Below are 144,179 nucleotides of genomic sequence, written 5' to 3'. Positions count from 1 at the left end.
CCCTCAGAACTGTGATTCCCAATTGGGGGAGATTTTTCCCCAGGGGACATCTGTAGACATTTTTGGTTGTCACCACTGGGGGGCGGTGGTACCACTGGCATCTAGTGGGCAGAGTCCCAGGGATGCTACTCAACATCCAACAGTGCACAGGACAGGCCTCCATAACCAATAATCTTCTGGAACTAAAATGCCAATAGTGCTAAGAAACCCTACCCTAGAAGATGTCCTCAGACTTCTTTTGTATAGTGATCAATCCCATACCTGCTTGGCAAAGGGCAGTGCAGTCAGACGGATGACTCCTACCAACATATTTCTAAGAACCCCCACATGCTTATGTGAATGGGCAAATGTTTGCAAGGTGAACATGAGAACTCCTCTGCCTCCCCAGAATAACAGCAGACTTGCAGGCTCCAAAGTGCTGCAAGTCTTCCCCTAGCTGCGCCTACCCAGCCAGTTTTGCCACTGGAGTGGCCAAATCAAGACCCTGGTCTCCCTGTGTCCAGGTCAACACCCTTTCCCACCATGTTCTAACTCGATTGCTGGGCTTGGGTTACCATATTAGACTCTTTTTTGCCCTTCGTGGTGTGTTTCCATTTGGGGTCTCTGGCTGTCCCTCTCTGTAATCTGCCACCCATTGACTGCTCCTCTAGCCCACTTCAGAGATGTTGGCATATGTCTGAACACAATGGATTATTAGGGTTCCATAGTTTTACAGGAGGTATGCCAGGCCCTGTACAAATTAGCTGATGCCAAGGGCCGTGAAGGGAAGGGGCATTTCTCAATTCTTCTGGGCACAAATCTCCAAGTCTTATTGAGGGGAAGCAGTTTGACTTCTGACTTCTCTTGTAAGGAGTCAAGATGCTCTGTTAGCATCGCACAGTTTACACAAACTACACTTTTGTGTGTGAAGTTGGGGGAGTATATATTGTCTATCGAAGTCCTGGGTACATAAAGTCTTACGCTAGTTCAAACCTATTCTGTCTAACTTCAAAGCCAACCAAGTTCTTAACTGGTACTCTGGAGGTGTGGACTGCCCAGCTAAAGAGCTCTTGGTGACCATGTGACCTCATATGTACAGAAGAGAATAGGGGAGGCCCAGAGAGGTATGAGACTCAGCCCAGCTTCCCTCCTCCCACCTTGTGTTGGTTCTGGGCTGGGACCCCATGGGTGTCCAGATGCCTGACAACATTTTCCAGGCCAAGGTATATAAGAACCTTGTGGCCTGGGGATGTGAGGACAGCTGGACAAACAGCTTGGGGGTTCTGGGGCCAGTCTCCTGCCAGGACTTGGTGCCCTCATGGGGGAGTGGGTGGAGTGCCAAGTGCAGTGGGGGAGATTGTGGGCCCCTACAAGCACCCTTCTTCTCTGATCCTGTGTCCAGTCCTGCCCGGGAGAAGAGCTCCCTCCCTAGTGTCTGACCAGCTCCAAGCCAGCCTAAGTCTGGAAAAGGCTCAGCTGGAAACTCTAGGGACTGAACTGTGGTTGGCTCCTGGAATTATCTGGTTAGTGAGGGGATTCCCCACCAGCCTCTCAGCTCATGGAGAGTTTCTGGATGGAATTGCTCCCTTGGCAAATGATTTGTAGAGCCAGGAACTATCCTTTAGGGACATTCTGGGTCATTAAACACCCAGAGTTGGACTCCCCTGTGCTCACTGGAATGTGGACTTAAGTTCTGGCCATGCTCACCAAGAAGGGGTCAAATCTGAGGACTTCCGACTGGCCAAGAGCCACAGAGCCACGTGCCATTAGTGATGAACCCCATCACACAGGTGAAGACTTCTATTGTGAAGATGAGGAGACCAAGGCCCAGAGCAGGCAAGGGATTTGTCTAGGATCACACAGCAAGCAAATCTAGAACTCAGGCCTCTTGATTCCATTGCTTCTTCTACTATGTTAGCAGCCATCACATATCCCAGATTTTCTGAGACACCCAGATTTTGTATAATTTTATTCCATTAAATAAGTGGGATTTAAGGTGTGTGACTACCTGTGATTTTGATGTTGATTATTTTGTGAGACTTTTCAAATAAAATAATTTACAGATAAAGAAAACACTCTTGTTCGGATCACAGGCCCTAAGTGTGAGTTGAAATGATTGACCTGGAGAGAAGTCTGGCAGACTCCAAGCGCCTGCCAGGTCTACAACATTCGGAGCAAGGAGCCAGACTGTGAGCTTTACGCCTTGTGGCTTGGCTACTCCGGCCAATGAGTAGTATATAAGTTAGAAATTAATCCAAAGACTGCCATTTAAAGGCTGGATATGAGCCTAGTAACCAATGAGGTGGCTCAGTATGAGGCCGCCCCCCAAGTGAGGTGCTCCACATTGGGTGGCAATTCACTGAGCCAGTTCAGGGACAGAGAGAAGCAAATAGGGAAAGCGGGAGGAGCTGGAGTTGTGGAGGAACAAGCAGACATGGAGAGAGGGTGGAATCCAGATGGGGAGTTGGGAATGGCCAGAGGAATGGCATATATGGGGGGGGGGCGGTCAGTACAACCTGACACCAGCATCCCAGGTCACCAGGAGTCCTGAATACGTGATTAGGAGCTGCTTTCCTGGGCATCTTCCCTTACCTTCCTGTGTGTCTTTGCAGTAAACCCCTGGATACAGCACAGGAACAGCTAGGACATCCTGGGAGCCACCCTGAATTCTGGACAACTGAAAGATGGGGGTGGGTGAGAGAGCCAGTGTTCTTCACTGAACCCAATTCTTCTCCCTGCAGGCTGAGACCCACTCAAGCCAAGGGGAGACATTGGTGGCCCCATTGTCAGCTGACCCTAAGTCAAATGTTGTGGAGGTGGGATGGAGAGAAGTCAGGTGCTGGGCAGGGGTGAGGGGCAGGCATAAGAGGAGCTGTTGCAGTCTAGGAACTGAAAGAAGTGAAATGAGGCTAGATTTCAGGGTGCAAGGTAGAGGGTGTTAAAAACTGAAGCCATTGGGGCAGGTTGGGGCCTGATCATGATGGGCCTTGTAACAGAGTTTAGACTTCATCCCGATGGGACATAACCAAAAAATTGAAGCGTGGGGGCAATATGATTTAGTTCATGTTTATTAAGCACCCTCTCATACATATCTAAATACAGACTTGAGAGTAATTAGCTCCGTGGCTGATAATTGAAGCCCTGCTGTGTGTCTGAGTTGTCCAGCATGGTAGCCGCTAGCTACTACTGGGCGCCTGAATTGAGCTAATCCTAATGGAGATACGCTGTTAGGGTAAAATACATATGGATTTTGAAGACTCAGTATGAATTAAAGGCTATAAAATATCTCATTGATAACTTTTCTATTGATTACATGTTGAAATGGTAATATATGGATATATTGGGTTAAATAAAAATATTACTATAGTATTAAAATTAATTTCATCTTTTTAATAGTTACTAGGAATTTTAAAATTACACAAGTGGCTTGCATTATATTTTCACTGGACAGTGCTGGTAAAGAATCCTAGAGGAAGAGGTCCTAGGAAGAGTTTTGAGAGATGATCATTAAGAGCTGATAAAGGAATTGCTTTTGGAATTGTTTGGTTATAAGGAACAGAAACACTTGAGTTTATCTTTGAAAAAAAGGAGTTTATTCAGAGAAGTCAAAATAGTTGATAGAACCCAGGGGCAGAAAGTGCATCCAGGGCTGAGAGGGAATTGGGACGTGGAATCCATTAAGAATCAACGCAGGGACTTCCCTGGTGGCGCAGTGGTTAAGAATCTGCCTGCCAATGCAGGGGACATGGGTTCGAGCCCTGGTAGGGGAAGATCCCACATGCTGCAGAGCAACTAAGCCCGTGCGCCACAACTACTGAGCCTGAATGCTGCAACTACTGAAGCCCGCATGCCTAGAGCCCATGCTCCGCAACAAGAGCCCGCGTGGGCTACCGCAATGGGAAGCCCGCGTATTGCAATGAAGAGTATTCCCTGCTCGCCACAACTAGAGAAAGCCCGCATGCAGCAACAAAGACCCAAAGCAGCCAAAAATAAATTTAAAAAAAAGAATAAATGCAAATGGTCTCACCATTTGTTTATCTGAGCCCATGTCTTTTTTTTTTCCCCCTCTGTGCACCTGCTTCATTCTTTCTCTGCAACTGATTTTCTCTGCTCTACTTTTACCTGGGCCAGCCCACCTTCATGCTAACTTGCCTTCTCAGGACAAGAAACAAGAGATGGACTAGAACCTCCATGACCCAAATTCCAGCCCGGAGGGAACATGTGATTAACGAGATTTGGATCTGAAGTGCCCTCTGGTCCAGTTAGTCATGACCAGAGGTGCAGGGTCATGTTAACTGTTCAGTTAGCAGGTTCTGGGGAATGTAGACCCTTGAGGAAGGTGTGGGTGCAGGACAAAGTGATCATCATAGCATTTTACAGGAAACCCCAAAGGATACTGAGAAGGAGAAGCCAGAGTGTGGGAGGGAGCTGTAAGCACGTGGCATCTCAGAAACCAAGGAAGGAGGCCATGACCAATAGACCTATGGATCTGGCACGGGGGCTCATGAGTGTTGTTGGTGAAAACAATTTCAGAGAAGGGTGGGAGCCAGAGCGCAGTTTGGATGAGGTTAGAGAGTGGAGGCAGGGGAGGCAGACAGGAGCTTTGTGAAGTTTGGCTGTGAAGTGGAGAAAGAGACAGTGTGGCCCTGGAGGGAGACGTGGCCTCCAAGGAAGGTTGGTTGGTTGGTTTGTGTTAAGATAGGAGAGACTTGGGTTTATTTAACTGGTGATGGGAAGGAGCCAGGAGAGAGGGAAAGGGCAGAGACCCAAGGAGAAGGCAGATGGCTGCTGGTGGGAGAGGCTGGATGCAGAGCCCCAATGGGAGGACTGGACTTTCTGTTGTGATTGGGGGAAACTTAGGAAACATGGTGGCAGACGTCGACAATGTTCAGTTACGGTTGCAGTTTTCTCAGTTAAATAGGAGACAAAGCTGCCTGGTGGGCACAGGGTTGGGACATGGATCAGAGACTCAGGGTGAGCAGGGAGAAGGAGGTTGGGATTGGAGGAGCCCTGGCTTCCGTCTGCAGCCACTCTGGGCTTATCTAGTCAAGTGCTCACATGCATGACGGGACATAGATACACATGTGGTATTTCCAAGGACAGGACTTGCTATAGACTGCATTGTAACCCCCAATGTGATGGTACTAGGAGGTGGGGCCTTTGGGAGGTAATTAGAGTTAGATGAGGTCATGAGGGTGGGGCCCTCATGATGGGATTAGTGCCCTTAAAAGAAGAGAGGGCTTCCCTGGTGGCGCAGTGGTTGGGAGTCCACCTGCCGATGCAGGGGACACGGGTTCATGCCCCGGTCCGGGAGGATCCCACATGCCGCGGAGCGGCTGGGCCCGTGAGCCATGACCGCTGAGCCTGCGCGTCTGGAGCCTGTGCTCTGCAACGGGAGAGGCCACAACAGTGAGAGGCCAGTTTACCGCAAAAAAAAAAGAGAAACCAGAAAGCTCGATTCATCTCTCTCCCACCACATGAGACATAGTGAGAAGGTATCTGACCATCTGCAAGCCAGGAAGGGGGCCCCCACCAGGAACTGAGTCTGCCAGCACCTTGATCTTGGACTTCTCAGCCTCCCGAACTGTGAGGAAGAAATTGTTTAAGTGATTCTATCTGTGGCATGTTGTTATAGCAGTCCAAGTCGACTAATACAGGCTTGGCGTATACACACGTCAGTGTGCTCGCACTGGACACACGTGTTCACATCAGCCCACCTTGCATGTACCTGTGTGCCCATACCTGTATGTACATGCCAGTGTGGATGGGCAGATGCACATGCTCACACGTCCATACCGGGCCCTGCCCCCTTTCCCACCCCTGTTCCTGAGCAGCATGGCTTGAGTTCTTCACTGCTGTTTATTGAAACCTCCCATTGAAGAAAGGGGTGGGAGCAAGAAGGGGAAGGGAGTGGGAACAATGGGGGAAGTGGTCAGTGGGGAAGGGCTGGACAGAAGAATGGCAGGGCCTGGGCTGCAGGGAGGGTGAGGGCAAGGTGGGGTGTGCAAAGGCCTGTGGCCAAACTTTTGAACTGGCCAGGGCTGGGTTGGGGAGCCCCGGTGGTGGTGGAGATACCTCCACCAAGCTCTCAGAAGACTGTGTCCTGGGAGCATAGTTGCACCCAGGGCCCTCCCCAAGGTGCCTGCGGAGCCCAGAGACAGGCAAGGACCTGGCTGGGAGTAGTCTCTGGAGGGCAGGGAAAGGAGGGTCTGTTGCCTTCAGTTGGGGCCCAGGTCCAGTTCACGAGGCTGCAGAGGGATCCTCTGGGATGCGTTTTCTGCTTCTGGCTCCTGCTTTGGCTCCTTTGCCTGCAGGGACCTAGGGAAAGAGAGCTCAGGAAAAGCCCTGGGCTTCCCCAAGGAGGAGCACTGGTGGGGCCAGAAACAGGGCACTGACCAGTTTTCTAAGTCTTCAACAGTCTCTGGCAAGGGCCGATTGAGTGTCTCAGGCAGGAAGAGGGCTGCACTGCCTCCCAGGAGGGCGATGGTCCCAAAGATGACATTGGGGAGGAAGGGCTTCAGCTCCCCGGTGATTTTCACCAGTGGGGCCGTCATGCTTCCCACGCGGGTCCACAGGTTATTTATGCCCATACCTGTTTGCCTGGGAGAGTTCAGAGCAGAGATTGGCAGCCTCTGTGAGGGTTCTCAAAGAACAGCTCTGGGACCCCTGGACAGGGGCCACAGTCCCACCTGCCCCTGTATCCTTTGGCTGGGCCGCTTCCAGGCCCAGCACCTACCTGATGACTGTGGGGTATAGCTCGCTCGTGTAGAGGAAGAGGCAGCTGAAGGAGCTGGACAAGCATCCCTTCCCAAACACAGCCAGTACTGTCCTCAGGGTCAACAAGTCTGCACAGGAAAGAAAAGGCAGTAGACCTTGGGGGCTCAGGAGCCCCTGAGCGTTCTCACTCCTCAGAGACCTTGTCTCCCTTTTTGCTTTGGCTGCCGGACAGCTCACATCCAAACTTAAAGCTGAGTCGTAGCCCCTCTGCTATTCCCAGTGCTTCGCAGGCTTGTGTCCTGCTGCATTTGGGTTTTTCCCTGGCTCTGATTCCCTATTCTCATCATTTGTTGTATCTGTTTTTGTCCAAAAATATCTCCAGTTCCTTTGGAAGGATATAGGTGTATCAACACACAAACATCTATATAAAGTAAAAGTGGCTTTTCCAAGGTCATGGTGGAGTAGGTTGTGGGGTGTTCCTTGAGCACTGGGCTCTGATCCAAGCTTGTCTTCTGCAGCGATGTCACCCAGGCAACAACCAAATCCCGAGCAATTCCTCTCACTGGGTAGACACTACCATACTTTGCCCTGAGTCAGATCTGAAAAGGATCTTTGATGTCATCTAGCCCACCTGTGTTATTTTCTAGACGAGAAACCTGAGGCCCAGAGAGTGCAGGGAGCTGCTCAAGGTAACACAGTGAATTAGAGGCAGACTCAGCAGATCTGGAGTCCCTGGAACCCCGCTTCCCAGCCTGTGAGGCCCACAGACACATTGGTCTCACGGGTCAGCCTCTTTCGGAGGGTTCTGGGGGTCGACCCAGCTTCTCACCCGAAGGCACAAAGATGAGAGACAGGATGCATCCTCCTGCCAGGAGCAGAACGACGGCCTCCGTGGTGTGCCGGCCCAGATAGCTTATGGAGACCATAGTGATGAACTTGGCTGGGACATCGACCCCACCAAAGATGAGCTGGAGAACATAGAGGTTGACGCCAAATTCCTCCACACCCATAGCCAAACTATAGTAGGCAAAACCGGTGGAAAACCTGAGGGTCAGAGAGTGAGTGATTAAGACCCACAGCCAGGCGGGGGCCTCTCCCCATACTGCTCATTGGGTCACCAGGGTGATGAATAGTTTCATTTCTTGTCCCAACTGCAACAGATTGATAGGGGCTGCTTCAGTGCTGTTCTGAGGCCTCTGAGATTGTGTCTGGGCTCAGTGAGAGAGTGCTGGGATTGACTGGTTATGTCTGACATGGACATGGTCTAGGGTATGGTGACAAAGTGCCATATAACTGACTCCAGAGAATATCGGTCCTGGAGGGACTCTTGGAGACCAAAGGAGGCAGCAAACAATCTCTCTTTGTTGAGTAATGGTTTAACATTCAGATGGGGGAGGTGAAAGTGCCCAGGGCTGCACACATGGGTCAGATGCCTCCCCTCCCCCTCTCAGAATTGTGGGATCCCTTTTGAAGAGTTCCTGGATATACTGAATCCTTTTCACATGGGGGTGGCCAGGATGAGAAGGGTGTCAGAACCAGGTCACGGAAAGGGCTTTGAAGGAGATGTGGGATGTCGGGCAAAAGAGAAGACTTAGAAGAATCACAATTTCTGTCGTTAAATCTTGAAGCCCTGAGAGCCAGGCTTGCTCTGTGGGGTCCCAGAGGGCAGAGCGGAACCAGTGGGGGGCAGGGACAGAGAGGCACAGCTCACATGGTAGGGATGTGAGCTGGTGAAGGTGTAGGATGTGAGCTGGTGAAGGTGTTTGGAGCATTTGCCCTGTGGGTGAGGTGGGTGTGACCCCAGGAGGAAGCAGACCCTTATGGCTGGACCTGGGTGTGGGGCAGGGATGCCAGAGATTTCTGGGGTTGGGGCTGGACTGGGGCAGCCCTGAGGAGGGGATCCCTTGACTCTTCTTGCAGGTATTTTAGGCCTTGCCCTTAGGTGAGCCTGCCAGAGGCCTTGTTCATGGCCCCTGCTTGGCAGGGGCGCTAGGGTGTGGGCAGGGAGGGGTGGCGGGTTACCAGGCCAGGGAAAGACAGGAGGTCACACGGCGCAGGGTGGGTGTCCGGAACAGGTCAGCTATGCTGTGCTTGGCCTTGGCCAAGGTGATCTCCTTCTGCAGGTTGAGTTTGATCTCCTTGGGGCAGAGGAAGGGGAGGGGTCCATTAGCGACCAGCTGGTGGGCAGAGGGAGAAGAGAGGGAGGTGCAGGCCTGGTGCCTTTGGAAGAGCTTGCTTAGGGCATCAGATGTAGGCTTGTGAGCAGGGGAAACAGAGGCAAGAGGAGGGGACAGTCCAAGAGCAGAGCCCAGGTTCGTGTCCCAGACCACAATCCCTCTGGGTCTCTACCTCCAGGCTGAGTGCTTCTCCTTCCTCCTTCTTGCCATTGAAGGCCGCCACCTGCCGGAATGTCTTCAGGGCCTTGGAGGACCTTCCAGACAGGATCATCCAGCGTACGGACTCTGGCAGCCACCTGGGGGCCAGAACCGAGTCACAGTGGCTCCCAACCCCCCACCTCCAACACCAGAAGTTCTTCTGAGAGGCTGGAAAATGATCAAGAGCCAGGGCCGCAGGCTAGGAGGACCAGAAACCCGAGCTGCCTTATTGCAGGTTTCATGGAATTTAAACTTGGTCAAGCTCTGCACCGGGGTTGCCTGCAGCCGGCACAAATTCCAGAGATCTCTTCTTCCCTTTCCAGAAGAGCCGTTCCCCTGCCCCCGACCCCGGGCAGCTTGTTATCCTTGGGTGTTGCTCTTAGCTAGGAGCCTCGGGCCCTAGGCCAAGGCAGGTGGGGCCTGGGGAAGGGTTGGCATGCTCGAGGCTGGACAGCTGGAGGGTCCTAAACGTCCACGTCCCCAGCCGTCCTTGGGCCCAATTCCAGGTCCTGGGTGAAGCGGGGGCAGGGCTGCAGTCCCAGGGCAGCTTAGGACGGGGTTTAGGGTTGTGGTCTAGGGAATGGGTCCGGGGACCCTTTGATTCTCCCTGCAAAAGGCCAACTCTGCTGGGTCAGGGGACGGTTTGCAAGCGCAACATGGGGCCTTGGGGTTGGCAAGTGTGTGGCCAACCTCACTCTCCCCCACCCTTGGGCTGTGCTTTTGGGATTGGTTCACCCCTGAGCAAACCCTGAGGGTCACAAATTGAAGGGAAATGGAGGAGGCAGAGGCGTGGGGAGAAAGAAGGGAAGCTTGGAAAAGTCTGGTCCCAGATGGGGTCCGTTCCGGCTGTGGACCCCGCAGGCACCCAGGACCTGGCTCCAGTGAGACCCTCAGGGGAGTGGACACGGGTCACCTGGCCTCAGACCTTTGGTCCTGCTGGTAGTGGTAGCTTCCTGGGCCCATTGCTACCTGCCCTTCTGGCCTTGTGGTCTTATTTCTGCCCTGACAGTCTTCTCAGCCTGCGCCTACCAAGATGATGGGTGACTTCCTCCCAAATCCCATAGCCAGGGCCTGGATTCCATCCTCCTCTCCCTGAGAATAATGACAACAGTGGCTTCCAATCAGTGAGACTTCCTGTGGACCAGGCACATGTAACTCTGGGAGACAGGCATCGGTATCTCCATTTTGCCTAGAAAAATCTTGAGGCTCAGAGTGGGTGAGGCTTGTCCCAAGTCATACAGTGAAGGGACCTGCTGACCATCTGCCCTTATTTTGCCTCCCAACTTTCGGCTCCCATCCTAGGCTGTGGACACGCCGAACTCCACTCTGGACCCTCGGACCATCTCTCTCACTGCAAGATTGCCCGTCCCCTTGGGAGCTTATTCTCATTTTCAAATGGAGGCCCATTCCAGTCCTGCATCTTTTTGTGTAACCTTGGAGGATTGCTTCACCTCTCTCATCCTCGGTTTCCTCATCTGTAAAATGGGAATACTAATGTCCCCTTCACACAGAGATGCCGTGAGTGTTGGTATGATGTGGGTTGGTCCCCAGAACAGGGCCTTGCACATAGTAAGTGCTGGATAAAGGATCCTCCAGGACTTCATTTCTGCTCCTGGGCTTGTTCATTATTTCCTGTTCTTTGGGCCCAGCTATCAACTACCACCTACAGATTGGTTTCCTGTCTTCCACATGTCCTCACTCGGGGTCTCTGCCCCAGACCCCTTGATTCTCCCAGGTTCTCAGGTTGGAGCTTTCCTTTTCTTTATACCTCAAATCCAGAAGTCCCCACACTCTGAGGATTTCTCCTTCAAAATGCCCCTCAGACTCACCCCCCAGGCTCCTCTTGCCCACGCGGTCACTCCCCTTTGTCTCTCATCCCCACCCACTTGGGTTTGTCCTTCTGTGTGATTATGTCACGAAGGGAAGTTTGGTCAGGCCTCTCAGCACCCCGGGCACCTTCAGAGGCGTTCTCTGTCCCTCCACGTGAAACCGAGGCCTCTCTGGCTTTCTGTGCTCTTCACAGCCGGACCCTAACCCCCTCACCACCAACCCCAGCCGAGGGCTCCCTCCCCGCATGCCTCGGTGTGTGGTTCCTCCTCCCTGGAATGCCCTTCCTGACTCTGGGATGGGGTGTCTCGGGACAGACAGAGTCAGCCAGCCTGGTCAGGCATGAGCTCCTCCTGTTTGATCCCGGTGGCTCTAAGGAGGGGGCTGAAGAAAAGAGGGTCACATACCAGGACAACAGGAAGAAGGCGAAGAAGGGAATGGACACGGTTAACTGGAGCCAGCGCCACTGGGGGATGGCGTAGGCCAGGCCAGGCAGAATGAACTGGCCACTGGTATAGAAGTAACCAAGCGAAATCAACTTGATGGCCCGCATCCGGGTGGACACCCACTCGACACCTGCAGGAGGAACCCAAGGACCAGATTAAGACCCTACTGGGTGGTGGGCACCTCCTGAGAAGGGGCACCAGCCCCTGCCCCTCCGTTGGCTACTTGATCTGACCCTGATCCTAAGGTTTCATCGCCCCCATTTTAGAGATGCGGTGACTGAGGCTCAAGAAGGTAGGACTCAAACGTAGGTTTGACTGACTCCCAAGCATGCAGTCTTGACTGCCTCTCCAGTGGCGGGTGACGTCCCTTGTTTGACCTACTTGTGCGTATGGGCTGAACGAGGTCATGTACCTGGCAGATGCCAGGCCCGGGGGAGCTGCTGCTGTTCTGCTTGTTGTTACGTTCAGGGGGGGCCTCTGGGGTCCTGAGAGGGGCAGCGCCTTGCCTGACCAAGGTCGCCCGGTGCCTGTGGCTGAGCCACACTCTTGGCTTCAGGCTGGTGCTCCCCAAACTCCTGGTCCCCGTCCCCTCCCCCTGTGGCTCACTCAAGATCGTGGTGCTCAGGGTGATGCCTGAGATGCCGCAGCCACACAGGAAGCGGAAGACTGTGTAGATGGGGAGGGTGGGGCTGAAGGCTGCGCCTGAGCCGCTGGCAGCCAGCAGCAGGTAGCTGCAGGTCAGGATGGGCTTGCGGCCAAACCTGCAGCTCGAACAAGAAGAGGGTCGTTAGCTGCTGTGAGCCAGCCAAGGGCAGTGACTCTGCAGGGCAAAGGGCTGGACCCTCCACCTCCCAAAGGGCCAGGCAGGGCGTGTAACTCCCTCCCCAGACAGAGCCTTGCTGGTAATTGCTTTTTTTTGTTGACAAGTTAGACGTTTGAGTTAATGAGTGATCTCCTCCACCCCCAGCTTAGCTACCTGAGCAGGGGTCAAAGGACCTCTCCTCTCCAAGCCGTTCATCCACCCGCCTCCACGGCCATGCAGCCACTACTGTGTCTGAAAACACTGAGGCCGGTTCCCCAGGTCTGGGGAGGCTGGAAGACTGAAGCTGTAGGGGTTTTGGGGCAGGGAGAAGGCTGTGGCCCCGAAAGGGGCTGGCCACACAGCAAGGACCATCTCTCCGCACTACCCCAGCTCTTGGCCTCTTTGGGGGTGCATGGGTGTAATGGAGAGGGGCGGGGGGTCTCCATGGGTTGTGCCTCCCCTGGCGAGGCCCCCGCGTCTCACCTGTCAGACAGGTCTCCCAGCACGAGCCCCCCAATCAGTATGCCCGCCATGAAGATAGACTGGGCCAGCTCCTTCAGTTTGTTGGAGTTGCACACCAGGTCCCACTGCGCAGGAGAGAGGGAGAGCCACCCGGTCACCCGGTCACCCGGCTCAGTCCAGCCCAGCCTCTCAGCCGCGTTCAGCCTGCGCCCCCACGTGTGTGCTCCCTCCCCCAGCTCCCGCGCTTGTCTTCCCTGAGCCCGGCCCCTGCTCCCGGTGCCGCTTCCCCCTTCAGGCTGGCCCTGTGGTTCTGCACTGACAACATCCCTTCGGCACATGTGGCCTGCCATATGGCTTGTGAAGTCTGCTCAGCTGTCACAGCCAGGTCTGTCTTCAAGCTCCTCCAGGCTCACCTGTGTCCTGTGGTTACCTATGTGTCTGCTCCCCAACTTCACTTGTGCAAGGCTGGTCCCTCTGCTTGCCCCCTCTCTCCTCCAGGGGCCACTCCCGCTGCCACCTCCCTCCATCTCACACCTTCAGTCTGTCTCCTGACTGCTCTGCATCGTCATTTGCTTGTGTTCCAGTCTCTCCATTTAAAGCCTCTTTCCCTTCCACATTTGCTTCATTTCTCTCTTCCCTTCAAAGCCAAGGAGCCATCCTGGCTGTCACCCCGTCCTCGTGTCCCACTCATTTCCCGAGTCTGCCCCCACCCCTCCACTGAAACTCTGCTCCCCAAACCCAATGGAACCTTCTGTTTCCTGACCTGACTTCCCTTCAGCAGCCCGTGACCCCGCTGGCCTCTGCCTCCTCCCGTCTTCCTCTTTGCCCTCCCTCTGCGGCCTTCTTACTCTCTATCCCTTAAAAGTTCCCCAGGCCTCTTCGTGGATCTTTCTCTTTTTATTCACTTTCCCCAGGAAATGCCACCTGCTCCTATGGCTTCAATGACTATTTTATGGTGAAGACTCCAAATCCCTCTCTTTTTTTTTTTTTTTTTTTTGCGGTACGCGGGCCTCTCACTGTTGTGGCCTCTCCCGCTGTGGAGCACAGGCTCCGGACGCGCAGGCTCAGCGGCCATGGCCCACGGTCCCAGCCGCTCCGTGGCATGTGGGATCCTCCCGGACCGGGGCACGAACCCGTGTCCCCTGCATCGGCAGGCGGACCCTCAACCACTGCGCCACCAGGGAAGCCCCAAATCCCTCTCTTTAGCCCAACCTTTCTTCTGGCCTTGAGACCCATCGATTCAGCAGCCTACTTGAAATCTCCACCCGGAGGGTGTCTTTTGGGCATCTCAGAGTCAGCGAGACTTGCCACCCCCTCTCTGTAAGGTCTCAATCACAGTGACTGGCAGCCCTTTTTGGACTCCTTCCTCTCCCATGTTACAATCGCTTCATCCTCCAGTTTCCCACTTTGTAAATACTTCTTTTTTCTCTGGCCGCCGCTAGCGGCATGTGGGATCTTACTTCCCTAACCAGGGATCGAACCCATGGCCCCTGCAGTGGAAGCGTGGAGTCTTAACCACTGGACCACCAGGCAAGTCCTTTAATATTTCTCGAATCTGGATTCTTCTATCTCCACTACTGCTATCTTAGTGCAGGCCTCATCCTCTTATGCTTGGATTAAGAATAACAGCCAATATACAGTAGAAATAAAAGCAATGGGACCTAATGAAACTTACAGGCTTTTGCACAGCAAAGGAAACCATAAACAAAATGAAAAGACAACCTATGGACTGGGAGAAAATATTTGCAAATGATGAGACCGATGAGGGCTTAATTTCCAAAATTTACAAACAGCTCATGCAACTCAAAAGCAAAAAACAAACAACCCAATCGAAAAATGGGTAGAGACCTAAAGAGACATTTCTCCAAAGAAGAAATACGGATGGCCAACAGGCATATGAAAAGATGCTCCATGTCGCAAATTATTAGAGAGATGCAAACCAAAACTACAATGAGGTATCACCCCACATCGGTCAGAATGGCCATCATTAAAAAGTCTACAAATAACAAATGCTGGAAAGGGTGTGGAGAAATGGGAACCCTCCTACACTGTTGGTGGGAATGTGAATCCGTGCAGTCACTATAGAAAACAGTATGAAGGGTCCTCAAAAAACTAAAAATAGAGTTGCCATATGATCCAACAATCCCACTCCTGGGTATATATCTGGATAAAACTCTAATTCAAAAAGACACAGGCACCCCTATGCTCATAGCAGCACTGCTCACAACAGCCAAGACATGGAAACAACCTGAATGTCCGTTGACGGATGAGTGGATAAAGCAGACGTGGTGCATATGACAGTGGAATACTGCTCAGCCATAAAAAAGAACGAAATAACGCCATTGGCAGCAACGTGGATGGACCTGGAGATGATCATACTAAGTGAGGTAAGTCAGACAGAGAAAGACAAATACCATAGGATATCACTTCTATGTGGGATCTAAAATATGACACAAATGAACCTATCTACGAAACAGACACAGACTCACAGACAGAGAGAACAGACTTGTGGTTGCCAAGCGGGAGGGGAGCAGGGGAGGGATGGATTGAGAGCTTGGGATTAGCAGATGCAAGCTAGTATATATAGCATGGATGAAAAAACAAGGTCCTACTGTAGAGCACAGGGAACTATATTCAATACCCTGTGATAAACCATAATGGAAGAAAATACGAAAAGAGTGTATATATGGGTAACTGAGTCACTTTGCTGTATAGCCGAAATGAACACAACATTGTAAATCTGCTATATGTCAGTAAAATAAATTTAAAAAAAGGAATAACAGCCAATATATATTGAGGGCTTACTCTGCACCAGGCACTGTTCGAAGTGAGCGCTTTCCATGCCTTAATTTTCTCAGTCATCATAGCAACCTTATGGTGTAGAGCTGCTGTCATCCTCAGTTTACAGTTGCGGAAATTGAGCCCAGAGAGTATTATCAGCAACGGTCTTCTGACAGGTCTCCCAACCTTCGACCTCAGTCCTTCCTATCCATTCTTTCCCTGGTAACCTGAGTGGCTTTTCTGAAGCCCCTCTCACATCAGCTTGCTGCCTTGCCTAAGGCACCCCCTGGCTTCCTCTTGCCCTCTGGGTAAAGAGAAAGCTCTGTTAACACAGATTTATACAAGCCCTCAGGCTCTGGCCCCTGCCCACCTGTCTGGCCTAATCTCCCGCTAATCCCCAGCACGCACCCTTTGTCCAGTTGTCCTGAATTACTTGTGTAATGAAGTGAAGAATCTCATTCACTGGAAATGCCTGATGAGAAGGTTTTGGAAGCAAAACAGTGCGGGGAAAGAACCACACATCCCAGGGAGCTCTTTCTGCTTTCCTCCCGGGAAGCGAGGGGGATTGGGCAAGGGTGAAGGCTCCAGGTCCTCCAGCTTGCTCACAGTGGCCCAGAGTGGCCAGCAAACCCAGGGCCCTTCTGGCTGGAAAGGGAGCCTGCATGGTACAAGTGTGGGGATGGGGGAGGGAAAAGAGTAAAGGAAGAAGTGAGGTGGTGTGAAAGGAGTAGGCCAGCGGGTGTCTAGAGAGACATCCTGTACTGTGTAGCATGCGGCGTAAAGGGACAGGCCACCCGGGAGCGAGATGGGGCCATGTAATTCTTGACAGTGACGTGTGAGTGGAAGAAATGGATGCTGCGCCCACTTCATTTGAGTAAGAGGGAATCCCTGGCCTGGACTTGCGTGCTTTCCCCCTTCCTGTTGGTTAGGAATGGTGATAACGAGAGCAACTCTGGAAGCCACGTGTTGAAGATGGCGGAGCTGCTGTGTGTCTCGGTCCCCGAATGACCTCGGAAGGGGACTGGGAACACAAGAGCATGGGAGCAGATATAGGGAGAACTGGAGAGATTTTTTTTTGCGGTACGCGGGCCTCTCACTGTCGTGGCCTCTCCCGTTGCGGAGCACAGGCTCCGGACGCGCAGGCTCAGCGGCCATGGCTCACGGGTCCAGCCGCTCCGCGGCATGTGGGACCTCCCCGGACCGGGTCACAAACCCGTGTCCCCTGCATCGGCAGGCGGACTCTCAACCACTGCGCCAACAGGGAAGCCCTGGAGAGATTTTTAAAGGCATCCTGGAATTTGCGGGAGAAGGGAAGATATTCTGAGGGATTTTGGCATGCTTTCTGTGTTAAGAAAACCTGTAGCTGAAGTCTCCATTCTTCAAGGTGCTGAGAGAGTGATTTATGTTTCCTTTGACCCTGACTCCAAGCATAGGCCTGGCCACGTGGGGTCCGTGGTTGTAATCAGGTTTACACCAGTGATCCTACAAAAGCTTCAGGCTATTGTGTTCCTCTTTGCTTTTGTACTTGATATCTTCCCCTACTCTAGCAAGGTTGTCAGTCCTTCAAAAGACACGTCAAGATCACTTACTCTGAGTGCCAGAAGCATCTTTTCTGGCTGCCTGGTACAAGCAGGTAGTCAGTAAATATTCATGAAATGGGTAAGTGGCTGAGAAGCACGTCCAGACTCCCAGTGTAATTCCTCATTTCTCCTTCCACGCTCAGCATCCCATTCTTACCTCGAAGAGGACACAGATTACATAGCACGCCGCCTGCCTATTTGCTCGTCTATCTGTCCTGTATTCCGTAGCCACACCGAGGGCGGAGGCATCTCATTTGACTCTTTAACCCTAGCAGCTAGCAGAGTACTTGGTGCACAGTAAATGTCAAATGTTTGTCCGGTGAATCGTTAATGGGGTTGCTATACATATTTTACTGATGACACCCAGAGAGGAAGAGGTAACCAGCTGACTGGAGGGAATCGGTCACTCAGCTTCTATGTAGCCCATGGCATGGCCTGGGCTGACCTCTTGTCTATCGGCTTTTGGCGGCTCCACATAGAGTTCTTGCTCCCAATATCCCCTCCAATGTTCTTGGCCTTCTTTTTCCTTTCTTGGAATGTTTACTCCTTAGGGAGCTGGATTCAGGAAGGCAAGAACAGGAAGCCCACTGCGGTGTCTTCCTGAGTGATGATATACCAGGAAGGTGGTGGGGGAGAAAGAGAGGGCTTACTCTGCTCCGGAGCAAGCTTTGCAAATGATGCCATAATAATCCTATGAAGTGGGTACTATTATTTTATTTTTTTTATTTTTTTGCGGTGCGCGGGCCTCTCACTGTTGTGGCCTCTCCCGTTGCGGAGCACAGGCTCTGGACGCGCAGGCTCAGCGGCCGTGGCTCACGGGCCCAGCCGCTCCGTGGCATGTGGGATCTTCCCGGACCGGGGCACGAACCCGCGTCCCCTGCATCGGCAGGCGGACTCTCAACCACTGCGCCACCAGGGAAGCCCAGGTACTATTATTATCTCCATTTTACAGACCAAGAACCCGAGGCTCAGAGGGTAAATAACTTGCCCAAGCACAGCTTTGGTTCATTTCAAGGCAGAGACTCAAACTCAGGTCTTCTGGACGCCGAACTAGCGCTCTGAGTCCTGAGCTGCCGGAGGGAAGGCTCAATCCATGGGAGCTGTAGCCATGCGTCACTATAAGACACAAGCACAGGATGGGCTGGAGTCATGGTCAAGGAGGCAGCCAAGGCCAGAGCCAAGGGGGCTGATCTGATGTCAGGCCCAAAGGGTGAGGGACAGGCTCAGGAGCTGGAGCGGAGCAAAATCATAGGCCAGGAGGCCCCTCAGAGGGCAAAGAAGAAGGCGTGACGTAAACGGTCAGGGCGAGCCATGTGTGATCAAGGGTGGGGACCCTGCTCCGTGTGTGTGTGTGTGTGTGTGTGTGTGTGTGTGTGTGTGTGTGTGTAGGCTGACTCTGCCAGGGGACCCCACACATGGTCCGTACTCCCTCCAGAGCAGGGACAAGGGAAACAAACGTCCCTAGATTTGGGGCCTTTTGGCTCCAGTTTAGAGCTTGGGGAGAATTGCTATGTCTCTGTCTACTCTTGGACCTCTGATGGAACCAAGGCTGGGGCGCAACGGCCAGAGAGCCAGGTACCTGGGAAGACTCAAAAGGGCATGAGTCTCCAGCTCTGCCACTTAGTAGCTGTGAGTTCCTGAGCCAGTTACTTAACCTCTCTGTGGCTCAGACTCTTTATCTGTAGAATGGGGGTAATACTAATACCTGCTTCTCAAGATTGTAAATAAAATAAGGAATGAAGAGCACCCAGCACTATACCTGGCAAACAGTCGGCACTCTATGTGATAGCTGTTTTATTATTATTGTCACATGTCATTGTAAGGCCTGTGCTCACAGGGACGTGTGATGCAGTAGAAGGGGCATGGATTCTGGAGTCAGGACCCCCATCCCTCTTCCTACAAAAACTTGATTTCACCATCATGGCTGAGAGAGCCACCTTCTGGATCTGACCCCAGTGTATCCCTCTGTAAAAAGGGGCAACATTCACAGTGGCCATAAAAGAAGATTCGCAGGGTCGTGAAAGAAGGAATGCAAAGCACCAGCCCAGGGCCCTGCACACGGTAGATGTTCACCCTGACCCTGGAGAGCCCAGGGGATGGCCCCGGGCTCCTCTTGCCTGGAATTACAGCTTCCTAGGTGAGGGCTGCCACGGCACGGGATCAGGCTGGCCCAGACACGTGGCTGAGCTGGGGCCCCCTGGTCATTACGCAAGAGTCAGATTGGAGGCTAGGAAAGGGGAGATGATAGGAGAGGCGCCCAGGGCAGGGGCCAGGGTGAGCAAGTAGGGGTGATGCAGGAGCTCAGCTGGAGACAAGAGGTGGACAGATGGTCTGGGAGGTGGGCAGCCTGGGGATTTGGGGGTGAGCGTGGAGGAAGACCAGACACTCGGCAGGGGAAACTTCCAGGGTGGATACCCACTTCTGGGAGGACCACTGAGTGGGATCTCTGCTTCTCCAGCGGCTGACTTGGGGCCTCCAGGGACCTGTGTGGGGAGACAGGATTTCTGTGGCCCTGGAGACAGGACGGGAAGGCTCAAGGCCCAGAGACGACTCACAGGGACCTCAGAGGGAGGGCCTCCTCATCCAAGGCCAGGCCCGGGCCTTCGAGGGCTGCAGGGTTGGGTTTCCGGAGCCCCCAGACTGAGCTGGGCCCCCACAGGGCTGTATTCTGTGGTGTGGAAGCTGTGGGCTCCTCTCCAGGGAATCCAGAGTCCACAGTCCTCACTCCTCACACTTTCCAGACTTAAAAGAAAGGCCTTTGTTTTCTCTTAACGTCCTGGTAAAGCTCCTTCTGAAAAATTCCTACCTTGTCTCTGCTGAACCCAGAGGAAGGAATGTGTGGTCGCCTCTGCCAGCAAAGCTTATGGGATCAGAAGGGGGAGGGAAACCCCCCGTGCTCCTGGCTGGACCCAGCGCAGCCCTCCCACCCTCGCCTCCTCTGCAGGGAAGGTCCTTATTATCCCATTCTACAGATGAGGGGACTGAGGTGGGGAGGGAGATGACTCACCAGGTCCCCGGCTGTCGGGTGGGTGGGTGGAGCTGGGCCCTGCGTGCTGGCCAGTGCTGGGTTGGGGGGTGGAGTGAGACAAAGCCCTGTGGCCTGGGTGAGCTGGGAAGAGCTGTGACAGCTGATTCTCCTTTTACCGGGAGTCCCCCTACTCTTCTGGGGGCACTAACCCCCTGCTTCTCAGGACATCTCTATTAATCATGGCCACCACAACAGCAACAGTGGCAGCAAACATTAGTTGAACACCTTGTAGGTGCCAGGCCCTGTGCTAATGCTGGCCTTGCATTATCTCTTTCAATGGTCACACTTGTTCTCTTACCCCATTTTACAGATGAGGAAACTGAGACTTCTGGGGTTGTAACATCCCCAGTAAACAGCAGAGTCAGAATGTGAACTCTGCTGCTTGGTCCTGGCTCATGGTGCCACGCTGTCCACCTGGCAGATGGCTCCTTGCCTACTAACCAGGGTCACCTGGACTGAGTTGGTTGCCAGGTGCTGTCTTCCTTATTACCACCCTTCCCTCCAGGGCTGGCACACCCAGGTCCCTGCCTCCACGCCAGAGACACACCCCTAGGTGAGCCAGCCACTGTCTTACCTCCACCCCGTGAGGGACTGGAACCCCACCCCACCCCAAGTGATGGAGCATGGATTTGCCACGGCTTGAACCACAAACAGAGGGGGCTTGACCTTGCTGTGCTGCTAAGAGAGCCTGGCTGGGTCTGGCCACTGACATTTCCCTGACTGGGTGAGGACCCTGATCAGGGGTTCTCATGGCTGAGAGTCCTCAGGGAGCTTGGGCCTGACCAGGACCCGACCTGGAGAAGGGGGCAGACCCCGAGGCCTGGTGAAACCCTGTGTATTTGGGACGCAGATTCACATGGTCCTAACTGCTAGAATGGTGACTGGGTGCTCAGCTGGTACAGATGTGAGCTGATGCTTGACGGGGTACAAGACCTGCAATCTGGGCCTCCCTGGTGGTGCAGTGGTTAAGAATCCACCTGCCAATGCAGAGGACACGGGTTCGAGCCTTGGTTCGGGAAGATCCCACACGTCACGGAGCAACTAAGTCCGTGCGCCACAACTACTGAGCCTGCACTCCAGAGCCCGCGAGCCACAACTACTGAGCCCATGTGCCACAAGTACTGAAGCCCACGCACCTAGAGCCTGTGCTCCGCAACAAGAGAAGCCACCGCAATGAGAAGTCCGCACACCGCAACGAAGAGTAGCCCCTGCTCGCGGCAACTAGAGAAAGCCCACGCGCAGCAACGAAGACCCAACGCAGCCAAAAAAAAAAAGACCTGCAAGCGCTGCTCTTGGCCAGGCTCCCTGGAGCTCAAGGTGCACCCTGGAGGGGAAGACACTTCCCAGCAGTCAGCACTGTCTGAGTCCCTTCGGCCGGGCTCTGAGGGCATATGGCCTTCATTCAGCATTAACTGAGCGCTTCCCAGAACCTAGGCCAGGGTGCAGTGGTTGGGGGATGCAGTCCCCAGGAACACGGAGTGGGGAAGTGGGGGCAGGTGGCTCTGGAGCCCTGCTGCCTGGGTTTGGCTCCCAGCTCCAGCATTTATACGATGTGCTGCCTTGGGCCAGTAACCTGTACCTTGGTTTCCTCATCTGAAAAAAGGACACAATATAGGTACTAACCTCAGAGAGCTGCTGTGAGGATTAAATGAGTTCATACGAGCAAACCGATTAGAGCCGTCTGGCAAGGGGTTAGCACGCGGTAAGGCGTAGCGATGGTTATTAGTTCATTGCTCCCTGTAGGATTTTTGTTTCCTCGTCTAGGTTCTGTATTCTGGAGGACACGGATGGTGGCTTTACCCCTTCCCTCTGTCTTCCAGGGACCAGACGTACAGCAAGTTGCCCACACACCTGGAAACTTAGTTACAGATATTGGGGCATTTCCACGCCCCCCACGCCTGCCCTGTTCCTCACCCCTACATCCATTTGGTTCCCCAGTCCCAGAGATTCTGACCCCCCAACCTCTCTGGTATTTATTCCGACTGCCCCTGCCGTCTGTCATCTTGGTCCTGGGTCCCTGTGGCAACCTGCTAACTGGTCTCCCAGCTGCTGGACCAAAATGCTCTGCAAGCTACTCTCCGCCCTGCAGTTGAGGCAGGAGATAGATGGGCCCCAGGCTGAGCAGCCGGAGTTCGTCCCCTGTGCACAGATACGCCAGAGTAGCAGGAGGGAGGAGAGCTGAGCCCTGCCCAGATAAGAGATAAAAGACTGCATATGCCTCATTCTTGAAGCCAAGGAGACCTTCCCAACTATACGTGCTTAGAAAGGCTCCTTGAAGGTCAACAATGGAGGGGGCGCCTCTCCATAGTAAGTGACCTCAACCTACCCACAGGCCTCTTTGCTAGAATCCATCTTGGCTAAGGGATGCGTGTGCACACATGGGAGGACCCTGAGATAAACAAAATATGGACTCAGAACCAGGCAAAGTGAGATGAGTGGCCAAAGGAAACCTGGAAGAAATGCCCCATATAAGTGATTCAAACTACCACAAGGGGGCTTCCCTGGTGGCGCAGCGGTTGAGAGTCTGCCTGCCGATGCAGGGGGCACGGGTTCGTGACCCGGTCCGGGAGGATTCCACATGCCGCGGAGCGGCTGGGCCCGTGAGCCATGGCCGCTGAGCCTGCGTGTCTGGAGCCTGTGCTCCACAACGGGAGAGGCCACAACAGTGAGAGGCCCGCGTACTGCAAAAAACTACCACAAGGGTGCAACTCTCTCTCTGAGTTGGCCCATGTGTCTATCCACATGTACCCTTTTACCTCCTAATAAATACTTTGTTTCACTACTTTCTGTCTTTGTGGGAATTCATTTCTACAAAGCCGAAGGGCCAGGGCCTTGTCACTGGCCACTGGTCTAGTGACTAGGATTCAGCGCTCTCACTGCTGCAGCCTGACTTCAGTCTCTGGCTGGGGATCGAAATCCTGCTTCAGGCCGCTGCTGTAGGCCGAGACCACCCGAGATCACAGAGTGCAGATCCTTAGAAGGTGATCTGGGTACGCCACACTCCTGTATAACACCATGCAACGGCCCCCCGTCACCTTCGAGACAGAGTCCTTCGCCCCGGCATCCACGGCAGGCCCTCCTGCTGGCCCGCTTCCTCCCTATGTCCCTGGCCTCCGCAGCCCGCTGCCCGCCTCTCCAGCCTTCCTGAGTCTCTTGCAGTCCTTACTGCTTTGCTCTCTTTATGCTCCTGTGACTGTGCATGTGACTCCAGGCACTCTGTTCCTTTCGCCTGGGCTGCACTTGCCCGCATCAGCCCCCTCCCTAACCCTGACCCCTCCTTCACACTCAGCTCAGGCTTTGCTGACTCCAGTGAGCCCCCCTGGGTTCCCCCTCCAGGCAGATTCCATGCCCCTCCTCTGGGCTCCCAGAGCACCCTGAGTTTATAAAGCTTGTATCCATTCATTACACAAATATTTATTTCACAGAGCGCCTCCTCTGTGCCAGGCACTGTTCCAGCTGCTGGGGATATAGCAAAGCAGCTGAAAGCCCCTGCCCTGGGAAGCCTGCATACCCCACCACGCTGCTGGTGACTTTCCTCACTACAGGTGAACACCTGGAGGACAGGCAGGGCTCATGAGTTCTTTGAGTCTGTGTCCTCAGTACTATGAGTGTAGCTGTCAATAAATGTTGGATGCTGGATGTATTTCAGGCACTGCGCTGGGTGCTGGGGAGAAAAAGTGCATAGGACAGGGATGGAGTATCTGGGGCTATGAGAGTCAGCAGATGTGATGGTTAGGAGCGCAGCTCTGGGGCAGGTGCCTGTGTTCAGATCCCGAATCTGCCTCTTACTAGTGGCGAGAGCTTGAACAATCTCCTCATCCTCTGTGTGCTTCAGTTTCCCCATCGCAACAATGGGCTTATCATACTATCTTTTTTTTTTTTTTTTTTTTTTTTGCGGTACGCGGGCCTCTCACTGTTGCGGCCTCTCCCGTTGCGGTGCACAGGCTCCGGATGCGCAGGCTCAGTGTCCATGGCTCACGGGCCCAGCCACTCTGCGGCATGTGGGATCCTCCGGGACCGGGGCACGAACCCGTGTCCCCTGCATCGGCCGGCGGACTCTCAACCACTGCGCCACCAGGGAAGCCCTATCATACTATCTTATAATGGTGTCAGGAAGGTTAAAAGGGTTAATATTTATAAAGCACTTAGGACAGTGCCTTGCGCGTAGTCAGTGCTTTATACAGAAATAAATATTCACTAGACAAATGAATAGCAATCGTAGATTCTGAACATAGATAGTCCTGGATTCAAATCATCTCTCTGCCAGGTCCGAATCATATGTAATCCTGGGAAAGTCATTGAACCAGGCTGAGCCTCGGTTTCCTCATCTGAAGGTAATAACAATACTTCCCTCACTGAGATGCCATCTCCAGGGATTCCAGGAGCCCATGCTCATGGTGTGCCCAGCACAGGACTGGCACCAGGTAAAGACTTTGAAATGCATCTCTTCTAATGTGGCAAAAGCAAGATCCTGCCCTCGAGGGGCTCATGGTCCCCGAAGGGAGAATGAAAACATTGGCCTCTGCTCACTGCTCAGATGTCACCCCCTCCAGGAAGCCTCCCTAGAATCCCGTGGTCCCCCCACTCTTTTGTACTGCCATGAATGCTTGTCCCCCTGTGCCTAGTATGGAGTTTTGCTTTAAATTCCAGCTCCAAAACTGACCAGCTGTGTGGCACTGGACCTTCACTTCCCTCCTCTCAGTCGTAGTTTTTTTTTGAATGAAAAAGGAGATAAAATCACCTTCAACAGAATATCATTGTGGGAATCAAAGTGTGGGAGACAATGTCTGCCAGAGGCCAAGACGTGCCTGACCATTTGTGGATCCTCAATAAATGCCAATTCCCGTTTTGCCCTCTTCATCTGACCATGGTCTCCAGGTCATTCGAGAGCCTGATTTAACTCTGTAACTCCTGGAGATGGTGGGTAAAGGAATCAGTGAATAGGGGCTTCCCTGGTGGCGCAGTGGCTGAGAGTCCGCCTGCCGATGCAGGGGACGCTGGTTCGTGCCCCGGTCCGGGAGGATCCCACATACCGCAGAGCGGCTGGGCCCGTGAGCCATGGCTGCTGAGCCTGTGCGTCTGGAGTCTGTGCTCCGCAACGGGAGAGGCCACAACAGTGAGAGGCCCGCGTACCGCAAAAAAAAAAAAAAAAAAAAGAATCAGTGAATAAATGAGGATGTGAATGAATGGGAGGTGAACACATAAGTGATGGCAGGAGAGGATGAGATGTTTTCTGGGTCTGCTCGGGCATGTTCCAACCCTCACCTCTGTCCATCCCCTCCTCCACACACTGTCCCATCTTGAGACCTTTGCACAAGATGGAATTTTCCTCCTTTTCCCCATTGCCTGGCTAAATCTTGCTGGACTCCCTTATCTCTGCCCAAGGTCACTTCTTTAAGGAAGCTTCCCCTGGCCCCTGCCCCCAGCCCAGGGGTAGGCGGTAGTCTAAGGTCACAACCTTAAGTACTTTGAAGTTGTAATTTGACATTTCTTTGTGTGGTCCTCTCGTTAATTGATGTTACCCCTGCTAGGCGGTGGACCCCGTGGGAACAGGGACAGTGCATTTTTGTATCCCCAGAGTTTGGCACTGCGCCTGGCACAGAAAGGACTGTTTGCACTCTGAAAGTGAAGAGACGGAACCTTTTGGTTGGTGTGTCTCTGCACCCAGGTCCTTCCTCTCTGCCTGCCCAGTGCCCTGTCCCTGGGTCTCATGCTCCCCTGTCCATGAGTGTGGGGTTCCTGCTGTGATCGGAGGGAGAGGGCTGGCCTCTGGGCATACCTCAGTCACAATGGAGTCCCTGGTGCTGACGTCGTAGGTCCAGCCATCCAGGCAGGGCTCGGTGGCCCCCTGGGTGTCATTGGGCAGGCTGGCGTTGGGTGGATATACAAAACGGAGGCACGGCTCAGGCTTCTCGTTCAGGCCCATGGGGAGCACCCAGGGCCCCGCGGAGGCGTTGGGTGGCGGGCGACAGTGGTGGGCGGGGGTGGCCGCTGTGAAGATCTGCAGCAGGTTGTGGTTGGCCGTGCTCAGGATCGGGAGGCCGAGCAGGACTATGTGCAGGAACTGGAAGGGCCCTTTGCTGGCCACGCGGTCAACGAGCTCGGCGAAGGTCATGGCACCGGACAAGATGAGCCAGAGCTACGGGCGGGTGGGGCACCAGGCCGGGGAGAGGGATGTGTGCACGGGGGTGAGGGCGGGCAGGTGGATGGGTGTGGAAGCACAAGGGGGAGGGTGTGCCCAGGTGTATGTGTAAGCCTGTGTATGTAGAAGTGTGTGAGGGTGTGGGGCTCAGCTGTGCGTACCCACAGTTTTGCGTGTGGATGAGGATGTACCCAACTGCGCGTACAGACATGGGGTCACAGGTGTGGTGTGTGTTCACGGCAGTGTCTGCTGGGATGTGCACATTTAGGCTGGAGTGTAAGGGCACAGCTGTGTGAGCACGGGTGTGTCGCTGTGTGCGTGTGGGGACTTGTGGGTGTGAGTATGTGTTCAGCCAGGCTGGTCACACGCGCTGCAGGCATGGGGCAGTGCAGGCCAGGCCGCTGGGACCAAGGGGCCCCGTCTTGGACGTTGTCCCCACAGGATGGATGTCAGGAGTAAGTGGGAGGGGTCCCTGGCTGCCTCGAGCAGACACACAGGACTGGCAGAGCTCAGGTTGCCTGCAGGGAAGGTCTCCCCAAGCCCGGCGCCTCCTGGTTTTGGGTATCCCCTGGGGCTGGGTGCACCATAGCAGGGCAGCAGAAAGGGGCCAAGCAGATCCCAGAGGGCGTAAGGCACTTGGTCAGTTGCAGTGCGGAAGCAAGGCCCGGCCTTGGGGGCTTCCCAGGGGTCCCTCCTCACCTGGTACCTGGGCCTGGCTCCTCCCTCCGGCGGGGTCGGTGGTCGATGTGGCTGAAACCCTTGCTCTGTCCCAGGGTCCGGCAGCTCTGTGTTTTGGCAGCTCGGCTCCAACAAGCTGTGTTTGTGCCTTCCCCAGGGGAGCTTATATAAGGCATAAGCTGTTTCCCAGGCTAATGTTTGACTTTCTTTGGGGGATTAATGACACTGGCAGGGCCAGGGCTGTGGACCCACTAAGCCCAGCTTTCCTCAAAGGGCTGCCTCAGCAAAGGCTGGTGTGGTGGCGTGGCTGAGCCTAGTGGGGGGGGGCGGGGGACAGAAGTCTAGGTGGTCCCGGCAGGGGGAGTCTGGGGAGGGGGTGGGGGGCTGGCTTGAGTCCTGAGGGCCCAGGGTCCTCTCTGAGCTGACGGCCTGAAGACTTGGAGCTGAGAAGAGCCAGTGAGAGAAGTGCTACTGCCCGTGAGTGGACAATACTCTCCAGGGCACTGACTTCCCCTGCCTGGTGCCTCTTGGTAGGGCACAGGAAATAGTAGGGCACGTCCAGGCCGAAAATGTCACCTGTGTCTGTCCCTGAGGGCTCCAGGCTGTCACCCCCTGGGCCCCTGGGGCAGCCAGGGCTCCCCTGTCTGAGTCTCAGACCCAGAGGAACACCCACGCCCCCTTCGATCCCCATGCTCAGTGGATGGGCTCCTCTTCTGACAACTGCTTCCCTTTAAAGACAGTTTGCAGTCCCTATGGTTCTGTTTTTTTCTCTGAATATTATTTTAATTGTATAATCAACTGTTTCTCCCATAAAGTACAGGAAATACAAACAAGTCAAACAAAACAAAACGCCCAGTCTCACCTGACAGCCAGGCCTGTGAGTGATCTGATGTATGTGCTTCCAGCCCTTTCCTCATGAGACCGCGGTCTAAGGCCCCACTTTCTTTTTTTTTTTTTTTATAAATTTATTCATTTTATTTATTTATTTTTGGCTGCGTTGGTTCTTTGTTGCTGTGCGCAGGCTTCCTCTAGTTGTGGCGAGTGGAGGCTACTCTTCCTTGTGTGGGCTTCTCATGGCCATGGCTTCTCTTGTTGCAGAGCACGGGCTCTAGGCATGCAGGCTTCACTAGTTGTGGCATGTGGGCTCAGTAGTTGTGGCGCACGGGCTTAGTTGCTCCGCAGCATGTGGGATCTTCCCGGACCAGGGCTCGAACCCATGTCTCCTGCATTGGCAGGCGGATTCTTAATCACTATGCCACCAGGGAAGCCCCCTAAGCCCCCACTTTCTAGCAGCCAACGTGAGTCTCGTTTAATCCTCACAGCAGCCTTGTTTTACTATTCTAGCATTATCCTAAGAAATTGAGGCACAGAGAGGTTAAGTAACTTGCTCCTGGTTCCCCAGCCAGGAGGTGGCAGGGCAGGGGCAGTGTGGCTCTAAGCCCACTTCTGTCTCTTGGAGCCAACATTTCTGCAAAGCCCGTGGGGCACTGTGCTGCCTCTCCCTTAGCAAGGTCTCCTAGCCTGGCCTTCAGCATCACTCCTGCCTGCCTTTAGCTCTCGGGTTCTTCCTCCAGGGACCCTAGGAGCTGCCCCTCCTGCCTGCTCTGGGGGCTAAGAAGGAGCCCACCTACGGCTCCCCTTCTCGGTTGGGGAGGGGGCTCCCCATTATCTTCCTTGGCCTCTTCTCCACCAAGGCAGCATCCAGCTCCCTGGGCTCAGGCTGGAGGCTCAGGCTCCCCCTGAAGTCTCCTCCAGCGCTTCCTCCCCTACCGGCCTCCCCAAGGGCAGGGTCAGCTGTAACCGGGGTCCAGCCCCTCCTCTCCGCTCCCCACCTGGGCCCAGCAGTAATAGATGTTCTTAAAGTGGCCCGAGGCAGGGCAAGATCCGGAGTCATCAAAGGAAGATTCAATTATGCTCCGAGGCAGCCAAGGGGTTGTTTTAGGAAGGTTTTCGACTGTGAAGCTTGCAGAGAGCTGGGCCCCCCGCCCTGAGCCCCCCGGTTCTGGGCATTCGCCCTCTGTGAGACTTTCCGGTTCCTAATTGGGCCAGGGTTATCTGATTGTTCCTGTCCTAGTGGAATGTTGTTTAAAGGAGCCTGATGACCTCCCACTGCGGCTGCTGGAGCTGAGCCAGAGTATAGCCCAGTCAGGGGCAGTGCCCCCGACCGCCATGGATGTGCTTGGATTCCCGAATCTGAACTGAAGGAATGTGTTGATGCACTGGCTGTACGACCTTGGGCAAATCACCTCCCTCTGGGCCTATTGTTTCTCTTTATTAGTTAAGTGGCTTAAAACACACACACACACACACACACACACACACACACAGAGGAACCTTTTATTCAGACAATAGAGTGGGTTCCTAAGGTCAACATATAAGTCAGATCCTAAAGGAGGTGGTCTGCTTAAGTGGTGAAGGGGGTGGAGAGAAGCCCCCACCACACCCCCAGCCTCCCAGCCCATCCTTCCCTTTGGCACCTTTTGCCCCAGGCCATCCCAGCCTGAGGCAGCTCCATTATATTAGAGGACCCATCTCCTCTTACATGCTGTGATCCTAAATTCAATATGTTGAAATTAACTTTTTTTTTTTAAAGAAATGATGCATTTGGGAAATCTTACATACTAGATGCATTTTTAAAAAATGCATTTTTAACTTGGGGCATGGGAATCGATTTTCTTCCTTCTTTCCTTCCTTCCTTCCTTCCCCCTTCTTTCTTTCTCTTTCTTCCTTTCATTTTTGCCCAAACTCTTCTACAGCCTCTAAGCTGAACTAGGTTCAATCAGTTGCCCTGTTCTTTGCTGGGTCCCAGCACTGACATGTGTTTTGCTCTGGAAAGGCCCAAAGAATCATCTAGTCCAATGTCCTCATCTTATATAAGGGAGACTGAGGTCCAGTGAGGGAAGGGACACAGATCTGACTCCCCGTGTCCCTTGCAGCTCCACACAGTACAGTCTCTAAGTCTTCAATTCACTGAGGCAGGGGAGGGGCTGTGATAAGTGAAACAGGGAAATCTCATTCCCTTGGAGGGGCAGTTCTGGCCAATTACGGAGGCCATACTGAATCTCTGTGGGCCATGCACCCTCCTACCCACTCATTTGTTCATCTGTTTATCTTGTCATCTCCCCATCCATCCTTCCTTCCTTCCTTCTTTCCTTCCTTCCTCCCTCCCTTCCTTTCTCCCTTCCTTCCTTCCTTCCTTCCTTCCTTCCTTCCTCCCTCCCTCCCTCCCTCCCTCCCTCCCTCCCTCCCTCCCTTCCTTCCTTCCATCCATCCAATGTGTCTCATGCTTTGTGTGTATGAGGCCCCATGCTAGGAGCTATGGTGCCTGCTGAAACTTGCAGTCCACTTGTCAGAGAAGGCTGTTCCAGAAACAATTACAGCATAAACGAGACTGACCTCAATGCCACAGGAGAGGTCCACACAGTTTCAGTGGTCTCAGGAGAGGGAGAAAATGACCAGATCTGAGGGATCAAATCAGTGTGGGTTGCCCATAGAAGGTGGCATTTACGCAGGCAGAAATGGGGAGGGACTTGCAGACCCAGCGGTGTGAGTGCAGGGCATGGTGGGAAAATGGGAGGTAAACTGGATGAAATAGCATGGACAGAACCTCTCTTCCTACCCAGGGTGGTGGCCTTGGTCACATCTCTGTGATAGTCTCAGAGGGGCTGACGATCCCTGGGCTTCTCTGTCTCCCTGTAGGTGGGAGCGGGGAGCTCCTGAGGTTGTGGCTCATGAGCTGACCGAGTGATGCTCAGCGGTGCTTAAGCTCACCTTGTTCAGGCTCTGGGTCTCTTGCCCCTCTTCTAGGTCCCCTCCAGCTGAGTTGGCCATTTGAACTGTCCAGGTGTCTCTGTGCCTGGCGCTGTCTGCTCACCACCCCTCATGGGTTCAAGGCAGAAGCTGTAGCACGTGAGGGACCCTGTCCCGCTGTTCAGACTAGAGTCCCAGGTGGGGATCGTGAGGCATTCAGTAAATTCCCAAGGGCCAGGAGCGATTCCTCCCTGGTGGCCATGCTGAAGCCCTGAGCTTTCATCACTGGTTTAGGGGCCCCAGATTCTGCCCCTGTCCTTGGACGGCTCCAACAGGATAGGTGGCCTGTGTGGGGGTGGTTTCAGCTGGACCCAGGCAAGGGATTGTCCTCTGCCCTCAAACCCTAAGCAACCCCTCCTCTTCCACGGGCTGGTTCTAAAACTTCCTTCATGGGAACAAAGCAGTCCAGGGAAGAGGGGTTCCACAGGCCTGGATTTGAATCATGACTCCACCACTCGCTAATTGGTTGGCCCTGGGCCCATGATGTCTCCTGTTTCAGCCTCACTTTCCCCACTTGTAAAATGGGGATTAATACCTACCTTATAGGGTTGTTGGGATTTAAAGTGCTAAGTACATAGTACTTAATTTGAGGGTCAGCCCTGAGGGACCAGCAAGGCTGAGCAGTCCCAGAAGTAGAGGAGGAAGAGAAGGTTGCTAGGAGAAGGGAGGGCAGAAGGGGTGCCCTTTGGCCCCTGGGTCACAGGCTGGAAGGGCTTCAAGGTGGGTTGTGGACCTCTTGAGGCTGTCCTCGGGCACCTGGAGTATGGCCTGGCCCAGCTAATCACCGCTGAGCCCATCATGTTGCCGGGCAGGCTGGGCCTCAGCTGTCACCCCAAGTGAGAAAATGCAGGGACACAGGATCATTCCGGGACCCGGGATGACTGAGGGATTGTTTTCCAGCAGCTGGAGCCCTGGCTGCACCGTCAAGGCCGGGAGTGGCGCGCCCCGCGTCGTACCGCCCTGCAGTTCTGAGGACGCAGTAGGGAGAGACGCCCCCTGCTGTTGCACATCGGGAACTGCATGTCTCGCCTCGACTGAACGGCCGAAGTTTTGGAGCCCTCCCGGCACCCGAACCCAGAGCACAGCACAGCGAACCGATTTAAGTGGACCTGGAAACCCCCGCACACTGGACAACTGCTGTAAGAACCCGAGGGAGGGGACCTCAGTCTGACTCTCCTTAGCTGCAGGCTGACGCGACAGATGCCATGGTCCCCATGCCCCCTGCACGACTTTCTGCTCATCAGATCTCTTAAACCAGGGTTGTCCGATTCAGATGCCCACGGGGCCAGCGATGTGGACGAGTGGCGTGGGTTAAGTGTCTGCAGCAGTGAGCCGCCTGTCCGCGGCGAAGTGCAGAGCGCATGTCCAGTCACCAGGGCCGCTCAGCACCAGCTGGTGTTGCCATGGGGATATGCAGGCTCGGGGTTGCCAGATCTTCAAATATTTTAAAAATAGCTTGAAATCTGGACTTCTGTGCGAAAATTTCCAATTGTGTAGGCGACCCCTCCTCCCACCTTCTGGAATCCCTTTGTCTTTTCTGCTTCTACCACCGACAGGAGCCACAAACTCCATCAAGTGATTCCTTGTAGAAGAAGGTAGGATTTCCTTGGGTTTGTCCTCACACCTCCTCCTTGCTGGCCCTCGGGATTTGGTGAGCAGGGCCTTCTAGAGGTTGTTCATTCGGCAAAGTTTATGTAGAGCCTGCTTTGGGCTGGGCCTTGTGCAGAAAGGTGTTGAGGATGGGAGGAAACGAAGACCACACAGAGCATCACAGACCCACATTCCAGGCGGGGACTCACAGACCCCTGGAGGGAGAGTGGAGGCATCCATGGAGCCCGTGCCAGGACTCAGGCATCCTGAGGACACCGGCCCACATGCTTCCCCACCGAGGCCTCACATCAGAGCCATGTGGTTTCCTCTCTGTGATCATCCATGGTGAGGGCGGGTGGATTTGGTACCACATTGCACTCATTCTCTTTCAGCATCTTTATACTTGCTGTCCCCAAGGCCAGCTCCTTCTTGGCTCCTAAAATGTCACCTCCTCAGAGAGGCCTTCCAGGACAATGCTAGCTGGAGTAGCATCCTTAACTCTACTGACACCTACTGACCTAAAGCTCTTCCTGGCTTTATGCTATTCGTAGCATTTATCACTGCCTGAAATTATGGGCTGGCTTTATTATCTATCTCCCCTGCCCCTGAACGTGAGGCCATAAGGGCAGGGCCTGACTCTGACATATTTGCTGCGTACTGGGCTTATGGTAGGAGCTCGCTGGGTTCTTGTTCAGCAGATGCATTCTGTCCACAAGTCCCTGATCTCTTTTCAGGAAGCAGTCTTAGCAGAGGTAGTATCCAGGCCTGGATCCCACTTGCTGCACCTTAGTCTCCTTGCCTGCAAAATGGGCACAATGAAAATATTTCCAGTCTTCTGGGGCTGTGAGGAGGGTGGGTGCCTGTGGTCCTGTGAGGTGGTAAGCTCAAACCCTGTCATGGTGTATGGTGTCCCCGGGTCTGGCCGGGAGCTTGGAGCCCATCTCAAACCTCCTCTCCCTAACGGAGCAGTGATTTATTCTGCTCACCTTCTTTCCTACCCCCAGCCCTCACACAGGCCCGCTCTGCAGTTGGTCTCCCTCAGCTTGGCGGAAGAGCTGAGCAAAAAAGATGGGCTTAGCCTCTGGGAGCAGACGGTGCAGGAGAGCAGAAGCCTCAGATGCAAGAGGGGATGCTCAGAGCCTGAGAAATCCCAGCTCAACTGCCCTCTCCTGGTCCTGGGCTTCAAGTCTCCCTCTTGGGGAGGGACATTGGCAAATGGAGTTTTACCATGATTCAGGCAAGGGCCAGGCACAGCTGGGCTCCTGCATGTAGAGGACTTGGCAGTGGGGGCTGGTTTTTTGGCAAAGACGCCAACAACCAGGTACATAGCTGCTTGGATGGGGAGTGAGCCCGGGGCCTGGGGTGGAGGGAGAAGAAGGGTCAGGGGGCTTCCAGTCGAGTGCATTTGTATCTGCTGAGCCCATAGGGTGCAGAGTCATAGATGGCTGTCCCTCTGGGGTAGAGGGGCATTGGTGGCTCACCTCAGGTCTCTGACCTCATCTTAGTTTCATCAGTGCTGTTGATGAAATTCAGAGAGGTGAAGTTTATCAGGTTTGCAGAGAACCCAAATCTGGGAGAGGGGGTATCTATGTAGGAGGACAGAGCCAGAATCTAAAGCGATTGAAGGGCTGAATGCTGAACCTGCCACTTTCCAGGTATGCCACTTCAGACAAGGCACAAAAACTTTTTGTACCTCAATTTCCCCATTTGCAAAATGGGAGCAATGCCACCTATACTGCAGTGTTCTGAGGGTCAATGAGACAAGCTACATGCAGCCCCCAGCACAGTTCCTGGCACACAGCAGGCCCTTGATAACTATGGTGGCTGCTGTGATTAATGACAGTGTGAGCTCCTCGAGGACAGGGGATCTGTCTTTCTGTGCTGCCAGTTCTTGGTACGGCGTGGGCATGGAACAAATGTTTGTCAGATGAATGAACAAGATGAAATCTGACGGGGATAAATGTCAGTTCCTGGACTCAGATCCAAAGACCCAGCTGCACATGGACACAGTGGGGGGGAAGCAAAGGCTTAGCAACAAACAGCACACGGCATGGACGCAGTGGGGGGAAGCAAAGGCTTAGCAACGAACAGCACACGGCAGAAAAGTTGAGGGATTTAAGCTGATGGAAATTTCGGTCAACACGAGGTGGCTGCCAAGACCAGCCAGGACAGACTTGGGTGGCATTCTTAGAGGCCTAATGCTCAGAAGGAGGGAGACCACGGTGGTCAGAGCAGCTTCAAGAACCGCATCCCATTCTGCGCTTCCCCTGCCGAGAGACTGGCCGACAAGATCAAGGGGGGAATGAGGCCTAAAGCCACACTGGGATATGGTTGAAGAAATCAGGGCACTGAGCCTGGAGAGGAGTTCACAAGCCCCACCCGGCGGCAGGTGTTCGGATCTTGCCTCCTCCGCTTGCTCTGGACAAGCGGTCAATGGCTCCGAGCTTCAGTTTCCTCATCTGTGAAACGTGCAAGCCTTAGGCTGGAGCTCACCGGGCCGCTGGAGGAGAGCAGGACAGGGAGCCCGAGGCTCCCTGGACACAGTGCCCCGCCTGCTTCACTCAGCTCCTCAGCCGGGTTGTTCCCGCCGGAGGACGGCTGGTTAGGAAGCTAGGGGTGCCCGGCGTTTGTTTCCTTTGCGGGTTGGACCAGGATTGCAGGGGCGACACTTCCCACCCCGACCTCCTCCCTTTCCTCCCTTTGAGGCCAGTTCTATAGTTGGGTCTCTTTCCCCGCAGCCAGCTTCCCTCTCATCTGCATGTTCCTTGGTGTGGGATGTGCGTGCAAGAGGCTGAGCTCCGGCTTCCTCTTCCTCCCACAAACCGCCAAGTGCCCGCAGCGCGCCCGCCTGGGTGGGTGGGGAGGGGGAAGGGGTGGGAGTGGTCTCTGTGCGCCCTCTGGTGGCCGCTTGGGGCACTGCGCTGGACTCAGCGCCAATCAGACGTCTTGGTAAAAATCCTGGCCCTCCAACAACAGATGAATGGTTAAACACAATGTGATATACACACAGTAGAATATTATTCAGCCTTAGACAGGAAGGAAATTCTGATACATGTTACAATATGGATGAACTTTGAAAATATTATACTTGGAATTCCCTGGTGGTCCAGTGGATAGGACTCCTCATTTTCACTGCCGAGGGCGTGGGTTCCATCCCTGGTCTGGGAAATAAAATCCTGCAAGACACTCGGCGTGGCCAAAAAAAGCCAAAACCAAAACCAAACCAAAACAAAAAAATGTTATACTCAGTGAAATAAGCCAGACACAAAAGGACAAATATTATATGATTCCACTTACAGGAGGTACCTAGAGGAGAACATTCATAGAGCCAGAAAGTAGACCTCTATTATGGGCTATCAGGGACTGACTAGGGTAGGGGGACAGGGGAACTATTGGTGGATGGGTACAGTTTCTGTTTGAGATGATGAAAAAGTTCTGGAAAAGGACAGTGGTGATGGTGGTACAACATCGTGAATGCACTTAATGCCACTGAATTGCACACTTAAAAATGGGTCAAATGATAAGTTTTATGTTATGTATATTTTACCACAATTAAAAAGAGTACCCTCCCTCTCCCTCGAAAAAAAAAATCCTGGATCTGCCACTTAAAGGGAGCAGGATCTTGGTCAAGTCACTTAACTTCTCTGAGCCTCAGTTTCCTCATCTTTAAAGTGGGGGCAATAATGCCTACCTTGGGATACCACTCTGATCCAAGCCACCATCCTCCCTGGCCTCCCTGGAGGATTGCAAACAGCCTCCTTGGTGGTTTCTGGGCTTCACTCTTGGGTCTCCCCCAAGGTCTTTTTTCACCTGAGCAGCTAGAGTATCTAAAACCGAAAGTTACTCTCCTGCTTAAAATTCTCTCCAAATTCCTCCCCTCGGCTGAGAGAGCGGGGTCCCCATCACTTCTCCTCTCTCTGTACTTTCCATACCCCTTCTCCGCAAGCTGTCACTCCCTGTGCCTCCGGGCCCTTGGCCTTGCTCTTGACTCTGCCTTGAACACCGTTCTCCTGACTGTCTGGCGTTGCTGACTTGAGGTCTCAGCTCAAAAGTCACTTTTTCTTCCTGAGGGGTTGACTCCTTACCACCCCCATGTTGTCTTGCCTCCTGGTCTTACCCTCATCACCTCTACCCTGTTTTATTTTTTTATAGCACCTGCCATGACCTGAAATGGTCTTATCTTCTTCATGTAACTGTTTTTTTTCAACTGGCTGGACTTTGTAGGGTGCAAGCTGGAACCAGCTTAATTTGTCTCCTGCCACCATCCTAGCATTTGCTCTGCTGCTTCTCTAATCCCTCTCCTTGAAAGTACTTCAACTAAATAGAGTTTTACCAATTCCTTTCAGGTATTAGATCAATTTCAATTTCAGGCTTTAAAAAGCGATTCTTTAGGAGATGTACATTGAATGATCCAAGAGTGAAGTGTTGTGATGTCTAAGGCTCACTTTCAAATGGTTCAGCCAAACCAGGTCTCACACACACACACACACACACACACACACACACACACCCCGCACCCCACAATGTCAAACATTTTTGAATCTAAGTGGTGAGTATATGGCTTTATTGCATCATTCTTTCGACTTTTCTGTGAGTTTGAAAATTCTTATCAAAAGTTGGTTAAAAAAGAAACTGTTTTTGCCAAGTTAAAAAATAAGCCCAGTCCCATCGAAGTAAGAATATTCACCTCCCATCCAACATAAGTGTCTCCTATTCAAGCTGACCCAGTTTCACGTGGTGAGAAAGGCAGGCGGCGGCAGGTGGGCGGTCTTGGAGGGTGTCTTGGCTCTGTTTGATTCACCTCTTCTCCCACAGCTAGCCGCTGCTTTCCTGCTCCTTCGGTCCGAGAGGCAAGGAGGGATGAAAAGAAACTGTTAAGGGCTCCTTGATGATGGGACTGTCACGCACGTGGGGTGTGCAGGTGAGTTAGCCCCTCCACAAACTCTGCCTGCACCCTTTCCTGACACAGGTCACACCTGCTCCGGCTGCCCTCTCACACCCCGCCTGGTCCTCCCGCAAAGCCGCTTTCTGTGGGGTCGCCTCGTGCCTGCAGGCAGCCCCCCCGGGTGGGGTCCTCTCGAGATTGCTCTAGCTCAGCTCTCTTCCTGAACGTCCACTTTGGCCGTGGGAATTGGCTGCTGCCCTGCCAGTGGTGGCACGCACGTCACCCCCACTGCAGCCCTCTGTCCTTCATCCTGCCAGTCTGGACACTGTTGCAGGTCTCTGGTCCCTTGCTCTCCCCTTGCCCTGCCCTGGTAGCAGCAGCGGCAGGTTTCTGAGTGTCAGCGGCTCAGCAGTGAGGGTGGGGACGAGGTGCCAGGGTCCCCTCTGGCGACTCCCTGTCCTCCAACCAGTGGTCCTGAGTCCCCCTCACCTGGCTTGAGGAGTGTTTTTTTGGGGTGTGTGTGTGTGTAAGCCCTTCTCCCTCCTGGGCTGACAACTCTCTAGGAAGAAATTCTCATTTGGAACAGTCTTTTTTGAATTTCTCAGCCTCTTTCACATGGACTGGGCTGAGGTAAAGGGCTAGGTTTTGTTACCTCGCAGTAAGCCTAGCACAGAGCCCTGAGGGCAGGACCTCCAGTTCAAGGTCCCGTCCCCTCTATTTACTTGTTACAGTCTCTGCAGAAGGCCAGCACAGACCAGGGAACAGTTTTATTATGGTCTATCTGTTGAAGGCGAAGCCAACAGCAGCCAGGGTTCAGTAGGGCAGGGGTGTGGATACACGAATCAAGAGTTCACAGCAAAGAAGCCAGATGGGCCCAGGTCCCTGGTCCTGCCCAGACTCAGCCTCACCCCTGTTCCTCCCACCCTGGCAGAACTGGATAGACCTAGTCGTAACTTTTGCTGAGTTGAGTCAGCTCAACCTGGAGGGTTAACCTGGAAAGGAAAATAGTCCAGAGAGCAAAGGCTAAGCACGTGGGCACGCATGCTTGTGCACACGTGTGAGTCAGTGTGTGCATGTGTGTGCATGTCCCGCACTTGCGCGTGTGGTGGCTAGCTTGCAGGTTCTGTGGTGGGGCCGGCAGAGGAGGTGGATTTGAGAGGTAGTGAACGTTTGCCTTGGGTGTGTAAGGGCAGATACAAATTAAAAATAAGAAAGAAAAGAGTTTAATTCTCCCTGTAGAAAAAAAGGGAAGAGACTTCTCTTCCCTTTTCAGTTTAGAAACCTTATAATTGTAAGCTTTGCCTCTTTGAAATGTATGTAAATCTTTTCAAAAGCTAAGTAAGCCTCTTGCCAGTTTACCATCCCAGGAATGTTTCCTCAGGGATGCGCAGCTCTCTCTCTGAAATCGATCCTCCAGAAACTCATCTCCCACTTTCTGTGGGAAAGCAGGAGGCTAACTTGAGCTGGTGCCGGGCCCCAGGTTGCAAACCCACCTCTGGAGGTAGTTATTTTTCCTCGGCATAAAGGCAATTAGCAAACAGAGGTGGCTACTGTAATTGCCAGGCAAATGTAGCATATACGTGACAGTGGTGCTGTCCAGTCCTTTTGCTGGAGGACTAGCTGTGGTTGATCTTGAGGTGTGCATGACGTGTCGTTATCTGCCTGGCTATAGGAAAGGGTGAGAGTTCTTTGTAACCTCGTAGCGGATAGCCTGTGATGTGCACCACATTCTGGTCGAATGCTAATTCAATATAAAAAGGTTCTTTCCCTCTTAATTTTTCGGAGGGGTTTTCTGGGTTGGCAGGAGATTTTGCCTCTAGTTAGTATTTCCCCAGCAGGTGTCTGGGCGCCCTCCATCCTTGCGTGTGCATCTTTACCAGACAGAGAGGTGGCAGCAAGTCTCCCGGCCAGGGTCTCCTGGACCACTGGGGCTTCCTTGGGCCAGCCATCCTGGAGGCATCTCTCTCATAAGCGGGTGAGGGGCTCGTCGCCCAGGGAAAGGGGACGCAGTCTGAGGATTTACAGCGACGGCTGCTGACCCTCGGCAGGCCTGGGGCCCTGGACAGCAGCCGCGTGTGGAATCTCAGAGTCCTCGGGGCCCACGGTGGGGCGCTGGGGTGGGCGCTCTGCCCAAGCCGGGGCTCTGAGCCCCGCGGCCCCTCCCGCTCAACAGCGACGCCGTGTGGCCGAGAGAGGCAACGGTGGCTGGCCTGCTGCTTCTCTCTACGCAGCGCCAGGAAGCCAGACTGACCGCCGCCCTCCTGACAGCATCAACCTCTGGGAGAAAAGAACGATAGTAAGGCAACCGGGGGCTTGATCAACTAATTGGGAAATAAAAATAGAGCTATCATCTAATATTTCCCGAACACCAACGAGTTATAATGCAACAGGCATCCCCGAGCCCTGCTTCCTCCCTGATCCACACCTGGGTAGGGGTCAGGGGTAGGGAGGGTCTTAGTTTTGGCAGCAGGGTGTCGCTTCCCACATTACATAATAATAAAGACGTTGACTGTTTAGTGGCTTGTCTCTTAGGCTGTGTCAGAATGTCCCTGAGTCAAAATGGCAGCATCGGAGCAGCTGCAGTGAAGCATCTCACACCCAGTGGCTGCATCACAAGCTCAGGAGCTCCCAGGTGGCTCTTCCTCACCCCCATTCCCCCTCCGTAATATCTGGTTCTTTCTCTGTCGTCTCCCAGGAAGCACCTTTCACCCAGAGAGTCAGGGAAGTGGTGCCCCTGATTGTGTAATGTGGTGGACCCTGGGAACACGGGCAAGTGAGGGCTGGACCCACCCAAGGGAGAGGGTTCCTCTGATGTGTCCAAAGGTTCCAGCTCTAGAGGGCAGGTGTTCATGACACAGGGATGGTACATGGGTAATTCCTTGGGTACCAATTCCTGTCAATTAGCACACGTTGGGAAGGATTCCATCACGATGCCTGGGTTCAGCGGGTAAGTGTGGCTGATTGATTACTGTATGTTTCCTATTGTGGCTGCAGCAAATTACCACACACTTAGTAGCTTAAAGCAACACAGATGTATCATCTTCCAGTTCTGGAGGTCAGAAGTCCAAAATGGGTTTCACTGGGCTTAAATCGAGGTGTCAGCAGGGCTGCATTCCTTCTGGAGGCTCTAGGGGAAAATCTGTTTTCTTCCCTTTTCCAGCTTCTAGAAGCCGGCTGGCTTGTGACCCCTTTCCATCAACTGCATTGCTCTGACCTCTGTTTCCATGGTAACATCTTCTCTGACTCAAATGCCTCCTTCTTATAAGGACTCTTATAAGGACTCTTACACTGAGGCGACACAGATCATTCTGGATAATCTCCCCATCTCAAGATTGGCAAAATCCCCTTTTTCCATGTAAGGTAATGAAATGGAGCAGGACCCTATCGTCCTCCCCCCCCCGCTCCTGCCCCCATGTCCTCCACTTGCCTTTTGTCTGTGGAAAAACTTTAGCCAAAGAATAAGTTTAATCAGAGAAGTGAGAAAATGCAGAAACAAAGAAAAACAGTCCAACAAGACTAAATAAGAATAGTTTAGTCAAGGATCTTCAGTTCCCTCTCAAGGGCTATAGGTAATATTCTGAGCCGTATCCTGGGAGCTGTCTTGTAGATACTGAAAACCCTTACCAGGTGGAAGAAGTTAACTACGTGATGACCAGACTGTACCCATGACGTAAGCTGCCACAATTCCAAGAATTTTCCTCAAAGAACTGGGAACAAACTGACTCTGGAACTGAACATTAACTGTACTTGAAACAATCAAGATGATGCTGGTCAGACCACTGATAACCAATTTCAAGATGACTGTCGGAGCTGACTGTGCTGTTTCTGCCTGCAGCCCCTCCCTCTGCCTATAAAAGCTCTTGCCCACTGGTTGTGTGTGTGTGGGAGGTGGAGTCTGCCCCTCCCTTCCGCCCCGGTCGCCGACATCCAAAATAAAGCAAACTTTCCTTTCCACCAACTTTGCCTCCTTATTGGCTTTTGAGAGGTAAGCAGCCAAACCCCACTTTCAGCTACAATAACATATTCACAGGTTCTGGGGATTAGGATGTGGACACCATGGGGGGAACATTATTCTGTCTAACACAGTTACCATAGTCTGTATCTTGGTTTGGTTTCCCCCGTAAGCATTGCTGATCCTGAGACGAAGGTCTGAGTGCAAGTGGTTTATTAGGAGGTGATCCCAAGACACCCAGTGGGGCAGTGGGGAAGTGGCATAGGGAAGGGAAGGGGTCGATAAAGGGTGTGTCGTCGAGCCAGATGCCCCTGTGGACCACTGGAGCTGGATCTCGCTGGGGAACTGAGGGAGACAGCATGGAGCACATGCCTGAGTCACCCCTGCACCCCGGCCGAGGGAGCTGGGGCATTCTTCCCTGAACACTGGTCAACCATGGGTCGAGGGCTATTGTACGGGAGTTAATTCCCCTGCACTTCCAGTCTGCCATACTTGGGCAGAGCAGGATCTGGTGTCCAGGAAACCCATTAGCAAAGAGTTGCAGGTTCTCGGCAACAGGAAGTCAGGCTGTCAATCGCTAAAATGGTAAAGGCCAATGGGACGTGGTCTGGGAGTTGATGGTCTCTGCTGGCCCATCACAGGTATAGGGGGAGGGTGTGGTGGCAGCATAGCAGGTCCCTGTCCATGTCTATATTGACAGGACTCCTGGAGGGGCATGTGGCCAGGGCCATCGGACAGTCAATCCACCTGCTTTGCTTAACAGGTGGGAGAATAGGCAAGGGCAGGCAAGCATCCCCTCCCTCAGCCTGTTCACAGCCACATTCTCCTCGGACCTCCTGTGAAATAGAGAGCCCTGATATGACTTTTTCTCACTTGCAAGTCAGGGTGAAAAATTTCCCTTCCAGGACCCAGGGGAGAAGGGAGGGAATTGGGGCGGGGGGGATATTGCAGAGAGAAGTGTGAAGAGGTTGTATTGCCGGTGTATGAATGGCATTTACTGAGAGCCTACTAAGCTCTCTCTGTCTGCATGTATCTAATTTCCACGGCAACTCTTCTTCCTCATCTTCTCCTTCCCCACCTCCTTCTCTACTTTATTTTTAGAACTGCCCTTTCATCCACTTTAGAATTAAAACACACACGGATGCACATACAAACACCATCATGACTTACTTGCACCATCATTTACTAAACCGTTTCTTATGGAAATATTCAAACATATACGAAGATCACCCAGCTTCAACAGCTATTAACATTTTGCAAATTTTGTTTCACCTATATCTTCTCCCACCCAATACCTTATCCTTTCTTAAAGGACAACTTAAAAACATACAAACATAAGAAGGATATGATCTGAAAATAAAGAAGAGGCCTTTAAATGGAAGAATTCTAGATTAAATAGGAACTTTAAAATGTCCTATTCTTTCTTATTTTAATGCATCCAGTTGTGAACTTTGTCTTGAATCAGCGTTTGAGAGCCACTTGTTAAATCCATTGTCCTAATTGTACAGATGAGGGAACCAAGACCCAGAGAGAGAGGGGACTGGCCAAGATCATCCAGAGAGGAACGGCAGGGCAGACCAAAGGTCCTCCTTGGCACATAGGTCTATCTGAAGCAAGACTATGAAAATCTATCTTTTCCCTGGAAAAGAGAAAAAAATCAGGAAATGGCCCACGATGATATCAGAGCTTGAACCCCTGTGGATGTAAGCATTTATCATGGAATTGAGGTAACCTTAGGAACTGTATCAGTTATCTACTGCTGGGTAACAAACAACTCCGAAACGTGGTGGTTTAAAACAACAGCCATTTATTTGACTCCTGAGTTTGTGGGTCTTCCTGATCTGATCTCTGCCTGGCTTGCTCAAGTGGATGTGGTCAGCTGGTGGGTCAGTTGGCAGGCTGGTTGGTCTAACAGGAGGTCCCTCAGCTGGGTTGGCTCACCTCTGCTCTGGTGGTCTCTCATTCTTACAGGAAGCAAGTGAGCCTGGGCTGCCAAAGTGCAGCAAGAGGGAAAACCTATGAGCAAGTACCTTTCAAGCTTCTGCTTGTGTCGTGATTGGTAATATCTCCTTGACCAAAGCAAGTCACAGCCAAGGGGTGGAGAAATAGATTACACTTCTCAATGGGAAGACCATGTCACATTACAAGAGTATAGATGCAAAGGGGTTGGGGCAAGGACTTGTGGCCATTTTCAGTGTACTATAATGTCTTAGCCTGTGTGGACTGCAGTAACAAAATATCATGGACTGGGTCATTTAAACAACAGAAATTTGTTTCTCACAGTTCTGGAGGCTGGGAAGTCCAAGATCAAGGTGCCAACAGATTTGGTGCCTGGTGAGAACTTGTTCTTGGCTTGTCAACAGCTCCCTTCTCCCCGTGGGCTCACTTGGCTTTTCTTCTGTGTGTGCACATAGAGAGGGAGATTCCTCTGTCTTCTCCTTCTCAAAATGGCACTAATCCTGTCATGAGGGTCCCACCCTCATGACCTAATCTAAACTTCATTATCTCCCAACGGTCCCACATCCAAATGCCATAACAGTGGGGGTCAGCGCTTCAACGTATGAATTTTGGGAGGACACAAACATTCAGCCCACAACACACGGGAACCATAGAGGATGTCTGTACATGGAAATAGACTGGTGTATTAGTTTCCTGAGGCTGCTGAAACAAATTGTGATAATCTATGTGGCTTAAAACAACAAACATTTATTTTTTTATTTTTGTTTTGTTATTGAAGTATAGTTGATTTGCAATGTTGTGTTTGTTTCTGGTGTACAGCAAAATGATTCAGTTATACCTATATGTATATTCTTTTTCATATTCTTTTCTATTATGGTTTAATCACAGAATATTGAATATTGTTCCCTTTGCTATACAGTAGGACCTTGTTTATCTATCTTATATATAATAGTTTGCACCTGCTAATCCAGAACTCCCAATCCAACCCTTCCCCACTCCCCTCCCCCTTGGCAACCACAAGTCTGTTCTCTATGCCTGTGAGTCTGTTTTTGTTTTGTAGGCAAGTTCATTTGTGTCGTATTTTCGATTCCACATATAAGTGATATCATGTGGTGTTTGTCTTTCTCTTTCTGACTTAACTTCACTTAGTATGATCAGCTCTAGGTCCATCCATAGAAATTTATTCTCTTACAGTTTTGAAGGCCAGAAGTATGAAATCAAAGTGTCAGCAAGGCCACACTGCCTCTGGAGTCTGTAGGGGAAAACCAGTTCTTTGCCTCTACCAGCTTCTGCTGCCTCCTGGCATTCTTCGACTTGAGGCTGTATCATTCCAATCTCTGTCTCCTCCTCTTCCGTCAGTGGAATCTTCCTCCTTCTCACTCTTTTAAGGACACTTGTCCCCCTGGACAACCCAGATATGCCCTTCCTTAAAAATCCTTAACCACATTTTTAGTCATATAAGGTAATATTTACTCTTTTATCATATAAGGTAATTTTTTTTTTTTCGGTACGCGGGCCTCTCACCGCTGTGGCCTCTCCCATTGCGGAGCACAGGCTCCGGACGCGCAGGCTCAGCGGCCATGGCTCACGGGCCCAGCCGCTCCGCAGCATGTGGGATCTTCCCGGACCGGGACACGAACCCGTGTCCCCTGCATTGGCAGGCAGACTCTCAACCACTGTGCCACCAGGGAAGCCCCACGTAGGCTTTCTTTACTCTTTTTTATTCTTTTTTCTTTGTTCTCCTCTGATTAGATAATTTCAAAGTTATTGTCTTTTAGCCACAGATTCTTTTTTCTGCAAGATCCATTCTGCTGTTGATGCTCTCTATTGCAATTTTCATTCCATGCACTGTATTCCTCATTTCTAGAATCTGTGTGTCCTTTCTTTGTGACCTTCATCTCTCTCTCTCTCTCTTTTTTTTTTGGCTAGCTACAAAGCTTGTGGGATCCTGGTTCCCTGACCACGGATCAAACCCGAGCCCCTGGCAGTGAAAGTGCAGAGTCCTAACCCCTGGATGGCCAGTGTATTCCTGATTTCCATCTCATTTTTATTTATTTATTTATTTATTTATTATTATTTCTACTTTTTTACCATCTTTTTTTCTTTAAGGCTATGACATAAATTAATGCCTTTTTTGTTATTTATTTATTTATTTATTTTTAACATCTTTATTGGGGTATAATTGCTTTACAATGGTGTGTTAGTTTCTGCTTTATAACAAAGTAAATCAGTTATACATATACATATGTTCCCATATCTCTTCCCTCTTGCGTCTCCCTCCCACCCTCCCTATCCCACCCCTCCAGGCGGTCACAAAGCACCGAGCTGATCTCTCTGTGCTATGCGGCTGCTTCCCACTAGCTATCTACCTTACGTTTGGTAGTGTATATGTGTCCATGCCGCTCTCTCGCTTTGATGATGACCATTCTGACTGGTGTGAGCTGATATCTCATTGTAGTTTTGATTTGCATTTCTCTAATGATTAGTGATGTTGAGCATTCTTTCACATGTTTGTTGGCAATCTGTATATCTTCTTTGGAGAAATGTCTATTTAGGTCTTCTGCCCATGTTTGGATTGGCTTGTTTGTTTTTTTGATATTGAGCTGCATGAGCTGCTTGTATATTTTGGAGATTAATCCTGTGTCCATTGCTTTGTTTACAAATATCTTCTCCCGTTCTGCAGGTTGTCTTTTCATCTTGTTTATGGTTTCCTTTGCTGTGCAAAAGCTTTTAAGTTTCATTAGGTCCCATTTGTTTATTTTTGTTTTTATTCCTATTTCTCTAGGAGGTGTGTCAAAAAGGATCTTGCTGTGATTTATGTCATAGAGTGTTCTGTCCATGTTTTCCTCTAAGAGTTTTAGAGTGTCTGGCCTTACATTTAGGTCTTTAATCCACCTTGAGTTTATTTTTGTGCATGGTGTTAGGGAGGGTTCTAATTTCATTTTTTTTACATGTAGCTGTCCAGTTGTTGCATCACCGCTTATTGAAGAGGCTGTCTTTTCTCCATTGTATATTCTTGCCTCCTTTACCAAAAACAAGGTGACCATATGTGTTTGGGTTTATCTCTGGGCTTTCTATCCTTTTCCATTGATCTATAATTCTGTTTTTGTGCCAGTACCATACTGTCTCGATTACTGTACCTTTGTAGTATACTGTGAAGTCAGGGAGCCGGATTCCTCCAGCTCCAATTTTCTTTCTCAAGATTGCTTTGGCTATTTGGGGTCTTTTGTGTTTCCATACAAATTGTGAAATTTTTTATTCTAGTTCTGTGAAAAATGCCATTGGTAGTTTGATGGGGGTTGCACTGAATCTGTATATTGCTTTGGGTAGTATAGTCATTTTCACTGTGATGATTTTCCAATCCAAGAACATGGTCTATCTCTCCATCTGTTCATATTATATTTAATTTCTTTCATCAGTGGCATAGTTTTCTGTATACAGGTCTTTTGTCTCCTTATGTAGGTTTATTTCTAGGTATTTTATTCTTTTTTTGTTGCAATGGTAAATGGGAGTGTTTCCTTAATTTCTCTTTTGGATTTTTCATCATTAGTGTAGAGGAATGCCAGAGATTTCTGTGCATTAATTGTGTATCCTGTTACTTTACCAAATTTATTGATTAGCTCTAGTAGTTTTCTGATAGCATCTTTAGGATTCTCCATGTACAGTATCATGTCATCTGCAGACAGTGACAACTTTACTTCTTTCCTGATTTGGATTCCTTTTCTTTTTCTCCTCTGATTGCTGTGGCTAAAACTTCCAAACCTATGTTGAATAACAGTGGTATGTGTCGGCAGCGTTGTCTTGTTCCTGATCTTAGCGGAAATGCTTTCAGTTTTTCACCATTGAGAACAATGTTGGCTGCGGGTTTTCCATATATGGCCTTTGTTATGTTGAGGTGTCCTCCCTCTTTGGCTACTTTCCGGAGGGTTTTTATCATAAATCGGTGTTGAATTTTGTCAAAAGCTTTTTCTGCATCTATTTTGATGATCAAGTTGTTTTTTTCCTTCAATTTGTTAATATGGTGTATCACATTGATTGATTTACGTATATTGAAGAATCCTTGCACTCCTGGGATAAACCCCACTTGATCATGGTGTATGATCCTTTTAATGTGCTGTTTGATTCTGTTTGCTAGTATTTTGTTGAGGACTTTTGCATCTATGTTCATCATTGTTATTGCCTGTAGTTTTCTTTCTTTGTTACATCTTTGTCTGGTTTTGTATCAAGGTGATGGTGGCCTCATAGAATGGGTTTGGGAGTGTTCCTCTCTCTGCTATATTTTGGAAGAGTTTGAGAAGGATAGGTGTTAGCTCTTCTCCAAATGTTTGATAGAATTCACCCGTGAAGCCATCTGCTCTTGGAATTTTGTTTGTTGGAAGATTTTTAATCACAGTCTCAATTTCAGTGCTTGTGATTGGTCTTTTTATATTTTCTATTTCTTCCTGATTCAGTCTTGGAAGGTTGTGCTTTTCTAAGAATTTGTCCATTTCTTTCAGGTTGCCCATATTATGGGCATATATTTGCTTGTAGTAATCTCTCATTATCCTTTGTACTTCTGCAGTGTCAGTTGTTACTTCTTCTTTTTCACGTCTAGTTCTCTTGATTCGAGTCTTCTCCCTTTTTTTCTTGTTGAGTCTGGCTAATGGTTTATCAATTTTACTTATCTTCTCAAAGAACCAGCTTTTAGTTTTATTGATCTTTGCTATTGCTTCTTTCATTTCTTTTTCATTTATTTCTGATCTGATATTACTGTTTTCTTTCCTTCTGCTAACTTTGGGGTTTTTTTTGTTCTTCTTTCTTTGGTTGCTTTAGGTGTAAGGTTAGGTTGTTTATCTGCGATGTTTCTTGTTTCTTAAGGTAGGATTGTACTGCTATAAGCTTCTCTGTTAGAACTGCTTTTGCTTCATCCCATAGATTTTGGGTCGTCGTGTTTTCATTGCCATTTTTTTCTAGGTTTTTTAAAATTTACTCTTTGATTTCTTCAGTGATCTCTTGGTTGTTAAATAGTGTATTGTTTAGCCTCCTTGTGTTTGTAGTTTTTACAGATTTTTTTCTTGTAATTGATATCTAGTCTCATAGCGTTTTGGTCGGAAAACATACTTGATGCGATTTCAATTTTCTTAAATTTAAAGGCTTGATTTCTGACCCTTGATATGATCTATCCTGGAGAATGTTGCGTGAGCATTTGCGAATAGTGTACTCTGTTGTTTCTGGATGGAATGTTCTATAAATATCAATTAAATTCATCTTGTTTAATGTATCATTTAAAGCTTGTGTTGCTTTATTTATTTTCACGTTGGATGATCTGTCCATTGGTGATAGTGGGGTTTTTAAATGCCCTACTATGATTGTGTTACTGTCGATTTCCCCTTTTATGGCTGTTAGCATTTGCCTTATGTATTGAGGTTCTCCTATGTTGGGTGCATAAATATTTACAATTGTTATATCTTCTTCTTGGATTGATCCCTTGATCATTATGTAGTGTCCTTCTTTGTCTCTTGTAATACTCTTTACTTTAAAATCTATTTTGTCTGATATGAGAATTGCTACTCCAGCTTTCTTTTGATTTCCTTTTGCATGGAATATCTTTTTCCATCCCCTCACTTTCAGTCTGAATGTGCCCCTAGGTGTGAAGTGAGTCTCTTGTAGACAGCATATATACGGGTCTTGTTTTTGTATCCATTCAGCTGGTTTATATCTTTTGATTGGAGCATTTAATCCTTTTACATTTAAAGTAATTATTGATATATATGTTCCTATTACCATTTTCTTAATTGTTTTGGGTTTATTTTGTTGGTCTTTTCCTTCTCTTGTTTTTCCTGCCTAGAGATGTTCCTTTAGCATTTGTTGTAAAGTTGGCTTGGTGGTGCTGAATTCTCTTAGCTTTCGCTTGTCTGTAAAGGTTTAATTTCTCTATCGAATCCGAATTAGATCCTTGCTAGGTAGAATCTTGGTTGTCGGTTTTTCCCTTTCATCAATTTTACTATGTCCTGCCACTCCCTTCTGGCTTGCAGAATTTCTGCTGAAAGGTCAGCTGTTAACCTCATGGGGATTCCCTTGTAGGTTATTTGTTGTTTTTCCCTTGCTGCTTTAATATTTTTTCTTTGTATTTGAGTTTTGATAGTTTGATTAATATGTGTCTTGGAGTGTTTCTCCTTGGATTTATCCTATATGGGACTCTCTGCTCTTCGTGGATTAGACTATTTCCTTTCCCATATTAGGGAAGTTTTCAACTATAATCTCTTCAAATATTTTCTCAGTTCCTTTCTTTTCCCCTTCTTCTTCCTGGACCCCTATAATTTGAATGTTGCTGCATTTAATGTTGTCCCAGAGGTCTTTGAGACTGTTCTCAATTCTTTTCATTCTTTTTCTTTATTCTGCTCTGTGGTAGTTATTTCCACTATTTTATCTTCCAGGTCACTTATCAGTTCTTCTGCCTCACTTATTCTGCTATAGATTCCTTCTAGAGAATTTTTAATTTCACTTATTGTGTTGTTCATCATTGTTTGTTTGCTCTTTAGTTCTTCTAGGTCCTTGTTAAACGTTTCTTGTATTTTCTCCATTCTATTTCTAAGATTTTGCATCACCTTTGCTATCATTACTCTGAATTCTTTTTCAGGTAGACTGCCTATTTCCTCTTCATTTGTTTGGTCTCACTGGTTTTTACCTTGCTCCTTCATCTGCTGTGTGTTTCTCTGTCTTCTCATTTTGCTTAACTTCCTCTGTTTGAGGTCTACTTTTCGCAGGCTGCAGGTTCGTAGTTCCCATTGTTTTTGGTGTCTGCCCCCAGTGGCTAAGGTTAGTTCCGTGGATTTTGTAGGCTTCCTGGTGGAGGGGAATGGTGCCTGTGTTCTGATGGATGAGGCTGGATATTGTATTGGTGGTGGGCAGGAGTATGCCCGGTGGTGTGTTTTGGGGTGCCTTTGACCTTATTATGATTTTAAGCAGCCTCTCCACCAATGGGTGGCATTGTGTTCCTGTCTTGCTAGTTGTTTGGCATAGGGTGTCCAGTACTGTAGCTTGCTGGTCGTTGAGTGGAGCTGGGTCTTGGCATTGAGATGGAGATCTCCTGGAGAGCTTTCACTGTTTGATATTACGTGGAACAGAGTGGTCTCTGATGAACCAATGTCCTGAACTCAGCTCACCCACTTCAGAGGCACAAGCCGGACACCCAGGCGGAGCACCAAGACCTTGTCAGCCACACGGCAGGCTGTTTTTGTCCCTCATCTTCTGATCCTCAAGCCACCACCTGTCAGTGGTTCCGTGCCCTCAGAGTTTCCCAGTGGCATCTGCTTACCTGATCTGCAGGTGGATTCTTAACCACTGCACCACCATTGCCTGGTAATTTTTTTTTAAACATCTTTATTGGAGTATATGCCTGGTAATTTTTGATGGAAGCCAAGTGTTATGACTCTTCACTTGCTGGGTGTTGCATATTTTTGTATTCTTAAAAATATTTTTTAGCTGTATGGGATGTGATTAAGTTATTTGCAGACACTGACTTCGGGGGTTCTTGCTTTTAAACATCTTTAGGTACCACAGAGCAACATTTAACCTAGGGTTAATTTTTCCCCCTAATGAATGAAAATCTTCTGCAAATACTACCAAAAAACTCATGGGAATTATCAGGCTTTTCTACTTTTGTTGATAGGAGTTGGCACTATTCCCATCCTTGTATGAAATTCAATGAGTTTTACCTCTAACAATCTAGGATAGATCTTTCTCAATCTTTTGTGTTTTTTCCACATGCATAAATACTTGAATAAATTCAGTGAGGGGCCCTCTGCCTAATGCTCAATGGAATCTCTCTACAGATCTCACAATCAAAATAATTTCTAAGAAAGCCAATTGAACAAGATAGCTCAGGAAAAATGGCATCAAGTATGTAGGAGAATTTATGATATAGTTGAAGTTGAAAACAGTGTGGAAAGTAATATAGTCCTAGAAAAAATATTTAAATATTTTGGGTAAGTAATATTATAGCTTTATATTTCATCAGAAAAAATTCCAACTAATTTAAAAGTTAAAAAATCTAATGTAAGTCATAAAATGCTATGAGAAAATACAGAAGAACATCAAAGTTTCAGAGTGTGAAGAGTTTTTGTATCATAAATCCAATCTAAGTGATCAAAGATGTAAAGATCAAGATTTTGCTTACAATAACATTTAAATATTTCTAAGGAGAATACATCTAATTACAGATTAATTAGAAAGAATAAAGTATAAAAATATTAATTTAAATTTTGGGGTCATTGATATTTGGGAAATTTTTATATTTTTTTGTATAGATTATTCTCTTAATTTCATGACTTTTAAAAACATATATATTGGGGGACCTTCAAGATGGCACAGGAGTAAGACGTGGAGATCACCTTCCTCACCAAAAATACATCAAAAATACATCTACATGTGGAACAACACCTACAGAACACCTACTGACCGCTAGCAGAAGACTTCAGACTTCCCAAAAGGCAAGAAACTCCCCACGAACATGGGTAGGTCAAAAGAAAAAAGAAAAGAGACAAAAGAATAGGGACAGGACCTGCACCTCTGGGAGGGAGCTGTGAAGGAGGAAAAGTTTCCACACACTAGGAAGCCCCTTCGCGGGTGGAGACTGCGGGTGGCGGAGGGCGAAGCTTCGGGGCCGCGTAGGAGAGCGCAGCAACAGGGGTGCGGAGGGAAAAGCAGAGAGATTCCCCCACAAAGGACCAGTGCTGACAGCACTCACCAGCCTCAGAGGCTTGTCTGCTCACCCGCCGGGGCAGGTGGGTGCTGGAAGCTGAGGCTCAGGCTTCAGGGGTCAGATTCCAGGGAGAGAACTGGAGTTGGCTGTGTGAACACAGCCTGAAGGGGGCTAGTGTGCCACAGCTAGCTGGAGGGAGTCCAGAAAAAGTCTGGAACCGCCTAAGAGGCAAGAGAGCATTGTTTCAGGGTGCACGAGGAGAGAGGATCCAGAGGACCACCTAAATGAGCTCCAGAGACAGGCACGAGCCAGGCTATAAGTGTGGACACAAGAGATGGGCATGAAACACTAAGGCTGCTGCTGCAGCCATCATGAAGCCTGTGTGAGAGCACAGGTCACCATCCACACCTCCCCTCCTGGGAGCCTGTGCAGCCCGCCACCGCCAGGGTCCCGTGATCCAGGGACAACTTCCCCGGGAGAACACATTGTGCACGTCAGGCTGTTGCAACGTCACACTGACCTCTGCCGCTGCAGGCTTGCCCCACATTTTGTACCCCTCCATCCCCCTGTCCTGAGTGAGCCAGAGCCCCCTAATCAGATGCTATTTAAACCCCGTCCTCTCTGGGCAGAGAACAGACGTCCTCAGGCTACCTACACACAGAGGCAGGGCCAAATCCAAAGCTGAACCCCAGGAGCTGTGCGAACAGAGAAGGGAAAGGTACATTTCTCCCAGCAGCCTCAGGAGCAGTGGATTAAATCTCCACAATCAAATTGAGGTACCTGCATCTCTGGAATACCTGAATAGACAATGAATCATCCCAAAATTGAGGCAGTGGACTTTGGGAGCAACTGTAGACTTGGGATTTCCTTTCTGCTCTAATTTGTTTCTGGTTTTATGTTTATCTTAGTTTAGTATTTAGAGCTTATTATCATTGGTAGATTTGTTTACTGGTTTGGTTGTTCTCTTTATATATATATTTTTTTTCTTTTTTACTTTTTGTGAGTGTGTATCTTTGTGTGATTTTGTCTATATAGCTTTGCTTTTACCATTTGTCCTAGGGTTCTGTCTGTTCATTACTTTTTTGTTGTTGTTGATTACTTTTTTTGGTATAGTTTTTAGGACTTGTTATCATTGGTGGATTGGATTTTTGGTTTACTTGCTCTCTTCTTTCTTTTTTTCTCCCCCCCCACCTCTTTTTAAAATTACTTTTTTTTTTTTTTTTTTTTGCGTTACGCAGGCCTCTCACTGTTGTGGCCTCTCCCGTTGTGGAGCACAGGCTCCAGATGCACAGGCTCAGCAGCCATGGCTCACAGGCCCAGCTGCTCTGCAGTATGTGGGATCCTCCCGGACCGGGGCACGAACCCATGTCCCCTGCATCAGCAGGTGGACTCTCAATCACTGCACCAGCAGGGAAGCCCTAAAATTACTTTTTAATTTTTTTTTGTTTTTAATAATAATTAAAAATTTTTTCATTTAAATAACTTTATTTTATTTTTTTCTTTCTTTGTTTTTTTTTTTTCTCCCTTTTCTTCTGAGTCATGTGGCTGATAGGCTCTTGGTTCTCTCACTGTGTGTCAGGTCTGAGCCTCTGAAGGAGAGCTGAATTCAGGATATTGGTCTACCAGAGACCTCCCAGCCTCACGTAACATCTAACAGCGAAAGCTCTCCCAGAGATCTCCATCTCAATGCTAAGATCCAGCTGCACTAAACGACCAGCAAGCTACAGTGCTGGACACCCTATGCCAAACAACTAGCAAGACAGGAACATAACCCCACCCATTAGTGGAGAGGCTGCCTAAAATAGTAATGAATTCACAGACACCCCAAAACACACCACCAAAGTCTGTCCTGCCCACCAGAAAGACAAGATCCAGCCTCATCCACCAGAACACAGGCACCACTCCCTTCCACCAGAAAGCCTACACAACCCACTGAACTAACCTTACTCACTGGGGGCAGACACCAAAAACAATGGGAACTACGAACCTGCAGACTGCAAAAAGTAGACCCCAAACACATTAAGTTAAACAAAATGAGAAGACAGAGAAACACAGAACAGATGAAGGAGCAAGGTAAAAACCCAACCGACCAAACAAATGAAGAGGAAATAGGCAGTCTACCTGAAAAAGAATGCAGAGTAATGATAGTAAACATCATCCACAATCTTGGAAATAGAATGGAGAAAACAGAAGAAACCTTTAACAAGGACTTAGAAGAACGAAAGAGCAAACAAACAATGATGAACAACACAATAAATGAAATGAAAAATTCTCTAGAAGGAATCAAGCAGAATACCTGAGGCATAAGAATGGATAAGTGACTTGGAAGATAAAATAGGAAATAACTACCACAGAGCAGAATAAAGAAAAAAGAATGAAAAGAATTGAGGACAGTCTTAGAGACCTCTGGGACAAAATTAAATGCAGCAACATTTGAATTATAGGGGTCCAAGAAGAAGAAGAGAAAAAGAAAGGGACTGAGAAAATATTTGAAGAGATTATAGTTGAAAACTTCCCTAACATGGGAAAGGAAATAGTCAATCAAGTACAGGAAGAGTACAGAGTCCCATACAGGATAAATCCAAGGAGAAACACGCCAAGACACATATTAATCAAACTATCAAAACTCAAGTACAAAGAAAAAATATTAAAGCAGCAAGGGAAAAACAACAATTAACATACAAGGGAATCCCCATAAGTTTAACAGCTGATCTGTCAGCAGAAACTCTACAAGCCAGAAGGGAGTGGCAGGACATATTTAAAGTGATGAAAGGGAAAAACCTACAACCGAGATTACTCTCTCTATCAAGGATCTCATTCAGATTCGACGGAGAAATTAAAACCCTTACAGGGAAGCAAAAACTAAGAGAATTCAGCACCACAAAACCAGCTTTACTACAAATGCTAAAGGATCTTCTCTAGGCAGAAAACAAAAGAGAAGGAAAAGACCTACAATAACAAACCCAAAACAATTAAGAAAATCGTAATAGGAACATATATATCGATAACTACGTTGAAAGTAAATTGATTAAATGCTCCAACTAAAAGGCATAGACTGGATGAATGGATACAAAAACAAGAACCATATATATGCTGTCTACAAGAGACCCACTTCAGACCTAGTTACACATACAGACTGAAAGTGAGGGGATGGAAAAATTATTCCATGTAAATTGAAATCAAAAGAAAGCTTGAGTGGTAATTATCATATCAGACAAAAAAGACGTTAAAATCAAGACTATTACAAGAGACAAAGAAGGACAATACATAATGATCAAGGGATCAATCCAAGAAAAAGATATAACAATAGTAAAATTTATGCACCAAACAAAGGAGCACCTCAATACATAAGACAAATGCTAACAGCTGTGAAAGGGGAAATCAACAGTAACACAATCATAGTAGGGGACTTTAACACCCCACCTTCACCAAAGGACAGATCATCCAAAATTAAAATAAATAATGAAACACAAGCTTTAAATGACACATTAGACAAGATGGACATAATTGATATTTATAGGACATTCCATTCCAAAACAACAGAATACACTTTCTTCTCAAGTGCTTATGGAACATTCTCCAGAATAGATCATATCTTGGGTGCAAATCAAGCCTTGGTAAATTTAAGAAAAATCGTATCAAGTATGTTTTCCGACTACAACACTATGAGACTAGATATCAATTACAGGAAAAATATCTGTAAAAAATACAAACACATGGAGGCTAAACAATATACTACTAAATAACCAAGAGATCACTGAAGAAATCAAAGAGAAAATCAAAAAATACCTAGAAACAAATGACAGTGAAGACACGATGGCCCAAAACCCATGGGATGCAGCAAAAGCAATTCTAAGAGGGAAGTTTATAGCAATACAATCCTATTGTACCTATAGGTACAATCCTGTACCTAACTGTACACATAAAGCAATTAGAGAAAGAACGAAAAACCCCAAAGGCAGCAGAAGTACAGAAATCATAAAGATCAGATCAGAAATAAATGAAAGAGAAATGAAGGAAACGATAGCAAAGATCAGTAAAACTAAAAGCTGGTTCTTTGAGAAGATACAGTAAATTGATAAACCATTAGCCAGACTCATCAAGAATAAAAGAGAGAAGACTGAAATCAACAGAATTTGAAATGAAAGTGAAGTAACAACTGACACTGAAGAAATACAAAGGATCATGAGAGATTACTACAAGCAACTATATGCCAATAAAATGGACAACCTAGAAGAAATGCACAAATTCTTAGAAAAGCCCTACCTTCTGAGACAGAATAAGGAAGAAATAGAAAATATAAACAGACCAATCACAAGCACTGGAATTGAGACTGTGATTAAAAATCTTCCAAAAAAAAAAAAAAAAAAAATCTTCCAAAAACAAACAAGCCCAGGGCTGGATGGCTTCACAGGCGAATTCTTTCAAACATTTAGAGATGAGGTAACACCTATCCTTCTAAAAGTCTTACACAACATAGCAGAGGGAGGAACATTCCCAAACCCATTCTATGAGGCCACCATCACCCTGATACCAAAACCAGACAAAGATACTACAAAAAAAAGAAAATTATAAACCAGTATCACTGATGAATATAGATGCAAATATCCTCAACAAAATACTAGCAAACAGAATCCAACAACACATTAAAAGGATCATACATAATGATCAAGGGGGCTTATCCCAGGAATGCAAGGATTCTTCAATATATGCAAATCAATCAGTGTGTTATACCATATTAACAAACTGAAGGATAAAAACCATATGATCATCTCAATAGATGCAGAAAAATCTTTTGACAAAATTCAACACTGTTTTATTATAAAACCCTCCATAAAGTAGGCATAGAGGGAGTTACCTCAACATAATAAAGGTCATATATGACAAACCTACAGCCAACATCGTTCTCAATGGTGAAATACTGAAACCATTTCCACTAAGATCAGGAGCAAGACAAGGTTGTCCATTCTCACCACTATTATTCAACATAGTTTGGAAGTTTTAGCCACAGCAATCAGAGATGACAAAGAAATAAAAGGAATTCAAATCGGAAAAGAAGAAGTAAAACTGTCTCTGTTTGCAGATGACACAATACTATACATAGAGAATCCTAAAGATGCTACCAGAAAAATACTACAGCTAATCAATGAATTTGGTTAAGTAGCAGGATACAAAATTAATGCACAGAAATCTCTTGTATTCCTATACACTAACGACGAAAAATCTGAAAGAGAAGTTAAGGAAACATTCCCACTTACCATTCCAACAAAAAGAATAAAATATCTAGGAATAAACCTACCTAAGGAGACAAAAACGTGTATGCCAAAAACTACAAGGCACTGATGAAAGAAATTAAAGATGATACATACCAACAAATGGAGAGATATACCATGTTCTTGGATTGGAAGAATCAACATTATGAAAATGACTACACTATCCAAAGCAATCTACAGGTTCAACGCAATCCCTATCAAACTACCAATGGCATTTTTAACAGAACTGGAACAAAAAATTTCACAATTTGTATTGAAACACAAAGACCCCACATAAACAAAGCAATCTTGAGAAAGAAAATTGGAGCTGGAGGAATCAAGTTCCCTGACTTCAGACTATATTATAAAGGTACATTAATGAAGACAGTATGGTACTGGCACAAAAACAGAATTATAGATCAATGGAAAAGGATAGAAAGCCCAGAGGTAAACCCATGCACATATGGTCACCTTGTTTTTGGTAAAGGAGGCAAGAATATACAATGGAGAAAAGACAGCCTCTTCAATAAGCGGTGCTGCTACAAGTGGACAGCTACATGTAAAAGAATTAAATTAGAACACTCCCTAACACCATGCACAAAAATAAACTCAAGATGGATTAAAGACGTAAATGTAAGGCCAGACACTCTAAAACTCTTAGAGGAAAACATAGAACACTCTATGACATAAATCACAGCAAGATCTTCTTTGACCCACTTCCTAGAGAAATGGAAATAAAACCAAAATGAACAAATGGGACCTAATGAAACTTAAAATCTTTTGCACAGCAAAGGAAACCATAAACAAGATGAAAAGACAACCCTTAGAATGGGGGAAAATATTTGTAAACAAAGCAATGGACAAAGGATTAATCTCCAAAATATACAAGCAGCTCAATATCAAAAAAACAAACAAGCCAATCCAAAAATGGGTAGAAGACCTAAATAGACATTTCTCCAAAGAAGATATACAGATTGCCAGCAAATACGTGAAAGAATGCTCAACATCACTAATTATTAGAGAAATGCAAATCAAAATGACAATGAGGTATCACCTCACACCAGTCAGAATGGCCACCATCAGAAAACCTACAAACAATAAATGCTGGAGAGGGTGTCAAAAAAGGGAACCCTCTTGCACTTTTGGTGGGAATGTAAATTGACACAGCCACTATGGAAAACAGTATGGAGGTTCCTTAAAAACCTAAAAATAGAACTGCCATATGACCCGGAAATCCCACTACTGGGCATATACCCTGAGAAAACCATAATTCAAAAAAAGTCATGTACCACAATGTTCATTGCCCCACTATTTACAATAGCCAGGATATGGAAGCCAACTAAGTGTCCATTCGCAGATGAATGGATTAAGAAGATGGGTCACATATATACAATGGAATATTACTCAGCCATAAAAAGAAACGAAATTGAGTTATTTGTAGTGAGGTGGATGGACCTAGAGTCTGTCATACAGAGTGAAGTAAGTCAGAAAGAGAAAAACAAATACCGTATGCTAACATATATATATGGAATCTAAAAAAAAGGGGGGAGGTTTGAAGAACTAGGGGCTGGATAGGAATAAAGATGCAGAAGTAGTGAATGGACATGAGAACATGGGGAGGGGGAAGTGTAAGCTGGGATGAAGTGAGGGAGTGGCATGGACATATATACACTACCAAATGTAAAACAGATAGCTAGTGGGAAGCAGCCACACAGCACAGGGAGATCAGCTTGGTGCTTTGTGTCCACCCAGACTGGTGGGATAGGGAATATGGGAGGGAGTTGCATGAGGGAGGAGATATGGGGATATATGTATATGTATAGCTGATTCACTTTGTTATACAGCAGAAACTAACACGAGATTGTAAAGCAATTTTACTCCAGTAAAGATGTAAAAAAAAAAATTAAAAAGAATTTTAAAAAATTAAAAAATAATATTTATATTTCATATATATTAAAAAACATGTTTTTAGTGAAATCTAATAATTTAATAGTTAAAAGCAAACAATTGGGGCTTCCCTGGTGGTGCAGCGGTTGAGAGTCCGCCTGCCGATGCAGGGGACATGGGTTCGTGCCCCGGTCCGGGAAGATCCCACATGCCGCGGAGCGGCTGGGCCCGTGAGCCATGGCCGCTGAGCCTGCGCGTCCGGAGCCTGTGCTCTGCAACGGGAGAGGCCACAACAGTGAGAGGCCCGCATACCGCAAAAAAAAAGAAAAAAGCAAACAATTAATTTTAAAACTCTTTGTAACATTTTTAGAGTCTAGTTTTTATTCTAATATTATGAGTCCTTTTAAGGAAAGAAGTATAATAAACACTGGATTTTTAAAGAAATTGCTCAAGGGACACTGAACGGTTACTGAGAGAAATGAGAGAGACTAAAAGATATGAAAAGATGGTCAAGCTCAATAATAACAAAATTAGAAAATTAAAATTTTTATGTCACTTAAAATTTATGAGGTTCATCAGATTAAAGTGGAACAGTATTATAGAGGATGTGGGAAAACCAAAATTTCTGGGGGTACTTGCAGTAGTATTATTAGGCACAATCTTTATGAGGCTATTTTAAAAATACAACTAAATTAAAAGGGCAAAACCTTTATTTTAGAAACTGAATGGGAAGAACTTAACCTTAAAGAAGTAATTAATGAAAAGGAATAGAATGCATGTACTAGGCTGCTCATAAATGAAAGTTTCAAAGTAAAACTGAAAACAACCTTAATTTTCTGATTTAATAAATTCAAATATATCCATCCAAACTGCTTTCACTTCTGTCATTACAAAGGATAACTGTATGCATTGAAGAGGGGGAAAAAACAATATGTTAAGTTGGGAAATGAGGAAAAACCCAAAATGTATAACAGGACACTATTCTTATGGCCAGAAATAAAGTTCTATATATTTAGCCAAAATATTAACATTAGTATCTATGTGTGTTAATACAGCCTAGATCTTTTGTGAAGTAAAATTTTATTTCCAACTTTTTCTGTGAAGAATTTTTAATTCTATAGTGATAGAAAATAAAAGGACTATTTTCCATAGTGGAAAGAAAAGATTATTTGTGTATATTTGCCAATTTCCTTGTCCTTGGGGAAAGAAGTCGTAGTTTTCTATAATGGGGCTATGCGACTTACAGGAGCCCCATCTCACCACCCTTTCCTGCCTCTATGAATCTAAAGCTGGGACCTTCCAGAACCCAATTTATGGCAAGTCCCGGCCAAGCTGGCCAATAGACACAATTCTTCCAACAACTACTCATTTCAGCTTGTGGAGGCTCAGCAGCCCCTCCTAACCCTGACCCCTCTTCCTTAGGCACTCATCAGACCCCCCCCTTGAATCAAGCTCCCATTCCTTATCCTGCCAAGGTGTCCTTCTGGGGACATCTACTCTAAGGCCAGGGATCACCCAAAGGCTCCCTGAATATCCCCCCTCCCTGAAAAAAAAATTCTGAATAGACTGGTCTTTCCCTACACAGGACCCTTCTCTGTGAGACTGGGAAGTGCATGGAGTTGTGCAGGCAGGGGAAGAGGTTGCTGATAAAGATGTCAATCCCATCCCATCTGTGCTCCTTGAAACTGCCACGTGTCACCTACACAACTCAGTGAACTTAGGTATGTGGTTTGAGGTAACTTCTCTCCATTTTGCACTTTGGACTCAAGTCACTGAATGTGGTTGCTCACTTTTCCCAGTAAATGTGAGACTGTAACTACAAAGTAAATCCTTGGAATTCCCTGGCAATTCTACTATATTTGCAGGATGATTTAACCCTAACTTTAGAGCAGGACCAGTCTTCCAGCTTATGTACCCAGTCCTCTCTCCTCAGACTTACAACACTGCTTCTCCTACAGTTGTACTACCTGATGGGCATCCAGTTAGTTATCTCAATAAGGGGAAAAATAACAGAGGAGACCTCATTTTTACTCATATCTTTACCCACAAACTCTGCATTTTTTCATTTGCACAGCATGACCTTCTCCTGACCAAAGCCAAACATTTCATTTTTAAAGGAATCTCATTTCCCCACATCTACTCAAAGACTTGGCTTCTATGAATATCTCTGTTCTCTCTTCAACATCCCTCTTTCCCTGGTTACTAAACTTTATGAGTTTTGTTCATCTCCATCTTGTCCAAGTTTTTGCTTTTCTTTTTTTAAAAATTTAATTATAGAACTTACTTATCTACAGAAAACAATTTTTAAAAAGACACTCATATATACACCATATACACAAAAATTAAACAGGTATTACTAGTTCATAGTACAGAGCTTTCCTTAAGAAAGGAGGAAGGAGGAAGGCTCTGATGCTGGGGATGATAGACTAAGCATACTGGCTCTGGTCTCTTTCACTAAATGCACCTTGAAACCTGAAAGAAAGTAGTGCAGGAATGCCCCAGGCTAAACAAATCACAGGGTCAGCACAAGGCCTCACCCATCAGCAAATAGGCTGCTTAAAGACTTCCTGAGCCCACAGCCACTTCTAAACACGCCACTTGACACAGCCCTGTCCACCAGAGGGCCAAGACCCAGCTCCACCCACCAGTGGGTAGGTACCAGCCCCTCCCACCAGGAAGCTTGTACAAGCCTCTAGACCAGTCTCACCCACCAGGAGGCAAACACCAGAAGCAAGAAAACTACAATCCTTCAGCCTATAGCACTGAGTTTGCAAACACAGGTCAGAGATGACCCTGGGGCCAGCTGGTCCCTGGCCCTAGGTTGACGAGAAAGGAGTGCACTCCTGGGACATATAGGACATCCACTAGAGAGGGCCACTTCTCCAGGTCGAGAAATGTAACTAAGCTACTACATACACAAAATGCAAATACAATTTTAAACAAAATGAGACGCCTAAAGGATATGTTCCAGATTAAGGAACAAGATAAAACACCAGAAGAACAACTAAGTGAAGTGCAGATAGGCAATCTACCTGAGAAAGAGTTCAGAATAATGATCAAAGATGATCCAAGAACTCAGGAAAAGAATGAATGCAAAGAGTGAGAAGTTACAAGAAGTTTTTAGCAAAGAGTTAGAAAATACAAAGAATAACCAGAGATGAAGAATACAATAACTGAAATTTAGAATACACTAGAAGGAATCAATAGCAGAATAAATGAGGCAGAAGACCAAATCAATGAGCTGGAAGATGGAGTGGTGGAAAGACTGCCACAGAACAGAATAAAGAAAAAAGTTGAAAAGAAATGAGGATAGTTTAAGAGACCTCTGGTACAATGTCAAACACAACAACATTAGAATTATAGGGGTCACAGAAGGAGAAGAGAGAGAGAAGGGCCTGAGAAAATATTTGAAGAGATAATAGCTGGAAACTTCCCTAACATGGGAAAAGAAACAGTCACCCAAGTCCAGAAAGCACAGAGTCCCATACAGGATTAACCCAAGGAGCAACACGTCAAGACACATAGCAATTAAACTGACAAAAATGAAAGACAAAGAGAAACTATTAAAAGCAATAAGGGAAAAGCAACAAATAACACCCAACAGAATACTCATAAGACGATCAGCTGATTTTTCAGCAGGAACTCTGCAGGCCAGAGGGAAGTTGCACAATTCAGTTAAAGTAATGAAAGGGAAGAAACTACAACCAAGAATACTCTACACAGCATGGCTCTCATTCGGATTTGACAGAGAAATCAAAAGCTTTACAGATAAACAAAAGCTAAGAGAATTCGGTACCACCAGACCAGTTTTACAACAAATCCTAAAGGAACTTCTCTAAGTGAAATACAAAAGGCCACAGTTCGAAACAAGGAAATTACAAAATGGGGAAGCTCACCAATAAAGGCAAACATACAGTAAAGGCAGGCAATCATCCACACACAAATATGATATCAAAACCAGTAAACATGAGAGGAGGAGAGTACAAATGCAGGATATTGGAAATGCATTTCAAATGAAGAGATCAGCAATGTAAAACAATCTTGTATACATATAGACTGCTATATCAAAACCTCATGGTAACTGCAAATGAAAAATCTATAATATACATGCAAAAAAGAAAAGTGAATCCAAGCAAATCACAAGAGAAGAGAACACAAGAGGAAAGGAAAAAAAAGGCATACAAAAACAAATCTGAAACAAGTAACAAAACAGCAATAAGAATATATATATGGATAATTACCTTAAATGTAAACAGATGAAATGCTCCAAATGAAAGAGATAGACTGGCTGAATGGATACAAAACAAGACCCATATATATGTTGTCTACAAGAGACCCACTTCAGATCTAGAGACACAAATGGACTGAAAGTAAGGGGATGGAAAATGGTATTCCATGCAATTGGAAATCAAAAGTAAGGTGGAGTAGCAATACTTATATCAGACGAAATAGACTTTAAAATGAAGACTGTTAAAACTAAAGACAAAGGAAGACATGACAAAATGATCAAGGGATCAGTACAAGAAGAGGATATAACAATTGTAAATATATATGCACCCAACATAGGAGCACCTCAACATATAAGGCAAACACAAACAGTCATAAAAGGAGACATTGACAGTAACACAATAATAGTGGGGGACTTTAATACCCTACTTACATCAATGGAAGTTCATCTAGACAAAAAACAAAAAATCAATAAGGAAACAGGCCTTAAGTGACACATTAGGCCAGATAGACTTGGTATTTATAGAACATTCCATCCAAAAGCAGCAGAATACACATTCTTTTCAAGTGCAAATAGAACATTCTTCAGAATTGGTCACATGCTGGGCCACAAAGGAAGTCTTGGTAAATTTAAGAAAATTGAAATCATATTAAGCAACTTCTCCAACCACAAGGCTATGAGGTTAGCAGTCAACTACAAGAAAAAAATTGTGAAAAACACAAACACATGTAGCCTAAACAATATGCTACTAAACAACAAATGGATCACTTGGAAATCAAAGAGGAAATTAAAAAATACCTAGAGACAAATGAAAACAAAAACATGACAATCTACCACCTATGGGACACAGCAAAAGCAGTTCTAAGAGGGAACTTTATAGTGATACAAGTTTACCTTAGGAAAAAAGAAAAATCTCAAATAACCATCCTAACCTTACACCTAAAGCAAATAGAGAAATGAAAACAAAACCCAGTGTTAGTAGAAGGAAAGAAATCATAAAAATCAGAGCAGAAATAAATGAAAGACTAAGAAAACAATAGAAAAGATCAATGAAACCAAAAGCTGGTTCTTTGAAAAGATAAACAAAATTGAAAAACCTTTAGCCAGACACATCAAGAAAAAAAAGAAAGACAGCCCAAATCAGTAAAATTAGAAATGAGAAATGAGAACTTACAACAGACACCACAGAAATACAAAAGACCATAAGAGAGTACTACAGGCAATTACATGCCAATAAATTTGAAAACCTAGAAGAAATGGACCAATTCTTAGAAAGGTACACTCTCCCAAGACAGAACTAGGAAGAAATAGAAAATATGAATAGGCAAATTACAAGTATTGAAATTGAATCTGTGATTTAAAAACTCCCAATAAACAGAAGTCCAGGACCAGCTGGCTTCACAGGTGAATTCTATCAAACATTTGGGGAAGAATTAACACCTATCCTTCTGAAATTATTTTTAAAAATTGCAGAGGGAGGAACACTTTTAAACTCATTCTATGAGGTCCCCATCACACTGATACCAAAATCAGACAAAGGTACCACACAAAAAAGGAAATGACAGGCCGATATCACTGATTAATATAGATATACAAATCCTCCACAAAATACTAGCAAATCAAATTCAACAATACAATATAAGGATCATACACCATAATCAAGTGGGATTTATCCTAGGGACGCAAGGATTTTTCAATATCCACAAATCAATCAGTGTGATACTCTACATTAACAAACTGAAGAATAAAAACCATATGATCATCTCAATAGAGGCAGAAAAAGCTCTTGATAAAATTCAACGTCCATTTATGATAAAAAACTCTCCAGAAAGTGGGCATAGAGAGAACCAACCTCAACATAATAAAGGCCATATATGACAAACCCACAGCTAACATCATACTCAATGGTGAAAAGCTGAAAGCATTACCTCTACGATCAGGAACAAGAAAAGGATGTCCACTCTTGCCAATATTATTCAACATAGTTTTGGAAGTCCTAACAACAGCAATCAGAGAAGGAAAAGAAATAAAAGGGATTCAGACTGGAAAAGAAGAAGTAAAACTGTCATTGTTTGCAAATGACATGGTACTATACATAGACAATCCTAAAGATGTACCGTAAAACCACTAGAGCTCATCAATGAATTCGGTAATGCAGCAGGATACAAAATTAATGCAGAGAAATCTGTTGCATTTTTATACACTAACTATGAAAGATTAGAAATAGAAATTAAGGAAACAATCCCATTTACCATCACATCAAAAAGAATAAAATACCTAGGAATAAACCCACCTAAGGAGGCAAAAGAACTGTACTCTGAAAACTATAAGACAGTGATGAAGGAAATCAAAGATGACACAAAAAGATGGAAAGATATATAGTGTTCTTGGATCGAAAGAATCAATATTGTCAGAATGACTATACTACCCAAAGCAATCTACAGACTCAATGCAACACTTATCAAACTACCAATGGCATTTTTCACAGAACAAGAACAAAATATTTTAAAATTTATATGGAAACACAAGAGACCACCAACAAAGCAATCTTGAGAAAGAAAAACAGAGCTGGAGGAATCAGGCTCCCTGACTTCAGACTATACTACAAAGATACAGCAATCAAAACAGTATGGCATGCACACCAAAACAGAAATATAGATCAATGGAACAGGATAGAAAGCCCAGAGATAAATCCACGCACCTATGGTCAATTAATCTAAGACAAAGGAGGCAAGACTATACCATGGTGGAAAGACAGTCTCTACAATAAGTGGTGCTGGGAAAACTGGACAGCTACATGTAAAAGAATGAAATTAGAACATTCTCTAACACCATACACAAAGGTAAACTCAAAATGGATTGAAGACCTAAATGTAAAACAGGATACCACAAAACTCCTAGAGGAAAATATAGGTAGGACACCCTTTGACATAAATTGCAGCAATATCTTTTTGGGTCCACCTCCTAGAGTAATGGATTTAAAAACAAAAATAAACAAATGGGACCAAATTAAACTTAAAAGGTTTTGCACAGCAAAGGAAACCATAAACAAAATAAAAAGACAACATACATAGTGGGAGAAAATTTTTGCAAATGATGCAACCAACAAGGGATTAATCTCCAAAATATACAAACAACACACATAGCTCAATATCAAAAAACAAACAACCCAATCAAAAGAATGAGCACATGATCTAAATGGACATTTCTCCAAAGAAGACATACAGATGGCCAAAAGGCACATGAAGTGATGCTCCACATCAATAATTATTAGAGAAATGCAAATCAAAAGTACAATGAGGTATCACCTCACACCGTTCAGAATGGCCATCATCAAAAAAGTCTACAAGTAGCAAATGCTGAAAAGAGTGTTGAGAAAAAGAAACCCTCCTACACTGTGGGTGGGATTGTAAATTAGTACAGCCACTATGGAGAACAGTATGGAGGTTCTGCAAGAAACTAATATAGAGCTACGATATTATCCTGCGACCCCACTCCTGGGCATATATCTGGAGAAAATCATAATTTGAAAAAATACATGCACCCCATGTAAATAGCAGTACTATTTACAATAGGCAAGACATGGAAGCAACCTAAATGTCCATCAACATATGAATGGATATGTATGTGTATAAACATATATGTAATGGAATATTACTCAACCATAAAAAAGAATGAAATAATACCATTTGCAGCAAAATGGATGGACCTAGAAATTGTCATACTAAGTGCAGTAAACTGGACAGAGAAAGATAAATATCATATGACATCGTTTATCTGTGTAATCTAAAAAAAGAGATACAAATGAACTTATTTCCAAAACGGAAAGAGACTCACAGACATAGAACACAAACTTATGGTTACCAAAGGGGAAAGGGGGTGGGGGGAGAGATAAATTAGGAGGTTGGGATTAACATATACACACTACTATATATGAAATAGATAACAAACAAGGACCTACTCTATAGCACCGGGAACTATATTCAATATTCTGTAATAACAGATAAGTGTTATTATATAGTTTCTAGTCCCTTGTTACAGTGATCTGTGTTTCTACTGATATATTTTCTTAATTCCTTTAGCATCTTTATTACCTCCTTTTAGAACTGGGGTTGTAATAGACTGGTGAGGTCTGCTTTGTTATTTGTTCTTTCAGAGGATCTCTCATGTTCCTTTAATTAGGAGTAGTTCCTCTGAATTTTCATTTTACTTAACTTTCTCTATCTCTATGAATTTAGGGGAAACAGTTATATATTGTGCTGTTGAAGAGGTGTTTTAGATGGGAGCATACTGGTGTAGACCCTGTGTGTCCAATATCTTTGGTTCAAAGGCTGGTTTGTAATGGATGCTAGCCATGTCTTCTCTCAGGTTGGTGCGGTTGGTTTTGGGGGATCTAACGCCAGTCCAGAGTGAGGCAGGAATTCCTCTCTGCTCCATGCCTATCACCATGCTCTCATGGGCAGGTCTGGTCCCCAGTTTTTGGAGTAGAAGCTCTGAAAGTCAGGTTCCATCTGGTTTCTTTCCCCTTGAGTGCATGCCCTGCCAAAAAAGAGGGGAGTATGGAAGCAATAGAGGTCCGTGTGCTCGCAGAGAACTGAAGCGCTGCCTGTGTTGGTGTCCACAGCTCCACTCAGAGGCACCCCATCCTTTTCCCTGATGTGTTCATCCCAGATCTAGTGCAAGGCTGTGGTGTGGAGTGGCCAGGATGGTGCGTTCACTAGACTGGGGCTTGGGGTCAGGGCGCTATGGCTGCAGGAATTGAGGTGGCTGCACTTCTGTCAGGTATACAGGCTGCCTCACTGGCAGTATTCTCCCAGGACCTCTCTGCCCCAGCCAGATGCAGCGGTAAGATGTGCTGTGGAGTGAGTGGGGGTGGGGTGTTTGCCCCCTCAGATTGGGGAGTGCAGCGAGGCGGTAGCTGCCAGTTCAAAGTTCTGTCCACCCTGATTATTGGAGCCAAAATGTGTGCTCTCCTTGTGTGTAGGGTCAAGGCTCCTCCAGCTCATCTATCTGTCCCAGAGGTTCTCCCAGCCACCAAGAGGTCTTGTCTCATCTACGCAGGAACCCAGATTGGGATGTCTAGGCTGTGACTCAACCAGATAGCTCCTCAGGGTGAGGGTCTGCCCCTGCAAAATTTCTCTCTTACTTGAAGATCCCTTTCCAGGGCTGGGATCCTGACCATAGGCATTTTTTTCTGTCCTCCTCTGTTATGTGGAAATCTTTCTTGAAGCTTTGTTTGTTTAGGAGTTCTTCTGACAATTTGCATTCAGTATTCTGTGAGAATTATTCCACATGTTGATGTATTTTTCATGTGTGTAAGGATTGGTGAGCTCCACATCCTCCCACTGCACCCTTTTGATCCCTCCCCTCTATATAGCAACTTTTAAATAATGGAAAACAGATCACTAGATGCCAAAGGTAGGAAAGGGAATGACAGGAGCAAGGGTTGGTGGTACATTTATAAGAGTACTAAAACAGGATTTCCTGTGGAGAGGGAATTATTTAGTATCTGGGCTATGGCGGTGGGCACAGGAAGCTACGGGTGATAACACTACACAGTTCTAATTACATGCACACACAAACACAAGTACAGGAAAACCTGACTGGGGAAATCTGAATAAGATCAGTAGACTGTGTCACTCTCAATATCTTCGCTGTGATTATTATACTATAATTTCATAAATATTATTATTGGGGGAAACCGAGTGAAGTGCACGCAGATTCTCATTATATTTTTTCTTGCTACTGCATGTGACTCTTCAATAATACCAATAAACACTTCAATTAAAAGTATACCAGATTGGAAGTTGTAGCATGTAAACTGTAAGTATAAGAAACCTGGAATGTTATATTAATATAAGTAAAATACATACCGGAAATCGAGAAGCATTACTAGACGTAAAGAGGCCAGGAGCATCTTGATGAAGTGACCAATTCATCAGGATTCTGACCAGTAGTGCATAAAAGATCCTTAATATATTCTGTAAGGGAAAACCTCAGAAGATAAATCCTTAGGTGAGCTCACCTCTCTTTCTCCACTGTCTTTATTTGAAGGAATTTAAAATTATTTTGAGTTCTGGGTGTGACTGAAACTGAAGCACATGTCAGTTGCTAAAAGGTAGTAATTGCACCATATTCCACTATGCTTCAATTAGAAACAAAGGATTATATTTTGTTAATTATTGTAACTTAAAGTCAGTATAAACAAGAAAAACACTTGCTTTCTGTTCTTTCCCCAGAAAAATCATAAAGCATTCACTTCTGTGTCTCTCAAATTCCATTTTCTGGAAATGTCTAAAGACTGTAGCAGGCATATTTTAGATTATTTAGAGACCATGTACATGCCAAAGTCCAATGTTGATTTTACAGAATCACTGAGAAGAAGCATGTTGAGTGAGTAAACCTTTAAACAGATTTAATGTTCATCAGATAGAAGTATCTTTGGTAAATAATTTTCTCTATGACTTTACTTAAAAAACGAATACCTCGTGATTCCAGACAGATTGGGGAAACTGCTTCCAACGTTCTGGTGCAGCAGCGAAGCGGCGAGAACCATTGATGAGAAACTGATGTGAGGTCACATAGATTTAGTGTGAGTTAATGAAAAGAAACATTTTTTCTCCCTTTGAACTTACCTCTACAAATTCATTGTGAGTTTTCTTGAAAATTGCCTCTTCACAATGGCTTTTGAGGAGCTTCTGAATGAAGTTGGTGGCCTGGGAAAATTCCAGATCCTTCAGATGGTTTTCGTTCTTCCTCCGGTCATGATAGCAGCCTGTCACATACTGCTGGAAAACTTCACTGCAGCCATTCCTGGTCATCGCTGCTGGGTCCCCATCCTTGATAATGACACTGTCTCTGATAATGACACTGGGATCTTCAGCCCTGATGTCCTCCTGAGAATCTTCATCCCGTTGGATTCTAACTTGAAACCAGAGAAATGTCATCGCTTCCTCCTCCCCCAGTGGCAGCTCCTTCAACTGAACGGGACCTTCCCCAACATGAGTGACCTGGACACGGAGCCCTGTGTGGACGGCTGGGTGTATGACCGAAGCTCCTTCTCCTCCACCATCGTGACTGAGGTAAAGGCCCCATTTACCTCTTCTGAGTACATGGTGTGGATGTTTAGAATAACATAAATAGGTACTGTTCAGATATTCAGTTACTGAGTAGCTAGTATAACCAGCTCTCTTTTATTCTTTCGGTGATTGTTTATCTTTTTTTTTTTTTTTCTTTGCGGTACGCGGGCCTCTCACCGCTACGGCCTCTCCCGCCGCGGAGCACAGGCTCCGGACGCGCAGGCTCAGCGGCCATGGCTCACGGGCCCAGCCGCTCCGTGGCATGTGGGATCCTCCCGGTCCGGGGCACGAACCCGTGTCCCCTGCATCGGCAGGCGGACTCTCAACCACTGCGCCACCAGGGAAGCCCTGTTTATCTTTTTAATTGCCAAACACTTACATTACAACTGAGGATGATGAAATCAACAAACTGGTTATGAATTTTACTATCGCAAAGCTTAAAATTTAATGTGAAGATTGACGTTTAGACAAGGACGTACTTGATATAATGTGTGAAAAATTATTCTTTTTTTTTTGTGGTACGCGGGCCTCTCACTGTTGTGGCCTCTCCCGTTGCGGAGCACAGGATCTGGACGCACAGGCCCAGTGGCCATGGCTCACGGGCCCAGCCTCTCCGTGGCATGAGGGATCCTCCCGGACCGGGGCACGAACCCGCGTCCCCTGCATCGGCAGGCGGACTCCCAACCACTGCGCCACCAGGGAAGCCCTGAAAAATTATTCTTGGTCACTTGTTCTCAGTCTAGTTGCAGTTGGAAATATTTGTATTAACTTAAAAAAATTCCATTTCCTGACTAATTGTCAGAGAAACAAATCAGAATGTATTTCACTATAGGTGTGATCCAGGCATCAGTGATTAAAAAAAAATAAACAAACCTCAATTTTTCCAATGTGTGACAAAGATTGAGAACCACTGAGGTATGCAGTGCTCAGTCAATATGAAGATTGTCCCTGGTATAACCTGGGAGAGTGAGCTGAGGATCTAGTGAAAGCCATGCTTAAGCTGAGACATGAATGATACAGATGAGTAGATGTAGTAAAGGAAACCAGAGGGCGTGTTCACTGAGGGCTATTGGAGTGAGTGCGCATCGAATGGTAAAAGATGCTGTGAAGCTCCTCTGTGCTGGTTTCCTTCTCTTCCAGTGGGACCTCGTATGTGATTATCAGTCACAGAAACCAGTGGTTCAATCCCTATTCATGGCTGGAATGCTGGTGGGGGGCCTCATATATGGCCATCTCTCAGACAGGTGAGTGTCTCCAGATCACTGCTGCCATTCCTCTGTGGTGTTTTCACAGTTTATGATTAATTGCTTCATAAAGATTCTTTATTGAGTACCAATATACAATTTATACTGTTGTGGGTTGCCTTGGTTCCAAGGGAGCTATAGATGGAAATGCAGAATTAGAATCATTGTGATGAATGTCATTTTGTTGCCACAGAGCTCTCTGTACTGGACACAGAAATGACCTCTTCATAAGATCTAGGTGCATTTCAGAATAGTGGTTTGAGGTGAGTTACCATAAACTTCATTTATAAAGGTGAGAAGGAGTTACCAATGGGAAGTGAGAGGAAGGTGCTTCAAGATAGGAGGTTCTGCCTGTTTGAAGAAACAGCATTGTAGGCCTTTCCCAAGGATTCAGTGAGCTAAATGTTTGTGAGTTCTCACATTAGTCCTCATATCATGGTTACCCACTGTAATTAGTATTGATTTCTATAAAATTTATGTGCTCAGTGAGATGGTACTGAAGTTGAATTAGAAATAATTGTGGCTATAACCTGTATGTTTAATTTTGTAAGAGAAAAAAAGCCTCATTAGAGGTAATACTTTCAACAATATAAGGTAACTAATCTATAGAACTCAGGAGTCATAATTTTTGGAGTCAGAAGTTTGGGTTATCCTGTGCCTGGCAGGGGTCATCCAAAAGTAAGAGGACCAGCATGGCTGCCACATACTCAAGTCTCCCATAGGGGAAATGGGAGGCTTAAAGTACCCCTTGTCATCTGTAAGCCTAACGTCCTTTAATCTTACGGCTGAAAATTGTGGACTCTGAATGTGTCACCTCTTGAATCATGATTCTGTTCTATTGGTTTATCTGTCTCTTTATATGCCAGTACCATACTCTTTTGATTATTATAGCTTTGTAATATAGCTTGAAATAGACAATGTTCTGCTTCTAGCTTGGATCTTCTTTGTCAGGATTGCTTTGGCTATTTTGGTTCATTTGTGATTTCATATAAATTTTTGGACAGTTTTTTTCTGTTTCTGTGAAAGATGCCACTGGAATTTTGATAGATATTGCACTGAATCTATAGATGGCTCTGGGTAGTGTGAACATTTTAAAAATATTAATTTTTCCCATCCATGAACATGAGTTCTTTCCATTTATTTTTGTCCACTTCAATTTCTTTCATCATCTTGTTTTTTTCAGTGTCCAGATCTTTCATCTCCTTAATCATTTTATTGTTTTTGATGCTATAGTAAATGGGATTGTTTCTTTTATTACCCTTTTCAGATATTTCATTGTTGGTATATAGAAATGTGTTTGATTTTGTTTCCTGCAACTGTACTGAATTTGTAGATAAGTTCTAACAAAGTTTTTGGTTGAGTCTTCAGGGTTTTCTATATACAAGTTCATATCATCTGTAACAAAAAGAATGTAATTCCTTCTTTCCCATTTGAATATATTTTACTTCTTTTTCTTGTCTGATAGCTCTGATTAGGACTTCCAGGATTATGCTGATAGGAGTGGTGTGAGTGGGCTCCCTTTATTCCCTTGAACTTAGAGGAAAATCTTGCAAACTGTCACTACTGAGTACGATGTTATCTGAAGGCTTGTCATATATCACTTTTATTGTGTTGAGGTATGTTCCTTCTACACCCAATTAATCGAGCATTTTTATCATGAAAGGATATTGTATTATATAAATGGATTTTTCTTTATCTTTTGAAATGATCATATGATTTTTAACTTTCATTCCATTAATATAGTGTATCACGTATATTGATTTCCATATGTTGAACTCCTTGCATCTTAGGGATGAATCACACTTCATCATATTGTATGACCCTTTTAATGTGCTGTTAAATTTGGTTTGCTATTATTTTGATGAGAAATTTTTTGCATCTATATTCATCAGAGATGTTGGACTGTAGTTTTCTTGTTGTGTCCTTATCTGATTTTGATATCTTGAAAATGGTGGTCTTCTAAAATGAGTTTGACCATAATTCAAAAAGATACATGTACCACAAAGTTCATTGAAGCACTATTTACAATAGCCAGGACATGGCAGCAACCTAAATGTCCATTGACAGATGAATGGATGAAGAATATGTGGCACATATATACAATGAAATATTACTCAGCCATGAAAAGGAACGAAATTGAGTTATTTGTAAGGTGGATGGACCTAGAGTCTGTCATACACAGTAAAGTAAGTCAGAAAAACAACAGGAAAATGTATGCTAGCACACATGTATGGAAACTAAAAAAATGGTACTGATGAACCTAGTGGCAGGGCAGGAATAAAGATGCAGACGTAGAGAACGGACTTGAGGACACAGGGGGAAGGGGAAGCTGGGACGAAGTGAGAGAGTGGCACTGACATATATACACGACCAAATGGAAGATGGATGGCTAATGGGAAGCTGCTGCAGAGCACAGGGAGATCAGCTCGGTGCTTGGTGATGACCTAGAGAGGTGGGATAGGGAGGGTGGGAGGGAGGCTCAAGAGGGAAGGGATGGGGGATATGTATACATATAGCTGATTCACTTTGTTGTACAGCAGAAACTAACACAACATTGTACAGTAATTATACTTCAATAAAGATATTAAACAAACAAATAAATAAATAAATAAAATGAGTTTGAGACTGTATTCTCCTCTTTAGTGTTTTGGAAATGTTTGAGAAGAGTTGGTGTTTATTCTTCAAATATTTGTAAGAATTCACCTGTGAAATTATCAGGTCTTTTAAAAAAAGTTTAAATATAGTCAATTTATAGTATTGTATTAGTTTCAAGTACATAAAATTGTGATTCAATATTTTTATAGATTATATTCCATTTAAAGTTATTACAAATTAAGAGCTACATTTACCTGTGCTCTACAATTTATCCTTGTGGCTTATCTATTTCATTCATAGTAGTTTATGTCTCTTAATCTCATCCCCTATCTTGCCTCCCCTGCCCTTCCCTTTCCCCATTGGTAACCCCTAGTTTGTGAGTCTGTTTCTGTATAATTACATAATTCATTTGTATTATTTTTTAGATTCCACATATAAATGAAAGCACAGAGTATTTGTCTTTTTCTGTCTGACTTTTTTCTCTAAGCATAATACTCTGTAGGCCCATCCACAGTGTTGCAAATTTTAGAATTTCCTTCTTTTTTTTTTTTGCGGTATGCAGGCCTCTCACTGTTGTGGCCTCTCCCGTTGCAGAGCACAGGCTCCAGATGCGCAGGCTCAGTGGCCATGGCTCACGGGCCCAGCCGCTCAGCGACATGTGGGATCCTCCCAGACTGGGGCACGAACCCGTGTCCCCTGCATCGGCAGGCAGACTCTCTACCACTGCGCCACCAGGGAAGCCCCTCCTTCTTTTTTATCATTGAGTAATATTCCATTGTATGTAGATATATGTGTATATATATATATATATATATATATAAATATATGTAATATCTTCTTCATTCATTCGTCTGTTGATGGACACTTAGGTTGCTTTCATATCTTTTCTATTGTAAATAATGCTGCTATGAACATTTGTATGCACTTATCTTTTTGAATGGTGTATTTTTTCTTTTCAGATATGTATCCAGAAGTGGTATTGCTGGATCATACAGTAGTCTATTTCTAGTTTTTTGAGGAAACTCCATACTGTTTTACATAGTTTCTGCACCAATTCACATTCCCACCAACAATGTATAAAAGTTCCCTTTTCTCCGTATTTTCACCAAGAGTTGTTGTTTGTGGTCTGTTTCACGATAAGTATTTGATAGCTTTGAAGTGATATCTCATTGTGATTTGGATTTGCATTATCTGATGATTCCTAGTGTTGAGTATCTTTTCATGTGCCAGTTGGTCATCTGTTTTTGTATTTGGAAAAATGTCTAATCAGTTCTGCTGCCCATTTTTATATAGGGTTGTTTACTTTTCTTGATATTGAGTTATATATGTTGTTTAAATATTTTGGACATTTTCTTTTGAGGATGGGTGAGGTTTTGATTAGTGATTCAGTGTCTTTCATCACTATTGGTGTGTTCAGATACTGAACTTGCTACTGTTTCTGTCTTGGTAGATTGTATGTTTCTAGAAATTTTCCCCTTTATTCTAGGTTATCCGCGTTGTCACTTATACATATCTGCAGTAGCCTCCTTGTATCTCTGTAGTATCAGCTGTAATCTACCTGCTTCCATTTAAAATTTTTTCATTTAAATATTCTCTCATTTTCTTAGTCAAATAAGTTTCTCAATTTTGTTTGCTTTTTCAAAAAATCGCGACTTGGTTTTGTTGATGGTTTCTATTGTTTTCCTAGTTTCTATTTTATTTATTTCTGAACTGCTATTAGTTATTTCTTTCCTTCTGCTAACATTGGGCTTAGTTGCTCCTCTTTGCCCGTTCCTTCAGGTGTAAATTAATGTTATTTGAGAGCGTTCTTTTTTTTAAAACATCTTTATTGGACTATAATTGCTTTACATTGTTGTGTTAGTTTCTGCTGTATAAAAAAGTGAATCAGCTATACATATACATATATCCCCAAATCCCCTCCCTCTTCGTCTCCCTCCCACCCTCCCTATCCCACCCCTTTAGGTGGACACAAAGCACTGAGCTGATCTCCCTGTGCTATGCGGCTGCTTCCCACTAGCTATCTGTTTAACATTTGATAGTGTATATATGTCAATGCTACTCTGTCACTTCTTCCCAGCTTACCCTTCCCCCTCACCATGTCCTCAAGTTCATTCTCTACATCTCCATCTTTATTCCTGTCCTGCCCCCAGGTTCTTCAGAACCATTTGGTTTTTTTTAGATTCCAAACATATGTGTTAGCCTACGGTATTTGTTTTTCTCTTTCTGATTTACTTCACTCTGTATGACAGATTCTAGGTCCATCCACATCACAACAACTCATTTTCATTTCTTTTGATGGCTGAGTAATATTCCATTGTATATATGTGCCACATCCCATTTATCCATTCCTCTGTCAATGGACACTTAGGTTGCTTCCATGTCCTGGCCACTGTAAGTAGTGCTGCAATGAACATTGTAGTACATGACTCATTGAATTATGGTTTTCTCATAGTGTATCCCCAATAGTGGGATTGCTGGATCATATGGTAGTTTTATTTTTAGTTTATTTAAAAAATTTTTTTTATTTTTAGTTTTTTAAGGAACCTCCATACTGTTTTCCATAGTGGCTGTATCAATTTACATTCCCACCAACAGTGCAAGAGGGTTTCCTTGTCTCCACACCTTCTCCAGCATTGTTTGTAGATTTTTTGATGTTGGCCTCACACCTGACTGGTGTGAGGTGATACATCATTGTAGTTTTGATTTGCATTTCTATAATGATTAGTGATGTTGAGTATCCTTTCATGTGTTTGTTGGCAATCTGTATATCTTCTTTTTTTTTTAACATCTTTATTGGAGTATAATTGCTTTACAATGGTGTGTTAGTTTCTGCTTTATAACAAAGTGAGTCAGTTATACATATACATATGTCCCCATATCTCTTCCCTCTTGCGTCTCCCTCCCTCCCACTCTACCTATCCCACCCCTCTAGGTGGTCACAAAGCACCGAGCTGATCTGCCTGTGCTATGTGGCTGCTTCCCACTAGCTATTTGTTTTACATTTGGTGGTGTATATAGGTTCATGCCACTCTCTCACTTTGTCCCAGCTTACCCTTCCCCCTCCCCGTATCCTCAAGTCAATTCTCTAGTAGGTCTGCATCTTTATTCCTGTCTTGCCCCTAGGTTCTTCTGACCATTTTTTTTTCTTAGATTCCGTATATATATGTGTTAGCATACGGTATTTGTTTTTCTCTTTCTGACTTAATTCACTCTGTATGACAGATTCTAGGTCCATCCACCCCATTACAAATATCTCAATTTCATTTATTTTTATGGCTGAGTAATATTCCATTGTATATATGTGCCACATCTTCCTTATCCATTCATCTGTCGATGGACACTTAGGTTGCTTCCATGTCCTGGCTATTGTAAATAGAGCTGCAGTGAACATTTTGGTGCATGACTCTTTTTGAATTATGGTTTTCTCAGGGTATATGCTCAGTAGTGGGATTGCTGGGTCATATGGTAGTTCTATTTGTAGTTTTTTAAGGAACCTCCATACTGTTTTCCATAGTGGCTGTATCAATTTACATTCCCACCAACAGTGCAAGAGGGTTCCCTTTTCTCCACACTCTCTCCAGCATTTATTGTTTCTAGATTTTTTGATGATGGCCATGCTGATTGGTGTGAGATGATATCTCATTGTAGTTTTTTTTTTTTGGGGGGGGGAGTATGCGGGCCCATTTTTTCTAGGTATTTTTTGATTTCCTCTTTGATTTCTTCAGTGATCTCTTGGTTGTTTAGTAGTGTATTGTTTACCTTCCATGTGTTTGTACTTTTTATGGATTTTTTCATGTAATTGATATCTTGTCTCATAGCGCTGTGGTTGGAAAAGATACTTGATACAATTTCAATTTTCTTAAATTTACTAAGGCTTGATTTGTACCCAAGATATGATCTATCCTGGAGAATGTTCCATTAGCACTTGAGAAGAAAGTGTATTCTGTTGTTTTTGCATGGCATGTCCTATAAATATCTATTAAGTCCATCTTGTTTAATGTATCATCTAAAGCTTGTGTTTCCTTACTTGTTTTCATTTTGGACGATCTGTCCATTGGTGATAGTGGGGTGTTAAAGTCCCCTACTATGATTGTGTTACTGTTGATTTCCCCTTTCATGGCTGTTAGCATTTGCCTTATGTATTGAGGTGCTGCTATGTTGGGTGCATAAATATTTACAATTGATATATCTTCTTCTTTGATTGATCCCTTGATCATTATGTACTGTCCTTCTTCGTCTCTTATAATACTCTTTACTTTAAAATCTATTTTGTCTGATATGAGAATGGCTACTCCAGCTTTCTTTTGATTTCCATTTGCATGAAATATCTTTTTCTATCCCCTCACTTTCAGTCTGAATGTGTCCCTAGGTCTGAAGTGGGTCTCTTGTAGACCGCATATATACGGGTCTTATTTTCATATCCATTCAGCCAGTTTATATCTTTTGATTGGAGCATTTAATCCTTTTACATTTTAAGTAATTATCGATATGTATGTTCCTATTACCATTTTCTTAATTGTTTTGCATTTTTCCTTGTAGGTCTTTTCCTTCCCTTGTGTTTCCTGCCTAGAGAAATTCCTTTAGCATTTGTACAGCTGGTTTGGTGGTGCCAAATTCTGTTAATTTTTTGCTTGTCTCTAAAGGTTTAATTTCTCTGTTGAATCTGAATGAGATCCTTGCTGGGTAGATTAATCTTGGTTGTAGATTTTCCCCTTTCATCACGTTAAGTATATCCTACCACTTCCTCCTGGCTTGCAGAATTTCTGCTGAAAGATCACCTGTTCAACTTATGGGGATTCCCTTGTACGTTATTTGTTGCTTTTCCCTCGCTGCTTTTAATATTTTTTCTTGGTATTTAATTTTTGATAGTTAGATTAATATGTGTCTTGGCATGTTTCTCCTTGGAATTATCCTGTATGGAGTCTCTGCACTTCCTGGACTTGATTGACTAGTTCCTTTTCCATATTAGGGAAATTTTCAACTATAATCTCTTCAAATATTTTCTCAGACCCTTTCTTTTTGTTTACTACTTCTGGGACCCCTATAATTCAAATGGTAGTGCATTTAATGTTGCCCCAGAGGTCTCTGATACTGTCCTCAATTCTTTTCATTGTTTTTTCTTTATTCTGCTCTGTGGTAGTTATTTCCACTATTTTATCTTCCAGGTCACTTATCCGTTCTTCTGCCTCAATTTTTCTGCTATTGATTGATGCAGGGTTCATCAACTCGATTGTGGGGATTTAGTCTACTGCTCCTGAGCCTGCACAGAGAAATTTCCCTTTCTCTTCTTTGTTCGCACAGCTCCTGGGGTTCAGCTTTGGTTTTGGCCACACCTCTGGATGTAGGTCACTCTCAGGCATCTGTTCCCCACAGGAAGGAAGGGGTTAAAGCAGTGGCTGATTGGGGGCTCCTGCTTACTCGTGCCAGGAACAGAGAGGGGTACGGTAGTTTTAAGTGGAATGCGGGGCGAGCCGGTGGTGGCAGAGGTCACCGTGATGTTGCAACAGCCTGAGGTGTGTAGTGTTTTCTCCTCGGGAAGTTGTCCCTGGATCACGAGACCTGGCAGTGGCGTGCTGCACATGTTCCTGGGGGAGTGTGTGTGGATAGTGACCTGTGCTTGCACACAGGATTCTTTGTGGCTGCAGCAGCAGTGTTAGCATTTCTTTCCTGTCTCGGGAGCTCGTTTAGGCAGTGCTCTGCCTTCTGTGGGCAGACAGGGAAGGGATCCCCTCTCCTCACGCACCCTGAAACAATGGTCTCTTGCCTCTTTGGCAGGTCCAGACTTTTTCCCGGACTCCCTCCCGGCTAGCTGTGGTGCACTAGCCCTCTTCAAGCTGTGTTCATGCAGCCAACCCCAGTCCTCTCCCTGGGATCTGACCTCTGAAGCCCAAGCCTCAGTTCCCAGCCCCCACCCGCCCTGGGGGGTGAGCAGACAATCCTCTCAGGCTGATGAGTGCTGGTCAACACTGATCCTCTGTGTGGGAATCTCTCTGCTTTGCCCTCTGCACCCTTGTTGCTAAGCTCTCCTCTGGGTCTCTGAAGCTTCCCCCCACCCACTCCCTGTCTCTGCCAGTGAAGAGGCTTCTTAGTGTTGGAAACTTTTCCTCCTTCACAGCTCCCTCCCAGGGGTGCAGGTTCCATCCCTATTATTTTGTCTCTGTTTTTTATTTTTCTTATGCCCTACCCAGGTATGAGTGGATTTTCTTGCCTGTTGGGAAATCTGAGGTCTTCGTCCAGCGCTCAGTAGGTGTTCTGTAGGAGTTGTTCCACATGTAGATGCATTTTTGATGTATTTGTTGGGAAGAAGGTGATCTCCACCTCTTACTAGTCTGCCTTCTTGAAGGTCCCCCTCTAGTTATCTATTTTATACATATCAGTGTATATATGTCAATCCCAATCTCCCAATTCATCCCACCACACACCCGTCCACTTTCCCCCGTTGGTGTCCATACATTTGTTCTCTACATCTGTGTCTTTATTTCTGCTTTGCAAACCGGTTCATCTGTACCATTTTTCTAGATTCCACATATATGTGTTAATATACTATTTTTGTTTTTCACTTTCTGACTTACTTAAATCTGTATGACAGTTGCTAGGTCCATCCACGTCTTTATAAATGACCCAATTTCGTTCCTTTTTAAGGCTGAGTAATATTCCATTGTGTATATGTACCACAACTTCTTTATCCACTCATCTGTCGATGGGCATGTAGGTTGCTTCCATGATCTGGCTATTTTAAATAGTGCTGCAATGAACATTGGAGTGCATATGACTTTTTGAATTAGGTTTTTCTCTGGGTATGTGCCCAGTAGTGGGATTGCTGGATCATATGGTAATTCTATTTTTAGTTTTTTAAGGAACCTCCATGCTATTCTCCATAGTGGCTGTATCAATTTACATTCCCACCAATAGATGCAAGAGGGTTCCCTTTTCTCCACACCCTCTCCAGTATTTGTGGTTTGTAGACTTTCTAATGATGTCCATTCTAACTGGAGTGAAGTGATACCTCATTGTTTTTGTATTGCATTTCTCTAATAATTAGTGATGTTGAGCAGGTTTTCATATGTCTCTTGGCCATCTGTATGTCTTCTTTGGATAAATGTCTATTTAGGTCTTCTGCCCATTTTTGGATTGGGTTGTTTGTTTTTTTAATATTGAGCTGCATGAGCTGTATATATATTTTGGAGATTAATCCATTGTCTGTTGCTTCTTTTGCAAATATTTTCTCCCATTCTGAGGGTTGTCTTTTTGTCTTGTTTATAGTTTGCTTTGCTGTGCAAAAGCTTTTAAGTTTTGTTAGGTCCATTTGTTTATTTTTGTTTTTATTTCCATTACTCTAGGATGTGGGTCAAAAAAGATCTTGCTGTGATTTATGTCAAACAGTGTTCTTCCTATGTTTTCCTATAAGAGTTTTATAGTGTCTGGTGTTACATTTAAGTCTTTAATCCACTTTGAGTTTTTTTTGTGTGTGTGTGTATGGTGTTAGGGAGTGTTCTAATTTCATCATTTTACATGTAGCTGTCCAGTTTTCCCAGCATCACTTATTGAGGAGTGTGTCTTTTCTCCATTGTATATCCTTGCCTCCTTTGTCATAGATTAGTTGACCATATGTGCGTGAGTTTATCTCTGGGCTTTCTATCCTGTACCATTGATCTATATTTCTGTTTTTGTGCCAGTACTAAATTGTCATAATTACTGTAGCTTTGTAGTATAGTCTGAGGCCAGGGAGTATTATTCCTCTGGCTCCGTTTTTTTCCCTGAAGATTGCTTTGGCTATATGGGGCCTTTGTGTCTCCATACAAATTTTAAGATTTTTTTGTTCTAGTTCTGTAAAGAATTCCGTTGGTAATTTGATAGGGATTGCATTGAATCTGTAGATTGCTTTGGGTAGTAGAGTCATTTTCACAATATTGGTTATTCCATTGCAAGAACATGGTATATCTCTCCATCTGTATCATCTTTGATTTCTTTCATCAGTGTCCTACAGTTTCCTGAGTACATGTCTTTTACCTCCTTAGCTAGGTTTATTCCTAGGTATTTTATCCTTATTGTTGCAGAGGTGAATGGGATTGTTTCCTTAATTTCTCTTTCTGATCTTTCATTGTTAGTGTATAGTAATGCAAGAGATTTCTGTGCATTAATTTTGTATCCTGCAATTTTACCAAATTCATTGATTAGCTCTAGTAGTTTTCTGGTAGCATCTTAGGATTCTCTATGTATAGTATCATGTCAACTGCAAACAGTGACAGTTTTACTTCTTCTTTTCCAATTTGTATTCCTTTTATTTCTTTTTCCTCTCTGGTTGTCGTGGCTAGGACTTCCAAAACTATGTTGAATAATAGTGGCGAGAGTACACATCCTTGTCTTGTTCCTGGTCTTAGAGGAAATGCTTTCAATTTTTCACCATTGAGAATGATGTTTGCTATGGGTTTGTCACATATGGCCTTTATTATGTTGAGGTAGGTTCCCTCTATGCCCAGTTTCTGGAGAGCTTTTATCATAAATTGTTGTTGAATTTTGTCAAAAGCTTTTTCTGCATCTATTGAGAGGATCATATGGTTTTTATTTTTCAATTTGTTAATACGGTGAATCACACTGATTTATTTGTGTATATTGAAGAATACTTGCATCACTGGGATGAATCCCACTTGATCATGGTCTATGATGCTTTTAATGTGTTGTTGGATTCTGTTTGCAAGTATTTTGTTGAGGATTTTTGCATCTATGTTCATCAGTGATATTGGTCTGCAATTTTCTTTTTTTGTAGTGTTTGCCTGTTTATATTTTCTGTTTCTTCCTGGTTCAGTCTTGGAAGGTGATACCTTTCTAAGAGTTAGTCCATTTCTTCCTGGTTGTCCAGTTTATTGGCATAGAATTGATTGTTGTAGTTTCTTATGATGCTTTGTATTTCTGCAGTGTCTGTTGTAACTTCTCCTTTTTCATTTGTAATTTTATTGATTTGAGTCCTCTGCCTCTTTTTCTTGATGAGTCTGGCTAAATATTTATCAATTTTGTTTATCTTCTCACAGAACCAGCTTTTAGTTTTATTGATCTCTGCTATTGTTTTCTTTGTTTCTATTTCATTTATTTCTGCTCTGATCTTTTTGATTTCTTTCCTTCTACTAACTTTGGGTTTTGTTTGTTCTTTCTCTAGTTCCTTTAGGTGTAAGGTTAGATTGTTTATCTGAGACTTTTCTTGTTTCTTGAGGTAGGATTATATTTGCTATAAACTTCCCTCTTAGAACTGCTTTTGCTGCTTCCCATAGGTTTTGGATCATCGTGTTTTCTTTGTAATTTGTCTCTAGGTATTTTTTGATTTCCTCTTTGATTTCTTCAGTGATCTCTTGGTTATTTAGTAACGTATGGTTTACCCTCCATGTGTTTGTGTATTTTACTTTTTTCCCCCTGCAATTTATTTCTAATTTCATAGAGTTTTGGTCAGAAAGATGCTTGATATGATTTCAACTTTCTTAAATTTACTGAAGCTTGATTTGTGACCCAAGATGTCACCTCACCTGGAGAATGTTCCGTGTGCACCTGAGAAGAAAGTGAAATCTGTTGTTTTCGAATGGAATGTCCTATAGATATCAGTGAAATCTATCTGGTCTATTGTGTCATTTAAAGCTTTTGTTTCCTTATTAATTTTCTGTTTGGATGATCTGTCCTTTGTTTTACGTGAGGTGTTAAAGTCCCCAACTATTATTTTGTTACTGTAGATTTCCTCTTTTATAGCAGTTAGCATTTGCCTTATGTATTGAGGTGCTCCTATGTTGGATGCATATATATTTAAAATTGTTATATCTTCTTGTTGGATTAATCTCTTGACCATTAAGTAGTGTCCTTCCTTGTTTCTTATAACATTCTTTATTTTAAAGAGTATTATGTCTGATATGAGTATTGCTACTCCAGCTTTCTTTTGATTTCCATTTGCATGGAATACCTTTTTCCATCCCCTCACTTTCAGACTGTATGTGTCCCTAGGTCTGAAGTGGGTCTCTTGTAGACAGCATATATATGGGTCTTCTTTATGTATCCATTCAGGCAGCCTGTGTCTTTTGGCTGGATCATTTAATCCATTCACAATGAAAGTAATTATCATATGTATGTTCCTATTACCATGTTAAAAATTATTTTGGTTTTGTTTTTGTAGGTCTGTTTCTTCTCTTGTGTTTCCCACTTAAAGAAGTTCCTTTAACATTTGTTGTAGAGCTGGTTTGGCTGTGCTGAGTTCTTTTAGTTTTTGTTTGTCTGTAAACCTTTCGATTACTCTGTTGAATCTGAATGAGATCCTTGCTGGCTAGAGTAATCTTAGTTGTAGGTTCTTCCCTTTCATCACTTTAAATATATCATGCCACTCCCTTCTACCTTGTAGATTTTCGGCTAAGAAATCAGTCATTACCTTATAGGAGTTCCCTTGTATGTTATTTGTCATTTTTCCCTTGTTGCTTTCAATAATTTTTCTTTGTCTTTAATTTTTTCGATTTGATTACTGTGTGTCTTGGCATGTTTCTCCTTGGGTTTATCCCGCCTGGGAGTCTCTGGCTTGGATGAACAATCATCCAAGTGCTTTCTGGACTTGGATGGCTATTTCCTTTCCCATGTTAGGGAAGTTTTCAACTATAATCTCTTCAAATATTTTCTTGCATCCTTTCTCTTTCTCTTCTCCTTTGGGGACCCCTATAATGTGAATGCTGGTTTATTAATGTTGTCCCAGACGTCTCTTAGGCTGTCTTCATTTCTTTTCATTCTTTTTTCTTTATTCTTTCCATGGCAGTGATTTCCACCATTCTATCTTCCAGGTCACTTGTCCGTCCTTCTGCCTCAGTTATTCTGCTATTGATTCCTTCTAGTGTATTTTTTTCATTTCAGTTATTGTATTGTTCATCTCTGTTTGTTTGTTCTTTAATTCTTCTAGGTCTTTGTTAAACATTTCTTACATCTTCTCGATCTTTGCCTCCATTCTTTTTCTGAGGTCCTGGATCATCTTCACTATTGTTATTTTGAATTCTTTTTCTGGAAGGTTGCCTATCTCCACTTCATTTAATTGTTTTTCAGGGGTTTTACCTTGTTCCTTCATCTGGTACGTAGCCCTCTGCATTTTCATTTTGTCTGTTCTTCTGTGAATGTGGTTTTCCTTCTACATGATGCAGGATTTTAGTTCTTCTTGCTTCTGCTGTCTGCCCTCTGGTGGATGAGGCTATCTAAGAGGCTTGTGGAAGCTTCCCGATGGTAGGGGCTAGTGTGGGTAGAGCTGGATGTTGCTCTTTTGGGCAGAGCTCAGTAAAACTTTAATCTGCTTGTCTGCTGATCAGTGGGGCTGAGTCCCCTCCCTGTTGGTTGTTTGGCCTGTGATGACATAGCATTGGAGGCTACAGGCTCTTTGGTGGGGCTAATGGCAGACACTGGGAGGGCTCATGCCAAGGAGTACTTCCCAGAATTTCTGCTGCCAGTGTCCTTGTCCCTGCTGTAAGCCACAGCCCTGTCCTCTGCAGGAGACCCTCCAACACTAGCAGGTATGCCTGGTTCAATTTCCTGTGGGGTCACAGCTCCTTCCCCCTGGGTCCTGATGTGCACACTACTTTGTGTGTGCCCTCCAAGAGTGGAGTCTCTGTTTCCCCAAGTCCTGTCAAGGTCCTGCAATCAAATCCTGCTAGCTTTCAAAGTTTGATTCTCTGAGCATTCCTCCTCCCATTGCCAGACCCCCAGGTTGGGAAGCCTGACATGGGGCTCAGAACCTTCACTCCAGTGCATGGACTTCTGTGGTATAATTGTTCTCCAGTTTGCGAGTCATGCACCCTGTGGTTATGGGATTTGATTTTATTGTGATTGTGCCCCTCCTACCATCTCATTGCAGCTTCTCCTTTGTCTTTGGATGTGAGGTATATTTTTTGATGAGTTTCAGTGTATCCCTGTTGATGATTGTTCAGCAGTTAGTTGTGATTCCAGTGCTCTTGCAAGAGGGAGTGAGTGCACATCCTTTTACCCCACTATCTCAAATCCAATGCCAATACTTCTTGAACTCTTCCATAAAGCAGAAGAGTAGGAAAACTTCCTAACTCATACTATAAGACCAGTGTTCTTATGATATCAAAGCTAGATAATGACTTCAGAAAAATGAAAATTACAGAGCCATATCCCCTCTGAATATAGACCTAAAAATATTCAACAAAATGCAAGCAAACTGAATCCAACTGCATATTAAAATGTTTATATACTGTAAAAAAAATAGGATTTATCACAGAAATGCAAAGTGGTTCATCATAAGATAATCATCCAATATAATATACCACATCAATACAATGAAGGAAAAAAACCTATATAATGTCAACTGATGCTTAGGAGACATTTTATAAAATCGAACAATTTTCTTGGTGAAAATAATATAGGAATTAAATGTAACTTCCTCAATATTTTAAAGGGTGTTTAGGAATAAAGCTACAACTATCACTACAGTCAATGGTGAAAGAATATTAACTTTCACACTAAGGTAAGGAGAAAGATAAAGATGTCTGCTTTCACTGCTGCTATTTGACATCATACTGTAAACCTATGTAGAGCAATTAGAGAGAAAGAGAAATAAAATTTACCCAAAGTAAAAAGGAATAATAATAATAATATATATATATATAGATGACATGATCATACAGATATAGAAAATTCCAAAGAATGCCCAAGAAATTCATTAGAACTAATAAACGAATTTAAGAAAGTTGCAGAGTACAAAACGAACACACAAAAATCAGTTGTTTTTCTATATATTTGAAGTGAACAATTTGAAAAGAAATTAGGAAATTTATTATCCATACATCATCTTCTAAAGGAATAAAATACTTAGAAATAAATTTAACCTAGGATGTGAAAGACTTGCACATTGAAAACTATACAGCGTTGTTGAAAGAAATTAGAGAAGACCTAAATAAATGGAAAGTATCCCATGTTAATGAGGTAGGAAGACCTAATATTATCAATGAAGTCAATCATATTTAATGCAGCTACAGTTTCAATGAAGTCACAATCAAAACTCCAATGTAATGTTTTTCTAGAAACAGAAAAGCTGAAACTTATATTCATATGAAATCAGGGCTCCAAATAGCCAAACAATTTTGAAAAAGAAGAGTAAATTCATGGGACTCATGCATCTCGGTTTCAGAACTACAATAAAGCTACAGTTACCAAACGTTATGGTACTGGTATAAGGACTGACATACAGACAAATGTAATAGAACTGAGAGTTCAGAAATAAACCCATACATTTATAGCCAACTGTCTTTTTTTTTTTTTTTTTTTGCGGTACGCGGGCCTCTCACTGTTGTGGCCTCTCCCGTTGTGGAGCACAGGCTCCGGACACATAAAAAAAATGATCACAATCTACAAGATCTCTGAGATAACATGAAGCATGACAACATTTGCATTATTGGGGTTCCAGAGGGAGAAGAGAAAGATAAGTAGATTGAAAATGGATATAAGGAAATTATGTCTGAAAATTTCCAAACCTGGAGAAAGAAACAGATATCCAGGCACAGGAAGCACAGAGGGTCCTAGAAAAGATTAAACCAAACAGACCCACAACAAGATATATCATAATTAAAATGATAAAAGTGAAAGATAAAGAAAGGATTCTAAAGGCAGCAAGAGAAAAACAATGAGTTATATACAAGAGAATTCCCATAAGGCTATCAGCTGATTTTTCTGCAGAAAATTTGCAAGCCAGAACGGAGTGCCATGACATATTCAAAGTGCTGAAAGGAAAAAAACAGCAACCCAGGATACTCTACCAAGCAAGAGTACCATTTAGGATAGAAAGAGAAATAAAGAACTTCTTAGAAAAGCAAAACTGAAAGAATTAATCAATACTAAACATATCGTAAAAGAAATGTTGAATATTCTTCTCCAAATAGAAAAGAAGTAAGGATCTATAAGAAAGGGAAAATCCCATTAGGAAACACAAATATATAGAAAGAATTTAAGATCACTAAATGTGCCAGCTGTACATTAAAAGTCAAAAAATTGTAAAAACAACCATAACTACTATGAGATAAACAGTTAAGAGACAAACATGAATATGTAAAATATGACATCAAAACCACAAATGTGGGGGAGGGGAATAAAAATGTGTATGTCTTAGAATGTGTTTGAACTTAAATAACAGCCAGTTTAAAACAAGTGGGTATAATTATGAGTCAACATACATGAACCCCATGGTAAAAATAAATCAGAAGCCTATAGTAAATACACAAAAATCAGGACTTCCCTGGTGGTGCAGTGGTTAAGATTCCATGCTCCCAATGCAGGGGGCCTGGGTTCAATCCCTGGTCAGGGAGCTAGATCCCACACGCCTGCCACAACTAAGGAACCCGTCTGCTGCAACTGACAGGGTGCAACCAAATAAATAAATAAATAAATAAATAAATATTTTTAGGGCTTCCCTGGTGGCACAGCGGTTAAGAATCCGTCTGCCAAGGCAGGGGACACAGGTTTGAGCCCTGGTCGGGGAAGATCCCACATGCCACGGACCAACTAAGCCCATGCACCACAACTACTGAAGCCCGGGTGACTGGAGCCCATGCTCCACAACAAGAGAAGCCACCGCGATAAGAAACACATGCAGTGCAAGGAAGAGCAGCCCCTGCTCGCTGCAACTAGAGAAAGCCTGCGTGCAACAAGGAATACCCAATGCAGCCAAAAATAAATAATAAATAAATTTATAAAAAGAATACACAAAAATCAAAAAGAGAGAAAGCCAAGCACACTACTAAAGAAAATCATCATTTTATATATAGTAGCGTGTACACCTGAAACCAACACAACATTGTACATCAACTATACTCCAATAAAAATTAAGAAAAATATTTAAAAAAGAAAATTATCAAATCACAGTAGTAGGAACTAAAAGAAGATAAAATGAAGAAAGCAGATCTACAAAAACAACCAGAAAATATGTAATAAAATTGCAAAAGTACACCACTATCAATAGTTACTTTAAATATCAATTAACTAACTGCTCCAATCAAAAGATATAGAGTAGCTAATTGGGAAAAGAAACCAAGACATTCAGTATGCTGCCCACATGAGACAACTTGAGAGTGAGTCTGAAAGTGAAGGGATAGAAAAAGATATTTCAAAGGGAAACAACAAGAAATCAGAAGTAACAGTACTCATATGAAACATAATAGATTTTATAACAAAGCCTATAGAAAAAGACAAAGAAGGCTTTATATAATAACACAGGGATAAATACAAGAACAGGATATTACACTAGCTAACATATATGCACTCAATAGAGGAACACCTAAATATATAAAGCAAACACTAGCAAACATAAAGGGAGAAATTGACAATAATACAATAATAGTAGGAAAATTTAACATTCCACTGACATCAGTGGACAGATCATCCAGACAGAAAATCAGTAAGGCAAAAGTGGTCTTAAAGACACAATAGACCAGTTGGACTTGGTTGATATCTACAGGACATTATATCCCCCTCCCCCCAAAATCAGAATACACATTCTCTTCAAGTGCACATGGAATGTTCTCCAGGATAGATCACATATTGGACCACAAAACAAGTCTCAACAAATTTAAGATAGAAATAATATAAAACATTTTTTCCTACCACAGCAGTATGAATCCAGAAATCAACCACAGGAAGAAAAATGGGAAAAGAACAAACATGTGGAGACTAAATAACATGCTACTAAGAAACCACTGGGTCAATGACAAAATCAAAGAGGAAATCAGAATATACCCTGAGACAAGTGAAAATGAAGCACACTTTCCATAAACTGTGAGATGCATCAAAAGCAGTTCTAAGAGGGAAGTTTATAGCAATACAGGTCTTCCCCCCAAAACAAGAAAATTCTCAAATAAATCACCTAAACATAATTAGAAAAAGAAAGACAAACAAAACACAAGTCACTAGAAGGAAGGAAGTAATAAAGTTCAGAAATAAAATAAATAAATATAGATTTAAAAAAATAGAAAAGATCAATGGAACCAAGAGTTGGTTTTTTGAAAATATAAACAAAATTGATAAACCTGTAGCCAGGCTCACTAAGAAGAAAAGAGAGAGGACCCAAATAAACAATATAAGAAATGAAAGAGAGGAAATAACAACTGATACCACAGAGAAACAAAAAAATCATAAAAGAATACTATGACTAGTTATACATCAAAATATTGGACAACCTAGAAGAAATTAACAAATTTCTAAAAGCATGCAGCCTGCCAATACTGAGTCAAGAAGAAACAGACAATTTGAACAGACTGATCAGTAGAAGTGAGATAGAATCTTTAATTTAAAAACTTCCTGCAAACAAAAGTCCAGGGTCAAATGGCTTCAAAGGGGAATTCTACCAAACATGTAGAGAACAGTTCATATCTATCCTTCTCTAAAGAAGGTAAATATATACAGTGGTACATATATACAGTGGAATACTATTAAGCCAACAAAAAGAATGAAATAATGCCATTTGCAGCAACTTGGATGGACCTAGAGATTATCATACTAAGTGAAGTAAGTCAGAAAGAGAAAGACAAACAGCATATGATATCACTTATATATGGAATCTAGAATAAGATGCAAAAGAACTTATCTACAAAACAGAAACAGATTCATAGATACAGAGAACAGACTTGTGGTTGCCAAGCAGGAGGAGTGGTGGGGGAGGGATAGATTGGGAATTTGGGATTAGCAGATCCAAACTATTATATACTGAATGGACAAACAAGTTCCTACAATATAGCACAGGGAACTATATTCAATGTCCTGTAATAAACAAAAAAAGACAAGAATATGAAAAAGAATGAATATATATATTCATATATATAGTCATGTATATATGAGACTAATCACTTTGCTGTACAGCAGAAATTAACACTACATTGTAAAACAACTATACCTCAATAAAATAAAATAAAAAACAAAAACATCTATACTTCTCAAACTATTCCAAAAAATTTCAGAGGAAGGAGCACTTCTGAACATATTCTATGAGGCCATCATCACCCTGATACCAAAACCAGACAAAGCTGTCACAAAAAAAGGAATTAGAGGCAAATATCACTGAAGAACATAGTTGCAAAAATCCTGAATAATATGTTGTTATTAGGAAACTGAATCAAACAATATATCAGAAGGATCATACACAATAATCAAGTGTGCTTTATTGCATGGATGCAAGTATTTTTCAGTTTCTGCAAACAAATCAATGTGATATACCACATTAAGAAACTGAAGAATTAAGAAAAAACATATGGTCATCTAAATAGATGGAGAAAAAGATTTTGATAAAATTCAACATTCATTTACAGTAAAAAATCTTCAGAAGGTGGGCATAGAGGAACGATACCTCAACATCATAATAGCCATATATGACAAGCACATAGCTAACATCATAATCACTGTGAAAAACTGAAAGCATTTCTTATAAGTTCAGGAACAAGAAAAGGGTGCTCATTCTTGCCACATTTATTCAAAATAGTATTGGAAGTCCTAGCCATGCAAATACAATAAAAAGAAATAAAAGAAAACAATTTTTTAAAAAAACTGTCATTGTTTGCAGATGTCATACTAGTCATAGAAAATCCGATGATGCCACCAGAAAACTACCAGAGCTCACCAATGAATTCACCAATGTTGCAGGATACAAAATTAACATACAGAAATCTGTTGCATTTCTATACACTAACACAAAACTATCGGAAAGAGAAATCAAACACAAAATTCAATTTCCAATCAATCAAAATGAATAAAATACCTAGGAATAAACCTACCTAAGGAGATGAAAGACCTGTTCTTGGAAAACTACAAGACACTGATGAAAGAAATTGAAGAGGACTCAAAGAGATGCAAGGATATACTGTGTTCATGGACTGGAAGAATTAATGTTAAAATGACCATACTACCCAAGGGAATCTACAGATTCAAAGTAATCCCTATAAAAATACCAAGAACATTTTTTCACAGAATTAGAGCAAATAATTTTAACTTTTGAACGGAATCAGAAAAGACCATCAATAGCCAAAATGATCTTGAGAAAGAACGGAGCTGGAGGAATCATGATCCCTGACTTCAGAGTATACTACAAAACTACAGTAATCAAAACAATGTGTTACTGGCACAAGAACAGACATATAGATCAATGGACCAGAATAGAGAGCCAAGAAATAAATGCATACACTTATGATCAACAAAGGAAGCAAGAATATAGAGTGGAGGAAAGACAGTCACTTCAATAAGTGGTGCTCAGAAAACTGGACAGCTTCATGTAAAAGAAGGAAATTAGAACATTCTCTAAAACCATATACACTTAAATAAAAAAAGAAAATGGATCAAAGACCTAAATGTACGACTAGAAACCATAAAACTTCTAGAAGTAAATATATGTGGAACACTCTGACATAAATCAAAGCAATGTTTTTATTGGATCTGTCTCCTAAAGTAAAGTAAATAAACCCAAAAATAAACAGTTGGGACAAAATTAAACTTAACAGCTTTCACACAGTAAAGGAAATCATCAACAAAATGAAATGACAACCTGCTGAATGGGAGAAAATATTTGCAAATGATATGACTGATAAGGGGTTAATAATCAAACATGTAAATAACTCATACACACCAACATCAAAAAACCCAAACAACTAGATAAAAAAATAGGAAGACCTAAATAGACATTTCTCCAAAGAATACATACAGATGATCAATAGGCACATGAACAGATGCTCAACATCTTTAATCATTAGAGAAATGTTAATTAAAAAGACAATGCGATATCACCTCATACCTGTCAAAATGGCTATCAACAAGAATACAAATAACAAATATTGGTGAGAATGTGGACAAAAGGGAACACTTGTACACTATTGGTGAGAATGTAAATTGATGCAACCCATGTGGAAGACAGTATGGAAGGTTCTCAAAAAACTAAAAATAGAGCTACCATATGACCCAGCAATTCCATTCCTGGGATAATATCTAGAAAAAAATGAAAACACTAATCCAAAAAGATACATGCACCCTAATATTCATAGCAGCACTATTTATAATAGCTGAGACATGGGAGCAACTAACAGACTAATAAAGAAGATGTAGTATATATTTAAAATGGAATATTACTCAGCCATGATAAGAATGAAATTCTTGCAGCAATGTGGATGGACCTAGAAAATATTGTGCTAGTGAAATAAGTCAGAGAGAGAAAGACAAATATTCTATAACATCACTTATATGTGGAATCTTAAAAAATAATACCAATGAATGTATGCAAAAAAAAAAACAGGCTTACAGATACAGAAAACAAACTAGTGGTTACAAAAGGGGACAGGAAGTGGGGAGGAAGATATTAGAGGTATGGTATTAAGAGATAGATAAGACTATTGTGCATAGAACAGAAGAGCAACAAGGATATATTTTAAAGCACAGGGAATTATATCCATTATCTTATAATAACTTATAATGGAATATAATCTGCAAAAATACTGAATCACTGTGCTGTACACCAGAAACTAATATAATATTGTAAATCAACAGTACTTCAAAAAAATTAGAAATTTCAAGTGTTGGTGAGCATGTGGAGAAATTGAAACTCTTGTCCATTGATGGTGGGAATATAAATTGGTGAAAGCACTGTGGAAAGCAGTTTGACAGATCCTCAAAAATCTAAACATGTAATTGCCATCTGAACCAGCAATTCCACTCCTAGGTGTATACTCTAAACACAGGGACTTAGACAGCTGTATATCAAATACAGCAAAAAAGAATGAAGTTCTGGTACATGGTACAACATGAATGAACCTTGAAAAAATTATGCTAAATGAAATAAACCCAACACAAAAGAACAAATGTTGTAGGCATCCACTTATATGAAATATATCTAGAATAGGCAAATTAATGGTGACAGAAAGTAGATTAGTGATATCAGAAGAATAAGAGGGCAGGAGTGAATGGGAAATTACTGCTTGATGGTGATAGAATTTCTCTTTGTGTTGATGTAAATGTCTCAGAAAAAAGACAATGATGGTAGCACAACATGACGAATGTAATTAATCACAGGTTTGTACATCTAAAAAAGATTAAAATGACAAGTACTGTATCTATCATATGACATTAAAGACATTCAAATATATCTCCAAATATCATTGTGAATTATGTGTCTAATTCTGTCAATATTGTTTCATGTATTTCAAACTTTTTTTAAGTTAAGGTACATTTGACATTTCCAGCCTTATCTTTTCTGGAAATGTATTTTGTTTTGAAATTTATTTTATTTGATATTAATATAAAGACTCCCACATTATTATTACTATTTTAATTCTATATCTTTTTCTGTCAATTTACATTTTTTTTACCTCTTTATTGGAGTATAATTGCTTTACAATGTTGTGTTAGTTTCTGCTGTATAACAGGGTGAATCAGCTATATGTATACATATAACCCCATATCCCCTCCCTCCCACCCTCCCTATCCCACCCCTCTAGGTCCTCACAAAGCATCGAGCTGATCTCCCCGTGCTATGCAGCAGTTTCCCACTAGCTATCCATTTTACATTTGGCAGTGTATTTATGTCAATGCTACTCTCTCGCTTTGTCCCAGCTTTCCCTTCACCCGTCTGTGTCCTCAAGTCCTTTCTGTACGTTTGCATCTTTATTCCTGCTCTGCCACTAGGTTCATCAGTACCGTTTTTTGTTTTATTTTAGATTCCATATAAGTGTGTTAGCATACGGTATTTTTTTTTCTCATTCTGACTTACTTCACTCTGTATGACAGACTGTAGGTCCATCTTTCAACTGACAATATTTTAAGTACTACAGTGGGCAGTATAAAAGTACATCACTTTTTTGTTCACTACAAGAAACCATATGCCAATAAAATGGAAAACCTGGAAGAAATAGAAAAATTCTTAGAAAAGCACAACCTTCAGAGACTGAACCAGGAAGAAATAGAAAATATAAACAGACCAATGATGAGCACTGAAATTGAAACTGTGATTTAAAATCTTCCAACAAATAAAAGCCCATGACAAGATGGGTTCACAGGTGAATTCTATCAAACATTTAGAGAAGAGCTAACACGTATCCCTCTCAAAATCTTCCAAAATATAGCAAAGAGAGGAACACTCCCAAACTTATTCAACGAGGCCACAATCACCCTGATACGAAAACCAGACAAAGATGTCACAAAGAAAGGCCACTACAGGCCAATATCACTGATGAACAAACATGCAAAAATCCTCAACAAAATATTAGCAAGCAGAATCCAACAGCACATTAAAAGGACCATACACCATGATCAAGTGGGGTTTACCCCAGGAATGTAAGGATTCTTCAATATACGCAAATCAATCAATGTGATACACCATATTAACAAATTGAAGGAGAAAAACCATATGATCATCTCAATAGATGCAGAAAAAGCTTTTGACAAATTTCAACACTGATTTATGATTTAAAAAAACCTCCAGAAAGTAAGCAGGGAGGGAACTTATCTCAACATAATTAAGGTCATATATGAAAAACCCACAGCCAACATCATTCTCAATGGTGAAAAACTGAAACCATTTCCCCTAAAATCAGGAACAAGACAAGGATGCTCACTCTCACCACTATTATTCAACATAGTTTTGGAAGTTTTAGCCACAGCAATCAGAGACGACAAAGAAATAAAAGGAATCCAAATCGGAAAAGAAGAAGCAAACTCACTGTTTGCAGATGACCTGATACTATACATAGAAAATCCTAAAGATGCTACCAGAAAACTACCAGAGCTAATCAATGAATTTGGTAAAGTAGCAGGATACAAAATTAATGCACAGAAATCTCTTGCATTCCTATACACTAATGATGAAAAGTCTGAAAGAGAAATTAAGGAAAAACTACTATTTACCATTCCAACAAAAAGAATAAAATACCTAGGAATAAACCTACCTACGGAGACAATAGACCTCTATGCAGAAAACCATAAGACACTGATGAAAGAAATTAAAGATGATACAAACAGATGGAGAGATGTACCACGCTCTTGGATTGGAAGAATCAACATTGTGAAAATGATTATACTATGCAAAGCAATCTACAGATTCAATGCAATCCCTATCAAACTACCAATGGTATTTTTCACTGAACTAGAACAAAAAATTTCACAATTTGTATGGAAACACAAAAGACCCCAAATCACCAAAGCAATCTTGAGAAGAAAAACGGAGCTGGAGGAATCATGCTGCCTGGCTTCAGACTATACTACAAAGCTACACTAAACAGGACAGTATGGTACTGGCACAAAAACAGAAATATAGATCAATGGAACAGGATAGAAAGCCCAGAGATAAACCCATGCACATATGGCCACCTTATATTTGATAAAGGAGGCAAGAATATACAATGCCGAAAAGACAGCCTCTTCAATAAGAAGTGCTGGGAAAACTGTACGCTACATGTAAAAGAATGAAATTTTATTTTATTTTATTTTTTTTTTTGCGGTACGCGGGCCTCTCACTGTTGTGGCCTCTCCCATTGTGGAGCACAGGCTCCGGACGCACAGGCTCAGCGGCCATGGCTCACGGGCCCAGCTGCTCCGTGGGACGTGGGATCTTCCCGGACCGGGGCACGAACCCGTGTCCCCTGCATCGGCAGGCGGACTCTCAACCAGTGCGCCACCAGGGAAGCCCAGTACATCTGTTTTTTAACTCACTCTGGTAATCTCTATCATTCGATGGAGTGTTTAGGTCATTAGCAATTAGTTTGATGTGATTGTTTTGGGATTTTCTTTCCATCTACCATTTCATTTTTTGTTTTCTAAATTATTTTCTTGATGATGATAGTGATTATGAACATGATTATTTGGTGTTGTGTTTGTTCTTATGTATCCCATTTTCTGTTTGGGGGGAAATTATTTGATTCTATTTTAAAATATTGCAGAGGAATTCCTAATACCAAACACTGTCTGTATGTTTTTATTACAGACAATGGGCTTATATTTACATTACCACATCTCGTTTAGTCCACGTTGTCTCTACTAAGACCCTCTTTTCTTGATGCCCAATGAAAGACAAAATTCACTTTTCCTTATTTGTCTTTCACATTCTTTTTCTCTTCATTCTCCATTGTACATAATTCTTTCCTGTGAGAGGTTGATATAATAGTCACTGTCTGGGTTATGGCGCTCCTATATTCTATTCTAGGAAAGCACATTACTTGAGGTTTATAAATACAGATTCAACAAAGAGTGACTCTTACATAAATCTTCAACAACTTTGATGCATTGCTTCACTGATCATTTACATCAGTTGCATCTTCACCTGTCTGGTGCTAGAGACCAAAGTACACTTTTAGCTCTCTTGTGTTCTACACACTATACAGACTCTCCACTATGGTAAATACATATGTTAGTACAATGAATGCTCATGGTATATTCCAATTTCCAACATTGTAGTTTCTTTTGTATGGTATCACTTCCCGTCAGAGTCCTCCTGGGGATTGGATGATGAAGTTTTAGTCATGTTAGTCTGTAAACCAGAGTGTTAATATGAAGCGATTTCCGTTGTTGATTTAGCTCTTGTTTACTCAAGGTTTCAGGTACAAAGAATCACTTGCTAAAACATTGTCTAAATTTCAATGTATGCTTTGTTTTCTTAATTTTTTTTTTACCACAAATTATCATTGCTCCCATAATCTAACCTGCCTCTCTGTTTCTTAGGTTTGGGAGAAAGTTGATTCTCAGGTGGTGTTTGCTCCAGCTCGCCCTCTCTGGGACCTGTGCAGCCTTTGCTCCCACCTTCCTCATTTACTGCTCACTACGCTTCTGGTCAGGTTGTTCTGCTGTGGTCATCATAACAAATAACTGGATGCTCAGTAAGTCAACAGTTTTGATTTTCTTGATTTTCCAAGCCTTGAATTTAACCTTGAAATTTCACCCTTATGTGACATTAATATCCCAACTGGGTTTTCTTTCAGTTGTAGAGTGGACAAGGTCCCAGTCAAAAGCCATGGTAATAACACTGATAACCTGTGCCATTAGTATTGGACAGATAATGCTGGGAGGACTGGCTTTTGTCTTTCGAGACTGGCATACCCTGCAGCTGGTGGTGTCTATACCATTCTTTGTCTTCTTTTTCTCCTCAAGGTATGAGCCTCTCTCTCACTCCACTTAAGGGAACCTAGGATGAAAATGCATATTGAATTGGGATGTACTGATTTTCTTATTCCCTGGACCATTTCCTGTTGTTTTGACCTAAACCAGCATTTCTCATCTGTTCACTCTGATCAATTTGAGATTTGAGAAGTAGAATAGGGAGTAACAGCGATCTTCCTTCCAGGGAGCTCGAGGTATTTTCTGCCATTTTCTTCCTAAGTCTTACCCAGTATTGTGGTCATTGAGTTATTCCAATATTATTTTTCTTATAGACTTGAAGATATACCTTCAATTTTTTGGCTTTGGAATGAATAAGTTACAATAAAATTTTCCATGATTTTCTATGTTGCAGATGAAATTGGATAAAGGAAGAGGCAGAAAATTTATTCATAGAGCAATTTAACAAAATAGCAACAGAATTTCTCCAGAAGTGAAAATGACATGCAGATTGGATGACTTACATTACGTGTTCAACACTCCCTCTTCCCTTAAATAATTTTAACAAATATTTATTTATGGATAATTCCATCCCTGCACTTAAAACCACTCTAGGGAGAATTAGCTTTAGTAGATCGCAGAAAGATGACTACAGGATTAATATAGTGAGATGAGTACAGAGAGAAAGAAGAGTGTAATCCACGTCCGACTCATCTGCTAAGTCATTCTGTTCTCATAACAAGGAAGATGTGCTTATTGTTTCCATTTAGTTATAAGAAAACTAAAGCAGATGTAAATAAGTGACTCATTTATGTAGTTAGTTACCAACACTTCTGGTAGTGGCAGGAGTATTCACAATATTTGTTGGCCTAAAAGTTTACATAATTTGGGGACTTCTTTTTTCAAAATAATATACATTATATACACTATATATAATAATATATATATAATATACATTATATATACTATATATAGAATATATACTATGGCACAAATTTGCCAGATCTCATGCTAAGCTTTGGAAGGGAATTATGCAAGCGAGGGACTCTCAAACTTAAGCTTCATAAGCCTCTTGGAAAATCTCCTGGTGAATAAGCAGAGAGGCAATTTGAAAACAAAGTCTGTGATCCTATGCATGTAGTACATTTTTTGCCTTCCATCTAATATCCACCACTTCAGTTGGTGGTGGATATTGGATGGAAGGCAAAAAGCATATGTTGTAATTAACCATAGGACGAATAAGCAAGAGAGAGCTGACTGCACTAGTGTGCCCTTCTTTCATCAGGTGGCTGGTGGAATCTGCTCGGTGGCTGATTATCACCAATAAACCAGATGAGGGCTTAAAGGAACTTAAAAAAGTTGCACACAGAAATGGAATAAAGAATGCTGAAGCAGCCCTGAACATGGAGGTGAGCAGGAAGGGGAAGGTGGTTATTGGGTTGGAGAGAAGATACAAATTGACACGTGCCTTCTCCTTATTATAGACAAACTGCTTTTCTAACAAGGGCAGCTAGTTGAGAATGCAAATTCCCTGGTCTTTCATGGCCATCTCATAGAAAAGAAGCTGTGAGCACTGTACAGAGCTTCTTCCTATAGCTCAATTCCTGATCTGACTCTGTACCCTATGTACTCTCCTGGGTGCCCTGCCCACCTCTGTGGCCTCATTTTCAAAATATCATTGTTGCCATTTAATCTCCTGGAGTCTCCCTTAACTCCCTGCATCCTTCTTCATACCATGTTCACTCCTGTGATTGCATGTGTAATATGTTACGTTATAAAGAAAGGGAACACATCTCTCCTCTCCTATCGGGTGCCAGTGCTCATCACAATACCTGGCACTGTGTTGGCAAATGACACGTTTGTCCTTCTTGAAGGGTTTGAGAGCGACCATGCAGGAGGAGCTGGAGGCCGCACAGACCAAAACCACTGTATTTGACTTGTTCCGCACACCCAACCTGCGTAAGAGGATCTGTCTCCTGCTCTGTGTGAGGTGGGCGCCACGCAGTGCATGACAACATTCAAAGAGTGGGGACATGAATCTATGTATTTCATAGGTTTTAACAGTGCTGTGAGAGGGAGGCGCTGATTTGGAGAAAAAATGAGGAAATCACACCAAATAACACTCACACGGAACTGCTTATATGATGAAAAGTTAGTTAGGTCATTATCACACTCTCAGTCTTTTCTCTGGAGATTGATGTTGAGAACTTCCATCACAGTACAGATTTGGGCACTTAATTTTCTGCTTTTTTCTTTCAATTTTAATTGCAGCAAACATTGCAAACAGAAACATGAAGAGGTCAGAAATATCTACAAATCAATGAATATGTCAGTATGTAAAAAGGTAGCCAACGTACAGATCAAGATAGAGAATCCTAATTCCCCAAGACTTCCCTCAGCTCTCTGGTTCAGCAATATTCACCGCCTCCACACCATTGCCCGACTCTCTTCTCTGCTCACCACCCTCTCCTGTGCCAAATAAAACCTAACAGTGGTTCTGATCTCCTTCACTGGAGATGAGTGTCGCCTGACCTTGACCGTCACATAATATAAATGATAGAAGGGTTCTGTGACAGGCCGTCCCTCCTCATGCTCATTCATGAAGATTCATCCATTCTGTTGCAGGTGACAGTAGGTTGTTCTCCTCCCTAGTGCTTGAGTCTCCATTGGATGAATACACGACAACTTCTTTATGTACTTCAATACTGATGGACTTTTATTTGTATCCAATTTGGATACAGTTTTTTGTGTGTTAGCACAAGGGCTTCTGTTAAAGTCTTGCTCATTATCTCTTGAGGGGATATAAGTATTTACTTTGGTATCGTCAGGAGGAGGAATTTTAAATTCTGAATTTTTGAAGATTCACACACATGGACAAAAAGCACACAGGACGATAGACACCCACTGCCAAGCTTAAGAAAGTGGCTATTGAAGAGTATAATTTATCTTTCCCGGACATATCCTAGTAGACTGCTTATTCATTTAACTACATTGTGCTTTTTGACCTTTTCATATCCACTAGGACACAGACGTACGTTTCTGAATTCTAGATAATCAGAGTGGAAGGGAAAAGTACATACAATGATAAAGAGAAGACCTGTTTGCAATTGCTGTGTTCTGTGATGGTTTCTTCTATTTTCTTTTTAAACATCTTTATTGGAGTATAATTGCTTTACAATGGTGTGTTAGTTTCTGCTGTAGAACAAAGTGAATCAGTTATACATATACATATGTTCCCATATCTCTTCCCTCTTGCATTTCCCTCCCTTCCACCCTCCCTATCCCACCCCTCTAGGTGATCACAAAGCACCGAGCTGATCTCCCTGTGCTATGCGACTGCTTCCCACTAGCTATCTATTTTACGTTTGGTAGTGAATATATGTCCATGCCACTCTTTCACTTTGCCCCAGCTTACCTTTTCTCCTCCCCATATCCTCAAGTCCATTCTCTAGTAGGTCTGCATCTTTATTCCTGTTTTGCCCCTAGGTTCTTTTGACCATTTTTTTTTCTTTTTCTTTTTTTACATTCCATATATATGTGTTAGCATACGGTATTTGTTTCTCTCTTTCTGACTTACTTCACTCTGTATGACAGTCTCTAGATCCATCCACCTCACTACAAATAACTCAGTTTTGTTCCTTTTTATGGCTGGGTAATATTCCATTGTGTATATGTGCCACATCTTCTTTATCCATTCATCTGTTGATGGACACTTAGGTTGCTTCCATGTCCTGGATATTGTAAATAGAACTGCAGTGAACGTTTTGGTACATGACTATTTTTGAATTGTGGTTTTCTCAGGGTATATGCCCAGTAGTGGGATTGCTGGGTGGCATGGTAGTTCTGTTTGTAGTTTTTTAAGGAACATCCATACTGTTCTCCACAGTGGCTGTATCAATTCACATTCCCACCAACAGTGCAAGAGGGTTCCCTTTTCTCCACACCCTCTCCAGCATTTATTGTTTCTAGATTTTTTGATGATGGCCATTCTGACCAGTGTGAGATGATATCTCATTGTAGTTTTGATTTGCAGTTCTCTAATGATTAACGATGTTGAGCATTCTTTCATGTGTTTGTTGGCAGTCTGTATATCTTCTTTGGAGAAATGTCTGTTTAGTGTGATGGTTTCTTCTATTGCAATACCTAAATCTGTCTCTCTCTGGGTGAAATAGTTCTTTTATGTGGACTCCTTTCCTTTAGATGCTCTTTGGGTAAAATGTAGATCCTCAGTGGGAATCTTTGATTCCATTTCTGATGGTACAGTTGGTACATGTTTGCTTTCCTGAATTCTTACATTTTCTTTTAGCCCCAAGAACTCTGATATGAACTTTAAATTTCCCAGAACTGTGTTTGGAACCAGGATACTATGCTCCCAGTCAAGGGGACACAGGTAGTTTCTTTGCAGTTTCAGTCACTAGTTGAGAAAAGGGAAATGCTTTACAGTATTGGGGTTGGCGGAATAGAGGGAGGACTCACAGCATACAGACAACTCTCAAAAAGAAATGATTTCCCTAAATTTTAAGTTTTAATGCTTATATATTCAAATTCTCTATACCATCCAGTTTGGTGATTGAGTCAGGTTATGTTTTCCCGTCACTGCTAACTCTATGCTTAGGGACTCAAAAAAAAGAAGGACAAAAGGAATATCATTTTCCTTTATAACCATGTTATTTTAATGGTAACTTCATCACCCTAAAAGGAAGTGTTATACAAATCAGACTACACCTTAATTGTTAAACATTGATCATTGGCTGCCTGTGTCAATATAATAATCGATTGCAACATGTTGGTTCTAAATCTTACAGCTTGTGTCTTTCCTCTTTTGTTCACGACAGATTTGCAAGCACAATACCCTTTTTTGGCATCTTTATCAATCTACAGCACTTTGGGAGCAATATTTTCCTGTTCCAGGTAATCTTTGGAGTTCTCACTGCCTTAGCCCGATGTCTTGCACTTCTAGTATTGAATTATATGGGCCGTCGACCAACCCAGATGCTTTTCATGTTCCTGGTGGGATTTTCCATTTTGACCAACACGTTTGTGCCCCAAGGTGAGAGAAGACTGCACTTTGGGGAAAAAAGTGTCTTTTTCCCACCCTTCAGGGATTGTATTGGTCACACTTGTCTGAAGTCAGGTTTAAAAAGAGGTACCAGGGGCTTCCCTGGTGGCGCAGTGGTTGAGAGTCCGCCTGCTGCTGCAGGGGACACGGGTTCGTGCCCCGGTCCGGGAAGATCCCACATGTCGCGGAGTGGCTACGCCCGTGAGCCATGGCCGCTGAGCCTGCACGTCCGGAGCCTGTGCTCCGCAGCGGGAGAGGCCACAACAGTGAGAGGCCCGCATACCGAAAAAAAAAAAAAAAAAAGAGGTACCAGTTATGTGCTAAGTATTCCCCCAAACCAATCTGATGGTTTATGAGAAATTCTGCTAAAAATTTTTTGGGGAAAAAAACTAAAGGTCAGCGAGGGGCAAATCAGGCATATGTTCATCTCATCACATTGTGAAGTGCCTTAAACTGGTACAATTTATCCCAGATTATTTCTCTAGGACAGCAATTGTTTACCTGCCTTTTGTCCATTCACACTTCAAATAACAAACATAGAGGGGTGAGGCCTTGCAGTGATCCCCCAGGTGAGGACACAGCATGGTCACTCCCTCTGTTTAGGTTCTTCATTACCAGCTTTGATGACTAGTCACTTCCCCATCTCTACATACCCACATATGAGTGTGGTGTTAAGTCACCATGACTGCAGCTCTTGCTCATGAGAGTCTCCCAGGAAATGAAAAAAATCCCCCTTTTTCAAGGAATGAAGGAGTGAACAGTAGGAATAGAATTTAAGCAGATTAAAATCCTTGTCCGGGGCTTCCCTGGTGGCGCAGTGGTTGAGAATCTGCCTGCCAATGCAGGGGACACGGGTTCGAGCCTTGGTCTGGGAAATCCCACATGCCGTGGAGCAACTAGGCCCGTGAGCCACAACTACTGAGCCTGCGCATCTGGAGCCTGTGCTCCGCAACAAGAGAGGCCGCGATAGTGAGAGGTCTGCGCACCGCGATGAAGAGTGGCCCCCGCTTGCCGCAACTAGAGAAAGCCCTCGCACAGAAACGAAGACCCAACACAGCCAAAAATAAATAAATTAATTAAAATAGGTATTAAAAAAAATCCTTGTCCATTCCCTGTTAGATTACTTTACAAGTTAATAGAAAAATGATATGTAATGGTTAGTAGAACCTTAGTGAGCACTATGCTTCACCATCTCCCAATGCAAGAATATGCTTCACAGCATTACAGGTGGGTGGACTCTGCTCTTTAGAATATCATTAATGATGCAGGCTTACTCCCTTACACGAGAGCTCTTTCCAATATTATAAAGCTATAATTAGATTTCTCTTTATACTGTGCAGAAAACTGTTTCTCTGAAATTTTTTTTAGTGGTCCCAAATTATTTTTTTCCAAATAGAAGTTTCCATTTTTGGTTCCTCATGTCTAACATTGATGTAGATCCAGCTTCTCTTCAGCCTGTCCACTAACAGAAGAGCCCTGTCCTTCTATTACTCTCTTGTACCATACTCACCCCACGGCAATGCTGTATCTACACTAGGTTGACTGACTCATTGAGGTTTGTCTGGGACTTTCCAGGTTTTATTAATGAAAATCTCACATTGCTAAAACCTCCTAATTCCCAGGAAAACCAGGATGACTGGTCACTTTAAATTCTGCACTTTAATTGTAAAGTCCTCAAGGTTAAAGCTGAGGCTTAGACACAGTAATTGTCCACATGACAGTCCTACCTTCTATAATAAGCATAGAGCAAGTACTGGACAGAATAACTAAAAGCAAATTTCTGCCACACTCACCTTTCCTTCTTCTTCTCTGGCAAATCTCAGATATACAGAGAGATTTGCTACAATTAACCGAGATAATTTTATGTACATTTTACAACCTATGTTGATAACTTTATCTTTCTCAGTTTATAAGACTCCATGATCCTGCTACTGTAATATTTTCTACAATCTATTTCAAACATACAAATAACCTGTAGAGTTGTTTGTCCTGAATAAATTTGGTGGTTGCTGATTCCTTTAACAGAGCTTTCTTAATCTCACTGGTCTTCCTCTCTCTAGAAATGCAGACCCTGTGTGTGACTTTGGCAAGTGTGGGAATCAGCTGTGGTGCCGCTTCTATCACCAGTTACTCTGTCCACTGTAATGAACTCATCCCCACTCTCCTCAGGTATAAAGATTTTTTATATCCTTCCAAAGCCTGAGTAAAGATTGATATATAGTGTCCAGTAGTTTAATATAATTTGTGATTTAGGAAAGGGACCAGGAAAATGTTCTAATTCCACTAATAATAAGGTAGTAGTTGCCCATTTGTAAGTTCCAATTATGAGTGTAAAACAGAAACATAAAGCACTAAACATATTAGAAAATAAAAACAAACAAAAAAAGTGGATTTAACCTTAATTACTGTGTACTTGAGGCTGGCTTTGGATATGGATTTTCTAAAAAGTGACTTTTTATTGTTTATCATCTAATAACTGTAAACTGTACTACTAGAATAGAAAATGAAAAATCAAAAACCAAGAACTTTGAATATCCCTCCAGGGCCAAAAAATAGGACTTTCCCAGCTAATTGATGCTTATTGTGGAATAACATAATAAGAAATGTTAATTATAAAGCGATTATTTGTAATAGTAATAGTAACAATATACTAAAAAACAATTATCACCAAAGTTTATCAGAAAAGCTGACTTGGTGCCATGTACCGTGCCAAGCAGTACTTCAATACATCTGTTTTTATTAAAATGATGAAAATGGGTCTTAACACATTTTGACCCTTTCAAAGACAGCTAGAAAATCACAGAGCAAATCACAAAAACAAGTGTTTCGTAAAGCCCACATATGTAATAATTGTGTTTTAGCGTGTTCCATAATCACATCAAAATAATAGATCATAAGTTACATGTGTGGATTTTTACTGGATTATTATGTATTCTTGTTTATCTTTCAGGGCAAAAGCTTTGGGATTAGATGTAATGGCCAGTAGGTGTGGGTCAGCACTGGCTCCCCTCTTGATGACCCTGGTGGTGTATCTACCCACTCTGCCCTGGATCATCTATGGAGTATGTCCCATTATTGCGAGTCTTGTTGTCCCTTTCCAACCTGAAACCAGAAATCTGCCTCTGCTTGACACCATCCAGGATGTGGAAAATAAGTGAGTAATGCTTCTAGCCACCCCCTGGGAGAGACTGTGTGCTTTGGACCTGTGAGTGAGAAAGACAAAACACAGGGTGGGTCCCTTAGATCACTGGAAAGGCTGAGCCTGCTGGGATACTTCCATCTTGGGCCATGGCCTTCACAAGTGGCAAGGTCATTTCTAACCATTGTGAGTTCCAGTCTAGACTGCAGAGATTCCTCTCTGCCCTGTTCTCATTGGTAGTTTTAGTGCTGAAGAGACAGTAATTAGCTCTACTGTGAGGGCATATCCTACCTGCCCTCATGACAGTATTTCATGATCCTCAGATCCATAAGAGCAGGGGATATAAAGGGAAAAGAAATGGGATGACCAGTGAAGGAACAATGTTAGGAAGATCATGTTGAGTTAAAGACTCTTTGATGATGGCCATTCTGAAAATCTACAAACAATAAATGCTGGAGAAGGTGTGAAGAAAAGGGAACCCTCTGGCACTGTTGGTGGGAATGTAAATTGATACAGCCACTATGGAAAACAGTATGGAGGTTCCTTAAAAAACTAAAAATAGAACAACCATATGACCCAGCAATCCCACTACTGGGCATATACTCTGAGAAAACCATAATTCAAAAAGAGTCATGTACCACAATGTTCATTGCACCACTATTTACAATAGCCAGGACATGGAAGCAAACTAAGTGTCCATCAACAGATGAATGGATAAAGAAGATGTGGCACATATATACAATGGAATATTACTCAGCCATAAAAAGAAATGAAATTGAGTTATTTGTAGTGAGGTGGATAAACCTAGAGTCTGTCATACAGATTGAAGTAAGTCAGAAAGAGAAAAACCAATACCATATGCTAACACATATATATGGAATCTAAAAAAAAAAAAAGGTTCTGAAGAACCTAGGGGCAGGACAGAAACAAAGATGCAGACGTAGAGAATGGACTTGAGGACACGGGAAGGGGGAAGGGTAAGCTGGGACGAAGTGAGAGAGTGGCATGGACATGTATACACTACCAAATATTAAATAGATAGCTAGTGGGAAGTAGCCACACAGCACAGGGAGATCAGCTCGGTGCTTTGTGACCACCTAGAGAGATGGGATAGGGAGGGTGAGAGGGAGACACAAGAAGGAGGAGATATGGGGATATATGTGTATATATAGCTGATTCACTTTGTTCTACAGCAGAAACTAACACACCATTGTAAAGCAATTATACTCCATTAATGATGTTAAAAAATTTTTTTAAAGAAAAAATATAAAGACTCTCTTTGAAAAGATAATAAAGAAATAAATCTTGTGTAGGTGCTTGTAAGATTCAGGCAAATTTTGTCACTACAAGTAATGGAAAGTATCAAGGATAGGGGAAAAAAGTAACTAGTAAAAGTCTTTTAATATGAGAAATATGCTATCTTCGTAACCTAGGGCCTCAATAATAAAGTTCCACAAACTGAGTGAATTAAACAACAGAAATGTATTGTCTCACAGTTCTGGAGCCTGGAAGTCTGAACTGAAGTTGTTGGCAGGGCCATGCTCCCTCTGAAGGCTCTAGAGAAGGGTCTGTTCCAGGTCTCTCCTGGTTTCTGGTAGTTCCTTGGCTTGTGGCAGCTTAACTCCAGTCTCCACATGGCATCTCCCTGGCATGTCTCTACGTCCAAATATCCCCTTTGTATAATGACACCAGTCAAATTGGTTTAGGGGCCCAACCTACTCCAGTATGACTTCATCTTAATTAATTATATCTGCAAGAACCATGTTTCTAAATATGGCAATCTCATATTCTGAGATACTGAGAGTTAAGGCTTCAGCATATGAATTTTTGAAGGGACATATTTCACTGCATAACAAATGGGGCTAAGATTTTCAACTCACCCCTTGACTTTCCAAAGGTGTCTTTGGTCAGAGGTCTAAAAAGACCAAGTGAGAGTAGCACTTTCTAACGGCTTTCTTGGGTCTGCACAGTCAGCAGAGCCTTTTGCAGGATGAGTGTCAATCTCTCATGGATTTTATTGGATTGTAAAAAGCTGATGGTTAAGGATCAGTTTGTACTTGTGCACGGATGGCATCCAAACTTACTTTTATTATTTTCTATTTTTTAATGTGTGTTTTTATTTGCTAACTCATTGGTTGATTTGGTTTTTTCTGTTTTGTTTTTCCAGCAAAAAATTCTTGAGAGAAGCACATGAAAAAGATTTCTACATTAAAGTGACAACATTTTAAGTGGATTTCATGAGATAACTCGTGAGGAAAATAAAAATATGAAGAAGAAAATGGGAGTTTTCCTTTATCTTTACATACTAGCAAGAAAGTATACTGGAACATGAATCTCATTTACAATCATGGCATTAATTTGCAATTAAACATATGATTTCTTGGAACATGTAATTCCATGATCAGAAAAATGGTGCCCATGTAGAATGTTAGGAAACATGTTTTCCTCTTGTATTCCTGAAGGAGTTGGCGTAAAATGGGTAATATGTTTTCCTTAAATATTTGGTAAAATTTTCAGTGAAGATACCTGTAGTTTTCTTTGTGGGAGAATGTTTAACTATAAATTTATTTCATGTAATAGATATAGGACTATTTAGTTTATCTTTTTCTTCATTAATAGTTTCTCTCCTTATCATGGATTTTATTTTCCTATAACTTTACTTACCTAATTTTTGATGGATGCCAAGCACTGTGTCTTAACTTCTTGGATGCTAGATACTTTTTATTCCTAAAAATATTATTGAGTTGTTTGGGATATGCCTAAGTGACTTGAAAACACTGATCTTTTTGGGTCTGGGGGAAATCCTGTGGAGTGTCTACCAGGCAGCTGTTTGGACTCATCCACAGGCTATCAATACTGGTAAGGGGCTGAAGAACCATGGGCAAAAGGACTGCCTGGAGTTATCTCCTGGCTTGCTCACCAAATATGTAACCAAACCAGGTTTGTTTGCCCGTAGAACAACAAGCCAAACACTGAGTCACTGACATTTGCAACAGAGACAGTGTTATTTGTGAGGTAGCCAAGTGAGGACACAGGAGAATAAATCTCAGATATGCATCTCCAAAGGCCAGAGGCTTGAGGTATTTATGATATAAAGAAGCAGAGTGGTCTCAGGCATTTGGAAAGGTGATTGGAGATTGGGGAAAGATGAAGTAACACATTTCTGTGCAGGCCCAGCTTTAGGGTCAGTGGGCTCAACTAGTCTTAGCCAGGTGTATTGGGCAGGAGCTGACTCCAAATTTTTGGAAAACAGCTGAAGCCCCCATTACTATAGTGATTCATACATCAGAAGTATTATCTATAGGGGTGGTTAGAAGTCTGATGATAAATTATGTAGGGTTCATGAAGTTTGGAGGGTTTGTATTTAGAGAAAGGGGAAAAAATACAAAAGAAGTAGGCTTAATCAGTAAAGGCAGGTTACAAGCAGAGGGTTTTCTAAGAAACTGTTCCCTTATCTGCTGCTCTGTTAGACGCATTCAATGATTTCTGTTAAACACCAGCTTCCATTAATCCTATGGAGCATGGTTTCATAATTTCTCCCTCTTCATCATCTTTCTCTCTCTTGCTACCAAACTTTATGTGTTTCTCTGCTTCCTGTTAATTTCCCCTTTGTCCTATTCTTTATTTTTTCTTTAAAAAATTTTTAATTACGGAACTTAATTATCTACAGAAAATAGTTTTTAAAAGACACATATATACACCATATATACCAAAATTAAACATATATGACTAGTTTGCTGTGGTACAGAGCTTCCCTTCAAAAAGGAGGAGGGTTCTGATCCTGAAGAAGATAGAGTAAGCATACGGAATCTGTTTCTTTTGACTAAATGCACCATGAAAGAACTCATGGGGCAACTATTCTAGACTGTGAAAGTATATATAGTAATATATTAACATGTCTTAAAAATAATAGCACAAAGTGGATGGAGGAGGAAATAGAGCTCTATAGGAGTAAAGTTTCTATATATTATGGAATTCAGTGAGTATAAATATGAAGTAGGTTCTGATAGCTTATGCTGTGTATTATAACCTCTGGAGCAACTACTGAGAAACCACTGAGAAAAAAAAGAGTTTAAAATACTTAAATAAATTAAATGATACACTAGAAAATATTTACTTTAAAGGTGGTATCAAAAGAGGACTAGAGGAATAAAATAGTCATGAGACAGAAAGAAAAATAAAATCAAAATAATTGATGTGATTCCAACTGTATCAATAATAATATTTACAATCTAATTAAAAGCAGAGATTGGCTGGATGAGAAACAAAAGTATCCAACTCTATGTTGTCTACAGGAAATGTACTTTAGACCTGATACCAATAGGTTGAAAGTAAAAGGATAGAAAAAGAAATACCATTCAGACCGCAACTGCAAGATAGCTGGTGTGACTATATAAATATCATACAAAATAGACTTTCAGACAACAACTGTGACTAAAGCAAAATCTGCACATTTTAGGATGATAAATAGGTCAATTAATCAAGAAGATATAAGAATTATAAATGTGCATAAATGTAACAACAGAACCCTAAAATAGATGAAGCAAAAACTGACAGAACTGAAGGTAGAAATAGAAAATTCAAACAATAATAGTTGGAAGCATCAATATCCTGCTAAATATAATGGATAGAACCTTTGTTAGAAGGTCAGGAAGTGTAAAGAAGATTTGAACAATGCTATAAACAAAGAAGACCTAACAAGTATAGAACACTTCACCTAAAACATCACAGTACATATTCTTCTCAAGAGCTCATGGAACATTCTCCAGAATAGACCATAAATTAGTCCATCAAACAAGCCTTTAGACACAGTAAAGGACGGAAATAATGCAAAATATGTTCTTTGACCACAATAGAATTAAATTAGAAATCAACAATATAAATTTTGAGAAATTTACAAATATGAGGAATTAAGTTATACACTTCTACCTAACCATTAGTTAAAGAAGAAATCACATGGAAAATTAGAGAACTTTTCAAGATGAATGAACAGGAAAACATAACATACCAAAATTTATAGGATGCACTAAAGCAATTCTTAGGGGAAAAGACATGGAAGAAAATGACTATATTAAATAAAAAGAAAGAGCACAAATCAGTAATCTAACCTTCAATCTTTGAACTTGAAAAAGAAGAGAAAACTAAATCCAAAGAAAGCAGAAGGAAGGTAATAACATTAGTACAAAGATAAAAAAGAGAGAGATAATAGAAAAACAATGGAGAACAATCAGTGAAACCAAATTGATTCTTTGAAAAGGTGAACAAAATAGGGTGAATAAACTTTAAGTGCCTTAACTAAGAAAAGAATTAGAAGAGACTCAAGTTTCTAAAATCATAAATAAAAAAGAGCAGATAGGTAATCCTGTGAACAACTGAATGCCAAGAAATGAGATAATTTGATGAAATGGACAAATTCCTAGAAGGGCAAAATTTACCAAAACTGGCTCAAAGAAGGAACAGAAAATCTGAATAAGACTATAAAAATTAAAGATCTTAAGTTACTACTTTAAAACTTCCTACAAAGAGAAGCTCAGTCTAATTTACCTTCACTGGTGAACTCTACCAAACATTTAAAAGGAATTAACATGGATCCTTCACAAACTCTTTTAGAAAATAGATGGGAAGTGAGCAAAAGAAAGGGAGTTCACCCTGGTAAACAGTGTATATGCCTTTTCAGTTTGTTGATTATTTCCTTTGCTTTTTGAAGCTTTTGAGTTTTATGTAGTCCACTTTTCTATTTTTGACATTGTTGCCTGTGATTTTCATGCCAAATCCAAGAAATCATTGCCACCAACGTCAAAGTTTTTCCCTAGCTTTTTCTCTGAGGAGTTTTAGAGTTCCAAGTCAGTGTTTACATCTTGCTTAAAAGTGGAATATTTGTTGTCCATAAAAAAGAAGCAAATCCTGCCATTGGGACAACATGGATAAGCATACAGACATTATTATAAGTGAAATAATCCAGTTACAGAATGACAAATATGGCATGATTCCACTTGTATGAGGTTTTTAAAATAGTCAAAGTCATAGAAGCAGAGAGTAGAATGAATGGTAGTTGTCAGGGGCTGGGGGGAGAGAGAAGTTGGAAATTGTTTTCCAATGGGTATAAAGTTTTTTTATTCATGATGAATAAGGCTATAGTTAACAATATGGCATTGTGCATTTTATAATATGTTAAAGGGGTGGATCTTATGTTGTGTTCAATAAAAAAAGATTACAAAGGCACAGAAGGGAATTTTTCCAGGTGATCAATATGGTTAGTACCTTAGTTTAGTGATGGTGTCATAAGTGTATGCATATGCACAATCTCAACAAAATGTGAAGTTATTTGGTGTATCAATTACACCCCAGCAAGACTAAAAAGGAGCAAATACAAAGAACCTACAGAAATTCTCACCCTAAATGGTGAAAGGCTGATTTCTTCACCATAAATTCAGGGAAAATATAATGATGTCAGCTATCATCATGTATATTCAACAAAATATTAGAAGTTCTAATGAGGGTAATTAGAGAAGACAAATAAATAAAAGATAACCATATTCGAAAAGAAAAAGCAAAACGGTCTTTATCTGTAGACGACATGATTTTGTATGTAGAAATTCCCAAGGATCCACTAAATATATGTTAGCAGTAATAAATGAGTTTATGAGCTTTGCAAAATACAAAATAAATTGCAAAAATCAATTGTATTTCTTTACACTAGCAATAGACAATCCAAAAACAAATCTTTTTTTTTTTTTTGAACCCATGTCCCCTGCATCGGCAGGCGAACTCTCAACCACGGCGCCACCAGGGAAGCCCCAAAAACAAATCTTATAAAAATCAATTTACAATAGTATCATAGGGAATAAAATACACAGAAAAAGTTAATAGGAGTGCAAGAATTGTCCACTGTAAACCAAAAAACAGTGTTCTGAGAAAATAAAGAAGATCTACATAAATGGGAAGATAGCTCATATTCTTGTATTGGGAGGCTTAGTGTTGTCAGTAAAGCAATACCCCCAAGTTGACCTATAGTTTCAACAAAATTTCTATCCAAATCTCAACTGGCTTACTTTTGGGCAGAATTGACATTAATTGTCAATTTATAACATCATTGTCATTAATATTGATATGGACTCAAGGACCCAGATTGCCAAAACAATATTGGAAAAGAAAAATAAACTTAGAGGACTTTCACTTTACAATTTCAAAGGTTACTGCAAATCTATAGTACAGTGTGATTCAGGCATTAGGATAGACTTTAACATAAAGGAATAAAATTGAGAGCACAGAAATAAACCCTAAAGTTATAGTCAATTGATTTTTAACAAAGGGGACCAGAAAATTCAGTGGGAGGAAGGAAGTCTTCAAGAAATGATGCTTGGGTAAGACGGGAATAAAGACACAGACCTACTAGAGAATGGACTTGAGGATATGGGGAGGGGAAAAGGTAAGCTGTGACAAAGTGAGAGAGTGGCATGGACATATATACACCACCAAACGTAAAATAGATAGCTAGTGGGAAGCAGCCGCATAGCACAGGGAGATCAGCTCGGTGGTTTGTGACCACCTAGAGGGGTGGGATAGGGAGGGTGGGAGGGAGGGAGACACAAGAGGGAAGAGATATGGGAACATATGTATATGTATAACTGATTCACTTTGTTATAAAGCAGAAACTAACACACCATTGTAAAGCAATTATACTCCAATAAAGATGTAAAAAAAACCACCCCACACAGTTATGGTCAATTAATCTATGACAAAGGAGGTAAAAATACACAATAGTGAAAAGATAGTCTCTTCAATAAGAGGTGCTGAGAAAATTGGACAGCTACATGTAAAAGAATGAAAATAGAACACTCCCTAACACCATATAAAAAATGAACTCAAAATGGGTTAAAGACTTAAATGTAAGACCTGAAACCGTAAAACTCCTAGAAGAAAACATAGGCAGAACATTCTTTGACATATATCATAGCAGTGTTTTCTGAATCTGTCTCCTAAAGCAAAGGAAATAAAAGCAAAAATAAACTAATGGGACCTAATTAAACTTACAAGCTTTTGCACAGCAAAGGAAACCTTCGACTAAATGAAAAGACAGCTTACTGAATGGGAGAAAATACTTGCAAATAATGACCAATAAAGAATTACTATCCAAAATATATAAACAGCCTATACAACTCAACATCAAAAAAGAAAAAAGCCAGATTAAAAAGTTAGCAGAAGGGCTTCCCTGGTGGCGCAGTGGTTGAGAGTCCGCCTGCCGATGCAGGGGACACGGGTTCGTGCCCCGGTCCTGGAGGATCCCGCATGCCGCAGAGCAGCTGGGCCCGTGAGCCATGGCCGCTGAGCCTGCGCGTCCAGAGCCTGTGCTCCGCAACGGGAGAGGCCACAATGGTGAGAGGCCCGCGTACCACAAAAAAAAAAACCCCAAAAAAGTGTTAACAATTACGACCATAAAAGTTTGTTTTATAGTTAACAGCCATAAAAGGGTAAATCAACAGTAACACAATCATAGTAGGGGATTTAACACCCCACTTTCTCCAATGGACAGGTCACCCAAAATGAAAATAAATAAGGAAACACAAGCTTTAAATGATACATTAAACAAGATGCACTTAATAGATATTTATAGGACATTCCATGCAAAAACAACAGAATACACTTTCTTCTCAAGTGCTCATGAAAGATTCTCCAGGATAGATCATATCTTGGGTCACAAATCAACCCTTGGTAAATTTAAGAAAATTGAAATCATATCAAGTATCTTTTCCAACCATAACGCTATGAGACTAGATATCAATTACAGGAAAAAATCTGTAAAAAATACAAACACATGGAGACTAAAGAGTACACTAATAAATAACCAAGAGATCACTGAAGAAATCAAAGAGGAAATCAAAAAATACCTAGAAACAAATGACAATAAACACCACGACCCAAAACCTATGGGATGTAGCAAAAGCAGTTTTAAGAGAGAAGTTTATAGCAACACAATCCTACCTCAAGAAACAAAAAACATCTCAAATAAACAACCTAACCTAACACCATAAGCAATTAGAGAAAGAAGAACAAAAAAACTCCAAAGTTAGCAGAAGGAAAGAAATCATAAAGATCAGATCAGAAATAAATGAAAAAGAAATGAAGGAAACGATAGCAAAGATCAATAAAACTAAAAGCTGGTTCTTTGAGAAGATAAATAAAATTGATAAGCCATTAGCCAGACACATCGAGAAAAAAAGGGAGAAGACTCAAATCAATAGAAATAGAAATGAAAAAGGAGAAGTAACTACTGACACTGCAGAAATACAAAGGATCATGAGAGATTACTACAAGCAAATATATGCCCATAAAGTGGATAACCTAGAAGAAATGGATAAATTCTTAGAAAAGCACTACCTTCTGAGACTGAACCAGGAAGAAATAGAACGTGTAAACAGACCAATCACAAGCACTGAAATTGAGACTGTGATTAAAAATCTTCAAACAAACAAAAGTCCAGGAGCAGATGGCTTCACAGGTGAATTCTATCAAACATTTAGAGAAGAGGTAACACCTATCCTTCTCCAACTCTTCCAAAATATACCAGAAGGAGGAACACTCCCAAACTCATTCTACGAGGCCACCATCACCCTGATACCAAAACCAGAAAAAGATGTCACAAAGAAAGAAAACTACAGGCCTATGTCACTGATGAACGTAGATGCAAAAATCCTCAACAAAATACTAGCAAACAGAATCCAACAGCACATTAAAAGGATCATACACCATGATCAAGTGGGATTTATCCCAGGGATGCAAAGATTCTTCAATATATGCAAAACAATCAATGTGAAAAACCATATTAAAAAATTGAAGGAGAAAAACCATATGATCATCTCAATAGGTGCAGAAAAAGCTTTTGACAAAATTCAACAACGATTTATGATAAAAACCCTCCAGAAAGTAGGCATAGAGGGAACTTACCTCAACATAATAAAGACCATATATGACAAATCCACAGCCAACATCATTCTCAATGGTGAAAAACTGAAACCATTTCCACTAAGATCAGGAACAAGACAAGGTTGTTCACTCTCACCAATATTATTCAACATAGTTTTGGAAGTTTCAGCCACAGCAATCAGAGAAGAAAAAGGAAATAAAAGGAATCCAATTTGGAAAAGAAGAAGAAAAGCTGTCACTGTTTGCAGATGACATGATACTATTCATAGAGAATCCTAAAGATGCTAGCAGAAAACTACTAGAGCTAATCAATGAATTTGGTAAAGTAGCATGATACAAAATGAATGCACAGGAATCTCTGGCATTCCTATACACTAATGATGAAAAATCTGAAAGAGAAATTAAGGAAACACTCCCATTTACCATTGCAACAATAAGAATCAAATACCTAGGAATAAACCTACCTAAGGAGACAAAGACCTGTATGCAGAAAACTATAAGACACTGATGAAAGAAATTAAAGATGATCCAAAGAGATGGAGAGATAGACCATGTTCTTGGATTGGAAGAATCAACATTGTGAAAATGACTCTACTACCCAAAGCAATCTACATATTCAGTGCAAACCTTATCAAACTGCCAATGACATTTTTCATAGAACTAGAATAAAAAATTTCACAATTTGTATGGAAACACAAAAGACCCCGAATAGCTAAAACAATGTTGACAGAGAAAAATGGAGCTGCAGGAATCAGGCTCCCTGTCTTCAGACTGTACTACAAAGCTACAGTAATCAAGACATTATGGTATTGGCACAAAAACAGAAATATAGTTCTTTGGAACAGGGTAGAAAGTCAAGAGATAAACCCATGCACAAATGGTCACCTTATCTTTGATAAAGGAAGGAAGAATATACAATGGAGAAGAGACAACCTCTTCAATAAGTGGTGCTGGGTAAACTGGACAGGTACATGTAAGAGAATGAAATTAGACCACTTCCTAACACCATACACAAAAATAAACTCAAAATGGATTAAAGACCTAAATGTAAGGCCAGACACCATCAAACTCTTGGAGGAAAACATAGGCAGAACACTCTATGACATAAATCACAGCAAGATCCTTTTTGACCCACCTCCTAGAGAAATGGAAATAAATACAAAAATAAACAAATGGGACCTAATGAAACTTAAAAGCTTTTGCACAGCAAAGGAAACCATAAACAAGACCAAAAGACAACCCTCAGAATGGGAGAAAATATTTGCAAATAAAGCAACTGACAAAGGATTAATCTCCAAAATTCACAAGCAGCTCATGCAGCTCAATATCAAAAAAACAAACAAGCCAATCCAAAACTGGGCAGAAGACCTAAACAGACATTTCTCCAAAGAAGATATACAGATTGCCAACAAACAAATGAAAGGACGCTCAACATCACCAATCATTAGAGAAATGCAAATCAAAACTACAATGAGGTATCACCTCACACTAGTGAGAATGGCCGTCATCAAAAATCTACAAACAATAAATGCTGGAGAGGGTGTGGAGAAAAGGGAACCTTCTTGCACTGTTGGTGGGAATGTAAATTGATACCCCCACTATGGAGAACAGTATGGAAGTTCCTTAAAAAACTAAAAATAGAACTACCATATGACCCAGCAATCCCACTACTGGGCATATACCCTGAAAAAACCATAATTCAAAAAGAGTCATGTGGGCTTCCTTGGTGGTGCAGTGGTTGAAAGTCCCCCTGCTGATGCAGGGGACACGGGTTCGTGCCCCGGTCCGGGAAGATTCAACATGCCGCGGAGTGGCTGTGCCTGTGAGCCAAGGCCGCTGAGCCTGCACATCCGGAGCCTGTGCTCCGCAACGGGAGAGGCCACAACAGTGAGAGGCCTGCATACTGCAAAAAAAAAAAAAAAAAAAAAAAAAAAAGGAGTCATGTGTCACAATGTTCATTGCAGGTGTATTTACAGTAGCCAGGACATGGAAGCAACCTAAGTGTCCATCGACAGATGAATGGATAAAGAAGATGTGGCACATATATACAATGGAATAGTGCTCAGCCATAAAAAGAAAGAAAAATTGAGTTATTTGTAGTGAGGCGGATGGACCTAGAGACTGTCATACAGAGTGAAGTAAGTCAGAAATAGAAAAACAAATACCGTATGCAAACAGATATATATGGAATCTAAAAAAAAAAAAAACAAGGTTCTGAAGAACCTATGGGCGGGACAGGAATAAAGACTCAGACATAGAGAATGGACTTGAGGACACGGGAAGAGGGAAGGGTAAGATGGGATGAAGTGAAAGAGTGGCATGGACATATATACACTACCAAATGTAAATTAGATACTAGTTAGGAAGCAGCCGCGTAGCACAGGGAGAACAGCTCAGTGCTTTGTGTCCACCTAGAGGGGTGGGATAGGGAGGGTGGGAGGGAGACGCAAGAGGGAGGAGATATAGGGATGTATGTATACGTATAGCTGATTCATTTTGTTATAGAGCAGAAACTAACACACCATTGTAAAGCAATTATACTCCAATAAAGATGTTAAAAAATAAAATATTTTTTTATAAATACAGGATAAGAAATGAAAATTCTGACACAATTAGCATATACCATGTGTGTTTTGTGGCAAGTAAAATTGTAGAGTTTTTGTATGCAATCGAGGTTAGTTGTTATCAGCTTAAAATAGACTGTCCAAACTGTAAAAAGCTTTATGCAAGAATATGGTAACCAGAAAGGAAAACCTAACAGTAGATACAAAATGATAAAGAGGAAATTATCAAAGTATATTACCACACACACAAAAAGACATTTGCATTGATTTGTTCCAGAATTCAGTTCATTCCTTTGATCTCATTGAAACCCTTCCATATTACAAGGGGGCAAAATTAGGGTTCATATCCATGTTTGCTTAGTGGAGACATACAGTGCCTAGACCACATGAGAAACTTCTGTAAGGCAAGGCTGAGCTGAAAACTGAGGTCTTCTCAAGGGGCCTCCCAAGAAAGATGCCCCTGGAAGATGCTGCCCTCAACCAAAAGACATATTCTTCTATACCAGTGGGACCAGAGCTGTCCCAAATTTGGGGGAGACAAGAAAATAGGACATAGACAGAAGAATTCTGTGGCATGAGATAAGCTTTCTCTAATCACCAGGACCCTGAAGTACAAACAGGGAGTGAAGTATTCCAACTTAAATAGTAAATAAAATAAACTTCTGATGAACCCACTTTCTCCTTCAGCTACTGCCCTATTCTCTGATTTCTTTCTTTCCCATTTATATTTTTACCCATTCCTATAACATATTCAACCCCACCAAATTTCTTAAGATCCTAATGTTTTCCATATTTTCACATCCAAATGGTTATTTGTGGTAGCTGGTAAATTCCTCTTCCTAGAAACTTTTTTTTGGCCACCAAACCCTACTCTGTTCTTGTTTTACAAACTCATCGCAGGCTTCTCTTTCTCATTCTCCTGTGCTGACTCTTCCAACACTGGAGTGCTGAAGGGCTCAGGTCCTGAATATTTTCTCTTCTCTGTGTGTGCTGACTCTCTTCATCTCTTTACTGATGGCTCCTAAATTTACATCTCCAGCATAGCCTCTCCTGTAAACCCTAGGTTTTAAAACTTGCTCCACCTTCAAATGACATTCAGAATCTGGCTGACCCTAACTGCACTATAACTTCCCAAGTCTAAGTCGCTCTCATTTCTCATCTGGACCATCATCCCCTCCCCAATTTCTCCAAATAAATCTTCATGTAAATCTTGTGATGTCAAATCATGTGATGTCAAATCTCTGCTCAAATATCTCTTATGGCTTCCAACTCATCCAGAATGAAAGTCAACACTGTTACACTCAAGTCCATGTTAGATTTAGTTCCCCTCTGTCTCTTTACCTCTCTTATATTATCTAACTTTGTTATAGACACACCAGTTTCCTTTATGTCTCAAAGGATACCGGGCATACTCCCACTGCCTTTCTTTTGCCCACAAAATACTTACTTCAAAAATTTTTTAGTTCTTTCAGTTCTCTAGCCAACTGTTACCACATTTGAGAGAATTTCCCTATGCATTCTCCTTACATGTTAATATTTCCTTGTTCTGCTTCATCTTCTTCATACCACTTAGCACTCCCAGCTATATATTTGAATATTGTCTATTTCCTCATTATTCAAATAGAAGAGGTAAGTTTTGTTCTGTGTTGTATCACATTGAAGAATTCTTGGCACATTAAGAGTTTGGGGAACATATTAAGTGACTGTGGAATATTGAATAAAAGGAACATGAGAAAGCCCGAGGCATTGGGATCCAATCATATAACCCATAAAATATCATTTATTTCAATAAGAAGGATTTAATATGGGGAAATAAGTTGCAAATTTTCCAACAAGGGGTGGCAAGACAATTTAGGTCATCAGTAACAAGAAGCTGCTACCACAAGTCTAGACAACACATAGAGGAGTTGGTGCTACCAGAGGAGGTTCAGGTTCCAGGGTCACCCAGAGGAGCCTGGAAGAAATGTACCAGATGGTGGTTGCTGGAGAAACAGAGGAGATATTGTCACTGGTGAAGTCACTGCTTCTCTTCTCCTCTTGCTCTCCAATCTTTTACCATCACCTCCTACTGCCTGAACCATAGTCCAATTGGCAAGGCCATCTGGAAATGTAGTTTGCAAGGACACCAACCTGGTTATTATCTTAAGTTCTATTGGGGTTCAACTCTAGCAAATGCTGTGATATCCACGTATATTTGTGTTCAGAATGGGATATATTTCCATCACAATCTTTTAAAACAAATCTTCTAGCCTCTCTATATGTTATGCTTTCTGTATCATATAACAGATTCTTTGTTTTCAGAAACACCTATTCTGTTTTATTGGTCAGCTTGTCTCCTCCTGTTCCTATAACTCAGTGTTTCTTTAACTTCAGTAACTCACTTGTTTTATGTATCTTTAAAACCTGGGTGAGAAAGTCACTTACCTTTGTCCTTTTTCAAAATTAGCATAGCTATCAGCAGGACATTTTTATTCCATATACACTTTTAACCTTGTGAGCACTGAAATTTACATACAGAAGGGTATATTAAAATATAAGTAGATTTTAAGAATTATTATAAAGACAACTGTTTAACCACCACCCAAATTAGAAAATATAACATACTAGTAAATAAGATGATACACATATTCTGTACAAAGTAATATTCCTTCTTACCATTTTATTAGTAATCACCCTCTAAATGTTTATAGTAATCATTTCAATTCATATCATTTTGTTGTTGTTTATGGTTCCTTTATTAGATAAAATTTACACATGGTCAAATGTACAAATCCTAAGTTAAAATTCAATGTATTTGCATAAATTCATATACTAGTGTCATCTACAATCCTTTCAAGGGGCAGATTAATTCCATCATCCAGAAAGCTCTTGTGCTCATTCCTCAGTCAGAATTGTCACGTAGCCCTCACTTCTCTTCCAATATATATTTCACTAGGTATTAGGTTTATTATTAACCTATAATTAGAATTACAGGTTAATATTTTTTGTATTTGGCTTTTTCTCAGTATATTGTACATGAAATTAATGTATGTTTTTGTTTGTATCAATATTTTATTCCTTTTTATTGCTGTGTAGTATTACATAGAACGGACTTGGAAATATTCCCAAACCACATTATCTGATAAGAGTTTAATATCCAAAATACTTAAGGAACTCCTACAACTCGACAGCAAAACCCAAAATACTACTTTAAAAATAGGCAAAGAACCTAAATAGACATTTCCCCAAAGAAGACATACAAATTGGCAGCAGGTATATGGAAACTTGTTCAAATTCACTAATCATCATGGAAATGCAAATCAAAAACACAAGGCGGGGGGGGCTTCCCTGGTGGCGTAGTGGTTGAGAGTCCGCCTGCCGATGCAGGGGACACGGGTTCGTGCCCCGGTCCGGGAAGATCCCACATGCTGTGGAGCGGCTGGGCCCGTGAGCCATGGCCGCTGAGCCTGCGCGTCCGGAGCCTGTGCTCCACAATGGGAGAGGTCACAATGGTGAGAGGCCCGTGTACCGCAAAAAAAAAAAAAAAAAAATACAACGGGGAATCATCTCAACCTCTTAGAATGACTATGATGGAAAAAAATTTATGTTTTAAGGCAGGATGAGAAATTTTAAGCATAGCATATTCTCTGCCCATATTGGGCGCTCCTTAGTAGGCAATGTGCTTCTGCATTATACATTAACCAGACCTCCTGAAAGGAGGGAATGCATGCTTGATTTAACAGGTCATGGTGACCTGCTGCTTGCTTGGTATGTGCAGAACTGGACTATGTATCTTTGGTGAACTTGGTGTAAAATGTCAGTGTGTCATTTTGATGCAAAATTCTTTGTCTCAAAAATGTATGTGACTGTGCCTTTGACTTCTAACAAACGGGATAGGCTTCAGAATTTTCTGGAAGGCTTTCTCCTGGGTTATAATGCTCAGCTTGGCTCGAATAAAATTCTTTATTTCTCCCTTTTGATTGAAGATTGATTAATTTTCATCAGCAGCTATCATCCGAAAACGAGAGATAATAAGTTATGCTCAGTAACGGGAATACTTGTACACTGTTGATGCTGATGTAAATCGGTACAGCCACTACAGAAAACAGTATGAAGGATCCACAAATTTTTTTTTTAAAACACCATAAAATCCAGCAATCCTACTTCTTGTCATATATCTAAAGGGAATGAAAGCAAGATAATGAAAAGTTACCTGCACTCTCATGTTTATTGCATCATTATTTACAATAGCCAAGATATGGAAGCGACCTAAGTGTCCATCCACAGATGAATGGACAAAGATATGATATATGTATAAAAAATGGAATATAATTCAGCCATGATAAAAATGGAAGTGCTGCTCTTTGTGACAGCTTGGATGGACCTTGAGGACACTGTGATCAGTGAGATTAAGTTAGACAGAGATTGACAGATTCTGTAGGTAACTTAGATGTCAGATCTAAAAAAGAAAAAAAAATTCATGTAACAGAGACTAGGATAGTGGTTATCAGGGGACGGGGGAAGTGGGGAAACGTTCAGTGTTACAAACTTGCAGCTAGTAGATAAATAAAGTCTGGAGATGTAATGCACAGCTAGCGATTATAGTCGAAAATACTATTTTATAAATGTCAAACTTGATAAGTTAGATCTTAATTGTTTTCAACACAAAAAATAAATAATAATTTTGTGACATGAATAAAGTGTTAGCTAACACTATGCTGGTAATCATATTGCAATATACAAATGTATCAAATCAACATGTTGTGTACATTAACCTTATACAGCTTATATGTCAATTATATTACAATAAAGAACAAGCAAACAAAAACTTGAAACAATCCAGATGGCCTTCCCCAGAAGATTGGTTAAACTAACTTCTGCATATACATTTTGTGTACTCACCAATAAAAAGAAAACAAACTATAGATAAACATAGCAACTTGGATGGATATCTGTATAATTTTGCTTAGTGAAAAAAGCAAATTCCAAAAGATTACAAATCAAATTATTTCTTTTTTAAAATTAAAAAATTCTGCTTATTGAGATAAGATTTATATAAAATTGTGTACATTTAAAATGTACAACATAATGATTAGATATAGGTACATGTTGTGAAATCATTACCACAATAAGGTATGTTAACACATCCATCACCTCACATAGTTATATTTTTTTGTTGAGCACTTTAAAAATCTAATATTTTAGGAACTTTCAAATTTACAGTAAAATATTGCTGACTCTAGTCACCATGCTGTACATAACATTCCCAGAACTTATTAAGTGTAAACTGGAAGTCTGTGCCCTTTGAACACATCACTCAATTCTGCTACCCCTGGCAACCAAGCTGGTAATCACTTCCCTGTTTCTATGAGTTCAGGCTTTTTAGATTCCACATATATGGAAGGTTATACAGTGTTTGTTTTTCTCTTTACTTTTTTTTTTTTTTTTTTTTTTTTGGCGGTACGCGGGCCTCTCACTGTTGTGGCCTCTCCCGTTGCGGAGCACAGGCTCTGGACGCGCAGGCTCAGCGGCCACGGCTCACGGTATGTGGGATCTCCCCGGACCGGGGCACGAACCCGTGTCCCCTGCATCGGCAGGCAGACTCTCAACCACTGCACCACCAGGGAAGCCCTGTCTTTCTCTTTATGACTTATTTCATTTAGCATAATGCCCTCAAGGAGTCATCCGTGTTGTAAATGGCAGGACTTCTTGATTTTTCACATGGCTGAATAATATTCTCCATACTATTTATCTATTATATCTCTATCTGTTACATTTCATCTATCTATATCTCATAGGTGGTACATACCTATATTTTTCTAATTCACTTATTGGTGGATACTTAGGTTGTTTCCATGTCTTGGGTATTATAAATAATGCTGCAATGAACGTGGTAGTGCAGATATCTCTTTAAGATAGAGATTTCATTCTTTTGGTTAGGTACCCAGAAGTAGGATTGTTGGATCATATTGTGTTTATATTTTTAATATTTGGAGGACCCTCCATACTGTTTTCTCTAGTTGCTGTTCCAATTCACATTGCCATCAGTTGTCTACATGTGTTCTTTTCCTCCACATCTTCACCAGCACTTAACATCTCCCCTCTTTTATACAATAATTGTTCTAACAGGTGTGAGGTAGTATCTCATTGCAGATTTGATTTACATTTCCCTGATGACCAGTGATGTTGAAATCCTTGTCATGCGTCTGTTGGCCTTTTGAATATCTTCTTTGAAGAAATGTCTCTTCAGTTCCTCGGACCATTTTTAAATCAGATTGTTAGGGGTTTTTTTTGTAATTTGATATATAGTTTATGTGCAATATTGTGTCATTTTCAGGTGTATAGCATAGTGTTTCAGGGATTTTAAAGATTTTTTCCATTATAGGTTATTACAAGATATTAGGTATAATTCCCTGTACACAGTAAATCCTTGTTGCTTATCTATTTTATGTATAGTAGTTTGTTTCTGTTAAACCCATACCCCTAATTTGTCCCTTCCCACTCCCTCTCCCTTTTGGTAACCATAAATTTGTTTTCTATGTCTGTCAGTCTGTTTCTGTTTTGTATATATATTCGTTTGTATTATTTTTTAGATTCTACATGTGACTGATATCATATAGTATTTGTCTTTCTCTATCTAAGTTACTTCACTAAGCATGATATTCTCTAGATCCATCCATGTTGCTACAAATGGCAATATTTCATTCTTTTTCTTGGCTGAGTAATGTTCCATATATACATATGGAATATATCTTCTTAATCCAGTCATCTGCTCATGGGCATTTGAGTTGCTTCCATGTTTTGGCTATTGTAAATAATGCTGCTACAAACATTAGTGTGCCTGTATCTTTTCTAATTAGTGTTTTGGTTTTGGGGGGATGTATACCCAGGAGTGGAATTGCTGGATCATATAGTAGTTTCTTTTCTAGTTTTTTTTGAGGAATCTCCACACTGTTTTCCATAGTGGATACACCAATTTACATTCCCATCAGCAGTGTACAAGGGCTCCCTTTTCACCATATCTTCACCAACATTTGTTATTTGTGGTCTTTTTGATGATAGCCATTCTGACAGCTGTGAGCTAATACCCCACTGTGGTTTTGATTTTCATTTCTCTAGTCATTAGCGATGTTGAGCATCATTTCATTAGCCTGTTAGTCATCCATTTGTCTCCTTTGGAAAAATGTATGTACAGGTCTTCTGCCCATTTTTGTTTAGATTATTTGTTTCTTCAGTGTTACAAGCTGTCTATATATTTTGGATATTAACCCTGAGTCAGCTGCATCAATTGCAAATATTTTCTCCCATTTTATAGGTTGTCTTTTTGATTTTTGATTGTTTCATTTGCTGTGAAAAAAGATTTTAGTTTCATTAGGTCCCATTTGTTTATTTTTTATTTTATTTCCATTACTCGAGAAGGTAGGCCAAAAAAATCTTGCTGTGATATATGTCATAGAGTGTTCTGCCTATGTTTTCCTCTAAGACTTTTATAGTATCTGGCCTTACATTTAGGTCTTTAGTCCATTTTGAGTTTAGTTTTGTGAATGGTGTTAGGAAGTGTCCTGATTTCCTTCTTTTACATGAAGCTGTCCAGTTTTCCCAGCACCACTTATTGAACAGGATGTCTTTTCTCCATTGTATATTCTTGCCACCACTGTCAAAGATAAGGTGACTATATATATATATATATATAATATATTTATATATAAGAATATATATATAATATATTATTATATATTATATATATAATATATATTATTATATATTATATATATTATATATTATTATATATTATATATAAGAATATATATATATATTCTTTTGCAGTCCGCGGGCCTCTCACTGCTGTGGCCTCTCCCGTTGCGGAGCACAGGCTCTGGACGTGCAGGCTCAAAGGCCATGGCTCACAGGCCCAGGCACTCCACAGCATGTGGGATCTTCCCAGACCGGGGCACGAGCCCGTGTCCCCTGCATCGGCAGGCGGACTCTCAACCACTGCACCACCAGGGAAGCCCCAACATCATTCCTGATGGTGAAAAACTGAAACCATTTCCACTAAGATCAGGAACAAGACAAGGGTGCACACTCTCACCACTATTATTCAACATAGTTTTGAAAGTTTTAGCCACAGAAACCCGAGAAGAAAAAGAAATAAAAGGAATCCTACTAGGGAATGAAGATGTAAAACTCTCACTGTTTGCAGATGACATGAAACTATAGAGTTTCCTAAAGATGCTACCAGAGAATCCTAAAGGTGCTACTAGAAATCTACTAGAGCTAATCAATGAGTTTGGTAAAGTAGCAGGATACAAAATTAATGCACAGAAATCTCTTGCATTCATATACGCTAATGGTGAAAAATCTGAAAGAGAAATTAAGGAAACACTTGCATTTACCATTGCAACAAAAAGAATAAAATACCTAGGAATAAACCAACTAAAAGAGACAAAAGACCTGAATGCAGAAAACTACAAGATGCTGATGAAATAAATTAAAGATGATACAAAGAGATGGAGAGATATACAATGTTCTTGGATTGGAAGATTCAGCATTGTAAAAATGACTATACTACCCAAAGCAATCTACAGATTCAGTGCAATCCCTATCAAACTACCAATGACATTCTTCACAGTACTAGAACAAAACATTTCTCAATTAGTATGGAAACACAAAAGACCCTGAATAGCCAAAGCGATGTTGAGAAAGAAAAATGGAGATGGAGGAATCAGGCTCCCTGACTTCAGACTATGCTACAAAGCTACAGTAATCAAGACAATATGGTACTGTCTAGAAATATAGATCAATGAAACAGCATAGAAATCCCCAAGATAAACTCAAGCATATATGGCCACCTTATCTTTGATAAAGGATGCAAGAATATACAATGGAGAAAAGACAGCCTCTTCAATAAGTGGTGCTGGGAAAACTGGACAGCTACATGTAAAAGAGTGAAATTAGAATACTCCCTAACACCATACACAAAAATAAACTCAAAATGGTTTAAAGACCTAAATATAAGGCCAGACACTATAAAACTCTTAGAGGAAAACAGAGGCAGAACACTCTATGGTGTAAATCACAGCATGATCCTCTTTGGCCCACCTCCTAGAGAAATGGAAATAACAACATAAATTAACAAATGGGCCCAAAGAAACTTAAAAGCTTTTGCATAGCAAAGGAAAACATAAACAACATGAAAAAGCAACCCTCAGAATGGGAGAAAATATTTGTAAATGAAGCAAGTGACAAAGGATTAATCTCCAAAATTCACAAGCAGCTCATGCAGCTCAATATCAAAAAAACAAACAACCCAATCCAAACATGGGCAGAAGACTTAAACAGACATTTCTCCAAAGAAGATATACAGATTGCCTACAAACACATGAAAGCATGCTCAAAATCACTAATCATTAGAGAAATGGAAATCAGAACTACAATGAGGTATCACATCACTCTGGTCAGAATGGCCATCATTAAAAAATCTACAAACAGGGGCTTCCCTGGTGGCACAGTGGTTGGGAGTCCACCTGCCGATGCAGGGGACACGGGTTCGTGCCCCGGTCCGGGAAGATCCCACATACCGTGGAGCAGCTGGGCCCGTGGGCCATGGCCGCTGAGCCTGCACGTCCGGAGCCTGTGCTCCGCAACGGGAGAGGCCACAACAGTGAGAGGCCTGCGTACCGCAAAAAAATAAAAAATAAAAAAATCTACAAACAATAAATGCTGGAGAGGGTGTTGAGAAAAGGGAACCCTCTTGCACTCTTTGTGGGAATGTAAATTGATACAGCCACTATGGAGAACATTATGGAGGTTCCTTAAAAAACTAAAAATAGAACTACCATATCACCCAGCAATCCCACTACTGGGCATATATCCTGAGAAAACCATAATTCAAAAAGAATCATATAGGGCTTCCCTGGTGGTGCAGTGGTTGAGAGTCTGCCTGCTGATGCAGGGGACATGGGCTCGTGCCCCGGTCCAGGAAGATCCCACGTGCCGCAGAGCAGCTGGGCCCGTGAGCCATGGCCGCTGAGCCTGCGCGTCCGGAGCCTGTGCTCCACAACGGGAGAGGCCACAACAGTGAGAGGCCCGCATACCATAAAAAAAAAAAAAAAAAAAAAAGAATTATATAGCTCACTGTTCATTGCAGCACTATTTACAATTCCCAGGACATGGAAGCAACCTAAGTGTCCATCAACAGATGATAAAGAAGATGTGGCACATATATACAATGGAATATTACTCAGCCATAAAAAGTAATGACATTCAGTTATTTGTAGTGAGGTGGGTGGGCCTAGAGACTGTCATACAGAGTGAAGTAAGTCAGAAAGAGAAAAACAAATACCGTATGCTAACACGTGTATAGGATCTAAAAAAAACGAAAATGGTTTTGAAGAACCTAGGGGCAGGGCAGCAATAAAAACACAGACATAGAGAATGGACTTGAGGACACGGGTAGGGGGATGGGTAAGCTGGGACAAAGTGAGAGAGTGGCATGGACATATATACACTACCAAATGTAAAATAGACAGCTAGTGGGAAGCAGCTACATGGCACAGGGAGATCAGCTCGGTGCTTTGTGTCCACTTAGAGGGGTGGGATAGGGAAGGTAGGAGGGAGATGCAAGAGGGAGGAGATATGGGGACATATGTATACATATAGCTGATTCACTTTGTTATACAGCAGAAACTAACACACCATTGTAAAGAAATTCTACTCCAATAAAGATGTTAAAAAAAAAAAAAAAGAGGGTCTCAGCTGTAGGAATGATGTGGTTATCAGGGGAGACCACAGAAACCTAGTTCAGCTCCTTTGGGGCAAAAATTCACCCAGCCCAGGGTGTGTCACAGCCAAGGATGCCTCCATCCATCTTTCAGAGTGTCAACCTCTCACTTGAACCTCAAAATAAACTGAATTTTGTGGACTGTGTGGATCACCATCACCATGGTCGTGGAGAACAAGCTGGTGATGTTGAAAAAATCAAAAACTGGGTAATTTTGTCTCTGCATCCCCAAAAAGAACAGAAAATGATTAATTGTTGGAATGTTGGTTGTGCTTTAGAAAAGGAAACTAAATGAAATATAAATGACTGATTCCAAACAGCCAATAAGGAAAGACGAGATGAGATGTTTGGGATCCTGGTGGTTGATCTTTGTGCTTCACTGCTGACCAGCTTTAGGCCCTTAATTTCCACAATGTCTACTCTTTAGAGATGTGAGATCTGTGACTGTGTGGTGCAGGCTGGTCTGTTCTCCAGCTTCTTTGCCTTCTTCTCCCTGGTGAAGATAAAATGCAGAATAAAGCTGATCCTAAAACTGGAAAAAAAATGATTGTATTTTGTTAATTATTTTAATCTAAATTCAGTGTAAACAATAAAAACACTTGTTTTCTGTTCTTTCCACAGGAAAATCATAAAGCAGTTCACTTCTGTGTGTCTCAAATTCCATTTTCTGGAAGTGACTGAAGACCCTGTATCAGCCTTATTTTAGCTTGATTAGAGACCATTGTACATGCCAAAGTCCAAATTTGACTTTACAGAAATCACTGAGCCCAGACACATTCAGAGAGTAAAACTTTAAACAGATTTAATGGTCACCAGAGAGAAGTATCTTTGGTAAATATTTTCTCTGTGACTTTTCTAAAGAAGAAATACCTCCTGATTCCAAAAGGACTGGGGACATTGCTTCCACTGCTCTGTTGCAGTAGTGAGGTCACAGGAACCATTGATGAGAAACTGGTGTGAGGTCACATAGACTTAGTGTCAATTAGTGAAAGGAAATGTTTTTCTCCCTTTGAAGTTGTAGCTAAAGTCATCCTGACTCTTCGTGAGGATCACCTGTACACAATGGCCTTTGAGGAACTCCTGGATGAATTTGGTGACCTGGGGAAATTCCAGATCCTTCAGCTGGTTTTTTTTTTTTTTTTTGGCGATATGCTGGCCTCTCACTGTTGTGGCCTCTCCCGTTGCAGAGCACAGGCTCCGGACGCGCAGGCTCAGTGGCCATGGCTCACGGGCCCAGCCGCTCCGCGGCATATGGGACCCTCCCGGACCGGGGCACGAACCTGCGTCCCCTGCATCGGCAGGCGGACTCCCAACCACTGTGCCACCAGGGAAGCCCCTTCAGCTGGTTTTAATTCTTCCTTCTCTCATGATAGTAGTTTGTCATCTACTATTGGAGAATTTCACTGCAGCCATTCCTGGTCATCGCTGCTGGGTCCCCATCCTTGATAATGACACTGTCTCTGATAATGACACTGGGACCCTCAGCCCTGATGTCCTCCTGAGAATCTCCATCCCGTTAGATGCTAGCTTGAAACCAGAGAAATGTCATCATTTCCTCCTCCCCCAGTGGCATCTCCTTCACCTGAATGGGACCTTCCCCAACATGACTGACCTGGACACGGAGCCCTGCGTGGGCGGCTGGGTGTATGACCGAAGCTCCTTCTCCTCCACCATCGTGACTGAGGTAAAGTCCCCATTTACCTCTCATGAGTTCATGTTATGGGTGTTTACAATAGCATAAAATAAACACAGTTCAGCTGTTCAGTTGCTGAGTAGATAATGTAGCCACCTCTCTTTCATTCTTTTAGGAAAAGTGATTGCTTATCTATTTAATTGCCAAGCACTTATAGCACAATTGATGACAGTGAAATCAACAAACTAGACATGAATTTTACTATCACAAAGCTTTAAATTTAATGTGAAGATTGATGGTTGGATAAGTACTTGATATAAATTGTGGAAAATTATTCTTGGTCATTTGCTCTCAACCTAGTTGCAAATTGCAACTATTTGTTAGTTTTTTTAAAAATTCCATGTCCTGACTACTTGTCTGAGAAACAAATTGGAGTGCATTTCACTCTGGGTGTGAAATCTGGGAATCACTGTTGAAAAAAAACTTCAGTGGGGCTTCCCTGGTGGTGCAGTGGTTGAGAATCTGCCTGCTAATGCAGGGGACACGGGTTCGGGCCCTGGTCTGGGAGGATCCCACATGCCGCGGAGCAACTAGGCCCGTGAGCCACAACTACTGAGCCTGCGCTTCTGGAGCCTGTGCTCCGCAACAAGAGAGGCCGCGATAGTGAGAGGCCCGCGCACCGCGATGAAGAGTGGCCCCCGCTTGCCACAACTAGAGAAAGCCCTCGCACAGAAACGAAGATGCAACACAGCAAAAATTAATTAATTAATTAATAAACTCCTACCCCCAACATCTTCAAAAAAAAAAAACTTCAGTGTTTTCAATGTGTGCAAATATTGAGGTCTACTGAGGTATGCAGTGCTAAGTGAATGTAAAGATTGGCCCCAAGATAACCTAGGAGAGTTAGCTGAGGAATTCTAGAAAATATATGCTTAAGCTGAGACATGAATGATTCAGATGAGTAGATGTAGTAAAGGAAACCATAGGGTGTGTTCACTGAGGGTTATTGGAGTCAGTGCACATCAAGGGATACAAGATGCTGTGAAGCTCCTCTGTGCTGGTTTCCTTCTCTTCCGGTGGGACCTCGTATGTGATCATCAGTCACAGAAACCAGTGGTTCAATCCCGATTCATGGCTGTAATGCTGGTGTGGGGCCTCATATATGGCCATCTCTCAGACGGATGAGTGTCTCTAGCTCACTGCTGCCCTTCCTCTGTGGTGTTTTCACAGTTTATGATTAACTGTTTCATAAAGAAGTCTTTATTGAGCTCCCCCAGTATACAATGTAAACTGTTGTGGGTTGCCTTGGTTCCCAGGGAGCTATAGATGGAATTGCAGAATTAGACTCATCGTGATAAATGCCATTTTGTTGCCACAGAGCTCTCTGTACTGGAGACAGAAATGACCTCTTTATGAGATCTGGGAACATTTCAGAACAGCATTTAGAGGCAAGTTACCCTAAACTTCATTTATAAAGATGAGAAGGAGTTGCCAATGGGAAGTAAAAGGAATGCAGGCCTTTGCCATAGCTTCTATATTAAGTACCTTACAGATTCAGTGAGCTAAATGCTGTGGCTTCCTACATCAGTCATCATGCTGTGGTTACCCCACTGCAATTAGTATTCATTCTATAAAACCTGGTGCTTTGTTATTTGGTGCTGAAGTTGAATTAAGACATGTTGTGGCTATAATCTGAATGTTTGATTCTGTAAAAAAAAAAAAAAGCCTCGTTAGAGGTAATACTTGCAAACATGTAAGGTAATTAATCTGTAGACCCCTGGTGTTACAACTTGTGTGTGAGAGGTTTGGGTTATTCTGTGCCTGGCAGTAATCATTTGAAAGTAAGAGGACAACCATGGCAGCCATACATGCAAGTCTCCTGTAGGGGAGGTGAAAGGCTTAAAGTATCCCTTGTTGTCTGTAAGCCTAACATCATTTAATCCTACAGCTGAAAATTGTGGACTCTGAATGTATCACCTCAGTGTAATTCATAAAAGATTTCAGGGTCAGAGTGCTCATATTGGCCAGTCTTCCAACTGAACCCTTTATGATGATTCACAGTAAAATGCTGATTGATCTCTTTATATGGGCATAGGGTGATAGATATGTGTGGCTGTGTGTGGAAGTGGGTTATGACAGGTGATGAGTGTGGAAACTTAAGGAAAGAAGAGGGAGTCTTATAGCTAAGCTAAAGATTTTAAACTAAAAAGCTTCTGAATACCATCATGAAAAGGAAAAACAAAGTGGGATTATGTCAAACTATAAAACTTCGCAAAGCAAAGGAAATGATCAACAAAGTGAAAAGGAAACCTACAGAATGAGAGAAAATATTTGAAAGCCATATAGCTGATAAAGAGTTACTATCCAAAGTTTACAGGGAACTACTACAACCAATGGCAAAAATCCACAAATAACCTGACTTTTTAAATGGGCAAAGGAAATCAATAGGTATTTCTCCAAAGATCACATAGAAATAGTGAACAGGTATATGAAAAGATGCATAACATCTCTAATCATTAGAGAATTACAAATGAAAACAATGAGATGTACCCTTATGCCAGTTCAGAAGGCTAATATATCCAAAACACTGTTTTCAAGACCAATGTCAAGGGGCTTTGTCCTTATCTTTTTTTCCAGGAATTTTACTGTTTCGGGGTATTGTGTAAGTCTAATCCATTTTGAGTGAATTTTTTCAATTGTGTATATAGGGGTCAAACTTCATTCTTCTCTATGTGATTATACACTTTTTTCAATACGATTACTGAAGACACTGTTATTGGCTTCTTTACCACATATGGTATCTGAAGACTTAATTTCTGGGATCATAAATCTTTTCTATTGGTTTATGGTCTATTTTAATGCCAGTACCATTCTGTTTTATTACTATAGCTTTGTAGTATAGTTTGAAATCAAAAGTGTGATGCTTCTAGCTTGGATCTTCTTTGTGAGGATTGCTTTGACTATTTAGGGTCATTGGTGATTTCACATAAATTTTAGGATAGTTTTTCTATTTCTGTGAAAAATGTCAGTAGAATTTTGAAAGAGCTTGCACTGAATCTATAGATGGCTTTGCGTGCTATGGACATTGTAAAAATACAATTTTTCTAATATGAACTTGGGTCATCTTTCCATTTATATGTGTCTTATGTTCTTTCATCAAAGTCTTGTTTTCAGTGTCCAGATCTTTCATCTCCTTGGATAAAATTATACTTAATTATTTTATTGTTTTTGATGCTATAGTAAATGGGACTGTTTCTTTCTTTTTTTTTTTTAACATCTTTACTGGAGTATAATTGCTTTACAATGGTGTGTTAGTTTCTGCTTTATAACAAAGTGAATCAGTTATACATATACATATGTCCCCATATCTCCTCCCTCTTTCATCTCCCTCCCTCCCACCCTCCCTATCCCACCCCTCTAGGTGGTCACAAAGCACCAAGCTGATCTCCCTGTGCTATGCGGCCACTTCCCACTAGCTATCTATTTTACGTTTGGTAGTGAATATATGTCCATGCCACTCTTTCACTTTGCCCCAGCTTACCTTTTCCCCTCCCCATATCCTCAAGTCCATTCTCTAGTAGGTCTGCATCTTTATTCCCATCTTGCCTCTAGGTTCTTCATGACCATTGTTTTTTTTTTAGATTCCATATACATGTGTTAACATATGGTATTTTTTTCTCTCGTTCTGACTTACTTCACTCTGTATGACAGTCTCTAGGTCCATCCACCTCACTACAAATAACTTAGTTTCGTTCCTTTTGAGTAATATTCCATTGTATATATGTGCCACATCTTTATCCATTCATCTGTTGATGGAAACTTTGGTTGCTTCCATGTCCTGGCTATTGTAAATAGAGCTGCAATGAACGTTTTGGTACATGACTCTTTTTGAATTGTGGTTATCTCAGGTATATGCCCAGTAGTGGGATTGCTGGGTGGCATGGTAGTTCTATTTTTAGCTTTCTAAGGAACCTCCATACTGTTCTCCATAGTGGCTGTATCAATTTACATTCCCACCAACAGTGCAAGAGGGTTCCCTTTTCTCCACACCCTCTTCAGCATTTATTGTTTCTAGATTTTTTGATGATGGCCATTCTGACTGGTGTGAGATGATATCTCATTGTAGTTTTGATTTGCATTTCTCTAATGATTAATGATGTTGAGCATTCTTTCATGTGTCTGTTGGCAATCTGTATATCTTCTTTGGAGAAATGTCTATTTAGGTCTTCTGCCCATTTTTGGATTGGGTTTTTGTTTTTTGATATTGAACTGCATGAGCTGCTTGTAAATTCTGGAGATTAATCCTTTGTCAATTGCTTCATTTGCAAATATTTTCTCCCATTCTGAGGGTTGTCTTTTCATCTTGTTTATGGTTTCCTTTGTTGTGCAAAAGCTTCTAAGTTTGATTAGGTCCCATTTGTTTATTTTTGTTTTTATTTCCATTTCTCTAGGAAGTGGGTCAAAAAGGATCTTGCTGTGATTTATGTCATGGAGTGTTCTGCCTATGTTTTCCTCCAAGAGTTTGATGGTGTATGGCCTTATATTTAGGTCTTTAATCCATTTTGAGTTTATTTTTGTGTATGGTGTTAGGGAGTGTTCTAATTTCATTCTTTTACATGTAGCTGTCCAGTTTTCCCAGCATGATTTACTGAAGAGGCTGTATTTTCTCCACTGTATATTCTTGCCTCCTTTATCAAAGGTAAGGTGACCATATGTGCGTGGGTTTGTCTCTGGGCTTTCTATCCTGTTCCATTGATCTATATTTCTGTTTTTGTGCCAGTACCATACTGTCTTGATTACTGTAGCTTTGTAGTATAGTCGGAAGTCAGGGACCATCACTCTGATACCAAAACCAGACAAAGATGTCACAAAGAAAGAAAACTACAGGCCAATATCACTGATGAACATAGATGCAAAATTCCTCAACAAAATACTAGCAAACAGAATCCAACAGCACATAAAAGGATCGTACACTATGATCAAGTGGGGTTTATCCCAGGAATCCAAGGATTCTTCAATATATGCAAATCAATCAATGTGATACACCATATTAACAAACTGAAGGAGAAAAACCATATGATCATCTCAATAGATGCAGAGAAAGCTTTTGACAAAATTCAACATTGATTTATGGTAAAAACCCTCCAGAAAGTAGGCTTAGAGGGAACTTTCCTCAACATAATAAAGGCCATATATGACAAACCCACAGCCAACATCATCCTCAATGGTGAAAAACTGAAACCATTTCCACTAAGATCAGGAACAAGACCAGGTTGCCCACTCTCACCACTATTATTCAACATAGTTTTGGAAATTTTAGCCACAGCAATCAGAGAAGAAAAAGAAAGAAAAGGAATACAAATTGGAAAAGAAGTAAAGCTGTCACTGTTTGCAGATGACATGATATTATACAAAGAGAATCCTAAAGATGCTACCAGAAAACTACTAGAGCTAATTGATGAATTTGTTAAAGTAGCAGGATACAAAATGAATGCACAGACATCTCTTGCATTCCTATACACTAATGATGAAAAATCTGAAAGTGAAATTAAGAAAACACTCCCATTTACCACTGCAGCAAAAAGAATAAAATATCTATGAATAAACCTACCTAAGGAGACAAAAGACCTGTATGCAGAAAATTACAAGACACTGATAAAAGAAATTAAAGATGATACAAATAGATGGAGAGATATACCATGTTCCTGGATTGGAAGAATCAACATTGTGAAAATGACTCTACTACCCAAAGCAATCTACAGATTCAATGCAACCACTATCAAACTAGCACTGGCATTTTTCACAGAACTAGAACAAACATTTCACAACTTGTATGGAAGCACAAAAGACCCTGAATAGCCAAAGCAATCTTGAGAAAGAAAAACGGAGCTGGAGGAATCAGATATTTCTTTGTTAGCATGTAGAAATGCATTTGATCTCTATATGTTGATTTTGTATCCTACAAAGTTACTGAATTTGTAGATTAGTTCTAACAAATTTTTTTGGTTGAGTTGACAGGATTTTCTATGTACAAGTTCATATCATCTGCAACCATAGAGAATATAATTCCTCCTTTCCAGTATGGATACATTTTACTTATTTTTCTCTCCTGGTAGCTCTGAGTAGGAATTCCAGGATTATGTTGATAGGAGAGGTGTGAGTGGGCACACTTTTTTCCCCTGAACATAGAGGGAAATATTTCAAAGTGTCACTACTGTGTGTGATGTTATCTGAAGACCTGTTGTATATCATCTTTATTATGTTCAAGTATGTTCCTTCTATACCCAGTTAGTTGGGCACTTATATTTTTATTACAAATATGTAGACATTAACAGCACACTCTTGAACAAACATTCCACTGAAGAGGAAATTGAAAGAGGGTTTTAAAAATATCTGAGACAAACAAAAACAAAATCACAGCACACCATAATTTCTGAGATGTGGCAAGATACTAGTAAAAGTGAATTTTATATTAACAAATGTCTATGTTAGAAAGAAAAAAGATCTTAAATAAACAATCTAACTTTATACCTCAAAGAAGTAGAAAAGAGAACAAACTAAGCCAAAAGTTAGTAGAAGGAAGTTAACAGTCAAGATTACAGCAGCATTAAATGCACCAACATTCAAATTATAGGGGTCCCAGAAGAAGAAGAGAAAAAGAAACGGACTCAGAAAATATTTGAAGAGATTATAGTTGAAAACTTCCCTAACATGGGAAAGGAAATAGTTAATCAAGTCCAGGAAGCACAGAGAGTCCCATACAGGATAAATCCAAGGAGAAACACGCCAAGACACATATTAATCAAACTATCAAAAATTAAATACAAAGAAAAAATATTAAAAGCAGCAAGGGAAAAATAACAAATAACACACTAGGGAATCCCCATAAGCTTAACAGCTGATCTTTCAGCAGAAACTCTGCAAGCCAGAAAGGAGTGGCAGGACATATTTAAAGTGATGAAGGAGAAAAACCTACAGCCAAGATTACTCTACCCAGCAAGGATCTCATTCAGATTTGACAGCGAAATTAAAACCTTTAGAGACAAGCAAAAGCTAAGAGAACTCAGCACCACCAAACCAGCTTTACAAAAAATGCTAAAGGAACTTCTCTAGGCAGGAAACACAGAGAAAGAAAAGACCTACAATAACAAACCCAAAACAAATAAGAAAATGGCAATAAGAACATACACATTGATAATTACCTTAAATGTAAAAGGATTAAATGCTCCAACCAAAAGACATAGACTGGCTGAATGGATACAAAAACAAGACCTGTATATATGCTGTCTACAAGAGACCCACTTCAGACCTAGGGACACATACAGACTGAAAGTGAGGGGAGGGAAAAAGATATTCCATGCAAATGGAAATCAAAAGAAAGCTGTAGCAGCAATTCTCATATCAGACAAAATAGACTTGAAAACAAAGACTACTACACGTGACAAAGGACACTACATAATGATCAAGGGATCAAACCAAGAAGAAGATATAACAATTGTAAATATTTATGCACCCAACATAGGAGCACATCAATACCTAAGACAAATACTAACAGCCAGAAAAGGGGAAAGCTACAGTAACACCATGATAGTAGGGGACTTTAACACCCCACTTTCAACAATGGACAGATCATCCAAAATGAAAATAAATAAGGAAACACAAGCTTTAAATGATATATTAAACAAGATGGACTTAATTCATATTTATAGGACATTCCATCCAAAAACAACAGAATACACATTCTTCTCAAGTGCACATGGAACATTCTCCAGGATAAATCATATCTTGGGTCACAAAATCAGGCATGGTAAATTTAAGAAAATTGAAATCATATCAAGTATCTTTTCTGACCACAACGCTATGAGACTAGATATCAATTACAGGGAAAAAATCTGTAAAAAATACAAACACATGGAGGCTAAACAATACACTACTTAATAACCAAGAGATCACTGAAGAAATCAAAGAGGAAATCAAAAAATACCTAGAAACAAATGACAATAAACACCACGACCCAAAACCTATGGGATGTAGCAAAAGCAGTTTTAAGACAGAAGTTTATAGCAACACAATCCTACCTCAAGAAACAAAAAACATCTCAAATAAACAACCTAACCTAACACCATAAGCAATTAGAGAAAGAAGAACAAAAAAACTCCAAAGTTAGCAGAAGGAAAGAAATCATAAAGATCAGATCAGAAATAAATGAAAAAGAAATGAAGGAAACGATAGCAAAGATCAATAAAACTAAAAGCTGGTTCTTTGAGAAGATAAATAAAATTGATAAGCCATTAGCCAGACACATCGGGAAAAAAAGGGAGAAGACTCAAATCAATAGAAATAGAAATGAAAAAGGAGAAGTAACTACTGACACTGCAGAAATACAAAGGATCATGAGAGATTACTACAAGCAAATATATGCCCATAAAGTGGATAACCTAGAAGAAATGGATAAATTCTTAGAAAAGCACTACCTTCTGAGACTGAACCAGGAAGAAATAGAAAATATAAACAGACCAATCACAAGCACTGAAATTGAGATTGTGATTAAATATCTTCCAACAAACAAAAGCCCAGGACCAGATGGTTTCACAGGCGAATTCTATCAAACATTTAGAGAAGAGCTAACACCTATCCTTCTCAAACCCTTCCAAAATATAGCAGAGGGAGGAACACTACGAAACTCATTCTATGAGACCACCATCACCCTGATACCAAAACCAGACAAAGATGGCACAAAGAAAGAAAACTACAGACCAATATCACTGATGAACATAGATGCAAAAATCTTCAACAAAATACTAGCAAACAGACTCCAAAAGCACATTAAAAGGATCATACACCATGATCAAGTGGGGTTTATCCCAGAAATGCAAGGATTCTTCAATATACACAAATCAATCAATGTGATACATCATATTAACATATTGAAGGATAAACACCATATGATAATCTCAGTAGATGCAGGAAAAGTTTTCAACAAAATTCAACACCAATTTATGATAAACACCCTCCAGAAAGTAGGCATAGAGGGAACTTACCTCAACATAATAAAGGCCATATATGACAAATCCACAGCCAACATCATTCTCAATGGTGAAAAACTGAAACCATTTCCACTAAGGTCAGGAACAAGACAAGGTTGCCCACTCTCACCACTATTATTCAACATAGTTTTGGAAGTTTTAGCCACACCAATCAGAGAGGAAAAAGAAATAAAAGGAACCCAAATCGGAAAAGAAGAAGTAAAGCTGTCATTGTTTGCAGATGACATGACACTATACATAGAGAATCCTAAAGATGCTAGCAGAAAACTACTAGAGCTAATCAATGGATTTGGTAAAGTTGCATGATACAAAATGAATGCACAGAAATCTCTTGCATTCCTATACACTAATTATGGAAAATCTGAAAAAGAAATTAAGGAAACACTCCCATTTACCATTGCAACAAAAAGAATAAAATACCTAGGAATAAACCAACTTAAGGAGACAAAAGACCTGTATGCAGAAAACTACAAGATGCTGATGAAAAAAATTAAAGATGATACAAACAGATGGAGAGATATACTATGTGCTTGGATTGGAAGAATCAACATTGTGAAAATGACTCTGCTACCCAAAGCAATCTACAGATTCAATGCAATCCCTATCAAACTACCAATGGCATTTTTCACAGAACTAGAATAAAAAATTTCACAATTTGTATGGAAACACAAAAGACCCTGAATAGCCAAAGCAATCTTAAGAAAGAATAATGGAGCTGGAGGAATCAGACTCCCTGACTTCAGACTATACTACAAAGCTACAGTAATCAAGAAAGTGTGGTACTGGCACAAAAACAGAAATATAGATCATTGGAACAGGATAGAGAGCCCAGAGATAAACTCATGCACATATGGTCACCTTATTTTTAATAAAGGAGGAAAGAATATACAATGGAGAAAAGACAGCCTCTTCAATACGTGGTGCTGGGAAAACTGGACAGCTACATGTAAAAGAATGAAATTAGAACATTCCCTAACACCATACACAAAAATAAATTCAAAATGGATTAAAGACCTAAATGTAAGGCCAGACACTATGAAACTCTTAGAGGAAAACATAGGCAGCACACTCTATGACATAAATCACACAAGATCCTTTTTGACCCACCTCTTAGAGACATAGAAATAAAAACAAACAAACAAAAAAACCAAACGTGACCAAATGATACTTAAAAGCTTTTGGACAGCAAAGGAAAACATAAACAAGATGAAAAGGCAACCGTCAGAATGGGAGAAAATATTTGCAAATGAAGCAACTGACAAAGGATTAATCCCCAGAATTTACAAGCAGCTCATGCAGTTCAATATCAAAAAAACAAAAACCCAATCCAAAAATGGGCAGAATGCCTACATACACATTTCTCCAAAGGAGATATACAGATGGCCCAGAAACACATGAAAGAATGCTCAACATCATTAATCATTAGAGAAATGCAAATCAAAACTACAATGACATATCACCTCACACTGGTGAAAATGGCCATCATCAAAAAATCTACAAACAATAAATGCTGGAGAGGGTGTGGAGAAAAGGGAACCCTCTTGCACTGTTAGTGGGAATGTAAATTGATACCCCCACTATATACAACAGTATGGAGGTTCCTTAAAAAACTAAAAATAGAACTACCATACGACCCAGCAACCCCCCTACTGGGCATATACCCTGAGAAAACAATAATTCAAAAAGAGTCAATTACCACAATGTTCATTGCAACTCTATTTACAGTAGCCAGGACATGGAAGCAACCTAAGTGCCCATCAACAGATGAATGGATAAAGAAGGTGTGGCACATATATACAATGGAATATTACTCAGGCATAAGAAGAAACGAAATTGAGTTATTTGTAGTGAGGTGGATGGACCTAGAGTCTGTCATACAGAGTGCACTAAGTCAGAAAGAGAAAAACAAATACCGTATGCTAACACATATATATGGAATGTAGAAAAAGAAAAAGAAAAAAAAGGTCAGAAGAACCTAGGGGCAAGACGGGAATAAAGACACAGACCTACTAGAGAATGGACTTGAGAATACAGGGAGGGGAAGGGTAAGATGGAACAAAGTGAGAGAGTGGCACAGACATATATACACTACCAAATGTAAAATAGGTAGCTAGTGGGAAGCAGCTGCATAGCACAGGGAGATCAGCTCGGTGCTTTGTGACCACCTAGAGGGGTGGGATAGGGAGGGTGGGAGGGAGGGAGATGCAAGAGGGAAGAGATATCGGGACATATGTATATGTATAACTGATTTTGTTATAAAGCAGAAACCAACACACCATTGTAAAGCAGTTATACTCCAATAAAGTTGTTAAAAAAAAAAAGACTGTTACAAGAGACAAAGAAGGACAGTACATAATGATCAAGGCATCAGTCCAAGAATAAGTTATGACAGTTGTAAATATATATGCTCCCAACATAGGAGCAAGTCAATATATATGGCAAATGCCACAGCAATCAGAGAAGAAAAAGAAATAAAAGGAATCCACATTGGAAAGAAAGAATTAAAACTGTCAGTGTTTGCAGATGACATGAAACTATACATAGAACATCCTAAAAGTGCTACCAGAAAACTACTAGAGGTCATCAATGAATTCAGTAAATTTGCAGGATACAGAATTAATACAGAGAAATCTCTTGCATTCGTACACGCTAACAATGAAAGATCAGAAAGAGAAATGAAGGAAACAATCCCATTTACCATTGCATCAAAAAGAATAAAATACCTAGAAATAAACCTAATTAAGGAGGCAAAATACCTGTACTCTGAAAACTGTAAGTCGCTGATGAAAGAAATTGAAGATGACATAAACAGATGGAAAGATATATGAAAGTTCTTGTACTGGAAGAATCAATATTGTCAAAATGACTATACTACCCAAGGCAATCTACAGACTCAATGCAATCCCTGTCAAATTACCAATAGTATTTTTCACAGAACTAGAACAAAAAAATCTTAAAATTTGTATGGATACACGAAAGACCACCAATAGCCAAAGCAATCTTGAGAAAGAAAAACGGAGCTGGAAGAATCAGGCTCCCAGACTTCAGACTACACTACAAATGTACAATAATCAAAACAGTATGGTATTGGCACAAAAACAGAAATAGAGATCAAGGGAACAGGATAGAAAGCCCAGAAGTAAACCTACGCACCTATAGTCAATTAATCTATGACAAAGGAATCAAGAATATACAATGAAGAAAAGCTAGTCTCTTCAATAAGTGGTGCTTGGAAAACTGGACAGCTCCATGTAAAAAAATGAAACTAGAACGTTCTCTAACACCTTACACAAAAATAAACTCAAAATGGATTAAAGTCCTAAACGTAAGATCAGATACAATAAAACTCCTAGAAGAAAACATAGAACACTCTTTGACATAAATCACAGCAATATTTTTTGGATCCACCTCCTAGAGTAATGAAAATAAAAACAAAAATAAACAAATGGGATCTAATTAAACTGAAAAGCATTTGCACAGCAAAGGAAACCATAAAAACAAAGAAAGAAAGAAACAAACAAAAAAACCCGAAAAGACAACTCACAGAATGGAAGAAAATATTTGCAAATGAAGCGACCAACAAGAGATTAATCTCCAAAATATACAAACAGCTCATGTGGCTCAATATCAAAAAAGCAAACAGGGCTTCCCTGGTGACGCAGTGGTTGAGAGTCAGCCTGCCAATGCAGGGGACACGGGTTCGTGGTCCGGTCCGGGAAGATCCCACATGCTGCGGAGTGGCTGGGCTCGTGAGCCATGGCTGCTGAGCCTGTGCGTCCGGAGCCTGTGCTCCGCAACGGGAGAGGCCACAACAGTGAGAGGCCCGTGTACAGCAAAAAAAAAAAAAAAAAAAAAAAAAGCAAACAACCCAATCAAAAAGTTGGCAAAAGATCTAAATAGACATTTCTCCAAAGAAGACATACAGATGGTCAAAAACACATGAGAAGATGTACAACATCACTAATTATTAGATAAATGCAAACTACAATGAGATTTACAATAGCCAG

The 144,179-nt window shown here is 42.4% G+C and overlaps 2 protein-coding genes across 2 annotated transcripts; one reads left to right on the top strand and one right to left on the bottom strand.

The window, feature by feature from the left end:
- Positions 1–6,142: 6,142 nt before the first annotated feature.
- SLC22A8 (solute carrier family 22 member 8) lies at positions 6,143–26,263 on the bottom strand. Its single transcript, XM_022592276.2, has 10 exons — positions 25,777–26,263; positions 12,630–12,733; positions 11,951–12,105; positions 11,306–11,474; positions 9,046–9,169; positions 8,719–8,834; positions 7,526–7,740; positions 6,716–6,824; positions 6,376–6,579; positions 6,143–6,297 (listed from the first exon to the last, which is right to left on the bottom strand). Exons 1-10 carry the CDS (start codon positions 26,110–26,112, stop codon positions 6,198–6,200), a joined length of 1,632 nt encoding a protein of 543 aa, XP_022447984.1. The 5' UTR covers positions 26,113–26,263; the 3' UTR covers positions 6,143–6,197.
- Positions 26,264–69,743: 43,480 nt separating this feature from the next.
- Positions 69,744–108,470, top strand: LOC111184093 (solute carrier family 22 member 10-like). The gene is made up of 9 exons (XM_089914647.1): positions 69,744–70,145; positions 71,283–71,386; positions 97,673–98,098; positions 99,330–99,453; positions 99,919–100,034; positions 102,880–103,094; positions 105,164–105,272; positions 106,054–106,257; positions 108,410–108,470. Exons 1-9 carry the CDS (start codon positions 69,744–69,746, stop codon positions 108,468–108,470), a joined length of 1,761 nt encoding a protein of 586 aa, XP_089770773.1.
- The last annotated feature ends 35,709 nt before the right edge of the window (positions 108,471–144,179 follow it).

The sequence above is a fragment of the Delphinapterus leucas genome, chromosome 7 (assembly GCF_059928025.1).
Source record: "Delphinapterus leucas isolate spDelLeu-1000000601 "Yukka" chromosome 7, BTC_Dleu_Yukka2, whole genome shotgun sequence".
NCBI classification, from domain to species: domain Eukaryota; kingdom Metazoa; phylum Chordata; class Mammalia; order Artiodactyla; family Monodontidae; genus Delphinapterus; species Delphinapterus leucas.
This window is presented reverse-complemented; position numbering and strand designations above follow the sequence as displayed.

Coding starts and splice junctions, on each gene's coding strand:
- LOC111184093 (XM_089914647.1), top strand. CDS start 69,744: ATGGCTTTTGAGGAGCTTCTGAATGAAGTTGGTGGCCTGGGAAAATTC. Junction 98,099..99,329: donor GTCTTCTTTTTCTCCTCAAG/GTATGAGCCTCT, acceptor TTCTTTCATCAG/GTGGCTGGTGGAATCTGCTC. Junction 103,095..105,163: donor CAACACGTTTGTGCCCCAAG/GTGAGAGAAGAC, acceptor TCCTCTCTCTAG/AAATGCAGACCCTGTGTGTG.
- SLC22A8 (XM_022592276.2), bottom strand. CDS start 26,112: ATGACCTTCGCCGAGCTCGTTGACCGCGTGGCCAGCAAAGGGCCCTTC. Junction 9,170..11,305: donor GCCTTCTTCCTGTTGTCCTG/GTATGTGACCCT, acceptor TCTGGCCCCCAG/GTGGCTGCCAGAGTCCGTAC. Junction 8,835..9,045: donor GAGAAGCACTCAGCCTGGAG/GTAGAGACCCAG, acceptor CTCTGCCCCAAG/GAGATCAAACTCAACCTGCA.